The 144179-nt window shown below is 43.2% G+C and overlaps 2 protein-coding genes across 6 annotated transcripts in view; one reads left to right on the forward strand and one right to left on the reverse strand.

Annotated features, from left to right (window-relative positions):
• Window positions 1-13043: 13043 nt before the first annotated feature.
• Window positions 13044-94005, reverse strand: tpk1 (thiamin pyrophosphokinase 1). 5 transcript variants are annotated; one of them, XM_064949307.1, is made up of 11 exons: window positions 93919-93938; window positions 93756-93809; window positions 93348-93413; window positions 92888-92967; window positions 70672-70746; window positions 69295-69364; window positions 67703-67775; window positions 38041-38136; window positions 31685-31831; window positions 27443-27554; window positions 13044-15053 (listed from the first exon to the last, which is right to left on the reverse strand). In XM_064949307.1, exons 4-11 carry the CDS (start codon window positions 92931-92933, stop codon window positions 14908-14910), a joined length of 765 nt encoding a protein of 254 aa, XP_064805379.1. In that variant the 5' UTR covers window positions 92934-92967; window positions 93348-93413; window positions 93756-93809; window positions 93919-93938; the 3' UTR covers window positions 13044-14907. The 5 variants fall into 5 exon arrangements, with proteins under 5 accessions (XP_064805379.1, XP_064805380.1, XP_064805378.1 ...); XM_064949308.1 differs by lacking the exons at window positions 93348-93413; window positions 93756-93809 and adding an exon at window positions 40778-40826 and having other exon boundaries at window positions 93919-94004; XM_064949306.1 differs by lacking the exon at window positions 93348-93413 and having other exon boundaries at window positions 93919-93976.
• A 41178-nt stretch (window positions 94006-135183) lies between these two features.
• cntnap2a (contactin associated protein 2a) overlaps window positions 135184-144179 on the forward strand; it is a 232694-nt gene continuing 223698 nt past the window's right edge. The window contains 1 exon segment of the mRNA XM_064949314.1: window positions 135184-135679. Within this exon segment, the coding sequence (XP_064805386.1) occupies window positions 135583-135679 (97 nt within the window). The 5' untranslated portion in view covers window positions 135184-135582.

A 144179-nucleotide genomic window follows, 5' to 3' on the forward strand; every position in this document is an offset into this window, starting at 1 on the left:
CTGGACCTAAGACAGTGAATTTTTCCTATGATTAATTGTCAGGAATTGTGAAAAACTGAGTGTACTGAGTGTAATGTATTTGCTAAGGTGTATGTAAACTTCTGACTTCAACTGTACATGGGACTACTACAAATCCTTGCAAGCTCCTGCATGTCATCAAGCTAGCTACGTTGATCCAAAACAAAATATATATTGAACATTTTAATTTACTGTTCCATATTTTATTTAACTAATATTTGTTTTATGTTTTATTTATGTTTGGTATTGTGACTTGTACAGAATTCTATCCTGGTAGCAGTCAGATATTTCTAATATGCCAAGAATACTAGGCAATTATTTTTGCAAAGAATCTATATACCTACACTGCCGTTCAAAAGGATGGGGTCACTTAGAAATGTCCTTGTTTTGAAAGAAAAGCACATTTGTTTGTCCATTAAAATAACATTAAATTGATCAGAAATACAGTGTAGACATGGTTAATGTTGTAAATTACTATTGTTGCTGGAAACGGCTGATTTTGAATGGAATATCTACATAGGCCCATTATTAGCAAACATCACTCCTGTGTTCCAATGGCACGGTGTGTTAGCTAATCCACGTTTATCATTTTAAAAAGGTTCATTGATCATTAGAGAACTCTTTTGCAATTATGTTAGCACAGCTGAAAACTGTTGTTCTGATTAAAGAAGCAATAAAACTGGGCTTCTTTAGACTAGTTGAGTATCTGGAGCATCAGCATTTGTGGGTTCCATTTACAAGCTCAAAATGGCCAGAAACAAAAAACTTTCTTCTGAAACTCGTCAGTCTATTCTTGTTGCGAGAAATGAAGGATATTCCATGCAAGATATTGCCAAGAAACTGAAAATCTTGTTCAACGCTGTGTAATACTCTCATTCACAGAACAGTGCATACTGGCTCTAACCAAAATAGAAGAGGAGTGGGAGGCCCCGGTGCACAACTGAGCAAGAGGACAAGTACATTAGGATGTCTAGTTTGAGAAACAGACGCCTCACAAGTCAATGGGCAGCTTCATTAAATAGTACCCACAAAATACCAGTCTCAACGTCAACAGTGAAGAAGCGACTTCGGGATGCTGGCCTTCTAGGCAGAGTTGCAAAGAAAAAGCCATCTCTCAGACTGGCCAATAAAAATAAAAGATTAAGATGGGCAAAAGAACACAGACACGGGACATAGGAAGATTGGAAAAAAGTGCCATGGACAGACAAATCTAAGTTTGAGGTGTTTGGATCACAAAGAAGAACTGGGAGATTGGGAGATTTGTACATTGTAAAAGGGTTCTTGAAGAAGGAAGGCTATCACTCCATTTTGCAACGCCATCCCATACCCTGTGGACGGCGCTTAATTGGAGCCAATTTCCTCCTACAACAGGACAATGACCCAAAGCACAGCTCCAAACTATGCAATAACTATTTAGGAAAGAAGCAGTCTGCTGGTATTCTGTCTATAACGGAGTGGCCGGCACAGTCACCGGATCTCAACCCAATTGAGCTGTTGTAGGAGCAGCTTGACCGTAGAAGTGCCCATCAAGCAAATCCAACTTGTGGGAGGTACTTCAGCAAACATGGGGTGAAATCTCTTCAGATTACCTCAACAAATTGACAACTGGAATGTCAAAGGTCTGCAAGGCTGTAATTGCTGCAAATAGAGGATTTTTTTGACGAAAGCAAAGACAGAATTATTATTTCAATTTTTTTAAATCATTATTTATAACCTTGCCAACATCTTGACCATATTTCCTATTCATTTTGCAAATCATTTCATATATGTTTTCATGGAAAACAAGGACATTTCTAAGTGACCCCAAACTTTTGAACCATAGTGTTCCTAGATGATATTAGCTGATCGTCTTCTCCTTCAGCCGGTGGAGGTCTTTATTTAATCCCTTATCATTTCTGGCAACAATATGAACAAGGTGAAATCAATTTCAATTCATGGTGTCAGAATGCACTGCTTTATTAAAGCAATTCAGAACCAACTTGTTGACATGTTTTGTTGCAGATTCAAAGCCAGCTAAATTTATATGGCAGAATGTATCCATAATCATGATGTCACGGTCTTCCTCCTCTTCATCTGAAGAGGAGAGGCGAGAAGGATTGGAGGACCAAAATGCAGCGTGGTATGTGTTCATGATGAATATTTAATTAAAAGAAAGTACTAAACACTGAATACAAAAACAATAAACAAATAATGACTGTGAAGCTATCATAAGGACTGTGCTGACACCAGCAACTAACATAGATAATCACCCACAAACAAACAGTGAAACCCAGGCTACCTAAGTATGATTCTCAATCAGAGACAACTAATGACACCTGCCTCTGATTGAGAACCATACTAGGCCAAAACATACAAATCCCCAAAACAAACAGACTGCCCGCCCCAACTCACGCCCTGACCATACTAAATAAATACAAAACAAAGGAAATAAATGTCAGAACGTGACACATGAATGAATAAGCACATTTGACAAGAATGAACCTAGTCACCAATCAATCATGTCAAATCCCTCACTTCAAACAATTGTTTTAAAGAAATCCAAATAGCATATATACTATATCAAAAAACATCTGAATTTAAGTAAACATTAAATAACTTGTTAATCAATGCCACAAACCTGGGCCATCGATGTACTATCATTACTATCTGAGAGCACACAGATTCTTCTGCTTTTCTATTTTAGGAATTAGACCAGCACAAATAACATAATGTAAAACAGCATATTGTGATTTTGGTGGGTGGAGATACGAATTCAAAAACCGGATGCACAAGGTAGGTTTTACATAAAATTCTAGGTCAACTCCAGCAGAATGAGAAACACACTTAACAGACTCAGTAAGCAGCACATTTACCACTGCTTTCCCTCTGAACCCCGTAACAAGCAGGATGACAGCATTACACAGGTGAAAAAAGGTTGCAAAACCAGTACAAGAACACCTGGCCCTAGTTCCACCATATAAGTGAGCTATCTAGTTAACTAGCTCGTTGGTTTATAAAGGCCAAAGAAAGCTAAACATGTTTTTATGAACTTCTCATGCATTTAAATTACTAGACAAATATACAGCTAATGTTGCTATCTAGTGAGGCTAATGTCAAATATTTTTTACAACTAAACCAAGATAGACCACAGCCAGGTCTTTTCAATGGGAACAAATGAGTCATAGCAGGAAGAACAAGCAAGGAGGTGGGCAGAGCCAAGCACATACTAGTGAGGTCCTATTAGCGCATTCTAGCATATTTCCGTTAGGGAACGCTTCCTCTGTGGCAATAACTCAATTCGCCTTCGCACTCCTAAACAATTTGATTTTTAAAACCTTTTGCAAAGGGTGAAGTCTACAAAACTTAGTCCACTTTGTTCAAAACATATTCTAGTTTTGGGAACAGAAAACTCTATTGAGATCAAACGTGTCATTGATGAGAAAATGTGCAGAATGTCGGCTAAAATCCATCTCGTTCCATCTTCTCCCACTGCCTGCCATATTTGGTAGCGAGTGGAAACACCAAGCGGACACTTCACATTTATACATCTGGTGTAATATGTCTCATTGTTCTATTTGTACTAATGTTGCTAATTAGCTAACCATGTGCTACCTAGCTAGCTATTTGTATTTAAAACTTGCCCAAGACAGTTCACAGAATTGCCCATTTAAAACAACTTTAGGCAATTTATTAATTACTGAATTTAGCTAACATTAGATAATTAATCCAGATATTCTTACCTTTGCCTTGCTTCGGCAGTCTCGTCCAGATCATCTTAGCCCTGTAGGGATGTGAAGCTTCAGACAGACATTTGTAGTTATGTATGATAGCCACATTAGCAGCCAATTAGGGTAAGCCTACATGAAACACAGCCTTTATTTGAAGTGTTTCTAAAATCTATAATGCATAAAATGAATAGTGGAAAAAACTATTGGAAACATTTCCATATTTGACCGTAGGTTTTATGGGTATTATGGCTCATACTGTGAGACTCAATAGACAGGATGGTTGTTTAGCAACAAAAATGACATGTGCGCAACCATCGGGCAAAACAGATGAGTTTGGCTTAGATTGTTGACAACATGTAAGCTATTTTTCATCTCCAATGTTTATTGAACATAAATACATTTGCACACTGACCACTTGTTGTCTCTCAAATACATCGTTAGTTGTTGGTTAGCTAGCAGGCGATTGAGAATCAGTCCAGCCAAGAATCATGTATTGGTTCATTTTCACAATGGTGTTATTCCTCCAATGGAATGGCAGAAGTTTGATGGATAATGGCCAGAGTTCAGCAAGTTTCTTAAGGAGTAACCAGCCAAACATGATTTGTCTCCAGGAGACATGGGTTAAACCTACACTAGATTTTGTAATACAAGGTTTTGTTGCAGTCCGTAGAGGTAGGGTGGCAGGGGGTGCTACCTTTATAAAAATGGTGGATCTCATATAGGAATGTGGGAGAGGGAGTTGAACAGGAGCATGTCGTGGAAGAGGTGTGGTTGGGAGGGGGAAATATGGTAATAGTGAACTTTTACGACCTGTGTAAGAGACTAGAGTTGATGGGAGTGTGGAAGGTCAAAATAGGAGATGGGCAATGTGGTGTGGGGATTTTAATGCTCACAGTACACTCTGGGGAGGGTTACAGACTGATGTAAATGGACAAGTGTTGGAGGAAATATTGGATGAGAAAACTTCAACAAGCATTTCTCAACGGCTGGCCATGCCCTCCTCCTGGCTACTCCAACCTCGGCCAACAGCTCCCCCCCCCCCCGCAGCTACTCGCCCAAGCCTCCCCAGCTTCTGCTTTATCCAAATCCAGATAGCAGATATTCTGAAAGAGCAGAATGGAGGTGTATCTCACTGATCATCCCTAAAGCCAAAACATCATTTGGCCGCCTTTCCTTCCAGTTCTCTGCTGCCTGTGATTGGAACGAATTGCAAAAATCGCTGAAGTTGGAGAATTTTATTTCCCTCACCAACTTTAAACATCTGCTATCTGAGCAGCTAACCGAGCAGGTCACTCTGACAGAGCTTCTCCTAGCTTTGTGGAGATAGGAGAACCTTCCAGAAGGACAACCTTCTCTGCAACACTCCACCAATCAGGCCTTTATGATAGAGTCGCCAGGAAGCCACTCCTCAGTAAATGGCACATGACAGCCAGCTTGGAGTTTGCCAAGCTGGCTGGTTTGATGAAACCAAGATTGAACTCTTTGGATGAATGCCAAGCGTCATGTCTGGAGGAAACCTGCCACCATCCCTACGGTGAAGCATGATGGTGGAAGAATCATGCTGTGGGAATGTTTTTCAGTGGCAGGGAATGGGAGACCAGTCAGTATCGAGGGGAAGATGAAAGGAGGAAAGTACAGAAAGAGATCCTTGATGAAAACCTGCTCCAGAGCGCTTAGGACCGCAGACTGGGGCGAAGGTTCACCTTCCAACAGGACACCGACTCTAAGCGCACAGCCAAGACAAAGCAGGAGTGGCTTCGGGACAAGTCTCTGAATGTCCTTGAGTGGCCCAGCCAGAGCCCAGACCTGAACCCGATTGAACATCTCTGGAGAGACCTGAAAATATGAAGCTGTGCAGAGACACTCCCCATCCAACCTGACAGAGCTTAAGAGTATCTGCTGAGAAGAATGGGATAAACTCCCCAAATACAGGTGTGCCTAGCTTGTAGCGTCATACCCAAGAAGACTCGAGGCCGTAATCGCTGCCAAAGGTAAAGGGTCTGAATACTTATGTAATTAAAAAAAAAAGTTTTATAAAACGTGCAAACATTTCTAAAAACCTGTTTTTGGTTTGTCATTATGCAATAGTGTGTAGATTGAGGAAAAAAACATATTTAATACATTTTAGAAGTCTAATGTAACAAAATGTGGAAAAAGTCAAGGGGTCTGAATACTTTCTGATGAATCTAAGGACCCTAAACCAGGGAGGACAGGTGCAGCTTTAATGTTCCTGAGTTTAAGGTGGAAGTGATAAAAAGAGAGCAATGGTTAATTTATCTTTTTACACAAAGGAGTTGTTGGCCATACTGCCTAGTTAAATAAAGGTTCAATCAAAAAATACTCTTGGCTGAGTGGGTGGAGGAGGTGAGGCCAGACAGAGTAGTCATCTCGGAGCGATTGTTATTAGATTTAAGGAGTAAAGGGGTTGAAGATCCAAGGTTACGTGAACTGCTGGGGAAAACTTCAGGGGATGTAGTATTTAATGATGTATTTCGTTTCCTTAGGGAGATGAGAATATAGGGTAGGATTTAGACCTTCCCTTTCTCTGGTCCACAATCCAGTTCAGGTGGTGGCGGTAAAACATCTTAAAGTTGGTTGATAACCGCCATATATAATCTACAGAACAAAAAGAAGGCACAGCGCTTCAAAAACTGAGGCATGGAAGAAGAAGGGGGAGCAATGGCAGAAACACTGTTTGATTCTGTTGGCGCAAGTGAAGACAGAGGATATAAGTGGAATACTGTAACATCTAATGGAGCTAAAAAGCCAAAAGTTGTTCATCAAGATAAGCCTCGGTATAAAAATGAGATTGAATTAGATTTATTTAACCAAATGAGGTACTCAAAGCACTTCACATAGTACGAGGAAACAAACTATCACTTCACCCGCCTCCAACGTGCACCACCCACCTGAGTGATGCCCAGCGACCATTTTTATGCTGCAATGCGCACCACCCATCAGGTGAGGAGTGATATGCCAATTAGAAATGAGGGGGGTGATTAATGCCTCATTTGTTGTTGGAGTGTGATTCATGAACAAGGATGTTTTTTGGGGAAGCCTGTTTGCAATCACAAAGATGGAAGGAAGCCTTGGGAGAAGTGGAGTCAGACAGAGTGACCAGGAGTGTTGATTTCATGTGTCAAAAGAACAAAAGGTGAAAGCACCATGCAAATCATTGACGCATGAAGTGGAAAGCAATGATTATCGGAATAGGGCACCGATAAAAGGTGTCATATCAGGTGTCTCTGTGGATATTGAGGCTTCATGGATTAAAAATGAACATGCCAGGAATATTTGATTTACGCCACTTAAATCACACTGTGAATGGACTGAAGGAGGAAATTCTTTCTGTATTATTGATGTTTGACAAAGAATTTCTCCCGACCCATGTAAAGCTGGGATATATGAGAAGCACACGGCAGCAGACCGGATAACGGCTGGCTAGCCAAAGGGACTTGGAATTCTGAAGACGGATCTTCCCAGCAGGATCGTGTGGCAGATGGTTTGAAATGTCAGCGAGTAGTGCGGACAAAGTGGAGGAAATGGAGAAAAGGTTGGAGAAGCAACAGCTGGAATGCAAACAATATGGGTAACAGTTCTGATGATATGGAGTGGAAGGAAGAGAGTCAAGGATCTGAATGGAATGTAGTGGAAAGACATAGGAAGTAGAGAGATCATGATACTGAAAGACTTAGGAAGTAGAGATCATGATACTGAAAGACATAGGAAGTAGAGATCATGATACTGAAAGACATAGGAAGTAGAGATCATGATACTGAAAGACATAGGAAGTAGAGATCATGATACTGAAAGACATAGGAAGTAGAGATCATGATACTGAAAGACAGGAAGTAGAGATCATGATACTGAAAGACAGCAAGTAGAGATCATGATACTGAAAGACATAGGAAGTAGAGATCATGATACTGAAAGACATAGGAAGTAGAGATCATGATACTGAAAGGCATAGGAAGTAAGAGATCATGATACTGAAAGACATAGGAAGTAGAGATCATGATACTGAAAGACATAGGAAGTAGAGATCATGATACTGAAAGACATAGGAAGTAGAGATCATGATACTGAAAGACAGGAAGTAGAGATCATGATACTGAAAGACAGGAAGTAGAGATCATGATACTGAAAGACAGGAAGTAGAGATCATGATACTAAAAGCAGTGGAGCGTCTAGTAAAAAAGCATTAAGGAGAGGGCCAAAGTAGGAAGCAAGAGTAATAATGTGTTGGAGTGGAAAGTTGTAATTTACACCCTCTGGTTAACCAATGCCATAGAGAAAGAGGTGGGTGAAGTCGAGCTAGCACGGTTAATTGGAAATGGTAGATTGCTAATATTTTGTGGTAGCCAGGCTCAGCAAGGGAAGATTCTGCAAATGGAAAAACTTAATGGGAAGAAGATTAAAAGCAATGTCCCTGGGGCATATGCTAGATTGAGGGGAGTATCACAGGGGTCACAGTATCTATGTCCATAAATCAAATGTGAAGGGAGGCAGAGTGATTGAGGCCAAAAGGTTGATCAGTAGGAAAGAGTCACAGAAGTGAAAGCTTATCAGTGCTGTTGAGGTTTGAGAAGGTTTCTCATGGAAAAGTAGATTTGATTCCTTAGTTTCAATGTCAGAGGATTTGTCCCATCCCAATTGCAGTGTGCCAAAGATGGGACATGTAGCTGTTCAGTGTAAAGGAAAGAAAATATGTGCCAAGTGTAGAGGGGAAAATGATTATGGTGAATTTGGGAGCAATGTTATGGTTAAGTGTTGTAATTGTGGGGGAGAACATAGTGCAGCATTTGGTGGATTCTAGCTGCAGAGATGTAGAATCAGTCATAATGCATCATATGCAGAGGCTGTAAGGCAGATTGGTGGAACTACAGTGTGGACTGATGGAGCTTCCATGGCTGTTCCTTTGTGTGTTCAGAAATCTTGCACTCATCAATATGCTGTGTCAAAGGACACTTTGATAGTGAATAAAGTGAATCTTACCAATGAAAGCCATGACGTTGTCAACACATCTTGGGTTGCAGAAAGCAGAAATGCCAGGTTGAAGGTTTTTGTGGATACGGCAAAAATAATTATTGGGGGTAACAGATGTTTCTGTCAATGTGGTTGACATGTTGAATAATTCTGAGGGTGGATTGTTTCAGCATTATATACACTGACATCTGTTGGTCAGAGAAGCCAACAACAAAAAAGTAAGGGCGTGTATCAGAAAACCATTCAGTATCTGATGTGACCACCATTTCCCTCATGCAACATGACACATATCCTTCGCATAGAGTTGATCAGGCTGTTGATTGTGGCCTGTGGAATGTTGTCACACTCCTCTTCAATGGCTGTGTGAAGTTGCTGGATATTGGTGGGAACTGGAACACGCTGTCGTACACGTCGATCCATGTCTGGTGAGTGCAGGCCATGGAAGAACTGGGACATATTCAGCTTCCAGGAATTGTGTACAGATCCTTGCGACATGGGGCCGTGCATTATCATGCTGAAACAGTAGGTGATGGCGGCAGATCAATGGGTCTCAGGATCTCATCACAGTATCTATGTGCATTCAAACAGCCATCAATAAATTGCAAATGGTTTAGTTGTCAGTAGCTTATGCCTGCCCATACCACAACCCCACCGCCACCATGGGGCACTCTGTTCACAACGCTGACATCAGCAAACACGACGCCATACACGCTGTCTGCCATCTGCCCAGTACAGTTGAGACCGGGATTCAACAGTGAAGAGCATACTTCTCCAATGTGCCAGTAGCGATTGCAGGTGAGCATTTTCCCACTGAAGTCAGTTACGACGCTGAACTGCAGTCAAGTCAAGAACCTGGTGAGGACGACGTGCACGCAGATGAGCTTCCCTGAGACGCTTTCTGACAGTTTGTGTAAACCCACCGTTTCATCAGCTGTCTGGTTGGCTGGTCTCAGACAATCCCGCAGGTGAAGAAGCCTGATGTGGAGGTCCTGGCTGGCGTGTTTCCACGTGGTCTGCGTTGTAAGGCTGGTTGGACGTTCTGCCAAATTCTCTTCTGGCAGTCAGCGTCATATGGTAGATAAATTAGCAATAAATTACCTGGCAAAACTCCCTCAAAACTTCAGACATCTGTGGCATTGTTGTGTGACAAAACTGCAAATTTTAGAGTGGCCTTTAATTGTCCCAAGCATAAGGTGCAGCTGTTTAATCAGCTTGTTGATTGATATGCCACACCTGTCAGGTGGATGAATTATCTTGGCCAAGGATAAATTCTTACTAAGAGGGAAGTAAACAAATGTGTACACAAAATGTGAGAGAAATAAGCTTTTTGTGCATATGGACAATTGCTGGGATCTTTTATTTCAGCTCATGTAACATGGGACCAACACTTGCATTTATATTTTTGTTTAGTGTATATATATACACGTATTTGGACACCCCTTCAAATTAGTGGATTTGGCTATTTCAGCCACACCTGTTACTGACAGGTGTATAAAATATAGCACATAGCCATGCAATCTCCATAGACAAACATTGGCAGTAAAATGGCCTTACTGAAGAGTTCAGTGGCTTTCAACCTGGCACCGTCATAAGATGCCATCTTTCCAACAAGTTAGTTTGTCAAATTTCTGTCCTGCTAGAGCTGTCCCGGTCAACTAAGTGCAGTTATTGTGAAGTGGAAAGGTCTAAGAGCAACAATGGCTTAGCCGCGAAGTGGTAGACCACACAAGCTCACAGAACAGGACAACCGAGTGCTGAAGTGAGTAAAAATTGTCTGTCCTCGGTTGCAACACTCACTACAGAGTTCCAAACTGCCTCTGGAAACAACACAATAACTGTTTGTCGGGAGCTTGTCGGGAGCTTCATGAAATGAGTTTCCATGACTGAGCAGCCGAACACAAGTCTAAGATCGCCAAGTGTCGGCTGGAGTAGTGTAAAGCTCGCCGCCATTAGACTCTGGAGCAGTGGAAATGCATTCTCTGTAGTGATGAATCACGCTTCACCATCTGGCAGTCTGACAGACTAATCTGGGTTTGGTAGATGCCTGGAGAATGCTACCTGCCCAAATACATAGTGCCAACTGTAAAGTTTGGTGGAGGAGGATTAATGGTCTGGGGCTGTTTTTCATGGTTTAGGGTAGGCCCCTGTTTCAGTGAAGGGAAATCTTAATGCTACAGCATAAAATGACATTAGAGAGACGATTTTGTGCTTCCGACTTCGTGGCAAGAATTTGGGGAAGGCCCTTTCCTGTTTCATCATGACACTGTGCACAAAGCGAGGTCCATACAGAAAAGGTGTCTCAAGATAGCTGTGGAAGACCTTGACTGGCCTGCACAGAGCCCCAATCTCAACCCCATTAAACACCTTTGGGATGAAATGGAACGCTGACTGCGTTCAGGGGCGGCAGGGTAGCCTAGTGGTTAGAGCGTTGGACTAGTAACCGGAAGGTTGCAAGTTCAAACCCCCAAGCTGACAAGGTACAAATCTGTCGTTCTGCCCCTGAACAGGCAGTTAACCCACTGTTCCTAGGCCGTCATTGCAAATAAGAATTTGTTCTTAACTGACTTGCCTAGTAAAATAAAGGTAAAAAAAAAAACTGCAAGCCAGGCCTAATCGGCTACTAATGCCCTTGTGGCCCTTGTGGCTAAACCCGCAGCAATGTTCCAACATTCCCAAAAGACTGGAGGCTGTTATAGCAGAAAGGGGAGACCAACTCCATATTAATGCCCATGATTTTGGAATGAGATGTTCAATGAGCAGGTGTCCACATACTTTCCAAATGCACAGCTACATAACCAAAAGTATTTAGACCCCCTTCCCCTTTTCCAAATTGTATTACTTTACCAACTTCATCCATTTTAGAATAGTTTTACTCCCTCAACAATCTACACACAATACCTCATAATGACAAAGCAAAAACACATTTTTGCAAATGTATTAAAAATAAAAAACAAAGTATTCAGACCCTTTACTTGGTACTTTGTATAAGCACCTTTGGCAACGATTACAGCCTTGTCTTTGGTATGATGCGACGAGCTTGGCACACCTGTGTTTGGGGAGTTCCTCTCATTCTCTGCAGATCCTCTTAAGCTCTGTCAGGTTGGATGGGGAGCGTCGCTGCACAGCTATTTTCTGGTCTCTCCAGAGATGTTCGATCGGGTTCAAGTCCAGGTTCCAGCTGGGTCACTCAAGGACATTCAGAGACTTGTCCCCAAAGCCACTCCTGCATTGTCTTGGCTGTGTAGGGTTGTTGTCCTGTTGAAAGGTGAATCTTCGCCCCAGTCTGAGTGCTCTGAAGCAGGTTTTCGTCAACGATCTATACTTTGCTTTGTTTCTTTCCCTCGATCCTAACTAGTCTCCCAGTCCCTGCCACTGAAAAACATCCCAACAGCATGATGTTGCCACCACCATCCTTCACCGTTGGGACGGTGCCAGGTTTCCTCCAGATGTGACGCTTGGCATTCAGGCCAAAGAGTTCAATCTTGGTTTCATCTGACCAGAGATTCTGGTTTCTCATGGTCAGGGTCCTTTAGATGCCTTTTGACAAACTCCAAGCGGGCTGTCATGTGCCTTTTACTGAGGAGTGGCTTCCGTCTGGCCACTCTACCATAAAGGCCAGGTTGGTGGAATGCTTCAGAGATGATTGTCCCTTCTGGAAGGTTCTCCCATCTCCACAGAGGAACTCTGCAGCTTTTTCAGAGTGACCATTGGGCTTTTGGTCATCGGCCTGGCCAATGGCCTTCTCCCCCGATTGCTCAGTTTGGCCAGTTAGCCAGCTCTAGGAAGAGTCTTGGTGGTTTCAAACTTCTTCCATTTAAGAATGATGGAGGCCATTGTGTTTTTGGGGACCTTCAATGCTGCAGACATTTTTTGGTACCCATCCCCCGATCTGTGCCTCGACACAATCATGTCTTGGAGCTCTACGGACAATTCCTTCGACCTCTTAGCTTGGGTTTTTTTGCTCTGACATGCACTTGTCAACTGTGGGACCTTTTATATAGACAGGTGTATGCCTTTCCAAATCATGTCCAATCAACTGAATTCTCAAGGATGATAAATGGAAACAGAATGCACCTGGGCTCAATTTTGAGTCTCATAGCAAAGGGTCTGAATACTTATGTAAATATGGTATTTCTGTTTTTAATTTTTAATACATTTGCAAACATTCTAAAAAATCTGTTTTGCTTTGTCATTATGGGGTATTGTGTGTAGATTAGGGGACTTTTTATTTGATTTAATCCACTGTAGAATATGGCTGTAACATAACCACAGATCATAATCCAAAGGAATCTAGTTATTTTAGCATGACATCAAGTGAATGGAGTAGCCATGTTTATATTTTAACCCCTTCAATCAAACAATCCAATGTCTTTATTGTCCCAATTGGGAAATGTGTTGTGCAGTCAGGGTTCAACAATAAAACAACATTTAAAACAGTGACAACCATACAGCAGATATACATCATGCGATTGGTTACAGTGTACGATCAATAAAAGGCGCAGTCATTGTGCAAACGTGCATCAATAAATATGCATTATTTATTTTCATGTGTAGATTTAGAACGTTTATGGCCTGTGGGATGAGTTCTTGGATCTATTGCTCTTGAATTTGGGAAGTTGAAAACAATGACCTGAAGGGAAGAGCTCAAAATCGCCAATGCCCGGGTGATTAGGACAGTCTAGGATACTGTTAGCTCTCCTCATCACTTACTTCCTAAAAGTTTCTAAGAGCTGTGTCTGCTGCACCCCGATGACCTTGCTGGCCACCTCTACCACTGTCTAGCCTTTTTGTTTCAAACATTAAGATTGTCAAACCAGGCCACCGTCGAAAACATCAACACAGATTCAATAAAACTCCTGTAAAACAGTCATCATTGCCTTGCTGACAAAAGTTCCATCTTTCTCAGAAAGAAACGTTGATTTGGAACCACATCGATCGAGAAGGTTCTTGTGGAGTTCTCTGGAATTGTAGGTCTGTAAAATGTCATGATTCTGTGACGAGAGAATATTATTGTACCATCTCTTTTGATCTCCGTTCTAGAATTCCAGAAGATTGCCATGGCGACAGTGATTGGGTTTGCCATCATGAGCTTCATCGGGTTCTTGGTCAAGCTCATCCACATCTTCAACAATAACATTGTGAAAGTAGGACCACACCGTCAAAATAGAACAAGACACTGCAGGACACACACACCAGGAGTCAGTTGGACAGTAGTCAGTCAGTACTGTATTGTGCACATTATTGGTAGAAAACAATTCAAGTTCAGTCCATTTGGCTTTTTAGGTTAGCATAGAGATTGGGTGATTTGACTACAGTGTTCTAAAGTGCACTAATGCTACATGTCTACAAGATCCAAATATATGATTAATTTGTTATCAAGATATGTGCATAGATGCATGTAGGTCTGTAATAATATCAAACTATGTTTTGCAGTTGTATTTGATTTGATGGAATGCGTGAAACACACTATTTTAAATCATAAGGCATACAGCATTTCTGCCACTACAGTTAAGTGGTGTGGATGATTGTATACTTTTGGGTAAAGGGGAGAAACTGAATTAGCCTCTGTGTGGCCCTGTTATTGTGAGTTCTCTTATCTCTCTCAGGGGCGGTTTAACCTCTGGAGATGTTACAGAACTACAATAATCAGAGACCTTTGGCAGCAGGGCAATGTGGAAAAGTGGTGGTGGGAGGATAGTGAAGGGATGCCATTTTTTAAAAACATTGTTTGCAATGTTTTTATTTGACTGTGTTAATAAATCAAAGAAATACGCAGCTTGACTTATGTTTGACTTGTATATTATGTGTATCTCTGTTTGTTAAGCGACAACGGTGAAGGCACATTGGGGCTGAGTTCCAAACCGTAGACTTGCACCCTAAAATCCACCCTTGAGAAGTATGGATTTGACCCCCACCTCAGATATGCAATGGTTAGTCTTCAAGGGGAAGGGAGCAAGTCTCCAGTTTGGAATCAGGACAGAGTTTTTTAGGCTAGTGGTGAATCTATACTCTAAAGTGGCTTCCTCTTGTGACCGTTTAGAGATTCCTTCACCAAGGAAGGAAAGAGGCATTTTTACACTATTTCAACTAGGCATGAAGCGTGAATTTCCAGTTGGGGGAGAGGAAGCCATTAGCCTATTTAAATGACACCCATTTGTTCATTCTGGAAGGAGGTGGAGCACCCTGGTCGATGATGTCATTTCCGGTCCCTGCAGATGCCCATGCTCCAGAGCAGTGGCTGGTCCGTTGTCACGGTTACAGGCTTCCTCTGGTCTCCCTGGGCGACAGGCTCGTAGGTGTTGGATGTGCTCACCAGCTTCCCGAACTGCAGTACCTGGTTGTCTATAACACATAGAGTTAGTCAGACATGCTCCTTAGCCTACAGAACCTACTCAGCAAGCAGTGGAGTGAAAAACACTTGTGGGGTAATGCAAGTTCATTCCAACCACACCACCATTTACAAATACACTGTCCTCTCTGTGTAACCCCCAGGGGGGTCCAGTCTGAGTCCACTATTCTGTGTAAGCACTCAGCTGGGACCTGGGAAGCAGTGATGGGAAGATCATCTCGGGTGAGAGAGAGCTCACACAAGGAATAGCATTATGCTTGACCACTGAGCATAAGGAAACTGGGAACTGGTGGGTCAACAAATCCTCTCAAAGCCAACCTTTTGGTCCAGACAGGCAGGAGAGACTTACACCGAAGAGCTGCAATAAGTGGAGGGTTTTCAGGTTCTCTTTTCATGTGTGCCATTAGTATCAATAAAATACATTATTCAACACACAAGTGGAGAATTTTCATTACAAAGTGAGAGGACTGTAGCTAAGGGGATGATATTTGTCTTGGAGGTTACTGAAGATGTTAGCCTTGAATCCAGGTCAACACTGACCTCCTATGGCCAATTATGGTATTGCAGGATGACTAACATCATAGGTCTTATTGTCATGCCAGATCTATTTAATACAGACTCAACCTCAAGGGTCAATGTAAAAAGGGGTTATAAATAACATTTTAGTGATTCATTGATTGGTTTAATGGACAGAAAATTCTGCTCTTTGTGTTTATCTCATATGGACTGTCTGGTTTTGTATTTTGTGATTTATGAACTAACAACACACCTGGTGTTCCCTTGGAAACAATGAAGTTATTATATTACCCCATTCTACTGACAGTCAGGATCAAAAAGCATTCTATTCCACTGCATCAACTCAACACATCTCATAATTACTTTGCTTTTCAAATGTCTATTGGGACAGGAGAACAAAACATATGTAGAATTATACATTTGTTTTTGAATGTGTATTAAAAATAGTCTCCAGGATGGAACTAAACAAACAGAAAGAGAAGAAAGAACACAGCAAAGAGAACAAATCAAATGACCACAAGCGGATGAATACACTTCAAAGACTGACAAAACGCCCTTCTGCTTCAAAGCCCTGTGAATAGCCATGATATTACACTGTGTGAGTGTGTTGTGAATAGCCATGATATTACACTGTGTGAGTGTGTTGTGAATAGCCATGATATTACACTGTGTGAGTGTGTTGTGAATAGCCATGATATTACACTGTGTGTGAGTGTGTTGTGAACAGCCATGATATTACACTGTGTGTGAGTGTGTTGTGAACAGCCATGATATTACACTGTGTGAGTGTGTTGTGAATAGCCATGATATTAAACTGTGTGTGTGTGTGTGTTGTGAACAGCCATGATATTAGACAACCAATAAAAGGAATAGGGAGTGAAAACAGTACTGAAAGGAAGTAATTGACCATAGAGAACACTGAGGCAGAGGCATACCATAGCCTAAACCGTTCTCTCCTGAACCAATGCTGAAAACACTGTAGTAGTTAATTAAACCACTAGGGGAAGCACTGCACTGTGGAAAGAGGGGAGACTGTCAGATACATGCACATAATTTTCTGACACACACACACACACACACACACACACACACACACACACACACACACACACACACACACACACACACACACACACACACACACACACACACACACACACACACACAATCCATCATAAACATTTAATAGTCAGCCCTATCATTTACTGGCAGATAGGATAGGGCTAATGAATCTAGTTTAAGTTGCGGCTCCGCGCCTGATAAAATTTTAAACAGGAGAAAGAAAACACCCTTCCTCCTTCCCCTAGAGACTATTTGGAATCCCCCCCCCCCCACACACACACACATACCCCACCCTCCCACCTCTCTCTCCAGAGTAATTTGTAGTGTAAATGTGGGTATTTAAAGCGGTCACCCTCTCTGGTCTCAGTGCTGGAAATGCAATTACAGCCAGCAAACAGCTTTATTGTTATCAGTGGAGGTGCGACGCTCATTCCGGTCCCCAGCGCAACACCGGCCACCATCGATCGTTATCAGGGCTGAGGAGAGGATTACTAATGAAGCTATCCTCAGGCTCCATAGTCTGTTTGTGTGGGTAATTGAGGATGGAAACTGTGTGTGTGTGTGTGGTCAAATGCTGTACCTTGACAGGGTCAGCTGAGGTAGCTGTACACCCCCCAACCTTCCCCTAAACCTGTGTGTATGTGTGTGGTTCACATCAGGTATTTGTCCATTTCCTCCTCTCCCAGCATGACTCAGATCTAAAAGGAAAAAATGAAACTGTATGGCAGTTTCCCTCCCTCCCACAGCATGGCTGGAGAATACTTACAGGGTACTTAATCTCCCTCTCGTTTTGCTCTTTCTATAGACTTTAAGACAGAGATGGGAGAGAGAGAGAGAGAAAGTGGGAATAAGAAGGGGAAAAGAAAAGAGACTGCCAAGGTGAGAGCTGGATTGCTCAGCAACATCTGAATCCGTCCAAGAGAAAACCGAAAAAAAACAGATTCTATCTTTCTCTCGAGCTCGCTCCCTTTCCCTCTCCTTCCCTCTCTCTTTGCCTGCAGAGAATAAACCCAAACCCAGACAGACATTAGTACAGGAGGTTTCACAGGGATACTGCAGCTATAGGTAATGGAAATATATGTATTCATCCACCTGTGTGTGTGTGTGTGTGCGTGTGTGTGTGCATGCGAGCGTGTGAACAAGAAAGTAAAGAAAACATAGATGATATTCCAGCCTTGAAAATGTTATAATGTGATCATTTTGATGATAACTGTCAGGGAGATACATCTAATGAGGATCCATCAATTAGTCTAATTCCCAGAAATCTGTCTGGCTGGAAACACACCAGACGTGGACTGTTACAGTACATCGTAGTTACTCACTACACCGGCTGTCTTTTTCATTGTAGTCATACTTTCAACACTGCTACAGGGTATGTGTATACTTTAGGGATATGGAGGTTAGACATTACTCAAAAGAACAAACAGAAGGTTCAAATGGTTGTTTTAGCACAAAGCTCAGAGTCTAAATCTGTCTCACTGATTAACTAGACAGACTGTTTGAGGACACTGGTTCACTGACTGACAGTTAATCAGGTGTGTGTGTGTATGTGTGTGTGCGCAAAGAAAGAAAAAAAGAGTGCATCATTACAGACTGGTTTCTCTAAGAACAAGGAGAGACAAACAGACAAACAGAGAAAGCAGAGGAAAGATCAGAGGAGAGATCAGAGGAGAGATAGAGAGGTGGCTTGACTCTAGCAGTTAGTATGAGGACATATTTTCACCTTTCTAAACAGTTCTGACACTTCCTGTCTAGACAGTATGGAAATGTATACTGTTTTATTCTTACTATTGTCTGATGTTACTTACTCTTACACCTCTCTCTCTCTCACACACACACAGTTAGGTTGTTGTAGGTGCGTAACCTAAAGTTACATCATTTCAACCAGGGATGGAAATTATGCAATCCTGTGGCTAGTACTTTTCAGACCGGGCTAGTAGAAAATGTGATCTACTAGGCCAGCTAGCCAGTGCCCAAAGTTCCATCACTGATTATGTCATAGTAAAAAGGGGCAAATATAAGAGCAAAAGTAATCTTTTTGGTTTTTGTAAAAAAATAATCTCCTTCTGACTCAACTCTCCCGACGACAAGCATTAAACCTTACCCATCCAACCACACACTTCAGTTAGAACAATTACAGATTGAATTAATCCTCCAAACACATCCTACAATAGTTCCTACAGATGTCTTACTGAGCATAGCACACCGTGTGATGTCATCATTAATTACAACACATGGAAGACTGTGTGTGAAATGTGAATACTAGAAAACAAACTGAAATTGTCGATGACACACATCACTTATGCTACTGTACATAATTAAACTGTACATTCCATCTCTATAAAACCACAGCTTTTCAATTGGGCCTCCTACATTGCCCTCCATTAACTTTGTGATCTTTTAGAGAGGTTGTAGCTTTGCTCAACAGAGCCATTAAAGTTAATGGGGGTCAGATGCTACTCTTAGCAAGTGTCTGCCCAGCTGCCATTTTGGGGATCTTGCCATGTTTGAATCCCCCATAACTTTATTTAAATCAGTCACCGCCTGGCACACACAATGCAGGAGCTTTAAAGACGAAGGACTGAGGCCAATGTTACAGTCAGTTCAAGGCCACAACTAGACTTACTGCTAAGAAGAATACTGCCTCTCTCTCCCTCCCTCCTCCAGTGTCTTCACGTATATCAACCACTTCTGAAATATTTGTTGTGTGTATGGGTGTGTGTGTGGATCAAAACGCAGAGCGGAGATGTTGATGATTGACATTTTCTCAGATGATTTATTTATCTACTCTCCTACCTTCTTCCTCCGCTAAACCCCGACTTTTAAACTCCACCATCAACATCCTCAAACAACATCATTATTAAAACAGTAACCCCTGTCAAACAGAATGCTCAACTAAAACAACCTGATATACCCTCAGGGCTCTGCTTCACAAAATAAAGTATGCCCAATAAGTAGGTTTCACATAGATAATGGGGTTACAATTAACTAACTTGTACTGTCAACTTTCAATTCTGACATGGATCTACAGGGATTGAACCAGTTGCCACACTACAGATCTGTATGCCCTGTAGTGCAGGTTCTCTCTGTCTTTCTCTCTTTAATGTGCACACTTCGAACAAAGCCAAAGCCCTGACACTAAGTCCCTTTAGGCCAGAAAGCCGCTAACTGCACAGGTCTCTCTTTATAATACAGCATATATTATTCATTCCAATCACGCTTTAAAAAGGGATAATCATTTATATGGACTTCTAACACACACACAAGCACGCACTCTTTAAAATCATCTGTCAACGAAGCAGCAATCAGCAGTTGAAACCACAACAAAGTGTTCCCACCACCCCTTGTTTCAGGAAAAAAGCAATGCTTCTACAAGGGATGAGGTTGGAGAAATGGAACCACTCAACTTCATAAGCTATGGATGCAAGGACTAATCATTCACAATATCTATTCTGCCCTTGCAAGTGTCCCCTTCTTAAGTTTAGCAGATAGTTGCTGGATAGAGTTGATCTATCGTATTGCATAATGATTTATTACCACCAGTTCGTAGGTACAGTATTAGAAACGGAGTAAAACTGACATAGAAGAAGGAAAAACAATCAGAAGTAAGATGATGCTGATTATTAAACCTTCATTCTCACGAACAACACAGCACAGCATGTCATGTATTGTTGCCCTTTGTGCTGTTGTTTGTGCCCAATAATGTCTGTACCATGGTTTGTGCTGCTACCATGTTGTGCTGCTGCCATGTTGTGTTTCTACCATGTTGTGCTGCTGCCATGTTGTTGTCATGTTGTGTTGCTACCATGCTGTGTTTTCATGTGGTGCTGCCATGCTATGTTGTTGTCTTAGGTCTCTCTTTATGTAGTGTTGTGTTGTCTCTCTTGTCGTGATGTGTGTATTGTCCTATATTTTTATTTGTAATCCCAGTCCCCGTCCCCGCAGGAGGCCTTTTGCCTTTTGGTTGGCCGACATTGTAAATAACAATTTGTTCTCAACTGACTTGCCTAGTTAAATATAGGTTACATTTTTAATTTTTTTTTTTAAAGTATGTTATATTATCATGAACTGAAAAATATGCTGCCGTATGCAATAATAATTCCCCAAACACGGCAAGATCAATTAAATAGAACAGATATCTCCAACCATGCAGCCATCAAGAAAAGACTTAAATCTATCACTTAAACGATCATCCATACAGAATAGTTCTTCTCAAATTGACTGCACGGATGGAGTTTGATCATATCTGCAGCTCCAGAGTGACTTTCACCATTTGCAACGCTAACAAGGATTCTTATTTGACAGAACATAGAAACGTAGGCCTTATCAGTAAGCAGTGCCATACAGAGGACACAAATTAAATTTACTTTAAAATGAACTCAAACCTACTACAGGGGCCAGAACACTCCCCGCCTAGTATCTGTAAGGATGCCATCATTATCACTAGTACATCACTAGTACATCACTAGTACATCACTAGAACATCACTAGTACATCACTAGTACATCACTAGAACATCACTTGTACATCACATCACTAGTACACCACTAGTACATCACTAGTACACCACTAGAACATCACTAGAACATCACTAGTACATCACTAGAACATCACTAGAACATCACTAGTACATCACTAGTACAACACTAGAACATCACGAGTACATCACTAGAACATCACTAGAACATCACGAGTACATCACTAGAACATCACTAGAACATCACTAGAACATCACTAGTTCATCACTAGTACAACACTAGAACATCACGAGTACATCACTAGAACATCACGAGTACATCACTAGAACATCACTAGAACATCACTAGTACAGTCTCTGAAACTGGATACAGAAAAGTCTCGCATGACACATCTCTTGCTGTATTGACTTCAACCTTTCTTAATTTCCCACCTCTGCCAGGAAAGGTCTTCACGAAGATGCCCATGGGCCAGTCGTTCCTTTTCACTTGACTGTCTCCCAGCATCACAATGTCTCCCTCCTGAAGGTTGGGCTTCTCTTTCTGCCACCTCCTTTGGTTTTGCAGGGAAGGAAGATACCCTTTCTTCTAGCGGTGCCAGAAGGTGTTGGCAAGGTTTTGAACTTGCCGTCACTGCCGGGTGAAGATATCTTTCTCATTGAATTCACCTTGGGGGGGGGGGGGGCTGCACCAACCTTTTGGGAGAACAGTTTTTCTGTCATCAAGGAACTAATGGACGAGCACTCACAATGGCTAAGACTACCGCCATGAATGTAGTCAGGACTTCATAAGTAAGCTTGGATGGACCCACCTTCAGCATCATGGACGGCGATCATTCTCTCCCAGCTGCCTCCCATATGGGACGCGTGCGGTGGATTGAAGACCCAAGTACACCCTTTGTCACTCTGGTACTCTTGGACCTTCTTCTCGCTCTAAACGGTCTCCATCTTCAACTCTCTGCAGGCCTCTGGGCCACAGACCCAACTGCTCTCAAAGCGCCCTCAGTGAAGTGGTGTCCTTGATGATGGGCCTGCTCGTGGTGGTGTCAGTAAGAGGTTTGGTTTAATCTTTACCTAGACTTGCTTGGGACAGGCGTCCTGCAATCCTCAGTGGGCCTGAATCGTCAATGTAGGGCAGTTGTTCTTAAACTTTTTCAGCCTGGGACCCAAATGAGAAATTCGGTGTTTTCCTGGGACCCAGGCAAAATATGCAACTATACATAAATATTGGTACATTTCATTGCCCTTATGCCTAAAACAAATGCAATATAGACAAAAACAAAGAACAATGGAATTAAATATCCATATAAATATCTATTAATGTTTATTCTCCCCATTAAAAACACTCTTACATATCTGTCTAGGTTGGAACTGTTGCTGTTAAAATACAATAAATCATTTTCATTCTGAACTGGAATATACGGATTGATCACATCACACAGATGAATAACAGAACACACACACAGGCTTTTTGATAGTGCAACCCTAAGTAACAGTACAGATGAAAAATTATACATCTTACTGTAGAAATTATTGTTGAAAGAAAGTCTAGGTTGAAACTGTTGCTGTTAATACAATACATATGTTTTATTCTGAACTGGAATAAACTGATTGATCACATCACACAGATGTAGACCAGAACACACACAGTCCTAATGAGAGCATATCTATTCTGGGCTCTGTTTTTGACAGTGTAACACTGAGGTCATGCTCAGCATTGAAACTGTTTCTGTACTTGTTTTTCAAGTGTGTCAGAGTTGAGAACCCGAACTTGTATAGGTATTTGGTGCCAAACTGGACCAGAACATCTCCTGCTTTCTCAGTCAGGCAGGAGACTGCTTCCTGCTGCAGATGAGCAACCCAGAACTGTGTGAGTTTTCCTCAAAAAGCTTCTTGCTTCAATCAGTTTATTCCAGTTAAGAATAAAAAATTATTGTGTAATAGCAACAGCAACAGTTCCAACCCAGACTAATTTTCAACAATAATTTCAACAATAATTTTAGTGGGCCTGATCATTTTTCATCTTCATCTGTACTGTTACTAGGGTCGCACTATCAGTAGCTAGCTGGCTTTGGCAAATGTTAGCTATTAGCTGTGTACAAGGTCAGGGGATTGTTTGAAAGAGAAACTCACATCTACAGTTGAAGTCGGAAGTTTACATACACCTTAGCCAAATACATCATAACTCAGTTTTTCACAATTCCTGACATTTAATCAGAGTAAAAATTCCCTCTCTTAGGTCAGTTAGGATCACCACTTTATTTTAAAAATGTGAAATGTCAGAATAATAGTACAGAGAATGATTTATTTCAGCTTGTATTTCTTTCATCACATTCCCAGTGGGTCAGAAGTTTACATACACTCAATTAGTATTTGGTAGCATTGCCTTTAAATTGTTTAACTTGGGTCAAACATTTTGGGTAGCCTTCCACAAGCATCCCACAATAAGTTGGGTGAATTTTGGCCCATTGCTCCTGACAGAGCTGGTGTAACTGAGTCAGGTTTGTAGGCCTCCTTGCTCACACATGCTTTTTCAGTTCTGCCCACAATTTTTCTATAGGATTGAGGTCAGGGCTTTGTGATGGCCACTCCAATAGCTTGACCTTGTTATCCTTAAGCCATTTTCCCACAACATTGGAAGTATGCTTGGGATCATTGTCCATTTGGAAGACCCATTTGCGACCAAGCTTTAACTTCCTGACTGATGTTGTTGACTTGAGATGTTGCTTCAATATATCCACATAATTGTTGTTCTTCATTAAGCAATCAATTTTGTGAAGTGCACCAGTCCCTCCTGCAGCAAAGCAGCCCCACAACATGATGCTGCCACCACCGTGCTTCACTGTTGGGATGGTGTTCTGCGGCTTGCAAGCCTCCCCCTTTTACCTCCAAACATAACAATGGTCATTATGGCCAAACAGTTCTATTTTTGTTTCATCAGACCAGAGGACATTTCTCCAAAAAGTATGATCTTTATCCCCTTGTGCAGTTGCAAACCGAAGTCTGACTCTTTATGGTGTTTTTAGAGTAGTGGCTTCTTCCTTGCTGAGTGGCTTTTCAGATTATGTTGATTTAGGACTCGTTTTACTGTGGATATAGATACTTTTGTACCTGTTTCTACCAGCATCTTCACAAGGTCCGTTGCTGTTGTTCTGGGATTGATTTGCACTTTTCGCACCAAAGTACGTTCATCTCTAGGAGACAGAACGCGCCTCCTTCCTGAGCAGTATGACGGCTGCGTGGTCCCATGGTGTTTATACTTGCGTACCATTGTTTGTACAGGAGTTTTTTGACTTGATTGTAGTGGCTTCCTTTCCTCTTAACCTTAGCCACTGCCCAAGCCTGAAGCGGGGTTTTCGTAAGCATACAGTTCACAGTCAAGGTTTCCAAACAGCCAAAACAATGCCATCCAGGGAAATGGTGCAACAAAAAGGTTTATTCTTCTTTGTACAAATGTTTGTATTGTTTGTACAAATGGACGTGGTACCTTCAGGCGTTTGTAAATTGCTCCCAGGGATGAACCAGACTTGTGGAGGTCTTCAATGTTTTTTCCGAGGTCTTGGGTGATTTCTTTTGATTTTCCCATGATGGCAAGCAAAGAGGCACTGAGTTTGAAGGTAGGCCTTGAAGTACATCCACAGGTACACCTCCAATTCACTCAAATGATGTCAATTAGCCTATCAGAAGCTTCTAAATGACATCATTTTCTGGAATTTACCAAGCTTTTTAAAGGCACAGTCAACTTAGTGTATGTAAACTTCCAACCCACTGGATTTGTGGTACAGTGAAATAATCTGTCTGTAAACAATTGTTGGAAAAATTACTTGTGTCATGCACAAAGTAGATGTCCTAACCAACTTGCCAAAACTATAGTTTGTTAACAAGGAATTTGTGGAGTGGTTTAAAAACACGTTTTAATGACTTCAACCTAAGTGTATGTAAACTTCCAACTTCAACTGTACTACTATGAGAGTTAGTTAGTACTCCCTTATTTCTGCTTATCATAACCTGTTATAAAATGACAACAATGCCTTGCTAGTTGACTTACTTTTCCACTGTTGAAGCACCGTTTCCTGAAGCATTCTGTCCTGCTCTGAAAGAACTCCCTGGGTTTGCCATCATGCTGTGGATATTAGGTCCGGGCGTGTCCTTTTATTCATTTGTTCGTTATGAGAGACTCATTACTAAGCACTTCCCCGCACAAAACACATTGTGGGCGATCTTCGTTATAAGTTTGTATGAAAGAGAGAGAAACTCATCATTGTATATGCATTTCATGACAATTGAGCTGAGTCAGAACTGGTGGCTAGCATGAGTCCATTTGATGACAGCGGTGAGTGATGGCGAGTGGGAATGACAAGTCAGTGGCTGACAGCACATCATCTGCTGCTGAGCGGCAGCGCTGCATCTTGTGTGCATCGCAGAGTGATCTTTAAGAAAACGGCACAAAAAAAGATCTGGTAAACCGCAAAGCACACAGGCATCTCCCTCTCATACTCGCGCAGCTGCCAAACCGAGCAGAGACTGTTGCTAAGCAGAGAGCACAGATGCACTTGGCCAAATCCATTCCTGTAATTAATGAAATAATTATACATTTACTCTGACACGTCGTGACCCACCGTCCGTGACTCATACTTTAAGAAAGGCTGATGTAAGGACCCTGAAGAGTGGGCTCAGCTTAGGAATGGCTTAACGTTCACTGATGCATTCCAATTCCTCTTGAAAGGCATTGTGTTGCAGACAGCGGATTAGGATGGTCTTGGGTTGATCCAGATCTTCGGTGGAGCAGGGTTTGTTGCAAATGTGCCATCCTTTGCAGCTACTGCCTTCCTAACACATGCGCAAGCCTTGTAAACCTCTCAAAGACCTTGGAGTCTAACTTGTTGTTTGAGACAATGGTGGCGTGACAAGCAACTTGGCATCAGTTGTCTTCAGGTAGGCTACTGCCGCGATGGCGTTTGTGGATGCATCATTGAAGACGCACATCTCTTTTTTTGTATGAGAGAGATTGATCTGTATGTGGGAGAGATCTTGACCTGCTCAAGCTCCTTCAAAGAGTCTCTCCATACCTTCCATTCCTTGAACTTCACTTCTGGGAGAGGGGTATCTAGTCACAATCGTCCATGGAGAGCTCTCTAAGTAGAGACCTTCCTCGATGCTTACTGGGGCGGGGAATCAAAGTGGGTCGAACAAGCTGTTGATCGTCAACAAGACTCCACGTGTAGTGTATGGTTTCTCCGCTGAAGACACCTGAAATGTGAAGACATCCTCTGTGACATCCCAGCTCACTCCGAGACTTCTCTGCACGGGAGGGAAGTTGACACAGATCCAGGTGCTTCAGCAAATTGCTTCTACAAATTGACTGCAAGAAGGATGGAGTTTGATAATATCTGCAGCTCTACAGTGACTCTCACCATTTCCAATACTAATAAGGACTCTTCTTTTACAGGATATAGAAACGTATTAGTGAGCAGCAAAAATGAAATTGACCTTCAAATGAACTCAAACCAACTATAGGGCCCAGAAGAATATCAAAATTATATTTTTAACCAAGTTTTGAGGCTATATAGTGCTTGTTGACATTCACTTCGTTCACAAACAGTAGAGTAAAAAAAGCTTATATTTTGGGTTCTGATGGGTTAAGACAGTTGAACTAAGGTCATGAGGCATTTATGAGATATTCTTCAAGAATCATTTCATTAATTTAAAAAAACTGCAGATTGCCCCTTTAAACACTATAACCAAGGTACTTGCACATAACAACCTACAGAAAGATGGAACATTTGCATACGCACGCACACAAAAGCTGAGGCTCCACTTTTGTAAAAGAGTGTATTTCTTATTTTCTACCTTCATCCATCTGATCCCCGGGGAAATATTCCACTGCCTCCTTTTTAATTATGTGTGTGATTAATTATGCATTTTATTATGACTGGTTAATCTGAAGGAGCCTCTCACGCATAATCCCACCGCATTATCAATCAGGTGCCGAGGTAACAGGTTGACTGGGAAAGTAACACACACACATTCGCAGGCCAGCAGCCAACCAACCAACAAGCACATGCACGCACGCACACACACTTCCTGCCTGGATTCCCCTTGACACTGAGTTATACAACCAACAGATTGTTGAGGTCCCGCCCTGTACCGGTGGTGCAGTGGTCTGAGCCAACTCATTAAGAACACAGCTGGCCACTGGGCCTAGGACTGGGACAAACCACAAGGGGACAGACGGGGTGTGTGGGACAGACGGGGTGTGTGTGATTGTGTGAACAAAGCGTAGGGAAGATGAGTGCTCGTGTGTGTCACTGTGTGTGTGTGTGTGCTCACCCAGGTTCCATTTGAGTCCAGTGGTGTGTGTTTTGCATGGTCCTCCTATAGGTATTAGACTGCACCATTCCCCCTCCAGTCCTGTATTCACTCCCAACCTGTGTCTCTTGTCCTAAAACACACACACACACACACACACACACACACACACACACACACACACACACACACACACACACACACACACACACACACACACACACACACACACACACACACACACACACACACACACACACACACACACACACACACACACACACACACACACACAGAGAATGAGCTTCCAGAATAACTCTGGATCTAATACTGTCGTAGCGCTGACAATTACAACCTACAGTCACATCTGATATGATGAGCTCCTTTGATAAAGATGAGCAAAAAATACTCCAATAAATAACACAAATACTGAGCTATATTGTATGCTCAAAGAAATGGGGAAATTGTCTTATTTTATACTAATACAATTGCTCAGAGAAAGAGATGTTGTTTAACAAGTAAAACACAATCTTAAAAAGATAGATGTCAAAATGCATGGCACCCCTAACGATTGTTATGAATAAAAATCAAACAGCAATCTGAATTAAAATGAATCTCAGTTGAAAGAACTGTATGGTGGCCTTTCACGGCTTCCTGTTTCACTGGGGTATAAAAATGAGGTAACACGCATGTAAAATCCATTTGTCATCCGTAGAGTTGCAAAGGGAGGATATATTACTGGAATCTACAATTAGACACCACCTCCATGCCAATAAGCTATTATTCGGAAGGGTTGCCATAAAACAGCTTTATTGAGAGCAAACAACTAATGTAAATGCCTGGAGTTTGAGAAACAGCATTGGCACTTGGACTGGAACCAGGTGTTATGGTCAGATGACATGAAAATAGAGCTCTTTGGCCAAACACACAACTTGTTGGTTTGGCCTCGAAAGAAGGATGCATATGCAGAAAATAACCTCATATGTACTGTAAAATATGGTGGTGGATCTTTGATGTAATGGAGCTGTTTTGCTTCCACTGGTCCTGGAGACCCCTGATCAACAGCATCATGAACTCTACCAAGTATCAGGACATTTTGACCAACAACCTGGTTGCCTCTGCCAGGAGGCTGAAACTGGGCCTCAAGTGGCTCTTTCAGCAAGACAATAACCCAAGGCGCACATCAAAATCCACAAAGAAATGGTTCATTGACCCAAAATCAACATTTTGCTATGTCCATCTCAGGCTCTGGACTTGTACCCTATTGAACACCTGTGGTTTGAATTAAAGAAGGCAGTCCATGAGAGCAGATCGAAGGATATCAAGGGTCCGTAAAGATTATGTATGGAGGAAAGGTCTAAGATACCTCCCAATGTGTACTTCAATCCCATAAAGAGTGACAGAAAAAGGCTAAGTTCTGCTATGCTCACAAGGGGAGGGGGCACAATGCACTGAAAATAGGGGTGCCAATCAAAAAATAATTGTTAAACAAAATATTGTTTTGGGCATACAATATAGCTCAGTATTTATATTATATATTTTATATTGTCTTTTTTGCATCTTTAACAGGGGTGCTAATAATTTTGGATGTGATGTTACAGTCAGTGCATTCAAGGAAAGTTAGCAGAAGGACCCCAAAGAGAAAAGTTGGAAGCTGAACAACTCTTTCTGAAACAATGACAACTAAAATGGCGGATATGTTTCCTCCTTGGCGGTGTAAAGACAGTAGCCAGAGGGAGAAAGATAGGGATAGATGGAATGTTCTCAACTCCTAAAGGAAGGAAACTCTGAGAGACAGAATAATCTCCAGCTCTTGCTGTTGTGCTAATCTGGCCTCAGGGTGTCTGTGTACGCGTGTGTTCTAAGCAGCTTTCTCAGTAGCTTTATGTTGCTTGGTTTATAAATACCAGTGATCATAGAACGCCTCTGAGATATAGAATCCTCACTAATACAACTTTCTCCCACCTGAGATTCAGCCCACACATACTTTACAGAGAGATGGAGGGACAACAAAACGTACAGAGAGAGGTGGAGAGAGAGAGAGACCGTAGCCTCACAGCAATGCACATAAGCAAGAACAAATTCTTATTTACAATGACGGCCTAACCCGGCCAAACCATAACCCGGACGACGCTGGGCCAACTGTTCACCGCCCTATGGGACTCCCAATCACGTCTGGTTGTGATACAGCCAGGAATCGAACCAGGGTCTGTAGTGACGCCTCTAGCACTGAGATGCAGTGCTTCACTCGGGAGCCCAGAAATCTCATGATGGGATTTAATTGAAAAGCCTTTATGAGAGCTGGAGTTTTCAAAACTCAATTTGGATTAAGTGCCTTGAAATGTTGCAGTTATTTTTGTCAAGGACATCTCTAGAGTATCTGTATTCTTCATTCCATTGTATTGTTCTATAAAACTTAGAATGTCAAAGTCATCTGTCTATGGGATCTGTCTGCATCTGTCCATGTTCATCCCTCCAGCAGCTGCAGTTCACCACAGTACAATCCTCCATCATGTAAATCACCTCCGCTCCTGACATGCCCTACTAAAAGGTCATTGTAAACAAGCATATACAGTATTTTCGAACCAAATACCTGCAATCTCATTTGTAGAACACACATGCACACACACATGCAGATACACACATGCACACACGCATGCAGATACACACATGCACACACGCATGCAGATACACACATCTCCCTCTCCTATTACCCAAAATCGTTTGTTGTTATGAGGGTGTCTAATTTGCTTTTCCAAAATTACATCATCTCCAAATCAATCCATTCCCTCCCTCCCTCTTCTCAGATGATTGAGTTTACTGTGAGGCTGAGCACAGTCATTTCCATCTTTTGCTCTAGCAATACTACAAACATACCCACTTTTTTCACTCTCTCCCCCTTCCCCCCTTTTTCCCTCCCCTCTCCATCTTTCTCTCCTCTTCCCCTTGTCTCTCTCTCCATCTTTCTCTCCTCTTCCCCTTGTCTCTCTCTCCCCCTCTCCATATTTCTCTCCTCTTCCCCTTGTCTCTCTCACCCCCTCTCCATATTTATCTCATCTTCCCCTTGTCTCTCTCTCCCCCTCTCATATTTCTCTCCTCTTCCCCTTGTCTCTCTCACCCCCTCTCCATCTTTCTCTCCTCTTCCCCTTGTCTCTCTCTCCATCTTTCTCTCCTCTTCCCCTTGTCTCTCTCTCCCCCTCTCCATCTTTCTCTCCTCTTCCCCCTCTCTCTCATTTGTCATTATTAAATACATGTTCTCATTTGCTGCTTCATATGTACATACCTCCAATTAATCTCCTGACAGACGCGCGCACACACACACACACACACACACACACACACACACACACACACACACACACACACACACACACACACACACACACACACACACACACACACACACACACACACACACACACACACACACACACACACACTTAATCAAGCTGGTTTGTCACTGCAGTCCGGATGTAATGAACTGACTGAACGTACATGGTTAAATTCAAAGATCAACACAACCTTGTCAAGGACCCTTATACCAACATTTGTAACTAAAGTGCTTTGTAGTCCCTTGGGGGGGGGGGGGGGGGGGTGGGATCAATTGTTGGTCCCCAAAAAGTCCTCAAGTATAGTAAAACAAACAGTGGTGTAAAGTACTTAATTAAAAATACTTTAAAGTACTACTTAATCATTTTTGGGGGGTATGTGTATTTTACTTCACTATTTATAATTTTACTACTTTTACTTCACTACATTCTGAAAGAAAATTATGTTCTTTTTACTCCATACATTTTTCCTGACACCCAAAATTACTTGCTACATTTTGAATGCTTAGCAGGACAGGAAAATGGTCCAATTCACACACTTATCAAGAGAACATCCCTGTTCAAACTGTCTCTGATCTGGTGTACTCACTAAATACACATGCATGGTTTGTAAAATGTGTCTGCGAGTTGGAGTGTGCCCCTGGCTATCCGTAAATAAAATAAAAAATAACATTTTGCCAACTGGTTTGCTTAATATAAGGAATTTGAAATGATTTATACTTTTCATACTTGCAATTACAATTACATTTGATAATTAAGTATATTTAAAAGAAAATACTTTTAGACCTTTACTCAAGTAGTATTTTACTGGGTGGCTTTCACTTTTACTTGAGTCATTTTCTATTAAGGTATCTTTACTTTTCCTCAAGTATGACAATTGGGTACTTTTTCCAACACTGAAAACAAACGTGTGTGTGTGTGTGCGTATAGTTACCGGTCGTAGCAGGTAGGCCAGACTGCATCCCTGTAGAACCACCAGAGGTAGTTCTGTCATATTGAGGGCGTGGTACAAAGTCTCTACTGAAGCCATGGTCTGGTCAAATCTTCCTGCTAGACCACCCAGAGTCACTATAGTATCCACCTGGGGGAGGAGGGGTGGGGTGGGGGGGATTAATTATCATAATCTCCCAATCATGGGTCCACCAGGTGGTACAACTTCAGACCACTTTAGAAAACTTTGGAACATATTACAAACTGTGAGTATGCTATTTATGTCTGGAAGAAGAAACATGTAGCCTTTAGACAGAAAGGTTGAGTTCTTTTCAGCACTTGAAACATCCGGAGAGCCATCGTAATAACTATAATTTACCCAAACCTCTCTCTCTCCCTCTCTTTCCCTCTTTTCTTCTGACCTCATACACATCTCTCCCACTGTACCCCCGCTCTCCTTTACTCCCTCCTCCTCTCTCTACTTTACCAGTCTCTCTCTTCAGTCTAGCTCTCTCCCTCTGTGTCTCGCCCACCATATCTTTCACTCTCTCCCCAAGAGTGTTCTAAGGACACAATGTCGCAGAGAGTTTGGAGAATTCATGGTGTGCAACCATTTTACACTGAGGAAATAAAAGGTAGTGTACTAGTTCGTTTGCTCGGCACTTGGACCCTAGTTAAGATATGATAATGACTTGGAGACAGTGATCGTCTTAATTTACATCTTCTAAACTGATTTAGAAATGTGCTTATTGAGGTTAAATCCACATCTGTCAAACACCCACATACACACAACAGAGGACAGCTTTAGAAAAACCCTTTCTCTTATTAGGCTGCACACACAAACTCACCCACGCATGAATAAACACCGAACTGCTTTAGAAAATAATTTGTCTTATCATCTGAATGACAGCGTTCTATAAACAAGCGTTGCCAAGCTACGGTCCTTGGAGACAGAGAGAGATTATAAAACAGAAAGAAAGTATTATGTTAAATCTTTACTTTGCAACTTCAGCACCTTTAACCACAGCCTAGAACAAGACAAATAAATAAACTTCTGCCAGGACAGACAGACAACATAAAGGGAAACAGGACAAACCAATGGAATAGCCTATATTACACAACTTATGTAACTACCTAAGAAGCCGGGTCCCAGATCTGTATGTGCTTTAGCCAACCCCTTTGACTGTTAGGGCTGTGACCATACCAGCATCTGATTGTTGTCGTTAAGTTTGTGACAATACCATTATCTGACTGTGGTTGTTAACTCTGTAACGATACCAGTATCTGACAGTTGCGTCAGGGCTGAGACAATACAAGTATATGACTTTTGTCGTAAGGCCTGTGACAATATAAGTATAGGTGAAGTCGGAAGTTTACGTACACCTTAGTCAAATTACATTTAAACTCAGTTTTTCACAATTCTTGAAATTTAATCCTAGTGTAAAAATTCCCTCTCTTAGGTCAGTTAGGATCACCACTTTATTTTAAGAATGTGAAATGTCAGAATAATAGTACAGAGAATGATTTATTTCAGCTGATTTCAGCAATAAGTTGAGGGAATTTTGGCCCGTTCCTCAAGACAGAGCTGGTGGAACTGAGTCAGGTTTGTAGGCCTCCTTGCTCGCACATGCTTTTTCAGTTCTGCCCACACATTTTCTATCGGATTGAGGTCAGGGCGTTGTGATGGCCACTCCAATATCTTGATTTTTTTGTCCTTAAAGCCATTTTTGCCACAACTTTGGAAGTATGCTTGAGGTCATTGTCCATTTGGAAGACCCATTTGCGACCAAGCTTTAACTTCCTGACTGATGTCTTGAGATGTTCCTTCAATATATCCACATAATTTTCCTTCCTCAAGATGCCAAGTGCACCTGCTGCACCTGCAGCAAAGCAGCCCCACAACATGATGCTGCCACCACCGTGCTTCACTTTTGGGATGGTGTTCTGCGGCTTGCAAGCCTCCCCTTTTACCTCCAAACATAACAATGGTCATTATGGCCAAACAGTTCTAGTTTCATCAGACCAGAGGACATTTCTCCAAAAAGTATGATCTTTGTCCCCATGTGCAGTTGCAAACCGTAGTCTGACTTTAATGGTGGTTTTGGAGCAGTGGCATCGTTCTTGCTCAGTGTCCTTTCAGGTTATGTCGATTATAGGACTCTATAGGTATCTATATTCTGTGGATATAGATACTTTTGTACCTGTTTCCTCCAGTATCTTCACAAGGTCCTTTACTGTTGTTCTGGGATTGATTTTCACTTTTCGCACCAAATTATGTTCATCTCTAGGAGACAGAACGCGTCTCCTTCCTGAGTGGTATGGCGGGCTGCGTGGTCCCATGGTGTTTATACTTGCGTACTATTGTATTTAGAGATGAACGTGGTACCTTCAGGCGTTTGGAAATTGCTCCCAAGGATAAACCAGACTTGTGGAAGTCTACAATTTTTTTCTGAGGTATTGGGTGATTTCTTTTGATTTTCCTATGATTTCAAGCAAAGGGGCACTAGGTTTGAAGGTAGGACTTGAAATACATCCACAGGTACACCTCCAATTGACTCAAATTATGTCAATTTGCCTATCAGAATCTTCTAAAGCCATGACATAATTTTCTGGAATTTTCCAAAGGCACAGTCAACTTAGTGTATGTAAACTTCTGACCCACTGGAATTGTGATACAGTGAATTATAAGTGAAATAATCTGTCTGTAAACAATTGTTGGGAAAATTGCTTGTGTCATGCACAAAGTAGATATCCTAACCAACATGTCAAAACTAAAGTTTGTTGACAAGAAATTGCTGAAAACAAGTTTGAATGATTCCAACCTAAGTGTATGTAAACTTACGACTTCAACTGTATATGACTGTTGTCGTCAGGGACGTGACAATACAAGTATATAACTGTTGTCATCAAGGCTGTGACAATATAAGTATATGACTGTTGTCATCAGGGCTGTAACAGTACAAGTATATGACTATTGTCATCAGGGCTGTAACAGTACAAGTATATGACTGTTGTCATCAGGGCTGTAACAATACAAGTATATGACTGTTGTCGTCAGGGCTGTAACAGTACAAGTATCTGACTGTTGTTGTCAGGGCTGTGACAATACAAGTATATGACTATTGTTGTCAGGGCTGTGACAATACAAGTATATGACTATTGTCGTCAGGGCTGTGACAATACAAGTATATGACTGTTGTCGTCAGGGCTGTAACAGTACAAGTATCTGACTGTTGTTGTCAGGGTTGTAACAATACAAGTACATGATTGTTGTCGTCAGGGCTGTGACAATAGAAGTATATGACTGTTGTCGTAAGGGCCGTGACAATACAAGTATATGACTATTGTCGTCAGGGCTGTGACAATACAAGTATATGACTATTGTTGTCAGGGCTGTGACAATACAAGTATATGACTATTGTCGTCAGGGCTGTGACAATACAAGTATATGACTATTGTTGTCAGGGGTGTGACAATACAAGTACAAAGCATACCAAACTCTTTGGTCATTTAATAACCTGCTGTATGTAAATAGTGTGTTGTGGAATATAAATAAATGTGACCTTGATTGAGCTCATAATGATGTTTGTTTCCAACATTAGTGCTGTTTTCCTACAGAAGTTAAATCCGATTAGTGTTTTTTATCCTTGCCACGATACTAACGAGTATTGCGATACTGGTATCATCCCGGCCCTAATTGTTGTCATGGTTGAAGTCAGTGGAGGCTGCTGAGGGGAGGACAGATCATAATAATGGGTGGAACGGAGTGAATATAATGGCATCAAACACGTAGAAACCATGTGACACCATTCCACCAACCATGAGCCCGTCCTCACCAACTAAGGTGTCACCCACCTCCTGTTATTGACGTACAGATCTGGGACCAGGCTACTGAAATACCGTTACACAGCACTTTCTACTTCAGCCCCCACAAATCTGCAGACAGCGCCTGTTCTCTTATTATTGAGAGACAACATAATCAAAAGAATCATTCTGTTGCTGATTATTACATTTTCAAGGCTGGAGTATAATGTGATCATTTTGATGATAACTGTCAGGGAGATACATCTAATGAGGATCCATCAATTAGTCTAATTCCAAGAAATCTGGCTGGCTGGAAACACACCAGAAGTGGACTGTTACAGTACATCGTAGTTACTCACTACAGCCGTGGCCAAAAGTTTTGAGAATGACACAAATATTAATATTCACAAAGCCTGCTGCCTCAGTTTGTATGATGGCAATTTGCATATACTCCAGAATGTTATGAAGAGTGATCAGATGAATTGCAATTAAATGCAAAGTCCCTCTTTGCCATGCAAATGAACTGAATCCCCCAAAAACATTTCCACTGCATTTCAGCCCTGTCAGTGATTCTCTTGTTAACACAGGTGTGAGTGTTGACGAGGACAAGGCTGGAGATTTTTTATATATATATATTTTTTTAACTAGGCAAGGCAGTTAAGAACAAATTCTTATTTTCAATGACGGCCCAGGAACAGTGGGTTAACTGCCTGTTCAGGGGCGGAACAACTGATTTGTATCTTGTCAGCTCGGGGATTTGAACTTGCAACCTTTTGGTTACCAGTCCAACGGTCTAACCACTAGGCTACCCTGCCACCCCATGCCCGATTGAGTTCGATTAACAGACTGGAAGTTTCAAATTGAGGTTGGTGCTTGGAATCATTGTTCTTCCTCTGTCAGCCATGGTAACTTGCAAGCAAACATGTGCCGTCATCATTGCTTTGCGCAAAAAGGGCTTCACAGGCAAGGATATTGCTGCCAGTAAGATTGCACCTAAATCAACCATTTATCGGATCATCAAGAACTTCAACGAGAGCGGATCAATTGTTGTGAAGAAGGCTTCAGGGCGCCCAAGAAAGTCCAGCAAGCGCCCGGACCGTCTCCTAAAGTTGATTCAGCTGTGGGATCGGGGCACCACCAGTACAGAGCTTGCTCAGCGGGCATGTGTGAGTGTATCTGCACGCAGAGTGAGGCGAAGACTTTTGGAGGATGGCCTGGTGTCAAGAAGGGCAGAAAAGAAGCCACTTCTCTCTAGGAAAAACATCAAGGACAGACTGATATTCTGCAAAAGATACAGGGATTGGACTGCTGAGGACTGGGGTAAAGTCATTTTCTCTGATGAATCCCCTTTCCAATGGTTTGGGGCCTCCGGAAAAAAGCTTGTGCAGAGAAGACAAGGTGAGTGCTACCATCAGTCCTGTGTCATGCCAACGGTAAAGTATCCTGAGACCATTCATGTGTGGGGTTGCTTCTCAGCCAAGGGAGTGGGCTCACTCACAATTTTGCCTAAGAACACAGCCATGAATAAAGAATGGTACCAACACATCCTCCGAGAGCAACTTCTCCCAACCATCCAGGAACAGTTTGGTGATGAACAATGCCTTTTCCAGCACAATGGCACACCCTTCCATAAGACAAAAGTGATAACTAAGTGGCTCGGGGAACAAAACATCAATATTTTGGGTCCATGGCTCGGAAACTCCCCAGACCTTAATCCCATTGAGAACTTGTGGTCAATCCTCAAGAGGCGGGTGGACAAACAAAAACCCACAAATTCTGACAAACTCCAAGCATTGATTATGCAAGAATGGGCTTCCATCAATCAGGATGTGGCCCAGAAGTTAATTGACAGCATGCCGGGGCGGATTGCAGAGGTCTTAAAAAAGAAGGGTCAACACTTCAAAAATTGACTCTTTGCATTAACTTCATGTAATTGACAATAAAAGCCTCTGAGACTTATGAAATGCTTGTAATTATACTTCAGTATTCCATAGTAACATCTGACAAAAATATCTAAAGACACTGAAGCAGCAAACTTTGTGATAATTAAAATTTGTGTCATTCTCAAAACTTTTGGCCATGACTATACGCTGTCTGTCTTTTTCATTGTAGTCATACTTTCAACACTGCTACAGGGTATGTGTATACTTTAGGGATATGGAGGTTAGACATTACTCAAAAGAACAAACAGAAGGTTCAAATGGTTGTTTTAGCACAAAGCTCAGAGTCTAAACCTGTCTCACTGATTAACTAGACAGACTGTTTGAGGACACTGGTTCACTGACTGACAGTTAATCAGGTGTGTGTGTGTGTGTGTGCAATAAGAATGAAGGGTCCATGTGTGCAGTAAGGGTCTTAAGGTGAATAACACACCAGATAAACACACATCCTCTCTGACATTTGAGAGACAAACACACACACACCCTCTCTGACAGGTGAGCAAGAGGCAGAGGAAGAGTGGGAAGACAGAGTGGGAAGACAGAGGGGGACGACGGAGGGGGAGGATGGAGGGGAAGGACAGGGGTGGAGGAAGAGGGGGAGGAAGAGGACGATTACCTGAAGCTGTTTTCTCTTGATCTCCTCCACCATGATGGCCAGACATTTAGTGAAGTCAGTCAGCTCCTGATCAGCGGTCTCTATCAACCGACACTTCTAGAGGGAGAGAGAGAGGAGGGGACGGGGAGAGAGAGGAGGGGGGCGGGGGAGAGAAATGAGGGGGCGGGGGAGAGAGAGGAGGGGTGTGGGGGAGAGAGAGAGGAGTGGGCGGGGGAGGAGAGAGGAGGGGGAAGAGGGAGAGGAGGGGGCGGGGGGAGAGAGGAAGGGGTGGGGGAGAGAAAGGAGGAGGGGTGTGGGTGAGAGAGGAGGGGGGCGAGGGAGAGAGAGAGGAGGGGGGCGAGGGAGAGAGAGAGGAGGGGTGTGGGGGAGAGAGGAGGGGGCAGGGGGCAGGGGAGAGAGATCTGAGAAAGAAATTGAGAAACCTGTCCAACCAAAAACATAGAGACTAGGAAAACCTGAGTCTACGCCTTCACTATGTTGAATCACTAAAACAATACAGAAATACACTACGGAAAAAGAAGGAACAGCATGTCAGAAATCAGCTCAATGTAATTGAAGAATCCATAGACTCTAACCACTTCTGGGAAAATTGGAAAACACTAAACAAACAACAACACAAAGAATTATCTATCCAAAATGGAGATGTATGGGTAAACCACTTCTCCAATCGTTTTGGCTCTATAACAAAGAATAAAGAGCAAAAACATATACATGATCAAATACAGATCTTAGAATCAACTATTAAAGACGACCAGAACCCACTGGATTCTCCAATTACATTGAATGAGTTACAGGACAAAATAAAAACCCTCCAACCCAAAAAGGCCTGTGGTGTTGATGGTATCCTCAATGAAATTATCAAATATACAGACAACAAATTCCAATTGGCTATAATAAAAATCTTTAACATCATCCTTAGCTCTGGCATCTTCCCCAATATTTGGAACCAAAGACTGATCACCCCAATCCACAAAAGTGGAGATAAATTTGACCCCAATAACTACCGTGGAATATGCGTCAACAGTCACCTTGGGAAAATCCTCTGCACTATCATTAACAGCAGACTCGTAAATTTCCTCAATGAAAAAAATGTACTGAGCAAATGTCAAATTGGCTTTTTACCAAATTACCGTACATGTATTCACCCTGCACACCCTAATTGACACAAACAACATGTGTGCGGTTAAAATTGGCAAAAAACACACACATTTCTTCACACAGGGGCGTGGGGTGAGACAGGGATGCAGCTTAAGCCCCACCCTCTTCAACATATATATCAATGAATTGGCGCGGGCACTAGAAAAGTCTGCAGCACCCGGCCTCCCCCTACTAGAATCCAAAGTCAAATGTCTGCTGTTTGCTGATGATCTGGTGCTTCTATCACCAACCAAGGAGGGCCTACAGCAGCACCTAAATCTTATGCACAGATTCTGTCAGACCTGGGCCCTGACAGTAAATCTCAGTAAAACCAAAATAATGGTGTTCCAAAAAAGGTCCAGTCACCAGGACCACAAATACAAACTTGGCCTAAACATCAGTGCCACAGGTAACTTCCACAAAGCTGTGAACGATCTGAGAGACAAGGCAAGAAGTGCATTCTATGCCATCAAAAGGAACATAAATTTCAACATACCAATTAGGATTTGGCTAAAAATACTTGAATCAGTCATAGAGCCCATTGCCCTTTATGGTTGTGAGGTCTGGGGTCCGCTCACCAACCAAGACTTCACAAAATGGGACAAACACCAAATTGAGACTCTGCACACAGAATTCTGCAAAAATATCCTCTGTGTACAACGTAGAACACCAAATAATGCATGCAGAGCAGAATAAGGCCGATACCCACTAATTATCAAAATCCAGAAAAGAGACGTTAAATTCTATAACCACCTAAAAGGAAGCGATTCCCAAACCTTACACAACAAAGCCATCACTTACAGAGAGATGAACCTGGAGAAGAGTCCCCTAACCAAGCTGATCTTGGGGCTCTGTTCACAAACACAAACACACCCTACAGAGCCCCAGGACAGCAGCACAATTAGACCCAACCAAATCATGAGAAAACAAACTTGACACATTGGAAATAATTAACAAAAAAACAGAGCAAACTAGAATGCTATTTGGCCCTACACAGAGAGTACACAGCGGCAGAATACCTGACCACTGTGACTGACCCAAAATTAAGGAAAGCTTTGACTATGTACAGACTCAGTGAGCATAGCCTTGCTATTGAGAAAGGCCGCCGTAGGCAGACATGGCTCTCAAGAGAAGACAGGCTATGTGCTCACTGCCCACAAAATGAGGTGGAAACTGAGCTGCACTTCCTAACCTCCTGCGCAATGTATGACCATATTAGAGAGACATATTTCCCTCAGATTACACAGATCCACAAAGAATTCGAAAACAAATCCAATTTTGAAAAACTCCCATATCTACTGGGTGAAATTCCACAGTGTGCCATCACAGCAGCAAGATTTGTGACCTGTTGCCACGAGAAAAGGGCAACCAGTGAAGAACACACACCATTGTAAATACAACCCATATTTATGCTTATTTATTTTATCTTGTGTCCTTTTCCATTTGTACATTGTTAAAACACTGTATATATATATATATATATATATATAATATGACATTTGTAATGTCTTTATTGTTTTGAAACTTCTGTATGTGTAATGTTTACTGTTAATTTTTATTGTTTATTTCACTTTATATATTCACTTCATATATTATCTACCTCACTTGTTTTGGAGATGTTAACACATGTTTCCCATGCCAATAAAGCCCTTGAATTGAATTGAATTGGAAGGGTGGGGGGGAGAGAGGAGGGGGCGAGGGGAGAGAGAGAGGAGGGGGAGGGGGAGAAAGGAGGAGGGCGGGGAGAGAGGAGGGGGCGGGGGAGAGAGAGGAGGAGTGGGGGAGAGAGAGGAGGGGTGTGTGGGAGAGAGAGGAGGGATGTGGGGGGAGAGAGGAGGGAGTGGGGGAGAGAGAGGAGTGGTGTGGGGGAGAGAGAGGAGGGGTGTGGGGGAGAGAGATGTGGGGGAGGGGGAGAGAGAGGTGGGGGAGGGGGATAGAGAGGAGGGGTGTGGGGGAGAGAGAGGAGGGGTGTGGGGGAGAGAGGAGGGGGAGGGGGAGAGAGGAGGGGGAGAGGAGGGGTGTGGGGGAGAGAGGAGAGGGGAGGTGAGACAGATATAGAGAGAGACAAAAAGAGCAGAAATACCTCTTCTTTATTCTGTAAATAAGTCTCTGAGCTCTCTCAAACTCAACGTACCCCCACACACAACGTTCCAGTGAATGCCCCTAAACGGTAGTTAGTTCCAGGTGAGTTCCTGCTCGCAGCAGGAATCACACAGCCTTTGTTCTATTCATGTCAGCTCACACACTCTTTCACTGTACCGCTCTGTTTTATGCCTCCTCCATCCCCTGATGAATACTTTTATCCCTCTCTCCCTCCTTCCCCTCTGTCTCTCTTTCATTTATGTAGAGTTATGCACATCTCCTGAAACACCTTAAAGTCCCTAGATGTCTTGCACTATTCTCTCTAACATTACCATAGTTTGTGATTCTCTGAGCAACATTATAATAAATCCAACCCTATTCTCTATAACATTACCATAGTTTGTGATTCTCTGAGCAACATTATAAGAAATCCAACCCTATTCTCTATAACATTACCATGGTTTGTGATTCTCTGGCCAACATTATAAGAAATCTAACCCTATTCTCTAACATTACCATAGCTTGAGATTCTCTGAGTAACATTAGAATAAATCCAACCCTATTCTCTAACATTACCATAGCTTGTGATTCTTTCTTTGTAATATTAGAATAAATTCAACCCTATTCTCTATAACAGTGGTTCCCAAACTTTTATAGTCCCGTACCCCTTCAAACATCCAACCTCTAGCTGCGTATCCCCTCTAGCACCAGGGTCAATGCACTCTCAAATGTTGTTTTTTGTCATCATTGTAAGCCTGACACACACACACACACACACACACACACACACACACACACACACACACACACACACACACACACACACACACACACACACACACACACACACACACACACGTGACAAGGAGCCCTTATAGGACCAGGGCACCAATAATAATATAATAATAATCAATAATTTTGCTCTTTATTTAACCATCTTACATGTAAAACCTTATTTGTTTTTCAAAAATTGTGAAAAACTCACCACAGGTTAATGAGAAGGGTGTGCTTGAAAGGATGCACATAACTCTTTAATGTTGGGTTGTATTGCAGAGTCTCAGTCTTAAATCCCTTTCCACACACAGTCTGTGCCTGTATTTAGTTTTCATGCTAGTGAGGGCCGAGAATCCAGTCTCACATAGGTACGTGTTTGCAAAGGACATCAGTGTCTTAACAGCGCGATTTGCCAATTCAGGATACTCTGAGCGCAGCCCAATCCAGAAATCTGGCAAAGCCTTCTGATTAAATTCAATTTTCACAGAACCGCTTGATGCAATTTCGATGAGGCTCTCTTGTTCAGATATCGGTAAGTGGACTGGAGTCAGTGCATGAAAGGGATAACGAATCCAGTTGTTTGTGTCATCCGTTTCGGGAAAGTACCTGCGTAATTGTACACCCAACTCACTCAGGTACTTATCACTATATCACATTTGACATTGTCCATAAGCTTGAGTTCATTTGCACACAAAAAATCATACAATGATGGAAAGACGTGTGTTGTCCTTGTTAATGCAGACAGAGAAGAGCTCCAACTTCTTAATCACAGCCTCAATTTTGTCCTGCACAATGAATATATTTGCGGAGATTCCCTGTAATCCTAGATTCAGATCATTCAGGAGAGAAAAAACATCACCCAGATAGGCCAGTTGTGTGAGAAACTCATCATCATACTAGCGGTCAGACAAGTGAACATTATGGTCAATAAAGAAAACTTTAAGCTCGTCTCTCAATAAAACAAACGTGTAAATATCTTGCCCCTCGATAACCAGCGCACTTCTGTATGTTGTAAAAGTGTTACATGGTCGCTGTGTCATGTCTTGTTATGTCTGTTCCTGTCTTCTCTTCACTCTGTCTCTCTCTGCTGGTCTTTTTAGGTTACCTTCTCTGTCTCTCATTCTTCAGCTGTTCTACATCTCCCCTAACTAGCTCATTCACTCTTTCACACCTGTTCTCTCTTCCCCCTCTGATTAGGTCTCTATTTCTCTCTCTGTTCCTGCTACTTTCAGTGTCTGATTCTTGTTTGTGTTTTTGATGCCAGAAGCAAGCTGTCGTCGCGTTTGCTTCCACCTTGTCCTATCCTGTCGGAGTCTGCCTGGCAGGTGCATCCTGCATTATACTAACGTTCTTTTTGTTCCATTGACTACGTTGGAAGAGGATTTATGCCATTCCTGTTTTTTCATTAAAGAACTCTGTTTTCTGTTAAAACCGCTTTTGGGTCTTCACTCAAGTACATAACAGAAGAATCAGACCAAGAATGGACCCAGCGGCTCCGGACCCTTTTCACTCCGCCGTCGAGATCCAGGGAGCGATGCTAGGCAGACACGAGGAGGAATTGTCTGCTGCTCGACATGCCGTTGAGACCCTGGCCGTCCAAGTCTCCGACCTCACAAGACAGGTTCACCAACTCCACCTCGATCCACCGCCCACTTCCAGGGTTTCCGAGTCTCCGGAGCCCAGGATCAACAACCCGCCGTGTTACTCTGGGGAGCCCACTGAGTGCCGCTCATTCCTCACTCAGTGTGATGTGGTGTTCTCTCTCCAGCCCAACACTTACTCCAGGAGCGCAGCCCGCATCGCCTACGTCATTTCTCTCCTTACCGGACGGGCGCGTGAGTGGGGCACGGCAGTCTGGGAGGCGAGGGCTGAGTGTATTAACCAGTATCAAGACTTTAAGGAGGAGATGATACGGGTTTTTGACCGTTCTGTTTTTGGGGAGGAGGCTTCCAGGGCCCTGTCTTCCCTATGTCAGGGGAATCGATCCATAACGGATTATTCTATTGAGTTTCGCACTCTCGCTGCCTCAAGTGACTGGAACGAGCCGGCTTTGCTCGCTCGTTTTCTGGAGGGTCTCCTCGTCGAGGTTAAGGACGAGATCCTCTCCCGGGAGGTTCCTTCCAGTCTGGACTCCTTAATAGCTCTCGCTATTCGCATAGAGCGACGGTTTGATCTTCGTCGCCGAGCTCGTGGAAAGGAGCTCGCGTTCTCCGTTGCTCCCCTCTCCACATCACTGCCACCTGCCGCATCACTGCCACCCTCCTCCGCCGGCTCGGATGCTGAGCCTATGCAGCTGGGGGTATCCGCATCTCGGCCAAGGAGAAGGAACGGAGAATCACCAATCGCCTCTGTCTCTACTGCGGCTCCGCTGGTCATTTTGTCACCTCATGTCCAGTAAAAGCCAGAGCTCATCAGTAAGAGGAGGGCTACTGGTGAGCGCAACTACTCAGGCCTCTCCTTCTGGATCACGCACTACTTTTCCGGTCCATCTCCGCTGGCCCGGTTCATCTGCTTCCTGCAGTGCCTTGATAGACTCTGGGGCGGAGGGCTGTTTTATGGACGAGACCTGGGCTCGGGAACATGACATTCCTCTCAGACAGTTAGGGAGCCCACGGCCTTGTTCGCTTTAGATGGTAGTTCTCTCCCCAAGATTCAGCGTGAGACGCTGCCTTTAACCCTCACTGTCTCTGGTAATCATAGCGAAACCATTTCTTTTTTAATTTTCGTTCACCTTTTACACCTGTTGTTTTGGGTCATCCCTGGCTAGTGCGCCATAACCCTTCTATTAATTGGTCTAGTAATACTATCCTATCCTGGAATGTTTCTTGTCATGTGACCTGTTTAATGTCTGCTATCCCTCCTGTTTCCTCTGTCTCTTCTTCACAGGAGGAGCCTGGCGATTTGACAGGGGTGCCGGAGGAGTATCACGATCTGCGCACGGTGTTCAGTCGTTCCAAGGCCACTTCTCTCCCTCCACACCGGTCGTATGACTGTAGTATTGATCTCCTTCCGGGAACTACTCCCCCCGGGGTAGATTATACTCTCTGTCGGCTCCCGAACGTAAGGCTCTCGAGGATTATTTGTCGGTTTCGCTCGACGCCGGTACCATAGTCTCCTCCTCCTCTCCCGCCGGAGCGGGTTTTTTTTTGTTCAGAAGAAGGACGGGTCCCTGCGCCCATGCGTGGATTATCGAGGGCTGAATGACATAACAGTTAAGAATCGTTATCCGCTTCCTCTTATGTCTTCAGCCTTCGAGATCCTGCAGGGAGCCAGGTTTTTCACCAAATTGGACCTTCGTAACGCCTACCATCTCGTGCGCATCAGGGAGGGGGACGAGTGGAAGACGGCGTTTAACACTCCGTTAGGGCACTTTGAATACCGGGTTCTTCCTTTCGGCCTCGTTAACGCTCCAGCTGTCTTTCAGGCACTAGTTAACGACGTCCTGAGAGACATGCTGAACATTTTTGTTTTCGTTTACATGGACGATATCCTGATTTTTTCACCGTCTCTCTCGATTCATGTTCAGCACGTGCGACGCGTCCTCCAGCGCCTTTTGGAGAACTGTCTTTATGTGAAGGCTGAGAAGTGCATTTTTCATGCCGCCTCTGTCCCTTTTCTCGGTTCCGTTATTTCCGCTGAGGGCATTAAGATGGATCCCGCTAAGGTCCAGGCTGTCATTGATTGGCCCGTTCCTAAGTCACGCGTCGAGCTGCAGCGCTTTCTGGGCTTCGCTAATTTCTATCGTCGTTTCATCCGTAATTTCGGTCAGGTGGCAGCTCCCCTCACAGCCCTTACTTCTGTTAAGACGTGCTTTAAGTGGTCCGTTTCCGCCCAGGGAGCTTTTGATCTTCTTAAGAATCGTTTTACATCCGCTCCTATTCTTGTTACACCTGACATCTCTAGACAGTTTGTTGTTGAGGTTGACGCGTCAGAGGTGGGCGTGGGAGCCATTCTTTCTCAGCGCTCTCTCTGACGGCAAGGTCCATCCTTGCGCGTTTTTCTCTCATCGCTTATCGCCGTCAGAACGTAACTATGATGTTGGTAATCGCGAACTGCTCGCCATCCGCTTAGCCCTAGGCGAATGGCGACAGTGGTTGGAGGGGGCGACCGTTCCTTTTGTCGTTTGGACTGACCATAGGAACCTTGAGTACATCCGTTCAGCCAAACGACTTAATGCGCGTCAGGCTCGTTGGGCTCTGTTTTTCGCTCGTTTCGAGTTTGTTATTTCTTATCGTCCGGGCTCAAAAACACCAAGCCTGATGCTTTATCTCGTCTCTTCAGTTCTTCTGAGGTCTCCACCGACCCCGAGGGGATTCTCCCTGACGGGCGTGTTGTCGGGTTGACTGTCTGGGGAATTGAGAGGCAGGTAAAGCAAGCACTCGCTCACACTCCGTCGCCGCGAGCTTGTCCTAGGAACCTTCTGTTCGTTCCCGTTCCTACTCGTCCGGCCGTTCTTCAGTGGGCCCACTCTGCCAAGTTAGCCGGCCACCCCGGCGTTCGGGGTACGCTCGCTTCCATTCGCCAGCGTTTCTGGTGGCCCACTCGGGAACGTGACGCGCGTCGATTTGTCGCCGCTTGTTCGGTCTGCGCGCAGACTAAATCTGGGAACTCTCCTCCTGCCGGCCGTCTCAGACCGCTTCCCATTCCCTCTCGACCGTGGTCTCACATCGCTTTAGATTTTATCACCGGACTGCCTTCATCAGCGGGGAAGACAGTTATTCTTACGGTTGTCGATAGATTCTCTAAGGCGGCTCATTTCATTCCTCTCGATAAGCTCCCTTCTGCTAAGGAGACGGCTCAGATCATTATCGAGAATGTTTTCCGAATTCATGGCCTTCCGTCTGACGTCGTTTCCGACAGAGGCCCGCAGTTCACGTCTCAATTTTGGAGGGAGTTTTGCCGTTTGATTGGGGCTTCCGTCAGTCTCTCGTCCGGCTTTCATCCCCAGTCTAACGGTCAAGCCGAACGGGCCAATCAGACTGTTGGTCGCATTTTACGCAGTCTTTCTTTTCGTAACCCTGCGTCTTGGTCAGAACAGCTCCCCTGGGCAGAGTACGCCCACAACTCGCTTCCCTCGTCTGCTACCGGTCTATCCCCTTTTCAGTGTAGCCTCGGGTACCAGCCTCCGCTGTTCTCATCTCAGCTCGCCGAGTCCTGCGTCCCCTCCGCTCAGGCTTTTGTCCAGCGTTGCGAGCGCACCTGGAAGGGGTCAGGTCGGCACTTTGCCGTAATAGGGCGCAGACTGTGAGGGCCGCTAATAGCGTAGGACCAAGAGTCCTAGATATTGTTGCGGTCAGAGAGTATGGCTCTCCACTCAGAACCTTCCCCTTAAGACAGCTTCTCGCAAGTTGGCCCCGCGGTTCATTGGTCCGTTCCGTATTTCTCAGGTCATTAATCCTGTCGCAGTGCGACTTCTTCTCCGCGCTATCTTCGTCGCGTTCACCCGGTCTTCCATGTCTCCTGTGTTAAGCCCGTTCTTCGCGCCCCCGCTCGTCCCTCCCCCCATCCTTGTCGAGGGCGCACCCATCTACAGGGTTCGTAAGATTTTGGACATGCGCCCTCGGGGCCGTGGTCATCAGTACCTAGTGGATTGGGAGGGTACGGTCCTGAGGAGAGGAGTTGGGTTCCCTCTCGGGACGTGCTGGACCGTTCGCTGATCGATGATTTCCTCCGTTGCCGCCAGGTTTCCTCCTCGAGTGCGCCAGGAGGCGCTCAGTGAGTGGGGGGGGGGTACTGTCATGTCTTGTTATGTCTGTTCCTGTCTTCTCTTCACTCTGTCTCTCTCTGCTGGTCTTTTTAGGTTACCTTCTCTGTCTCTCATTCTTCAGCTGTTCTACATCTCCCCTAACTAGCTCATTCACTCTTTCACACCTGTTCTCTCTTCCCCCTCTGATTAGGTCTCTATTTCTCTCTCTGTTCCTGCTACTTTCAGTGTCTGATTCTTGTTTGTGTTTTTGATGCCAGAAGCAAGCTGTCGTCGCGTTTGCTTCCACCTTGTCCTATCCTGTCGGAGTCTGCCTGGCAGGTGCATCCTGCATTATACTAACGTTCTTTTTGTTCCATTGACTACGTTGGAAGAGGATTTATGCCATTCCTGTTTTTTCATTAAAGAACTCTGTTTTCTGTTAAAACCGCTTTTGGGTCTTCACTCAAGTACATAACACGCTGCCCATATCATTGCATAGTGCAGAAAATACACGAGAGTTCTGGGGCCTTGCTTTGACAAAGTTGACCATTTTCACTGTAGTGTCCAAAACGGCTTTCAAGCTGTCAGGCATTCCTTTGGCAGGAAGAGCCTCTCGGTGGATGCTGCAGTCACCCAAGTGGTGTCGGGAGCAACTGCTTGCACGCACGTTACCACATCACTATGTCTCCCTGTCATGGTATTTGTATATGTATCATCAGTACAGATACCAACATGAGCATCACCTACTTTTGGCTACATACGGACCATGTTGTGGAAAATTACACAATTAGTCATGGTATTCCTTGTTTTACTGTTTAAAGAATAGTCTCTTGTAAATGCTAGTGTTTTTTCTAACCTGATACAAACTTGTATTGGTGTGACCTAGTCATAAGACTGGGCTTACAGCTAAGAGACGTTTGGGTGCAACCACAGCATGTAAAATCCTGTGGGTTTACTATCTACAGAAAGTCACATGTATGGAACCTTGCAGAAAGGACCACATGTGTTTGTTGTTGTGAATGCAGTTGGACGGTTGAGTCCTTGGGGTATAAACTTTACACAGACAACGAATTACCTTTTACATATTATCTGCTGACTGCCACATATACAGAGAGGGGTTGTATGTACAGTGGGGCAAAAAAGTATTTAGTCAGCCACCAATTGTGTAAGTTCTCCCACTTAAAAAGATGAGAGAGGCCTGTAATTTTCATCATAGGTACACTTCAACTATGAGCTGAAGAAATTCCAGAAAATGACATTGTATGATTTTTAATGAATTTATTTGCAAATTATGGTGGAGATTAAGTATTTGGTCACCTACAAACAAGCAAGATTTCTGGCTCTCACAGACCTGTAACTTCTTCTTTAAGAGGCTCCTCTGTCCTCCACTCGTTACCTGCATTAATGGCACCCGTTTGAACTTGTTATCAGTATAAAATAAACCTGTCCACAACCTCAAACAGTCACACTCCAAACTTCACTATGGTCAAGACCAAAGAGCTGTCAAAGGACACCAGAAACAAAATTGTAGACATGCACCAGGCTGGGAAGACTGAATCTGCAATAGTTAAGCAGCTTGGTTTGAAGAAATCAACTATGGGAGCAATTATTAGGAAATGGAAGACATACAAGACCACTGATAATCTCCCTCGATCTGGGGCTCCACGCAACATCTCACCCCGTGGGGTCAAAATGATCACAAGAACGGTGAGCAAAAATCTCAGAACCACACGGGGGGACCTAGTGAATGACCTGCAGAGAGCTGGGACCAAAGTAACAAAGCCTACCATCAGTAATACACTACGCCGCCAGGGACTCAAATCCTGCAGTGCCAGACGTGTCCCCCTGCTTAAGCCAGTACATGTCCAGGCCCGTCTGAAGTTTGCTAGAGAGCATTTGGATGATCCAGAAGAAGATTTGGAGAATGTCATATGGTCAGATGAAACCAAAATATAACTTTTTGGTAAAAACTCAACTTGTCGTGTTTGGAGGACAAAGAATGCTGAGTTGCATCCAAAGAACACCATACCTACTGTGAAGCATGGGGGTGGAAACATCATGCTTTGGGGCTGTTTTTCTGCAAAGGGACCAGGACGACTGATCCGTGTAAAAGAAAGAATGAATGGAGCCATGTATCGTGAGATTTTGAGTGAATACCTCCTTCCATCAGCAAGGGCATTGAAGATGAAACGTGGCTGGGTCTTTCAGCATGACAATGGTCCTAAACACACCGCCCGGGCAACGAAGGAGTGGCTTCGTAAGAAGCATTTCAAGGTCCTGGAGTGGCCTAGCCAGTCTCCAGATCTCAACCCCATAGAAAATCTTTGGAGGGAGTTGAAAGTCCGTGTTGCCCAGCAACAGCCCCAAGACATCACTGCTCTATAGGAGATCTGCATGGAGGAATGGGCAAAATACCAGCAACAGTGTGTGAAAACCTTGTGAAGACTTACAGAAAATGTTTGACCTCTGTCATTGCCAACAAAGGGTATATAACAAAGTATTGAGATAAACTTTTGTTATTGACCAAATACTTATTTTCCACCATAATTTGCAAATAAATTCATTAAAAATCCTACAATGTGATTTTCTGGATTTTTTTCTCATTTTGTCTGTGTACCTATGATGAAAATTCTCTATAAAAGCATGGAACCAGCACTGTTCGTTGAGCTTTTCAACTATGCACTGTTGAGTGGGAGGTTGATTCTCAATTTTTACAAATCTTCTGATAAAGTGTTGTTTGAAAGAATCTGCAGTCTCTCTTCCTTTTGATTAGATATTCCACGACAAATTGTTGACAGAGGTGGGATGCTAACTACACTTGCCGATTGTTCCCAGGGGACCGAGGTTAAATTGCGGCAGGGGCGCCGTTAGACGTGGCTCAGGGTACCACACACTCCAACTAAAACGGAGCAGAGAGGGACCCACCTCAGACCTGGAGGGAGTGTCAGTGAGTGGATGCGTCATTTTGGACAGATAAGATAAATTAAGGGTGAGACTGATTTTCTTAAAAACAACATCCAATTGGGGAAAGTTTACTTTTAGAAAGTCCTGTTCTAGGAACAGGTCACGCATGTTATAGATGCCAGGATGATGAAAACAATTCCAGAATAAGATCCTGAGGTACTATAGAGAAACCAGGACATTGTCCTGAAGTAATACCATGGGTTACAATCATAACGGGCAGTGGTTAGAGCATTGGGCCAGTAACCAAAAAAGGTTGCTAGATCGAATCCCCGAGCTGAAAAGGTCATTCTGCCCCTGAACAAGGCAGTTAACCCACTGTTCACCTAGGCCATCATTGTAAATAAGAATTAGTTCTTAACTGACTTGCCTAGTTAAATTAAGGTTAAATAAAATAATAAAATTATGCATGAGCTATGTTAAGAGTTACCAGGACAGAGTCCTGATGAAAGTGTTCCAGGATAAAGTCCTGAAGAAATAAGAAAATATTCCTGCATGTAAGGAAAACAAATATGAAAAATATACAAAAAAAAGTAATTATTAATCAGTGTACTGGTAAAACAGTTGGTTATGATTGAGAAACCTCTCCTACGCGGAAATGTGCATAGGAGGAACTACCATGTGGGTACAACATTTAAATTACATAGAGTAATTATAACATATTTCGATGGAGAAGAAATGACTCTTTTCAAATTATAAGAAAGGAACATGTTCCTAACCAAATACTGTTTGTTTTGTGTGTCTGTTTTTGTTTCCTGAGTGTGTGTATTGATGAGAGATTTATATTATGGATGGATGATTGACCCTATCAGCCCGACTGGCTGCACAGTGTGATCGAATAAAGGAACACATTCTCCAGTAATAAATTGGCAGACATTCCAGTATTGTTTCTTGGGTATCACTACCTTAGAAAATTGTTAAATTGGCATATACAGTGCCCTCCACAAATATTGGCACCCTTGGTAAATATGAGCAAAATGAGCTGTGGAAAAAATTGGGATCTGAGACCATTCCTCCATCCAGAATCTCTCCAGATCCTTCAGATTCCGAGGTCCAAGTTGTGGACTCTCCTCTTCAGCTCATCCCACAGGTTTTCTATGGGGTTTAGGTCAGGGGACTGGAATGGCCATGGCAAAACCTTGATTCTGTGGTCAGTGAACCATTTTTTTGTGTAGATTTTGAGTAGTGCTTTGGATCATTGTCTTGCTGGAAGATCCAACCACAGCCCAGTTTAAGCTTCCTAGCAGAGGCAGTCAGGTTTTGATTTCATATCTGCTGGTACTTGATGGAATCCATGATACCATGTATCCTAACAAGTTGTCCGGGCCTTTGGAAGAAAAACAGCCCCAGAACATCAAAGATCCACCACCATACTTCACAAACTGGCTTAATTTTGCAGCAGCTAATGGAGATCCATAATGCATACAAATACAGTGGGGATGATGTACTTTTCTGCATGGATATCTTTCTGTCTATGCCAAACCCACCTCTGGTGTTTGTTTCCAAAAAAAGCTCTATTTTGGTCTCATCTGACCATAGAACCCTGTCCCATTGAAAGTTTGGCAAACTGTAGGCGCTTGAGTGTGTTGTTGATGACAGCAAAGTTTATTTTGATGGCAACCCTCCCAAATAACTAGTGGTTATGTTAAGTAGGTGGCATCTGATCGTAGTTTTGGAGATTTTCTGACCCCATGAAGCAACTAACATCTGCAATTCTCCAGCTATGATTCTTGGAGATTTTTTGGCCACTCGAACCACCCTCCTCACTGTGCATGGGGTCAATAGTCTTCTTCCAGGCCGATTGTTAACATCAAATCAAATTTTATTTGTCACATACACATGGTTAGCAGATGTTAATGCGAGTGTAGCGAAATGCTTGTGCTTCCAGTTCCGACAATGCAGTAATAACCAACAAGTAATCTAACTAACAATTCCAAAACTAATTTCTTATACACAGTGTAAGGGGATAAAGAATATGTACATAAAGATATGAATGAGTGATGGTGCAGAGCAGCATAGGCAAGATACAGTAGATGGTATCGAGTACAGTATATACATATGAGATGAGTATGTAAACAAAGTGGCATAGTTAAAGTGGCTAGTGATACATGTATTACATAAGGATTCATTAGATGATAGAGTACAGTATATACGTATACATATGAGATGAATAATGTAGGGTATGTAAACATTATATTAGGTAGCATTGTTTAAAGTGGCTAGTTATATATTTTACATCCTTTCCCATCAATTCCATTATTGAAGTGGCTGGAGTTGAGTCAGTGTATTGGTAAGTACCAACTCAATGTTAGTAGTGGTTGTTTAACAGTCTGATGGCCTTGAGATAGAAGCGGTCCCAGCTTTGATGCACCTGTACTGACCTCGCCTTCTGGATGATAGCGGGGTGAACAGGCAGTGGCTCGGGTGGGTGTTGTCCTTGATGATCTTTGTGGCCTTCCTGTAACATCGGGTGGTGTAGGTGTCCTGGAGGGCAGGTAGTTTGCCCCCGGTGATACGTTGTGCAGACCTCACTACCCTCTGGAGAGCCTTACGGTTGTGGGCGGAGCAGTTGCCGTACCAGGCGGTGATACAGCCCGCCAGGATGCTCTCGATTGTGCATCTGTAGAGGTTTTTGAGTGCTTTTGGTGACAAGCCGAATTTCTTCAGCCTCCTGAGGTTGAAGAGGCACTGCTGCGCCTTCTTCACGATGCTGTCTGTGTGAGTGGACCAATTCAGTTTGTCTGTGATGTGTATGCCGAGGAACTTAAAACTTACTACCCTCTCCACTACTGTTCCATCGATGTGGATAGGGGGGTGTTCCCTCTGCTGTTTCCTGAAGTCCACAATCATCTCCTTAGTTTTGTTGACATTGAGTGTGAGGTTATTGTCCTGACACCACACTCCGAGGGCCCTCACTTCCTCCCTGTAGGCCGTCTCGTTGTTGTTGGTAATCAAGCCTACCACTGTTGTGTCGTCCGCAAACTTGATGATTGAGTTGGAGGCGTGCGTTGCCGCGCAGTTGTGGGTGAACAGGGAGTACAGGAGAGGGCTCAGAACGCACCCTTGTGGGGCCCCAGTGTTGAGGATCAGCGGGGTGGAGATGTTGTTGCCTACCCTCACCACATGGGGGCGGCCCGTCAGGAAGTCCAGTACCCAGTTGCACAGGGCGGGGTCTAGACCCAGGGTCTCGAGCTTGATGACGAGCTTGGAGGGTACTATGGTGTTAAATGCTGTAGTCGATGAACAGCATTCTCACATAGGTATTCCTCTTGTCCAGATGGGTTAGGGCAGTGTGCAGTGTGGTTGAGATTGCGTCGTCTGTGGACCTATTTGGGCAGTAAAGAAAATTGGAGTGGGTCTAGGGTGTCAGGTAGGGTGGAGGTGATATGGTCCTTGACTAGTCTCTCAAAGCACTTCATGATGACGGGAGTGAGTGCTACGGGGCGGGAGTCGTTTAGCTCAGTTACCTAGGCTTTCTTGGGAACAGGAACAATGGTGGCCCTCTTGAAGCATGTGGGAACAGCAGACTGGTATAGGGATTGATTGAATATGTCCGTAAACACACCAGCCAGCTGGTCTTCGCATGCTCTGAGGGCGCGGCTGGGGATGCCGTCTGGGCCTGCAGCCTTGCGAGGGTTAACACGTTTAAATGTTTTACTCACCTCGGCTGCAGTGAAGGAGAGACCGCATGTTTCCGTTGCAGGCCGTGTCAGTGGCACTGTATTGTCCTCAAAGCGGGCAAAAAAGTTAATAAGTCTGCCTGGGAGCAAGACATCCTGGTCCGTGACTGAGCTGGATTTATTCTTATAGTCCGTGATTGACTGTAGACCCTGCCACATACCTCTTGTGTCTGAGCCGTTGAATTGAGATTCTACTTTGTCTCTATACTGACGCTTAGCTTGTTTGATAGCCTTACGGAGGGAATAGCTGCACTGTTTGTATTCAGTCATATTACCAGTCACCTTGCCCTGATTAAAAGCAGTAGTTCGCGCTTTCAGTTTCACGCGAATGCTGCCATCAATCCACGGTTTCTGGTTAGGGAATGTTTTAATCGTTGCTATGGGAACAACATCTTTAACGCACGTTCTAATGAACGCGCACACCGAATCAACGTATTCGTCAATGTTGTTGCCTGACGCAATACGAAACATGTCCCAGTCCACGTGATGGAAGCAGTCTTGGAGTGTGGAATCAGCTTGGTCGGACCAGCGTTGGACAGACCTCAGCGTGGGAGCTTCTTGTTTCAGTTTCTGTCTGTAGGCAGGGATCAGCTTTAAACTTCTTAATTATTGCCCTGATAGTGGACATTTTCAAACTTTGAGCTATTTTCTTATAGCCAATTCCTGATTTGTGCAGCTAAACAACCTTTTGTCACACATCATTACTATATTCTCGGATCTTTCCCACAGTGATGGATGACTATGGGAACTTGGCCTGTGTGTCACCTCATATTTATACCCCAGTGAAACAGGATGTCATGGCTCACCACTTAAGTGTTCCTAATCACTCAGGTGAACTTAAAAACATAAAACAAATATGAATGGGAATATACTTTAGTTAGATTTTACTCAAGAATTTCTAGGGGTGCCAATAATTGTGAGAAAAATATTTATTTCACATACATTTTTTTCAATCATTTTACTTCAATTAAAGGTTTGATTTTTGAATGAAAGACCAAGAGGATAAACAGCAAATTTATATTTTTTTAACAGCCAGTTTTGCTCATATTTACCAAGGATGCCAATATTAGTGTATGGCACTGTATTAGAGAGGGCAGTGTGTGCTCTAAACAGTCAGAATTTCCAAAACACAAAGTAGTAAAATGTCTAACTAGTAATTTGCTATGCTAGCAAGAGGCTGCAAAGCAAAAGCATAAACTTCCGGTAGACATGCAAAGCTCAACTAAAAGGTTATCATTTGGTTACAGTATATTGAAATGAACTAATAGTATAGTATATAGTATATACTCATTAAGCTTGTAGTATATAGTATATTAGTATGGGTATTTGAACACAGCTTGGGTATGTGAGTACATTTTACAGATGCACAATCGAGAGCATCCTGTCGGGCTGGTACGGAAACTGCTCTGCCCACAACCGCAAGGATCTCCAGAGGGTAGTGTGGTCTGCACAACGCATCACCGGGGGCAAGCTACCTGCCCTCGAGGACACCTACAGCACCCGATGTCACAGGAAGGATAAAAAGACAATCAAGGACAACAATCAAGGACAACAACCACCCGAGCCACTGCCTGTTCACCCTGCTATCATCCAGAAGGCGAGGTCAGTACAGGTGCATCAGAGCTAGAACCGAGAGACTGAAAAACTTTCATATCAAGGCCATCAGACTGTTAAACAGTCATCACTAACATAGAGTGGATGCTGCCAACATTCAGACTCAAATCTCTTGCCAATTTAATAAATGTAATACTTTAAATAACGGCACTTTAATAATGTCTACATATCCCACATTACTTATCTCATATGTATACACTGTATTCTATACCATCTACTGCATCTTGCCTATGCCGCACGGCCATGGCTCATCTATATATTTATATGTACAGTTGAAGTCAGATATTTACATACAGCTTAGCCAAATACATTTAACTCATTTCCTGACATTAATCCAAGTAAAAATTCCCTGTTTTAGGGCAGTTAGGATCACCACTTTATGTTAAGAATGTGAAATGTCAGAATAATAGCACAGATAATGATTTATTTCAACTTTGGAAGTATGCTTGGGGTCATTGTCCATTTGGAAGACCCATTTGAGACCAAGTTTTAACTTCCTGACTGATGTCCTGAGATGTTGCTTCAATATATCTACATAATTGTCCTTCGTCATGATGCCATCGATTTTGTGAAGTGCACCAGTCCCTCCTGCAGAAAAGCACCCCCACAAGATGATGCTGCCACCTCCGTGCTTCACAGTTGTCCTTCGGCTTGCAAGCCTCCCCCATTTTCCTCCAAACATAACGATGGTCATTATGGCCAAACAGTTCTATTTTTGTTTCATCAGACCAGAGGAAATTTTTCCAAAAAGTTTGATCTTTGTCCCCATGTGCAATTGCAAACCAACTTTTTATGGCAGTTTTGGAGCAGTGGCTTCTCCCTTGCTGAGCAGCCTTTCAGATTATGATGATATAGGACTCGTTTTACTGTGGATATATATATACTTTTGTATCTGTTTCCTCCAGCATCTTCACAAGGTCCTTTGCAGTTGTTCTGGGATTGATTTGCACTTTTCGCACCAAAGTACATTCCTCTCTAGGAGACAGAACGCGTTCCCTTCCTGAGCGGTATGATGGCTGTGTGGTCCCATGGTGTTTATATTTGTGTACTATTGTTTGTACAGATGAATGTGGTAACTTCAGGATTTTGGAAAATGCTCCCAAGGATGAACCAGACTTGTGGAGGTCTACAATTTTTGGCTGATTTCTTTTGATTTTCCCATGATGTCAAGCAAAGAGGCACTGAGTTTGAAGGTATGCCTTGAAATAGATCCACAGGTACACCTCCAATTGACTCAAATTATGTCAATTAGCCAATCAGAAGCTTCTAAAATCAAGACATCATTTTCTGGAATTGTCCGAGCTGTTTAAAGGCACAGTCAACTTAGTGTATGTCAACTTCTGACCCACTGGAATTGTGATACAGTGAATTATAAGTGAAATAATCTGTCTGTAAACAACTGTTGGAACAATTAATTATGTCATGCACAAAGTAGATGTCCTAACCGACTTGCCAAAACTATAGTTTGTTAACTAGACCTTAGTGCTGCTTTTGATACCATCGATCACCACATACTTTTGGAGAGATTCTAAACCCAAATTGGTCTACACAGACAAGTTCTTGCCTGTCTGTCGGAAAGATATCAGTTTGTCTCTGTGAATGGTTTGTCCTCTGACAAATCAACTGTAAATTTTGGTGTTCCTCAAGGTTCCGTTTTAGGACCACTATTGTTTTCACTATATATTTTACCTCCTGGGGATGTCATTCAAAAACATAACACTTTCACTGCTATGCGGATGACACACAGCTGTACATTTCAAAGAAACATGGTGAAGCCCCAAAATTGCCCTCGCTAGAAGCCTGTGTTTCAGACATAAGGAAGTGGATGGCTGCAAACTTTCTACTTTTAAACTCGGACAAAACAGAGATGCTTGTTCTCGGTCCCAAGAAACAAAGAGATCTTCTGTTGAATCTGACAATGAATCTTAATGGTTGTACAGTCGTCTCAAATAAAACTGGGAAGGACCTCGGCATTACTCTGGACCCTGATCTCTCTTTTGACGAACATATCAAGACTGTTTCAAGGACAGCTTTTTTCCATCAACGTAACATTGCAAAAATCAGAAACCTTCTGTCCAAAAATGATGCAGAAAAATGTATCCATGCTTTTGTTACTTCTAGGTTAGACTACTGCAATGCTCTACTTTCCGGCTACCCGGATAAAGCACTAAATAAACCAGTTGGTGCTAAATACGGCTGCTAGAATCCTGACTAGAACCAAAAAAATGCCAGTGCTATCCTCCCTACACTGGCTTCCTGTCAATGCAAGGGCTGATTTCAAGGTTTTACTGCTAACCTACAAAGCATTACATGGGCTTGCTCCTACCTATCTCTCTGATTTGGTCCTGCCGTACATACCTACACGTACGCTACGGTCAAAAGATGCAGGCCTCCTAATTGTCCCTAGAATTTCTAAGCAAACAGCTGGAGGCAGGGCTTTCTCCTATAGAGCTCCATTTTTATGGAATGGTCTACCTACCCATGTGAGACGCAAACTCGGCCTCAACCTTTAAGTCTTTACTGAAGACTCATCTCTTCAGTGGGTCATATGATTGAGTGTAGTCTGACCCAGGAGTGTGAAGGTGAACGGAAAAGCTCTGGAGCAACGAACCGCTCTTGCTGTCTCTGCCTGGCCGGTTCCCCTCTTTGCACTGGGATTCTCTGCCCCCAACCCTATTACAGGGGCTGAGTCACTGGCTTTCTGGTGCTCTTTCATGCCGTCCCTAGGAGTGGTGCGTCACTTGAGTGTTGAGTGGGTTGAGTCACTGATGTGATCTTCCTATCTGAGATATCCCTCTAGTGGTGTGGGGGCTGTGCTTTGGCAAAGTGGGTGGGGTTATATCCTTCGTGTTTGGCCCTGTCTGAAGGTATCATCGGATGGGGCCACAGTGTCTCCTGACCCCTCCTGTCTCGGCCTCCAGTATTTATGCTGCAGTAGTTTATGTGTCGGGAGGCTAGGGTCAGTCTGTCTTATCTGGTGTCCTGTGTGAATTTAAGTATGCTCTCTCTAATTCTCTCTCTCGCGGAGGACCTGAGCCCTAGGACCATGCCTCAGGACTACCTGGCATGATGACTCCTTGCTGTCCCCAGTCCACCTGGCCATGCTGCTGCTCCAGTTTCAACTGTTTTGCCTGCGGCTATGGAATCCTGACCTGTTCACCGGACGTGCTACCTGTCCCAGACCTGCTGTTTTCAACTCTCTAGAGACAGTAGGAGTGGTAGAGATACTCTTAATGATCGGCTATGAAAAGCCAACTGACATTTACTCCTGAGGTGCTGACTTGCTGCACACTCGACAACTACTGTGATTATTATTATTTGAGCATACTGGTCATTTATGAACATTTGAACATCTTGGCCATGTTCTGTTATAATCTCCACCCGGCACAGCCAGAAGAGGGCTGGCCACCCCTCATAGCCTGGTTCCTCTCTAGGTTTCTTCCTAGGTTTTGGCCTTTCTAGGGAGTTTTTCCTAGCCACCGTGCTTCTACACCTGCATTGCTTGCTGTTTGGGGTTTTAGGCTGGGTTTCTGTACAGCACTTTGAGATATCAGCTGATGTACGAAGGGCTATATAAATACATTTGATTTGATTAACAAGACATTTGTGGAGTGGTTGAAAAACAAGTTTTAATGACTCCAACCTAAGTGTATGTAAACTTCCGACTTCAACTCTACATATTCTTATTCATTCCTTTACATTTATGTATATAAGGTAGTCATTGTGAATTTGTTAGATTACTTGTTAGATATTACTGCACTGTCGGAACTAGAAGCACAAGCATTTCACTACACGCACATTAACATATGCTAACCATGTGTATGTGACCAATAAAATGTGATTAGATTAGATTTGATATTGATAGAATGTGTACATCTGCTTGGACGGCAGGTTTGACACCTGTTATCAGCATGGATATTTCAGGGGTAGCAGAATAATACCCGAAGCGTAGTGTGTGGGGCGATTGGTCATTCGAAAAGTGAGTGTAGGGGCAATATTTGTTAAATTCATGACATGCAAGTATGGGGAATTCACTTACCCTAACCAATGAAACTATAAACTTATGGGATTGTCTCGGTACGGTTAATACATTTAAATAAAATAGCACATATGGCTTGAAAGTGAGTTTTTTCCCGCAGTAAGTGTTCGGGAGAATTAAAACTGAATGTAGACATAACTTGTAATGACGTAAGAAACCAAATGAGGGTTTCCATCAAATAAAAAATCATTGCGGAGTAAATGTGACATAATGAAGGAATTTCATTATGTCGCAAGGGAAAATATTATCTACTTTTATTGACCTTGCCAGATCTGTTTCCAAATCAATGAATGTCGATTCTACTCTATGACTGCTAATTAAATACTTGGATGAACTTTAAGGTTATTTTCTGGTAATTGTGTCCTTATTATGTACCAGATGTTAAGACAACAAACGTTTATAATTGGGTTATTTGGGGGATTTACTGGTCATGTCAATAGCATTGGGTCCATGTTACTGACTGAATTGAAGTTGTGGGTAGAAAGAGGCTCAAGTATTGTGAAATATTTTAACTCCCATCGAAATGTATCTTTTCCCTTAGGAATTGGCTGATGTATTTTGTGGATTTGTCGCATTACATGTTAAAACCTCTTAAGGATCTGACCCTTTTTTTTTCAAAGGTTTTCCTAAAATGGCATACAAAAATCTAACTGCCTGTAGCTCAGGACCTGAAGCAAGGAAACACTTTGAAGTTTGTGTTACTGTGAATTTAATGTAGGAGAATAGAACACATTAGATCTAGTAAAGGAGACCATCGTCTTTGAAATGCAAGAGAAAAGCCATAATGTATTATTCCAGCCAAGGCGCAATTTAGATTTTTACCACTAGATGGCAGTATGTGCAACATTTAGACTGATCCAATGAACCATTGCATATCGGTATTTATTTTATTTTATCAAGACTGCCCAAATGTGCCTAATTGGTTTATTAATTGGTTTATTATTGTTACATTTTCAAGTTCATACTTGTGCACTCTCCTCAAACAATAGCATGGTATTTATTCACTGTAATAGCTACTGTAAATTGGACAGTGCAGTTAGATTAACAAGAATTTAAGCTTTCTGCCCATATCAGATATGTCTATGTCCTGAGATTTCTTTTGTTACTTACAACCTCATGCTAATCACATTAGCCTACATTAGCTCAATCGTCCCGCGGGGGGAAACCAATCCCATAGAGGTTAATTAACTTCTTTGGGATAAGGGGCAGCATTCATCACTTTTGGATGAATAGCGTGCCCAGAGTAAACTGCCTCTTACTCAGTCCCAGATGCTAATATATGCATATTATTAGTAGTATTTGATAGAAAACACTCTGAAGTTTCTAAAACTGTTTGAATGATGTCTGTGAGTATAACAGAACTCATATGGCAGGCAAAAACCTGAGAAAAAATCCAAACAGGAAGTGGGAAATCTGAGGTTTGTAGTTTTTGAACTCAGCCACTATCGAATACACAGTGGGATATGGGTCATTTTGCACTTCCTACGGCTTCCACTAGATGTCAACCGTCTTTAGAACATTGTTTCAGGCTGTTTCAGGCTTCTGTGAAGGGGGGCCGGATGAGAGGGGATTGAGTCAGAGGTCTGGCAGCAGCCTCGATCTCAGTCAAGCGCATTTCACATGAGAGGTAGCTCCCGTTCCATTGCTTTTCTACAGACAATGGAATTCTCAGGTTGGAACATTATTGAACATTTATGATAAAAACATCCTAAAGATTGATTCTATACTTAGTTTGACAAGTTTCTACGACCTGTAATATAACTTTTTTAACTTTTCTTCCGACGTTCGGCTGAACCTGAACCCGTGTTTGGATTTGTTTACCAAAAGCCCCAACAAAAGAAGCTATTTGGACATAAATTACTAACTTTATCGAACAAATCAAACATTTATTGTGGAACTGAGATTCCTGGGAGTGCATTCTGATGAAGATCATCAAAGGTAAGTGAATATTTATAATGCTATTTCTGACTAATGTTGACTGCGCAACATGGCAGATATTTATTTTGGCTGGTTTGGGCTCTGAGCACCGTACTCAGATTATGCTTTTTCTTTAAAGTTTTTTTGAAATCTGACACAGCGGTTGCATTAAGGAGAACACTTGAATTTTCATCAACATTTATAATGAGTATTTCTGTGAATTGATGTGGCTCTCTGCAAAATCACAGCATGCTGTTGAACTACTGAACATAACATACCAATGTGAAATGAGATTTTGGGATATAAATATGCACTTTATCGAACAAAAGATACATGTACTGTGTAACATGAAGTCCTATGAGTCTCATCTGATGAAGATCATCAAAGGTTAGTGATTAACTTTATCTTTCACTCCCTCCTCTCCTCTCTCCCTCCTCTCTACATTTTCCTCCTCTGTCTCTGCTGCTAAAGCCACTTTCTACCACTCTAAATTCCAAGCATCTGCCTCTAACCCTAGGAAGCTCTTTGCCACCTTCTCCTCCCTCCTGAATCCTCCTCCCCCTCCCCCCCCTCCTCCCTCTCTGCAGATGACTTCGTCAACCATTTTGAAAAGAAGGTCGACGACATCCGATCCTCGTTTGCTAAGTCAAACGACACCGCTGGTTCTGCTCACACTGCCCTACCCTGTGCTCTGACCTCTTTCTCCCCTCTCTCTCCAGATGAAATCTCGCTTCTTGTGACGGCCGGCCGCCCAACAACCTGCCCGCTTGACCCTATCGCATCCTCTCTTCTCCAGACCATTTCCGGAGACCTTCTCCCTTACCTCACCTCGCTCATCAACTCATCCCTGACCGCTGGCTACGTCCCTTCCGTCTTCAAGAGAGCGAGAGTTGCACCCCTTCTGAAAAAACCTACACTCGATCCCTCCGATGTCAACAACTACAGACCAGTATCCCTTCTTTCTTTTCTCTCCAAAACTCTTGAACGTGCCGTCCTTGGCCAGCTCTCCCGCTATCTCTCTCAGAATGACCTTCTTGATCCAAATCAGTCAGGTTTCAAGACTAGTCATTCAACTGAGACTGCTCTTCTCTGTATCACGGAGGCGCTCCGCACTGCTAAAGCTAACTCTCTCTCCTCTGCTCTCATCCTTCTAGACCTATCGGCTGCCTTCGATACTGTGAACCATCAGATCCTCCTCTCCACCCTCTCAGAGTTGGGCATCTCCGGCGCGGCCCACGCTTGGATTGCGTCCTACCTGACAGGTCGCTCCTACCAGGTGGTGTGGCGAGAATCTGTCTCCTCACCACGCGCTCTCACCACTGGTGTCCCCCAGGGCTCTGTTCTAGGCCCTCTCCTATTCTCGCTATACACCAAGTCACTTGGCTCTGTCATAACCTCACATGGTCTCTCCTATCATTGCTATGCAGACGACACACAATTAATCTTCTCCTTTCCCCTTCTGATGACCAGGTGGCGAATCGCATCTCTGCATGTCTGGCAGACATATCAGTGTGGATGACGGATCACCACCTCAAGCTGAACCTCGGCAAGACGGAGCTGCTCTTCCTCCCGGGGAAGGACTGCCCGTTCCATGATCTCGCCATCACGGTTGACAACTCCATTGTGTCCTCCTCCCAGAGCGCTAAGAACCTTGGCGTGATCCTGGACAACACCCTGTCGTTCTCAACCAACATCATGGCGGTGGCCCGTTCCTGTAGGTTCATGCTCTACAACATCCGCAGAGTACGACCCTGCCTCACACAGGAAGCGGCGCAGGTCCTAATCCAGGCACTTGTCATCTCCCGTCTGGATTACTGCAACTCGCTGTTGGCTGGGCTCCCTGCCTGTGCCATTAAACCCCTACAACTCATCCAGAACGCCGCAGCCCGTCTGGTGTTCAACCTTCCCAAGTTCTCTCACGTCACCCCGCTCCTCCGCTCTCTCCACTGGCTTCCAGTTGAAGCTCGCATCCGCTACAAGACCATGGTGCTTGCCTACGGAGCTGTGAGGGGAACGGCACCGCAGTACCTCCAGGCTCTGATCAGGCCCTACACCCAAACAAGGGCACTGCGTTCATCCACCTCTGGCCTGCTCGCCTCCCTACCACTGAGGAAGTACAGTTCCCGCTCAGCCCAGTCAAAACTGTTCGCTGCTCTGGCCCCCCAATGGTGGAACAAACTCCCTCACGACGCCAGGACAGCAGAGTCAATCACCACCTTCCGGAGACACCTGAAACCCCACCTCTTCAAGGAATACCTAGGATAGGATAAGTAATCCTTCTCACCCCCCCTTAAATGATTTAGATGCACTATTGTAAAGTGGCTGTTCCACTGGATGTCAGAAGGTGAATTCACCAATTTGTAAGTCGCTCTGGATAAGAGCGTCTGCTAAATGACTTAAATGTAAATGTAAATCTCTATTTGTGGCCGGAGGCTAAGTACATACGGAGACAGAATGCTTGCATAAGAGTGTGCCAAATGATAGGTGACCATCGCTGTACATTCATACCCTAGGGTGAGGTTAAATTGACTACTTTATTGGCAAGCTTCTACATCTGAAAGAGCTCAGTGGTGATTGGAATTCGTTTGGATGGGTTCAGTCATTATTTGGTGTTATGGGTGCAGCTTTCCATAGGCCATGCTCATGGCGGGGGTTCAGTAAATGGTGCTCCCAAAGTAGAGTTAACGGCCTCATGGTGACCCTGTGGTAATATGGATAGTCTCAACGAAGCTATTGCCTTGTGTGTGGTGATAAAGTATGTACTGATGTTTGAATTCATGTTTCTTTCCCCTTTCTGAGAATGAATTGCACTCTATGAAGTGTTGAAACTCAATGACAACAGAGGTAATTTACAATTGTAATGTACTAAGTGTAATAAAGTATTTTATTTTCCCTCATGTTAACCTCTTTGAACTCTAGGGGCAGTATTTCATTTTTGGATAAAAAAACGTTCCCGTTTTAAACAAGATATTTTGTCACGAAAAGATGCTCGACTATGCATATAATTGACAGCTTCGGAAAGAAAACACTCTGACGTTTCCAAAACTGCAAAGATATTATCTGTGAGTGCCACAGAACTGATGCTACAGGCGAAACCAAGATGAAACTTCAAACAGGAAAAGAGCAACATTTTTGAAGCGCTGTTTTCCAATGTCTCCTTATATGGCTGTGAATGCGCAAGGAGAGAGCCCACAATTTCTGCCGTTTCCCCAAGGTGTCTGCAGCATTGTGACGTATTTGTAGGCATATCATTGGAAGATTGACCATAAGAGACCACATTTACCAGGTGTCCGCCCGGTGTCCTACGTCGAAATTGGTGCGTAAACCTCAGCTGCAAGTATTTTTCCATTTAATTCAGAGAAGAAAGCAGACTTCCACGAACGATATATCAATGAAGAGATATGTGAAAAACACCTTGAGGATTGATTCTAAACAACATTTGCCATGTTTCAGTCGATATTATAGAGTTAATTTGGAAAAAAGTTTGGCGTTTTGGTGACTGAATTTTCGGGGTTTTTTGGTAGCCAAAAGTGATGTACAAAACGGAGCGATTTCTCCTACACAAAGAATCTTTCAGGAAAAACTGAACATTTGCTATCTAACTGAGTCTCCTCATTGAAAACATCCAAAGTTCTTCAATGGTAAATTATTTTATTTGAATGCTTTTCTGGTTTTTGTGAAAATGTTGCCCGCTAAATGCTACGCTAAATGCTACGCTAGCTATCAATACTCTTACACAAATGCTTGTTTTGCTATGGTTGAAATGCATATTTTGAAAATCTGAGATGACAGTGTTGTTAAGAAAAGGCTAAGCTTGAAAGCTAGCATATTTATTTAATTTCATTTGCGATTTTCATAAATAGTTAACGTTACGTTATGCTAATGAGCTTGAGGCTATAACTGGATACAGGTTTTTTTCGTAGCCAAACGTGAACAAAACGGAGCGATTTGTCCTACACAAATAATATTTTTTGAAAAACTGAACATTTGCTATCTAACTGAGAGTCTCCTCATTGAAAACATCTGAAGTTCTTCAAAGGTAAATGATTTTATTTGAATGCTTTTCTTGTTTTTGTGAAAATGTTGCTGGCTGAATTCTAGGCTTATAGCTATGCTAGCTATCAATACTCTTACACAAATGCTTGTTTAGCTATGGTTGAAAAGCATATTTTGAAAATCTGAGATGACAGTGTTGTTAACAAAAGTCTAAGCTTGAGAGCAAATATATTTATTTCATTTCATTTGCGATTTTCATGAATAGTTAACGTTGCGTTATGCTAATGAGCTTGAGGCTATAAATAGGATCCCGGATCCGGGATTTCTCGTCGCATGAAGTTAATGCTTGTTTAATGGAAATGCTTGTAAGTCATTTTCTATTAGGTTGAGACTTAGTCTCAAAAGGGAGGAAATGTCATGGAAAAGTACACAATTAGTCATGCTGTCCCGTGTTTTACTGCTTAAAGAATAGCCTCTTGTTAAATGCTAGTGTTTTTTCTAACCTGATACAAACTTGTATTGGTGTGACCTAGTCATAAGACTGGGCTTACAGCTAAGAGACGTTTGGGTGCAACCGCAGCATGTAAAATCCTGTGGGTTTACTATCTACAGAAAGTCACATGTATGGAACCTTGCAGAAAGGAGTATGATATAGTGTTTGTTGTTGTGAATACAGTTAGACGGTTGAGTCCTCGGGCTATCAACCTTGTGCTATCTTAAGTTTACACAGACAATGATTTACCTATTACACACTATCTGCTGACTGCCACGTATACAGAAAGGGGTTGTATGTATTTTCTCTATACAAGCATTGAACCGGCACTGTTTGTTGAGCTTTTCAACTATACACTTTTGAGTGGGAGGTTGATACAGCATTTTTGCAAATCTTATGATAAAGTGTTGTTTGAAAGAATCTGCACTCTCTCTTCCTTTTGATTAGATATTCCATGACAACCATTAGTGGAATTCCTGCGAGAGAGTAACGGTTAATGTGATTGGATGTTAATTATTTGACTAGGCTACTGTATTTGACATTGTGTTGTTATTTCGCTGTACCCTAGATGGTTAAATGTTATCTTTGGCAATGAACTGAGGCTTCTCAGGCGAGAAAAAAAACTTCCCCAAATGTATAGCCCAGTTGGAAAATATAAATGGACTGTTTGAATTTTTTTTTTTTTTTTTTATATATGAATCCCATTTTTATTTGGCGTACCCCCGACGGCATTGCGCGTATTCCTGGGGTAATTCTCTGAGTAATATTATAATAAATCCAACCCTACTCTCTCTAACATTACCATAGCTTGTGATTCTCTGAGCAACATTAGAATAAATCCAACCCTATTATCTCTAACATTACCATAACATAATCCAGGTCGATACTGGAAGGTCATGTGTTTTTTTATTGGTTTTCTTTTCTCCACATAGTGATTGGCCAGTTGTCCAAGTCAGTCTCTGATTAGAAGGAGCAGAGTAATGTGGGTGTAAAGAACCAGAGCGATGTACCTCTAATATCACTACCATAATATAATGCATACAGTGAATAATGGGTGATCAGTGTTAAACTGGGCTCATTCTCCTAGATGACAGAGAACGCTGCTATTTACATGACTCATCATGGCTGAGTCATCATGACTGGGTGCCTACTCCTCGTCTCTCAAACACTCAGGGTGTCATCTCCATTTCAAACAGTAAACACTTATGTACCCTGGGCTCTGAACACAATCGCACACTGTGTGTGTGTGTGTGTGTGTGTGTGTATGTGTGTATGTGTGTCACCTTCTCTGTGTAGAAAGCTTTGACCTCTGCAGTAATAGAATCAAAGTCCCCACTGATGTAGTCTGGAAGAAAACTAGATGAGAGAACAAGAAAAATAAAGAGAGAAGAGGATTTTGGAAAGTGTCAGTTTGGGAAATATGGGGGTCCGTATATATATATATATATATATATATATACACAGAAAAGTAGGTGGACAACCCTTCAAATTTGTGGTTTCGGCTATTTCAGCCACACCCGTTGCTGCCACCTTTCCAACAAGTCAGTTCGTCAAATGTCTTCCGTGCTGGAGCTGCCCCGGTCAACTATAAGTGATGTTATTGTGAAGTAGAAACGTCTAGGAGCAACAACGGCTCAGCCGCAAAGTGGTAAGCCACAAAAGCTCACAGAACAGGACCTCCAAGTGCTGAAGTAGCGCGTAAAAATTGTCTGTTTTCGGTTGCAACACTCTCTACTGAGTACCAAACTGCCTCTGGAAGCAACGTCAGCACAATAACTGTTAATCGGGAGCTTCATGAAATGGGTTTCCATGGCCGAGCAGCCTAGTGCGGCTGGAGTGGTGTATAGCTCGCTGCCATTGGACTCTGAAGCAGAGAAAACGTGTTCTCTGGCATGATGAATCACGCTTCACCATCTGGAAGTCCGACAGACAAATCTTGGTTTGGGAGATTCCAGGAGAGGGCTAGCTGCCCCAATGTATAGTGCCACTGTAAAATTTGGTGGAGGACGAATAATGGTCTGGGGCTGGGTAATCTTAATGCTACAGCATACAATGACATTCTAGACGATTCTGTGCTTCCAACTTCGTGGCAACAGTTTTGGGAATGACCTTTCCTGTTTCAGCATGACAATGCCCCTGTGCACAAAGCTAGGTCCATACAGAAATGGTTTGTCGAGATCGGTGTGGAAGAACTTGACTGGCCTGCACAGAGCCCTGACCTCAACCCCATCGAACACCTTTGGGATGAATTGGAATGCAGACTGTGAGTAAGACCTAATCGGCCAACATCAGTGCCCAACCTCACTAATGCTCGTGGCTGAATAGAAGCGAGTCCCCGGAGCAATGTTCCAACAACAAGTGGAAAGCCTTCCCAGAAGAGTGGGGGCTGTTATAGCAGCAAAGGGAGGACCAACTCCATATTAATGCCAATGATTTGGAAGGAGATGTTCGACGAGCAGGTGTCCACATACTTTTGGTCATGTTGTGTATATAAAAAAATATATATATACAGTACCAGTCAAAAGTGTGGACACCTACTCATTCCAGGGTTTTTCTTTATTTTTTACTATTTTCTACATTGTAGAATAATAGTGAAGACATTAAAACTATGAAATAACACATATGGAATCATCTATTAACCAAAAAAAGTGTTGTATTTTATATTTGAGATTCTTCAAAATAGCCACCCTTTGCCTTGATGACAGGTTTGCACACTCTTGGCATTCTCTTGTGTTCTGATTATGATGGGGTCCCTGATGAATTTGCTATCACAAAAGGGGTGCCCAGACCCAAAATGGTTGAGAACCCCAGAGTTAATGTATCTGTCCTTTAGGAAGGAGAGAAATATTCAAACACACAGAGTGGCTACTTGTACCTGTTTTGTTGTCCAGCGGTGATGTCATACAGGTGGTTGGCCGCACCATCTGCACACGCCCGCAGGAGAGCTACAGAGAGAGAGACCTTGCTTAGCTGAAAGAGGTGGACAAATCTTGCTAGGATGTATATGTCTGTTTTGTGTGCAAACAACTTTTTGCTTTTATTTCCTATTGCTCCCAAACATAATGCATGTGTAACAATAGTAATAAAAAAAACTCCTTTCTAATTTTACCCAAAAACAAAATATGCGGTCCCCAGATCCAACTTTTAATGTTATTCGTATTTTGGGGAATTTGAAGCATTCCGTTTGCAAATTTCACAATTTATTAATGCTATTCAAATTGAACCTGTGGCTTTATGAAGGAGTCTGTTTTTGTGTCATGGGGAAAGACTGCATAGGAGCAATAGAAGCATTCTCTAAGCACCTTGTTTAAAATAACCAATGCATTCAGCAGAGAGAGAGATTCTGTTTTAAACACACACGTGTGTCACAAGAGTGTGTGTACTGGCACACACACCGTGAGAAGGAATGTAGCGCCCTTCTCTATAGGAACTTTCCCACTCAAGCACAGATTCAAAACATACCCCCAACAAAAAGGTGTGGGCTGGAGCAACACCCTGTAGCAATGGGAAAAGGCACTCCAAGAGGAGGGTTGGCTTAGAGACAGCCATATCAGTACAGACCTAACAATGGGAAAGACACTCCAAGAGGAGGGTTGGCTTAGAGACAGCCATATCAGTACAGACCTAACAATGGGAAAGACACTCCAAGAGGAGGGTTGGCTTAGAGACAGCCATATCAGTACAGACCTAACAATGGGAAAGACACTCCAAGGAGGGTTGGCTTAGAGACAGCCATATCAGTACAGACCTAGCAATGGGAAAAGACACTCCAAGAGGAGGGTTGGCTTAGAGACAGCCATATCAGTACAGACCTAGCAATGCTGTTTTAACTTTACACTAAAGGATACATTTTAGAATCTGATTATTAGTAGAGATGAGCACTGATATGGAAAGACACCAAGAAAGATCAAGATACCAATAAAAACAGTGTAAATGTTCACTTCAGTATTCACCCCCACAGCTCTGCTGAGTCCAGACAACTGCTAATTGGCCAAACAGCCAGGTGTGAATATTCTGGAAGCCAACCAATCTCAAATCATCCACCTCTGATGGGCCATCAGCAGGGCAATTAAGTATGCTGACTTGATAGCCTGCCCGAAGGTCAGAGAAAGAGTTTTGTGCAACGGTCATGTATGCTTTATTTCACAATAGTGTAAGCTAAGAGGAAAGAAAAAACAATATTATTGGTATCATATGAATGATCAATGTTGGTGCCCAACACTAATGAATATAAAAGCTACAAGATGAATACCTTTACTCCAGAGTGTGTGAAGACTGTCTTTTTCCAAAGGCTGGTTGAGAATGATCAGACATATTTTCTGTGTGCCTGTAGGGAGGCAGGGAGATAATTACTTGCATTTGTTACACAATAGCAGATCTATTCTGAACCAGAAATGCAGGTCTACTTCAGAAAGGTACGGCAAGGCCATAAACTGCTCCTCCTTCCACAACAGAGAGAGAATCAAATTCTACTTTAACACTCAGTGTTCTTGTTGTTTTAATAGTTTTAACCACAATGAGGATGAGCCAGACAGGAATCATGCTTTGGTTCCGAGATTAAACAGAAATGAGTTTGAACATTACCTACAGTTGGGTGTGGGATGATAGTCAGAACTATTTGCCTTTTGGGCTCCATTTTACAACAAGAGAATTCAATCATTTAAATGTTTTAGAGATATCAAATGCTTGCACCAGACAGCTCATTTTGGTTGAATGCAAATCAGTTGTGGAACTGACTAGGTTGTGGCAGTGTAGCCTAGTGGTTAGAGTGTTGGACTAGTAACCGAAAGGTTGAAAGTTCAAATCCCTGAGCTGACAAGGTACAAATCTGTCGTTCTGCCCCTGAACAGGCAGTTAACCCACTGTTCCTAGGCCGTCATTAAAAATAAGAATTTGTTCTTAACTGACTTGCCTAGTAAAATAAATAGAAATAAAATAGGTATCCCCTTTGCCCTTCTCCTTCCATAATGACTCACAGTACATCAAGAGGTATCACAATATGCAGTAGACTCCGTGGCAATAGTGCGACATTTTGACTACGATGTGCATGGTTATATAACTAGTATGAATCACTGTTAGCTAGCATTCTCTACAAAAATGCCTACATTTGAGGGCCTCCCGAGTAGCGCAGCGGTATGAGGCACTGATTCGCAGTGTTAGAGGCATTACTACAGACCCGGGTCCGTAGCGGACTAAAGAATGTAGAGAAGCAGTGAAGTGTAGGAACAGGGCTTTCAGAATTATGAAAAGGTCCCATAATTACCAGCACCTGATTCAGAATAAACAAGCACAAGCAGTAGTAAGGAGGATCATTAGGACAGCTGAATAAGGAGGTGATGGTAGCCGTTTTCTTCAATGTAGAGATGGCCTATGATATGATGTGGAAGGCAGGCCTACTTATCAAGCTGAATATCATGGGGGTTGGAGGAAGGGCTTATAACTGGATAAAGGATTACATTTTTGGGCGATCATTACAAGTGAGGGTGGAAAGCTTTATGTCAGAAAGCTATGAGGTAGATAATGGTACCCCCCAGGGAAGTGTCATTAGTCCTTTGTTATTCTTCATTATCACTGACAATGTATTCTCCCAGTTGAGATCTGATATTGGGATGTCATTATTTGCAGATGATGGGGCACTGTGGAAGAGAGGGAGAAATATTATCCATACAGCCAGAAGAGTTCATGAAGCGATTAGTGAAGTTGAGCGGTGGTCCCTCAGGTGGGGGAGGGGGATTCAAGTTCTCAATTGAAAAAACACACTGTTTTTTTCTAGAAGGAAGGTTGGGGAGGAAATTTACTTGAAGCTGTATGGAAGGAATCTGGAGAGGAAGGTGTTTAGGTTCCTGGGTGTCTGGTTTGACACTCGAATGACATGGGCAGACCATATTAGTGTCAGACTAGTTGTCAAAGGAAAGAAAATATTGAATATGATGCATTGCTTGTCAGGAATGAAGTGAGGGGCAGATAGAATGGCGTTGAAAATGCTATATATAGCACCCTCGGAAAGTATTCAGACCCCTTGACCTTTTCCACATTTTGTTACGTTACAGTCTTATCCTAAAATTGATTAAATAAATAAAATCCTCAACAATCTACACACAATACCCCATAATGACAAAGTGAAAACCGGTATTTAGAAATGTTTGCAAATGTATTAAAAATAAAAAAAACAGAAATACATTATTTACATAAGCTGAGGAAGAAACTGTTCAGGAGTAGATTCACGTGTATGTGAACATTTAAAAACACAATGCTATGCTTTCTTGAATATATTCACAGATGGATGTAAGGACCCTAAACCAGGGAGGACAGGTGCAGCTTTAATGTTCCTGAGTTTAAGGTGGAAGTGATAAAAAGAGCAACGGATAATTTATCTTTTTACACAAAGGAGTTATTGGCCAAACTATTGGCTGCGGAGTTGGTGGAGGAAGTGAGGCCAAACAAGGTAGTCATGTGCTCTGACTCCTGTGCAGCACTGATGAGCTTAAATTAATTTGTGTCTCAGATCGGAAAGGATGTATTGTGTGAGGTATTGCAGTGCTTGTATAGGGTGAAAAAGATGTGGGTATTTGTGATGTTCCTCTTGGTAACAGCTCATGTGGAAGAGTGGAATGAGGAGGTCGATGTTATCGCCAAGCAGACTCTAAAACATCTTAATGTTGAGATAGAACTGTTAATCAGTGAAGTAGAATCCAGGGGGGTTAATAAAAACAGGGGTTAAAAAACAAATGCCAATATTTGTGGATAAGGGAGGGAAATGAAATACACCTGTATAAGATCTAGGAAAAGGTGGGTGCAGGGAGGTCCTCGGGCCGAGAGAGAAGGGAGGAAAGTGTAATCACAAGGCTGAGACTGGGACATATAAGGCTAAATAGTACATTGAAAGTGGTGGGGAAACATCCGACCGTGAGGTGTGATCATTGTCAGGAGGAGATGGAGACAGTGGAACACGCTCTATTTCAGTGCCAGAAATATGGGAGGGAAAGGGAGAGATTGTTATTAGATTGAAAGAGTAATGGGGCGACAGGGTAGCCTAGTGGTTAGAGCGTTGGACTAGTAACCAGAAGGTTGCAAGTTCAAACCCCCGAGCTGACAAGGTACCTTGGCCAGGTCGCAGTTGCAAATGAGAACTTGTTCTCAACTAGCCTACCTGGTGAAATAAAATAATAATAAATAAATAAATCTGTCGTTCTGCCCCTGAACAGGCAGTTAACCCACTGTTCCTAGGCCGTCATTGAAAATAATAATTTGTTCTTAACTGACTTGCCTAGTTAAATAAAAAGAGCAAGGATTAAGTGAACTGCTGGGGTAATCTTCAAGGGATGTAGTATTTTATTATGTACTTCGTTTCCTTAGGGAAACAATAATATTGGGTAGGATTTAGACTCACTATCTCTGGTCCACACTCCAGTCCAGTTAGTGGCAGTACCTTAAAGTTGTTTGCCAATTGCCATTTAAAAACCACAGAAGAAGAAGTCCAACTCTTCCTTTTCCCGGCTCATTCCAGAGAGGATTTTCTTACAAGGAAATCTGTACGCAGGTTATTGTCATATAATGGGAGCAAAAGGGAGGAAGTTATGTTATCTAGGATGAGATTAGAGCATATGGGATTGAATTCCTCTTTGAAATTGATAGGGAAACATGGTACTGGAATGAGTAATGGCTGTATGACAGAGGAAACGGTTGAACAAAAGGAGAGGTTGTTTCACAGGGTCAGAGGTTGCACTGGAAGGTGGAGTGGGTGGTATTTTGGGTGGGGGTGATGGGAGTACTGAGGTTTGTAGGAAATTATTTTATTTTCTTAGAAATTCAGAGTTAGTGGTATAGATCAGTGGTTCCCAAACTGTGGCGCACGCCAGTTCAAGTTTTTTATTTAGGTTTTTTAGCCAATAGATATCACATGAATACACATTAGACATGAACAAATTTACAGAATTACAAGAACATTTGCTTTAAACCTGTAAAATCTTCTCTGCATCCCATGACAAAATGTGTAGAATTGCAGAAAATAAGCTTTAAACCTGCAAAATTCTCTCCAACAACAAGAGGGGTGTGAACAGTTTGTGTCATGAACAGTGCTTGTGCTCATAGAAATAGATGTGGCGTGTGCGCACGCAGGGGTGTGTGGGATGTTCCCCAATGCTAAAAGGGGAATCCTAGTGAAAACATTTGGGAACCCCCGTTATAGATAGGCCGTGACTGGCCTTGCACTCTAGTATAGTAGGTGTGTATGCACCCGTCAGTTGGTTGCAATCCGCCAATAGAAACTTAAAGAAGAAGAGGATTCGCTTGGTAAGAGCTCTATGTAGTGTATAATCGCAGAAGTATACCCACTGCTAATCAATAGCTTGGAGCAGCTAGCCTCTCCATCTGGGTGCTATGCTGTCCCCCCACTCGGTTTGGCTTGTGCCATCTCGTTTGAGTTTTGTCCTTGTTTTGATTACTTGTGACAGTGTACCAACCTGGGAGATACTCGGTTTGGTTGACCAGTACTGTATTGCGGCACTGAGGGTTTGTCTTAGTTGTCTGTGTGACTTGTCTGTCCACCGGGAACCTTCACGGTTTTAGCCTTCAAGTTTGGGGACCACGCTTACCCCGCAAGATAGAGAGACGTACTGTATGTTTCGCTCCAGCGGACTTGCAGTTCTCCCCTGACCTAGGTGTCGAGAGGCGCCCCATGTTTACATCTCTTATGGGACGCAGCCATCTTGCTACACTCTTTTGTGCAGTGTTGCCATGTTCGTGGTTTTCAGACGAAATGAGGTTACGCTGAAAACGATGTCGTGGGTGAAAATGTATTGGTGAGCTACTTCTAAATTGCACTGCGGGCGCCATGGCATTTCTCTTTTGTATTTTTTTTACTATATATTTCACTGTTACTTGCTGCTGATTATCAGGCAGTGAGCAGGCTGTTAATGAGTGAGTGAGTAAATGGTGGTGGAGCGGGAGGGTCGGGAGGGGTGTGTGCATTGAGAGAGCACTGGTTGAGAGAGTGCTGCAGCAGAGCCAGCTGAGTCACGAGCTGTGTTCGATTACCCATAATAACATACTGTATACTACATACTTAATGAGTATATACTACATACTATTAGTTCATTTCAGTAAACTTCTAACTTTCAGTAATTCTATATATTTTTGTAATTTTACTACCAGCCCCCGTCCCTGCAGGAGGCCTTTTGGTAGGCCATCATTGTAAATAAGAATTTGTTCTTTAACTGACTTGCCTAGTTAAAGAAAAAAGAATAACTATATCCATACTATGACCAATAAGCATACTACACATTAACAATTTGTGTCACAAATAGTATGGTTAGTGCGGTTATTATGAGTATTCGAACACAGCTACGGAAACAGAGCAGAACGCACGTCGTGACAACTTTTTTTTACCAGTTGTTGGTAGGCTATTTAGATTGGTCATTATGGAGACACCCTTTTTCCATGAAACATCAACGCGCTAGAACTGATATGACAGCGACAAAGCATTGGAAAACAACTTTAGGCGCACTACAGCTCTTTAGATGAGTTCACAAAGACCACACTTAAAAATACATTAAATGTGGAGAATGATAGGGTACATTTTCATCTGTTGGCTATTCATTTCTATGCCATTGTAGGCTACTGTAATCTACCATTTGATACAATAAATATGTTGAAATGACAATATCACTGTAGTCATTGTAAATCAATTTGTGCCACTTGTGTAGCTTACTTGGAGCTGGCAAACTGATTTGATAAACAGCCTATAACACTGCTTGTTGTTGTTGTTGTTGTTATTATGAAATTATTAATGGCCCTGTTTAGTTAATTAAATTGAAAGTTATCCATTGTGATCATGGTCACAGCTCTATCGCAACACTTAATGTCAGTTTCATTGTGGACTTTTCCTTGAAATTCGATGTTGGGCTATCAGTGGCTATAAGCTACCTGCATCTAGCTCAGCAAACCATGGCAAAGTTAAATTGCAATTCTAAACCCAGATTTTAGTCAATAGCCTACGCCTATTGAAATAACAAGTCAATCTCGCAAATAGGCCATTTATAATAGTTTGTAGTCTTAACATCTAGCACATAATAACGGCACAATTGCCAGAAAATAGCCTAACATAATTTTTGAACTTCGTTCAAGTGTTTCTTGCACAGAGATTTCGAAATCCTCTGTCCAACTTTCATCACACAAACTCTCCAGCCGGGGAGTTTGGGTGACCCTAAGCATACAGCCAAGACAACGCAGGAGTGGCTTTGGGACAAGTCTCTGAATGTCCTTGAGTGGCCCAGCCAGAGCCCGGACTTGAACCCGATCGAACAACAGCTACAATACCTATTTTGCAAATTGGCCTGGACACATTTTACTGCCGGTGTGGAGACCCACCGGCCCTTCACGACTGGACTACCGACATAATCTGCCCGAGGGGGTTATTCAACTGGCCCCTCCGTTGCGGCGTCCCCTGAATGCCCGTCTGCCTGCCTGCTATCCGCGGCCCGCAAGCTGTCTAGAGCATATCGGCTGTTAGCTGAACAGGTCCATCGAACAATTTCTTGGGCCACTATACCTATTTTTGCCAATTGGACTGGTCCCCTTTACCACAAGGAACCCTACTAATCCATCACGAATGGTTTACTGACGTAAATGCACGAGGAGGCTCTGCACGAGGAGGCTATAAACAGACGTCCTCCGTCACGACGCCCATCTGCTAGCCGCGGCCCGCTAGACATAGCTGATGTTCAAAATCTGAACCCCCGGCCTCCCGGGTGGCGCAGTGGTTAAGGGCGATGTACTGCAGCGGCAGCTGTGCCACCAGAGACTCTGGATTCGCGCCCAGGCTCTGTCGTAACCGGCCGCGACCGGGAGGTCCGTGGGGTGACGCACAAGTGGCCTAGCGTCGTCTGAGATAGGGAGGGTTTGGCCGGTAGGGAAATCCTTGTCTCATCGCGCACCAGCGACTTCTGTGGCCGGGCGCAGTGCGCGCTAACCAAGGTTGCCAGGTGCACTGTGTTTCCTCCGACACATTGGTGCTGCTGGCTTCCGGGTTGGATGGCGCTGTGTTAAGAAGCAGTGCGGCTTGGTTGGGTTGTATATCGGAGGACGCATGACTTTCAACCTTCGTCTTTCCCGAGTCCGTACGGGAGTTGTAGCGATGAGACAAGATAGTAGCTACTAAACAATTGGATACCACGAAATTGAGGAGAAAAAGGGGTAAACATTTATTTTAAAAAAAAAAAAATCTGAACCCCTACAAATCAGCCGGGCTAGACAATCTGGACCCTCTCTTTCTAAAATTATCTGCAAAATTATTCAACCTCTCTTTCATATCGTCTGAGATTCCCAAAGACTGGAAAGCAGCCGCGGTCATCCCCCCTTCAAAGGGGGAGACACTCTAGACCCAAACTGCTACAGACCTATATCTATCCTACCCTGCCTTTACACGGTCTTCAAAAAGCCAAATTAACAAACAGATGACAGACCATTTCGAATCCCACCGTAACTTCGCCGCTATGCAATCTGTTTTCAGAGCTGGTCATGGGTGCACCTCAGCCACGCTCAAGGTACTAAACGATATCATAACCGCCATCGATAAGAGACAATACTGTGCAGCCATATTCATCGACCTGGCCAAGGCTTTCGACTCTGTCAATCACCACATTCTTATCGGCAGACTCAACAGCCTTGGTTTCTCAAATGATTGCCTCGCCTGGTTCTCGACTACTCGACTACTTCTCTGATAGAGTTCAGTATGTCAAATCAGAGGGCCTGTTGTCCGGACCTCTGGCAGTCTCTATGGGGGTGCCACAGGGTTCAATTCTCGGGCCGAGTCTCTTCTCTGTATACATCAATGATGTCGCTCTTGCTGCTGGTGATTCTCTGATCCACCTCTACGCAGACGATAACATTCTGTATACTTCTGGCCCTTCTTTGGACACTGTGTTAACTAACTTCCAGACAAGCTTCAATGCCATACAACTCTCCTTCCATGGCCTCCAACTGCTCTTAAAATCAAGCAAAACTAAATGCATGCTTCAACCGATCGCTGCCCGCACCTACCTGCCCGTCCAGCATCATTACTCTGGACGGTTCTGACTGTGTGGACAACTACAAATACCTAGGTGTCTGATTAGACTATAAACTCTCCTTCCAGACTCACATTAAGCATCTCCAATCCAAAATTAAATCTAGAATCGGCTTCCTATTTCGCAACAAAGCATCCTTCATTCATGCTGCCAAATATACCCTCGTAATACTGACCATCCCACCGATCCTCGACTTCAGCGATGTCATTACAAAATAGCCTCCAACACTCTACTCAACAAATTGGATGCAGTCTATCACAGTGCCATCCGTTTTGTCACCAAAGCCCCACATACTATCCACCAATGCGACCTGTACGCTGTCGTTGGCTGGCCCTCGCTTCATATTTGTCACCAAACCCACTGGCTCCAGGTCATCTACAAGTCTTTGCTAGGTAAAGCCCTGCCTTATCTCAGCTCACTGGTCACCATAGCAGCACCCACCCGTAGCACGTGTTCCAGCAGGTATACCTCACTGGTCACCCCCAAAGCCAATTCCTCCTTTGGCCGCTTTTCATTCCAGTTGTCTGCTGCCAATGACTGGAACGAACTGCAAAAATCACTGAAGCTTGAGACTCATATCTCCCTCACTAACTTTAAGCACCAGCTGTCAGAGCAGCTCACAGATCACAGCCCATCTGTAAATAGCCCATCCAACTACCTCATCCCCATACTGTATTTATTTATTTATCTTGCTCCTTTGCACCCCAGTATCTCTACTTGCACATTTATCTTCTGCACATCTACCATTCCAGTGTTTAACTGCAATTACTGTAATTACTTCGCCACCATGGCCTATTTATTGACTTACCTCCCTTATCTTACCTCATTTGCACACAATGTATATTGCCTTTTTTCTACTGTATTATTGACTGTATGTTTGTTTATTTCATGTGTAACTCTGTGTTGTTGTATGTGTCGAACTGCTTTGCTTTATCTTGGCCAGGTCGCAGTTGTAAATGAGAACTTCTTCTCAATTAGCCTACCTGGTTAAATAAAGGTGAATTAAAAAATGTAAAAATCTCTGGAGAGACCTGAAAATAGCTGTGCAGCGACGCTCCCCATCCCAACCTGACAGAGCTTGAGAAGATCTGCAGAGAAGAATGGGAGAAACTCCCCAAATACAGGTGTGCCAAGCTTGTAGCATCATACCCAAGAATACTCAAGGCTGTAATCGCTTCAACAAAGTACTGAGTAAAGGGTCTGAATACTTATGCAAAAGTGATATTTCAATTTTTGCTTTGTCATCATGGAGTATTGGGTGTAGATTGATGAGGGGAAAAAATATTTTATACATTTTAGAATAAGGCTGTAACATAAAAATGTGGAAAAAGTTAAGGGGTCTGAATACTTTCCGAATGCATTGTACACTAGGTTTTTTTCCACTGGATTAAAACGTTTGTTCAATGGAGAATCTTCATTGGAATTGTGTCAGTCAGTAGGACTGTAACTTCGCTAGTTAGCTAGCTTGACTAGCTAGGCTCTATGTGGGTCAAGGAAACTGGCCCAAAGTATCTACTGCCTAACTAGTTAGTTATATGTGTAACTCCTTCTCCTTCCCTCCTGAGTTGGACTGCAAGCAGCAGGCTGGAGGTTTCCCCTGAGCCACAACACCAACACCAGCAGCCATGTGAGCAGGAGTGGAGCCCCCACTGTAGGACAGAACCAGGGGGACCTAGAGCCCACACTGACTTAGATCAAGAAGGAAGAGGCTGGGTACTAGATGGGTCAGGTTGAGCAGGAGTCTGATTGCCAAGAAAACAAATACCAAATGATTACTGAAGGTGAGTTCATTTTTGGAGTTCTCAGAACAGCTTTCAGCATGAGAATTGTGAAAACAAGTGGTTTCTTGATTGAACATTATTATTGGCTACTGACTAGTGCACTTGTCGTCAGTAGTCAATATGCTAGCAGGCAGGCTATTGTGTAAATACACAAAACCCTCTCAAAGGCAGGCACTCAACTCGGCCTACTTTAAAAGGTTAATTTATTTATTAGACATTTTGCAGGATGACATCTCTTGAGATCCACCATCTCGTTTTCAGGTGTCCAAAAAAAACATTTAAAAAACAACACAATACTTAGTAAGAAGAATAATATGGCAACAACTGTCTAATAATAATAACAATTAAATAATAATAAAAATGTACATAAACAACATAGAAAAGTTGTTGTACAACTACGAATAGGCCTACAACTAATAGAAACTACAACTACACCTACTAATACAACTAATAAAAACTACTGCTACAACTAATAAAAACTACTGCTACAACTAATAAAAACTACTAATACAATTAATAAAAACTACTGCTACACCTACTAATACAACTAATAAAAACTACTGCTACAACTAATAAAAACTACTGCTACAACTAATAAAAACTACTAATACAATTAATAAAAACTACTGCTACACCTACTAATACAACTAATAAAAACTACAGCTACAACTAATAAACTACAGCTACAACTAATAAAAACCACTAATACAACTAATAAAAACTACAGCTACAACTAATAAAAACTACTGCTACACCTACTAATACAACTAATAAAAACTACAGCTACAACTAATAAAAACTACTGCTACACCTACTAACACAACTAATAAAAACTACAGCTACAACTAATAAAAACTACTGCTACACCTACTAATACAACTAATAAAAACTACAGCTACAGCTACAACGAATAAAAACTACTAATACAACAAATAAAAATGACTGCTACATCTAATTATACAACTAATAAAAACTACCCCTACAACTAATAAAAACTACTGCTACAACTAATAAAAACGACCAATACAAATAATAAAAACTGCAGCTACACCTACTAATACAATTAATAAAAACTACTGCTACAACTAATAAAACTACTAATACAACTAATAAAAACTACTACTACATCTAATAAAAACTACTGTTATAACTAACATAACTACTACTAATACAACTAATAAAAACTACTGCTACAACTAATAAAACACTGCTAAAACAACTAATAAAAACTACTAATACAACTAACATAACTACTACTAATACAACTAATAAAAACTACTGCTACAACGAATAAAAACTACTGCTACAATTAATAAAAACTACTGCTAAAACAACTAATAAAAACTTCTGATAAAACTACTAAATGTACCTATAATATATACATATATATTTACAAATATCTTCACATGGTGTGTCATGACTTCCGCCGAAGTCGGGTCCTCTCCTTGTTTGGGCGGCGTTCGGCAGTCGACTTCACCGGCTTTCTAGCCATCGCCGCTCCATTTTTCGTGTATCCATTTGTTTTGTCTTGTTTGTCTTGTCCATTGAATTCATATTGAGTGGGTAGGATTAAGCCCTCAGAAAATTCACACCTGGCCAAATGGCCAATTCAGCATTTTACAGTGCAAGCATTTGACTTGCATATACACTGAACAAAAATATAAACACAACATGTAAAGTGTTGGTCCCATGTTTCATGAGCTGAAATAAAATATCCCAGAAATGTTCCATAAGTACTGATGAGTATTTCTGTCTGTAATAAAGCCCAATCATTCTGATTGGCTGGGCCTGGCTCCCCAGCGGGTCGGTCGGCCTGGCTCCCAAGTTATCCTATGCGCTCCCTGGCCCACCCATGGCTGCGCCCCTGCCCAGTCATAAGGAAATCTATGGATTTCACATATGAACTGTAATTCAGCAAAACCTTTGAAATTGTTACATGTTACGTTTATATATTTTTTCAGTATACAGTACATATTATACATTTTGCGACTTGGAATTTTAATTTAGGAGCACCAGTGTGCCTCGAAAAATTAAGAACTTTTATTACCTCAAAAAATGTATAATCTCAAATATCTTTTCGTTGTGCTCCTAAATTTCTTTGTATGCACCTACATTTTTCAACATAAGTGCCACACACACATGCTCCTTGCAAGAAAAGGTCAGCGTAGAGCCCTGCCAATCCACAAACGGTTGTCTGGACAGAGCTGTGGAAATGAACATTCATACATTCATTGTAATATTTTTTTGTTTAACCATGATATTTATCGATAGAGTAAAAAATATGCAACAAATATCAATAGATTGATCAGTGCCCATCACTGTTACATTACATTTTAGTCATTTAGCAGACACTCTTATCCAGAGCAATTTATTATTGACCCTCATTGGTAATGTGTCCATTCCTGTCTGCAGCTTTCACATTTCCAATGGAAGCAGAGGAACCTGCAGCTCAACCATTTCCACTGGAGGGATACTTCTAAACAGAACACTACAGCCACTGCCTCGGTGTCCACTGCCCTGGCAATAACACCTACTGTGACTACTGCCCTGGCAACAGGAAGACCGGTGATTACTGCCCAGGCAACAAGATGTCTTGTGACTATTGCTCTGGCAACAACATCTCCTGTGACTACTGCCCAGGCAACAAGACCTCCTGTGACTACTGCCCAGGCAACAAGACCTCCTGTGACTACTGCCGTGGCAACAAGAAGACCGGTGACTACTGCCCTGGCAACAAGAAGACCGGTGACTACTGCCCAGGCAACAAGACCTCCTGTGACTACTGCCCAGGCAACAAGACTACTGCCCAGGCAACAAGACCTCCCGTAACTACTGCCCTGGCAACAAGAAGACTGTTGACTACTGCCCAGGCAACAAGACCTCCCGTGACGACTGCCCTGGCAACAAGAAGACCGTTGACTACTGCCCTGGCAACAAGAAGACCAGTGACTACTGCCCTGGCAACAAGAAGACCGCTGACTACTGCCCAGGCAACAAGACCTCCCATGACTACTGCCCTGGCAACAAGAAGACCGGTGACTACTGCCCTGGCAACAAGAAGACCGCTGACTACTGCCCAGGCAACAAGACCTCCCGTGACGACTGCCCTGGCAACAAGAAGACCGTTGACTACTGCCCTGGCAACACAAGGCAACAAGACCACCGGTGACGTCTGCCCTGGCAACAAGAACATTTGTAATACCTTTAAAACAACTCCATATTCATCATAACATAATTTGTATTACTACTAACTCATCAATCTTTTATGCTGATATGTTATAACAAATCTGTTACTATACTAATGATGCTTTGTCCGTTTTCATAGAAGGCAGTTAGAGATTTTAACATTCTCGGTGGTGAAGAGATCAGATACTAAGCCTGGCGAAAGGTGAAGATACTTTTGTATATGTAGTGTATAAATAAAAAGTTGTATGTGGACACACCTTCAAATTAGTGGATTTGGCTATTTCAGCCACACCCAATGCTGACAGGTGTATAAAATCGAGCACATAGCCATGCAATCTCCATAGACAAATATTGGCAGTACAATGGATTACTGAAGAGCTCAGTGGCTTTCAACGTGGGTCTGGCATAGGATGCCACCTTCCCAACAAGTCAGTTTGTCAAATTTCTGTCCTGCTAGAGCTGCCCCGGTCAACTGTAAGTGCTATTATTGTGAAGTGGAAACGTCTAGGAGCAACAACGGTTCAGCCGTGAAGTGGTTGGCCACACAAGCTCACAGATTGGTATCGCAGAGTGCTGAAGCGCGTCGAGCGTAAGAATAGTCTGTCCTTGGTTGCAACACTCACTTCCGAGTTCCAAACTGCCTCTGGAAGCAACGTCAGCACAATAACTGTTAATCAGGAGATTCATGAAATGTGTTTCCATGGCAGAGCAGCTGCACACAAGCCTAAGATCACCATGTGCAATGGCAAGCGTCAACTGGAGTGGTGTAAAGCTCGCCGGCATTGGACTCTGGAGCAGTGGAAACGCATTTCTGGAGTGATGAATCACGCTTCACCATCTGGCAGATGGACGGATCTGCGTTTGGCGGATGCCAGGAGAACGGAACCTGCCCTAATGCATAGTTCCAACTGTAAAGTTTGGTGGAGGAGGAATAATGGTCTGGGGCTGTTTTTCATGGTTCGGGCTTGACCTCTTAGTTCCAGTGAAGGGAAATCTTAACGTTACAGCATACAATGACATTCTAGATGATTCTGTGCTTCCAACTTTGTGGCAACAGTTTGGAGAAGGTCCTTTCCTATTTCAGCACGACAATGCCCCTGTGCACAAAGTGAGGTCCATACAGAAATAGTTTGTCGAGATAGGTGTGGAAGAACTTGACTGGTCTGCACAAGCCCTGACCTCAACCCCATCGAACACATTTGTGATGAAATGGAACGCCCACTGCAAGCCAGGCCTGATCACCCAACATCAGTGCCCAACCTCACTAATGGTCTTTAGGCTGAATGGAAGCAAGTCCCCGCAGCAATGTTCATACATCTATTGGAAAGCCTTCCCAGAAGAGTGGAGGTTGTTATAGCAGCAAAGGGGGGACCGACTCCATATTAACGCTCATGATTTTGTAAGGAGATGTTCAACAAGCAACCGTCCATATACTTTTGGTCATGTAGTGTATGTGTGTATGGGTGCCAGCTTTACAAATGGGGAGTGGCCCATGAAAGACTGTTTTAGGAGGTAATGTATTGGTGTCTATTGGTAACAGGCTTTTAAATACCTTGCTTTTTATTACACTATCATCTCTTGACTAATGTCATTTCAAGGACTACCGTCATTTTATCAAAGGAAACTTGTACTTTCTGTTAAGAGGATTTTTTCAATGACCGTTCAAGTTTTGGTACTGCGGACTGTTGTTTTCTGTTTTTCAGTCCTTCGTACTGTTATGTTCTTTGTTTTTATATATTTTTTAAAAACACTTTGAAAAAGTCGGAATAGTTATTTCAAGGACTCTTAAATGGGCACTGGTACAACAATAGTCAGCTACTATGGTTGAGGAAATCTCTCTCTCTCTCTCTCTGTCAGTTATCTGTCAATCCAGTCTGACAGTCTATATAGTTTGATGTCTCCTCTTAATGAGGATCTGTTGACAGCAAGAGAGCCAAGCTGTTTTCATCAACTCTCATTTAGTGTCTTATTGCAGATAGCCGTCTGTCACTTACACATTATCATATAACCCAAATGACTGTGCTAAGGGAATTTGTGTTCATTAAAATACAATGGAACATTCTCCTAATAAATTAGCATGCTGGACTCATAATATGATCCTAATACACCTCATGGAATAACTATGTGTAATAAATATGTAGCGCTATTCTAGTGCTGAGCGATTAATATTTTTTTAGGTCTGATTCGGTTCGATTATTACAAAATAATCACAGTTTTAATTGATTTCAATTATTTTGAATTAATAAGTCTCATGATGGTAGTGACTGCCCATTACTGCTTATCAATTATTAACAATTTCTTAACATTATTTGAATTTAATAAAATATTTCAGTTGTGTATTTTACATTTGTTTTACTTGATGACTTCATTATTTCATTCCAAGTCCTCATCTCTATAGAGCTGCTGCCTATGCTGTCTGAAAAAAAATCACTGTTTTGTTGTTCTTCAAAATAAATACGGCATTTTTATGACTGCTGAATAACAACTATGAGTCACTTATGATAACTTGCAAAGCAACAGCTGTTCTCTCTATATCGCCTCACCATCATGCATTCTTTCCTCTTCTGTAGCAGGCGTAAAAGAAGCACAGACTGGACAAGTAGATGAGCAATGGATTATGGTAGAATATTGGCCAGTTGGAAACTAAAACTCCGTACTACATCGCAAAGTTCAGTCTGGATCTGATTTATCTCTGGAGAAACTGCAATGTTCACATGGAGTTCACAGAAGAAAAAAACAAAAACAAAATGAAATTTAAATAATTGAACCTACATAGGTCAATTAGATGTTTTAAAAACTAAAAATAACCAGCATTTCGATGAATCACTCAGGACTAAGCTAGTCTCATGTTAGAAGAGTCTGACTCATGAGTGGAATGGAGAAATGGTGAGGGGGAGATCAAGAAAGAGAGAAGGGAGAAGAGATAATACAAAACCTGTGAGTTTTCTCTACAAGCACAAACAACATGTCCAACACACTCAGATGTCTGGAATATGGTATTATATCTTCAATCAAAATAATAATCGGATATGGTCCTTTCTGCAATTGAACATCAACGATATAGAGCCATATAACAGAATGAAAAGCCTGTTTCAGAAGAAATTTGCCTGCACTCACTTGCACAGCGAGCGAACGCAAACACACACACACGCGCGCACTTCTAACAGTAGATAACAGTGATTTAGGAGTGTCTCAGGAATTCATCTCCCCTCTTTTCCTCCCTATTCTGAATTTCAAAACCAACACAGAAAGAGAGTGGGATAAGGAAGGATAGAATGTGTGTAAACTACAGGGGGAACAAAGCAGCGATATTTTAGCCCTCTGTTAAGTGCAGGACCATGTCAGAGTTATTCCAGACCATGTTAATAGATGCGTGTCGCTTGTTTTGCCTTGAGCTCTGCTCTCTGTAAAAATAGTAAAGCCCAGGAAAACTCTAGGGGCTGGAGGTGTTAAAACAACTCAGACACTCAGTCCCACTTACTGTAATAGGGACAATACTTTGGCTACCGTGAATTGTCTTAGGACTTTTTTTATATGTTATCTACTATAATATATCTGCAGGTCAAATCACTGAATTGTCTTAGTACTTAGTTTTCTATGTTATCTACTACAATATATTTGCAGGGCAAATCACTGAATTGTCTTAGGAGTTCGTTTTCTATGTTATCTACTACAATATATCTGCAGGGCAAATCACTGAATTGCTTAGATAGGCTACTTCAATGCATGATGCCCAACATAGCCCACAACGAAGAGGAAAAACTGAATGGCTGCATTATGCAGTGAAAAACTCCTATATGTGCCTGTGTTCACTCCAGACCTGACTGCCCTTGACCAGCACGAAAACATCCTGTGGCGTTCTGCATTAGCATCAAATAGCCCCCGTGATATGCAACTTTTCAGGGAAGTTAGGAACCAATATACACAATCAGTTAGGAAAGATAAGGCTAGCTTTTATAAACAGAAATTTGCATCCTGTAGCACAAATTCAAAAAAGTTCTGTGACACTGTAAAGTCCATGGAGAACAAGAGCACCTCCTCCCAGCTGCCCACTGCACTGAGGCTAGGAAACACTGTCACCACCGATAGCATTTTTCTACGGCTACAAATCTGGACCCTCTCTTTCTAAAATAATTTGCCGAGATCTCGTTGCAACCCCTATTACTAGCCTGTTCAACCTCTCTTTCGTATCGTCTGAGATCCCCAAAGATTGGAAAGCTGCCGCGGTCATCCCCCTCTTCAAAGGGGGAGACACTCTAGACCAGGGGTGTCAAAGTCAAATGGACGGAGGGCCAAATAAAAAATTTAGCTACAAGCCGAGGGCCGGACTGTTCGAATGTTCATTGAAAAAATTTTAAATGACGCATATAGTCTAGTGAACCTAATTGAACCTACTGAAAACCTAACAAATATATTCCAATATGATCAGATAAATAAAGCAATATTTTCTTATGGCTCTGTCAGTAATCTTTAATTTTCAACAGACACAAAAGACAAATTTCCTTTATATAAAAATCCCCATAACATGAACATTAAATGAAAGAAACCGGTATTCAAGGCACCATCAGTAGCCTATATTTTCTATTTTAGCAAAAGTGGGCTAAATTTACTTCAAAGAAAAAAACAATAATAGCAATTTTCTATCATCCACTCAACTGAAATATTTTTAAAATATAATTGGATTGAAATACAATAAAATAAAGTGCAAAAATCTATTAATCAAAAACAACACTTTGTTTAAGGAGAAGTAACATGCAGTGAAAACAAATATTAAACTTTAACTTTTAAACTTGAACTGAGTAAAAACTCTAAATATGTGATTGCACAGTAATGTTCACTTGTTTGAGGTTGAGGGTGATACTTGGTGGTGTCCCATCTTTTCCACAAGTTCATCAATGTTCGGGGTAAGGCTCTGAGCTGAGGAAATCCTCAGAATTGAGTGGAGGTGTTCAGCAGTAAGTCGACTTCTGTGTGATGTTTTGTTCAGGTTCATCAAAGAAAAAAGTTGTTCACACAGGTATGTGCTGCCAAACATAGACAACGTTTGAGCAGCCTGGATGCGCAGCTGGGGCATTGTGTCGGGGAGGAAACGGGCGAACTCCGCAGCACCCACTGCCGCATATTTTGCCCTCAGTGCATCATTGCATTGGAGGTCAATCAACTCCATTTGGAGGTTTGGTGGTGAGCTTTCCACGTCAACAGCAAATGGGTTACCGAGCAGTTCCAACCTGCTTTTTTGTGCTTCAAAGTCAGCAAATCGGCGTCGAAAGTCAGCGGCAAGCATACCTATTTTATCAGCCAACTGTGCGCTCGGGAACGCACTGGTAGAGAGCTTCTCTTTCATGGTCTGGCAGCTGGGAAAGTGGCTCAAATTTTCTTTCCGCATCTGCGTCTCCCACAGAGTCAGTTTGGTTTTAAATGCCTTCACTGTACTGTACATATCAGAGATGACATGATCCCGACCCTGCAGCTGCAAGTTCATTGCATTCAGATGACTCGTAATGTCACACAGAAAAGCCATTTCACACAGAAACATTTCGTCTCGGAGTTGTGTTGTGTCTTTCCCTTTGCTGTCCAAGAACAGACAAATCTCCTCACGAAGCTCGAAACATCTTTGAAGCACCTTTCCCTGGCTTAGCCATCGCACCTCTGTGTGATAAGGCAAATCACCATGCTCCGTTTCTAACTCCGTCAGAAATGCCTTGAACTGGCGGTGATTCAAACCTTTGGCTCTGATAAAGTTAACTGTGCGCGTGATGATGCTCATTACATGCTCCATTTTCAAGGCTTTACCGCACAACGCTTCCTGGTGTATGATACAATGATAAGCTGTCAGCTCACCTGTCGCGTTTTCCTCTTGCATCTTTTCCCGTATCTTCGCCACCAGTCCGCTCCTGTGTCCACACATCGCAGGTGCTCCGTCGGTTGTCAAACCCACGAGTTTTTCCCAAGGCAGCTCCATCTCATTTACACATCTTGACACCTCTTCATACAAATCATGCCCCGTAGTTGTGCCATGCATAGGACGTAAAGCCAAAAACTCCTCTGTCACGCTTAGGCTGGAGTCCACTCCGCGGATGAAAATTGACAACTGGGCAATGTCAGAAATGTCGGTGCTCTCATCCACAGCCAAGGAATATGCAATGAAATCTTTCCCTTTTTCACAAGCTGCTCTTTTAGATTGATGGACAACTGGTCTACTCTCTCGGCAATGGTGTTTCTGCTCAGACTCACATTTAAAAAGAGTTGCCTTTTTTCTGGGCAAACTTCGTCACAAACTTTAATCATGCAGTTTTTGATGAAATCCCCCTCCGTACCGGGCTGATTTAGCGATCTCTTCTGCCAAAATAAAACTGGCCTTGACAGCAGCCTGGCCTTGTGATTTGGCTTTTTTGAACAGAGCCTGTCGAGATTTGAGGCCTCGTTTTAATTCCTCTGCCTTTTGTAGCCTTTGTTCCATGTCCATATTCTTGTTTTTGTCCGCGTGTTTCGTTTCATAATGTCGTGATTTGGCTTTTTTGAACAGAGCCTGTCGAGATTTGAGGCCTCGTTTTAATTCCTCTGCCTTTTGTAGCCTTTGTTCCATGTCCATATTCTTGTTTTTGTCCGCGTGTTTCGTTTCATAATGTCGTCTCAGATTATACTCTTTCAGTACCGCCACACTTTCTCCACACAGAAGACACACAGGTTTTCCAGCTACCTCCGTGAACATATACTCCGACTCCCACCTTGTTTGAAACCCCGGTTCTCAGTGTCCACCTTCCGTTTTGCCATTTTTGATGGGTATCTGAAAGTTAATTTTACTGTGATGCTGACGACTGCTGTGCCAATAAATATTGAAATGAAGCAGCCTACTGCTCGGTGCGTCACCGTTGCATTGTGGGAAATGTAGTATTGGTGCGTGTAAAAGATCTGCGGGCTGCCGGCTTGCTGCGGTCTGCGGGCCGGTTCTAATAATAAATCAAGATCATCCCAGGGGCCGTAAAAAACCTTCTCGCGGGCCGGATGTGGCCCGCGGGCCTTGACTCTGACATATGTGCTCTAGACCCAAACTGCTACAGACCTATATCTATCCAACCCTGCCATTATAAGGTCTTCTTTGGACGAGCTTCAATGCCATACAACTCTCCTGCTCTCAAAACTAAATGCATGCTTCAACCGATCGCTGCCTGCACCTGCCCACCCATCCAGCATCACTACTCTGGATTAGAGGTCGACCGATTACGCCGATACCGATTATTGGAGGACCATAAAAGCCGATACCGATTAATCGGACGATTTTTATTTATTTATTTGTAATAATGACAATTACAACAATTCTGAATGAACACTTATTTTAACTTAATATAATACATCTATAAAATCCATTTAGCCTCAAGTAAATAATGAAACATGTTCAATTTGGTTTAAATAATGCAAAAACAATGTGTTGGAGAAGAAAGTAAAAGTGCAATATGTTCCATGTCAAATATGTGCCATGTAAGAAAGCTAACGTTTCAGTTTCTTGCTCAGAACATGAGAACATATGAAAGCTGGTGGTTCCTTTTAACATGAGTCTTCAATATTCACAGGTAAGAAGTTTTAGGTTGTAGTTATTATAGGAATTATAGGACTATTTCCCTCTATACCATTTGTATTTCATTAACCTTTGACTATTGGATGTTCTTATAGGCACTTTAGTATTGCCAGTGTAACAGTATAGCTTCCGTCTCTCTCCTCGCTCCTCCCTGGGCTCGAACCAGCAACACAACGACAATTTGCGCGCACTAACTAGCTAGCCATTTCACTTCGGTTACACGACCCTCATCTGGGAGTTGATAGGCTTGAAGTCATAAACAGCACAATGCTTGACGCACAACGAGGAGCTGCTGGCAAAACGCACGAAAGTGCTGTTTGAATGAATGTCTACGCGCCTGCTTCTGCCTACCACCGCTCAGACAGATACTTGTATGCTCAGTTAGATTATATGCAACGCAGGACACGCTAGATAATATCTAGTAATATCATCATCCATGTGTAGTTAACTAGTGATTATGATTGATTGTTTTTTATAAGATAAGTTTAATGCTAGCTAGCAACTTACATTGGTTTACTGCATTTGCGTAACTCCTTGTCAAGTGCAACGAGAGAGAGGCAGGTAGTTATTGCTTTGGACTAGTTAAGGTTGCAAGATTGGGTCCCCCGAGCTGACAAGGTGAAAATCTGTTGTTCTGCCCCTGAACAAGGCAGTTAACCTACTGTTCCTAGGCTGTCATTAAAAATAAGAATGTGTTCTTAACTGACTTACCTAGTTAAATAAAGATTAAATAAAGGTGTAAAAAAATACATTTAAAAAAAATTGGCAAATCGGCACCCAAAAATACCGATTTCCGATTGTTATGAAAACTTGAAATCGACCCTAATTAATCGGCAATCCGATTAATCGGTCGACCTCTACTCTGGTTGGTTCTGACTTAGAATATGTGGACAGCTACAAATACCTAGGTGTCTGGTTAGACTGTAAACTCTCCTTACAGACCCACATTAAGCATCTCCAATCCAAAATTAAATCTCGAATCGGCTTCCTATTTCGCAAACAAAGCATGCTTCACTCATGCTGCCAAACATACCCTCGTAAAACTGACCCTCCTACTGATCCTCGACTTCGGCGATGTCATTTACAAAATAGCCTCCAACACTCTAATCAACAGATTGGATGCAGTCCATCACAGTGCCATACTACCCACCACTGTGACCTGTATGCTCTCATTGGCTGGCTCATTGCTTCATACTCGTTGCCAAACCCACTGGCTCCAGGTCATCTACAAGTCTTTGCTAGGTAAAGCCCCGCCGTATCACAGTTCAATGGTCACCATAGCAGCACCAACCCAGAAGGTATATTTTACTGGTCATCCCCAAAGCCAATTCCTCCTTTGGCCGCTTTTCCTTACAGTTCTCTGCTGCCAATGACTGGAACGAACTGCAAAAATCACTGAAGCTGGAGACTCATATCTCCCTCACTAACTTCAAGCACCAGCTGTAAATAGCCCATCCAACTACCTCATCCCCATATTGTTATTTATTTATCTTGCTCCTTTGCACCCCACTATCTCTACTTGCACATTCATCTTCTGCACATCTATCACTCCAGTGTTTAATTGCTATATTGTAATTACCTCACACCGCTGTGGCCTATTTATTGCCTTACCTCCCTTATTTTACCTCCTTTGCACACACTGCATATATACTTATTTTCTACTGTATTATTGACGGTATGTTTGTTTATTCCATGTGTAACTCTGTGTTGTTATATGTGACGAACTTCTTTGCTTTATCTTGGCCAGGTTGCAGTTGTAAATGAGAACTTCTTCTCAACTAGCCTACCTGGTTAAATAAAGGTGAAATATATATATATTTTTTAAGTGTGTCTGTCAGAGAGAGAGAGGGAATACAGTACCTGTAGGCAGCAGACAGTCTAAAGGAATGAATTCATCCATGATCATCCAGATGTTCCGTCTCTTCTGCAGAAGTGCTCAACTGGAACAGAGAAACACACACAGTCACTCCATACTATTCTTTCTTCCTTTATTAATTTCTTTCTTCAAAGTTCATCAAACCTTCAAAATAATTGCCGATGGCCTAAAGTATCTGACACCCAACAGTTTGAAAACAAGTAACAAACCATTATCATAAACACTCACTATTAAGGCAATTCCTCCCAATTACATGTCAACAACATACCATACCTGCCAAGCCAAGAGGCAGACTCTTGGAGGAATAAGTTAAAGGAACAGGTTTCCCAACATTCTAACAACCTCTGACCCCAACACTGATTGCTTATCTGAGCGTTGCAAAGTAATTTAATCTCTACTCTGCAACCTGAACTTTTGATCAGTTAGCCATTGGCAGCTTCATACCAGTTAGTTCCATCTCAGCAATATGAAGAGTGGTGGGAATAGTTCTGAAGGATTATTTGAGGGTAACTGAAAGTGACAGAGAGGCAGATACTATGACAACGGTCAATATATTGTGAGGTTTTACATGTGACATGGTTAAAGACAGATGGTGTCAACAGGTTCCCATTATACAGAAGAAATTCTATAGGGAGTAAAATAATCAACAAACACAACAACAACAAAAAAGTACAAATTGTTTTGATTTTTCTCTATCCTCCCTGATTCAGAATATACAGGATACTTTTCATAGTCATGGCACGCTTTGTGTAAGAGCTATTGAAGATTGAAAGACCCCAAAAATAAAAATACATTTGTCCATCTTCCCGATTGTGAATAAAAAAACGAATATTCAATATTAACTAATTTTACCTCGGTAAACCGGGAGTCGGCAAGGACAGAGATGCCGGAGTTTGCTCTCACATGCTTAGATACACAAACACATTACAATCGCGATTTACTCTCAACACATTTAGCTATGTGACTTTGGTAGAACAATTATGTATGTCGTATTTAGGTGTAAATTCATACTCACTGAGTAAAGTAACTAACGGCAAGAGTTCCTGGTCAGATTTGTGTATAGTCAACAACAGCTCCGGATCTGACAGCAAGACATCCTGCTCTGGTGGAAAAGGTCCATAGACTCTGTGATGGCGCCATCTATCGGTGAACTAACATAAAATATAATAACAATTGCCGGGTATGACTTTTAGGTTATAGGTCCATCTATCCAGTACTGAGAATGAATCCTAGATCTGTGCCTCAATCAAATTTGAATTGTAACATATTTCGTAAACAACAGGTGTTCACTAACAATAAAATACTTACTTACGGGCCCTTCCCAACAATGTAGAGAAAAATAAAATGGACAAATAATATAAAAATAAAACATGTAATAATAAATACACAGCAAGTAATGATAACTTGGCTACATACCCGGGGTGTCAGTACAGAGTTGATGTGCAGGGGAGTACGAGGTAATTAAGGTATGTACATACAGTGAATTCAGAAAGTATTCAGACCCCTTGACGTTTTACACATTTTGTTACGTTACAGCCTTATTCTAAAAGTGATTAAATAAAAAAATCTACACACAATACCCCATAATGCCAAAGTGGAAACAGAAAATACATTTTTTACATAAGTATTCAGACACTTTGCTATGAGATTCGAAATTGAGCTCAGGTGCATCCTGTTTCCATTGATCATCATTGAGACATTGTTGGAGTCCACCTGTGGTAAATTCAATTGATTGTACATGATTTGGTAAGGCACACACCTGTCTAGATAAGGTCCCACAGTTGACAGTGCATGTCAGAGCAAAAACCAAACCATGAGGTCAAAGGAATTGCCCGTAGAACTTTGAGATATGATTGTGTAGAGGCACAGAACTAGGGAAGGGTACCAAAAATATTCTGCAGCATTGAAGGTCCCCAAGAACACAGAGGCTTAAATGGAAGAAGTTTGGAACCACTAAGACTTTTCCTAGAGCTGGCCTCCCGGCCAAACTGAGTAATCGGGGGTGAAAGGGTCTTGGTCAGGGAGGTTACCAAGAACCCGATGGTCACTCTGACAGAGCTCTAGAGTTCCTCTGTGGAGATGGGAATACCTTCCAGAAGGACAACCCTCTCTGCAGCACTCTATCAATCAGGCCTTTATGGTAGAGTAGCCAGACGGAAGCCACTCCTCAGTAAAAGGCACATGACAGCCTGCTTGGAGTTTGCCAAAAGGGACCTAAAGAACTCTCAGACCATGAGAAACAAGATTGTCTGGTCTGATGAAACTCTTTGGCCTGAATGCCAAGCGTCACTTCTGGAAGAAACCTGGCACCATCCCTACGGTGAAGCATGGTGGTGGCAGCATCATGCTGTGGGGATGTTTTCAGTGGCAGGGACTGAGAGACTAGTCAGGATCGAGGTAAAGATGAATGAGGCAAAGTACAGAGTGATCCTTGATGAAAACCTGCTCCAGAGCACTCAGGACCTCAGACTGGGGCGTAGGTTCACCTTCCAACAGGACAACAACCCTAAGCGCACAGCCAAGACAATGCCGGAGTGGCTTTGGGACAGGTCTTTGAATGTCCTTGAGTGGCCCAGCCAAAGGCTGGACTTGAACCCGATCGAACATCTCTGGAGAGACCAGAAAATAGCTGTGCAGCGATGCCCCCCCATTCAACCTGACAGAGCTTGAGAGGATCTGCAGAGAAGATTTGGAGAAACTCCCCAAATACAGGTGAGTCATGCTTGTAGCATCATACCCAAGAAGACTCGAAGACTCAAGGTTGTAATCACCGCCAAAGGTGCTTCAACAAAGTACAGAGTAAAGGGTCTGAATAATTATGTAAATGTGATATTTCTGTATTTATTTTACAAAGATTTTTTATTTGTATGTTTTTGCTTTGTCATAATCGGGTATTATGGTGTAGATTGATGAAAAAAAATGTTTTAATCAATTTTAGAAAAAGGTAGAAACGTAACAAAATGGGGGAAAAGTCAAGGGGTCTGAATACTTTCCAAATGCACTCTGTAACTAGGAAGAAAGTGCCAGATAGTAAATAGTAGCAGCAGTGTATGTGAGGAGTCAAAAAAGTTACTGCAAAAAGGGTCAATGCAGATAATCCAGTTGGCTATTTGGTTAAATATTTAACTAAATATTTACCAGTATTATGGATTTGGGGTAGAAGATGTTCAAGGTCCTGTTGCTTCCAGACTTGGTGCGTTGGGACCGCTTGCCATGCAGTAGCAGAGAGAACAGTATATGATTTGGGTGGCTGGAGAGTTTGACCATTTTTAGGGTCTTCCTCTGACACCGCCTGGTATAGAGGTCCTGGATGGCAGGGAGCTCGTCCCCAGTCATGTACTGGGCCGTACGCACTACCCTCTGTAGCTCCTTGCGGTCGGATGCCAAGCAGTTGCCATAACGAGCAGTGATGCAGCCTGTCAACATGCTCTCAACTTTTTGAAGATCTGAGGACCCATGCCAGATCTTTTCGGGCTCCTGAAAGGGAATAGACTTTGTCGTGCCCTCTTCACAAATGCATTGGTGTGTTTGGATCATGGTAGATCCTTAGTGATGTGGACACCGAGGAACTTGATGCTCTCGACCCGCTCCACTACAGCCCCTTCGATGTGAATGGGGGCGTGCTCTGCCTTAAGTTTCTTGTAGTCCACTATCAGCTCCTTTGTCTTGCTGACGTTGAGGGAGAGGTTGTTGTCCTTGCATCCCACTGCCAGGTCTCCTCCCTATAGGAGGTAATCAGGCCTATTACCGTAAACTTAATGATTGTGTTGGAGTTGGGCCTCCCGGGTGGCGCAGTGGTTAATAAGGGAGCTCTACTGCAGCGCCAGCTGTGCCACCAGAGACTCTGGGTTCGCGCCCAGGCTCTGTTGTAACCGGCCGCGCCCGTGAGGTCCGTGGGGCGACGCACAATTGGCCTAGCGTTGTCCGGGTTAGGGAGTGCTTGGCCGGTAGGGAAATCCTTGTCTCATTGCACACCAGCGACTCCTGTGGCAGGCCGGGCGCAGTGCGCGCTAACCAAGGTTGCCAGATGCACGGTGTTTCCTCTGACACATTGGTGCAGCTGGCTTCCGGGTTGGATGGCGCTGTGTTAAGAAGCAGTGCGGCTTGGTTGGGTTGTGTATCGGAGGACGCATGACTTTCAACCTTTGTCTCTCCCGAGCCCATACGTGAGTTGTAGCGATGAGACAAGATAGTAGCTACTAAACAATTGGATACAAAATACATTGAATGGCATTTATACACACACGCACGCACGCACACACACGCACATTCTATCCAGTTGTCTGGAAAGAGAGTGTGTATAAAGAGTAGGATAGTAGCCTATGGGGAAAGACATTAGTATTTTTGCCCTACTTTCTTTCTGGCTTGTTAAAAGCAATCGTCTAGCCAATCTGTCACCCGGCTTGAAACGTCTGCTCTGGCTAGAGCTGGCACACGCATGCGCACACACACACACACACCATACCACACACATCCCCTCTGGCTAGTTACACAGGAGAGAAGGGAGGCAAGGTAGAGATGAATGTCTTTCCAACTTCACCTGTCCCAACCCCAACATTTCACTTAACAAATTATAAACAAAGTCAGGCTGAGTCACAATGTTGTGCTCAGAGGGAGAGAAAAATACTGTTGGTCTAAGATGACAGATCTCCTCCTCATGGTGCGAGATGACCACACACACTAGGGTGCTTATAGGAACTCCTAGTGGCTCTCTGTGTGTGTGTGTGTGCGTGCGTGCGCGTCGTGCGCGTGCGTGCGTGCGTGTGTGTGTGTGCATGCGTGTGTGTGTGTGTGTGTGTGTGTGCGTGTGTGTGTGTGTGTGTGTGTGTGTGTGTGTGTGTGTGTGTGTGTGTGTGTGTGTGTGTGTGTGTGTGTGTGTGTGTGTGTGTGTGTGTGTGTGCGTGTGTGTGTGCGTGAAAGATGTCCTCCCATAAAAAACATCTTTTATTTCCCATGCACACACTCTAGCATTAATGGCTGTACAGGAATCTAATGAAATGCACACATAAAAGAAAGCAAGGTTATAGGCTACAGGGAAACAAAGATCAGTTTGAATATTCAACAAATGCTTGTATTTTTCCTTTTTACCTTTCCATCATCAGGGAACTGATTTGAATGTGAAGGTTAATTTGAATACTCTGCGGTATAAAGTATTCTAAAATTATCTGTATTTATTTATACCGTATATTATATCATACATACCTTATACTGTATACCTTATACAGCTGGATGCGTCTTCGCCAGGGATAATTAAGAGAGGAGAGAGACATAGAGAGAGAGAAAGAAAGAGTAGTGAAAGACAGAGAGAGGAAGAGAAAACAGGCAGAGAGAGAGAACGGTGTGAAATAGAAAGAGGAAGCAGACAGACGAGGGAGAGAGACAGGTAGGATAAATTAACAGGAGGGAGAGCGAAACAGGAGGGAGAGAGAGAGAAACAGGAGGGAGGAAAGTGAGAGAGAGAAACAGGAGGGAGGAAAGTGAGAGAGAGAAACAGGAGGGAGAGAGAGACAGAAACATCAGAGACAGAGAAACAAGAGGGAGACAGAAACAAGAGAGTTATTTGCCCATGATTTGCCTCTTACATTAAACCAGAAATGTATGATTTATTAAATTCAATTCTACAATAAGTTGGTGTCAGCGTGCGCTCGTGCGTGTGTGTGTGTGTGTGTGTGTGTGTGTGTGTGTGTGTGAGAGAGAGAGAGTAAATAAGGTGGTGTCAGCACTTTGCCTGTCATCTCTAGAGATCGATGGAGACAGCGATGGATGGGGATGCCTGCTCTTATTTACCTCATCTGACACACGCATACACACACACATACTAACAAACAAACACACATACACGTGCATATATATAAATACACTACCTTATTTACTCTCACACACACACACACACACACACACACACACACACACACACACACACACACACACACACACACACACACACACACACACACACACACACAGGAAGAGAGGAGACAAGATCAAATATAAACGCTTGTATTTCCCCCTCTGGGTGGATCCAGTGCTTAAGAATTTGAACGGCAATATTCTTGGAGACAAGAGAAAGAGAGGAAGAAAGAAAGTTAGAGACTAAGAATGTGCATGCCAATAGGTAGAGAGAGAGAGAGAGAGACAGAGGGAGAGAGATGTAGAGACAGAGAGAGAGCGAGAGACAGAGAGAGAGCGAGAGATAGAGAGAGATAGAGAGACAGAGAGAGAGTGAGATGGAGAGAGATAATCTGTTTCATGATTGCCGTTAAGCACCTAGCGATGATGATTTAAAAATAAAAAGTGTACTGTACAAATGAAATAAATCAGTATTATCATACAACAGTGCAGCAGGCATATGTAAATTACTTTCAGCTCCCTCTGATTCCATATACTTACTGACCAGGCATCTCAAATCAGTTGCTAAACTGCACCACAAAATATCCTTCCTAATCACTATAATCAGGTTTTATATAGGAGCCAATCCCACCCACTCACCACTAACATAACACTAATACCAGCCTGGGTGTAAAGATGCCTTATAATGGAAGAAGATGGCAGGGAGAAGTAGGAGAAGAGGAAAAGCGAGAGAGTGCATGCTGTGTGTTTGTGGACGTTGTGGAGTTTTGCTTATGTACATTGGTGTTATCAGAGTGGAACTTGAGTCATGGGTTATGCCAAGTGTGCAGGGTTGTGTGGGGGGGGGGCTCTCTTTCTCTCCCAGCTAGAGCTGTCAGAGTTCTTCAAGAACAGTGGTTTTGGAGTCAGACGCAGAGAGCAGAGGAATTTTTTTTTTTTTTAAATATTACCGGAAAAAACGGTCACTCCAAAAACACAAAGCACCTCAACTGACCGGCCCATACACAGGACTGTCCGGAAAAATACAAAAAAAACGAACATCCACAAACTGACAGCATAGCAATTCCGCACAAACCTAGGCGGGCCTAACAGGCTTAAATAGACAAAAATCAAGAAAACAGTGTGTGTGTGTGTGTGTGTGTGTGTGTGTGTGTGTGTGTGTGTGTGGCAGCGAGCCGCCAATGGCCTCGATGGCGACCCGGGGGGAGAGGCGCTGGGCGATCCGAGCGGAGGCGGCAGAAGTCCCTCAGTAGAGAAGGGTCCAAAATGTCCCCCACCGGTACCCAGCACCTCTCCTCCGGACCGTACCCCTCCCAGTCCACGAGGTACTGTATGCCCCTCACCCGGCGTCTCGAGTTCAGAATAGCACGTACTGTGTACGCCGGGGACCCCTCGATGTCCAGAGGGGGCGGAGGGACCTCCGGCCCCTCACCTTCCTGCAGGGGACCAGCCATCACCGGCCTGAGGAGAGACACATGAAACGAGGGGTTAATACGATAGTAAGTAGGAAGCTGTAACCTATAACACACCTCATTTGTCCTCCTCAGGACTGTAAATGGCCACTCACACTGCGGCCCCAGCTTCCGGCAGGGCAGGCGGAGGGGCAGGTTTCGGGTCGAGAGCCAGACCCAGTCCCCCGGTGCGAACACGGGGGCCTCACTGCGGTGCTGGTCAGCGCTCCTCTTTTGCCGTCCACTAGCCTGTTTTAAAGGTTCCTGGACGGCTCTCCAGGTGTCCTTTGAGCGCTGCACCCATTCCTCCACCGCAGGAGCCTCGGCCTGGCTCTGATGCCATGGAGCCAGGACCGGCTGGTAGCTCAACACGCACTGGAACGGAGAGACTGGCGAGGAGTAGAGGACTGGCGGAGGGAGTTCTGGGCTAGCTCCGCCCATGGGACGTACCTCGCCCACTCACCAGGCCGGTCCCGGCAATACGACTGCAGAAATCTACCCACATCCTGGTTTACTCTCTCCACCTGCCCATTACTCTCGGGGTGGAAACCCGAGGTCAGGCTGACCGAGACTCCCAGCCATTCCATGAATGCCCTCCAAACTCTGGACGTGAACTGGGGACCCCAATCAGAAACAGGCACCCCGCAGTTCTGGAAGACATGGGTAAGCAGAGCCTCCGCAGTCTGTAGGGCCGTAGGGAGACCAGGCAACGGGATGAGACGGTAGGACTTAGAAAACCGATCCACAACGACCAGGATCGTGGTATCTCCCTGAGACGGGTGAAGGTAGGTGAGAAAGTCCACCGACAAGTGCGACCACGGCCGTTGTGGAATGGGGAGGGGCTGTTACTTCCCTCTAGGCAGGTGTTGAGGAGCCTTGCTCTGAACGCACACTGAGCAGGAGGAGACATAACACATCACATCCTTTACCAACGTGGGCCACCAGTACCTCCCCCTAAGACTCCTCACTGTCCTCTCGATCCCAGGTTGACCCAAAGAGGGTAGTGTATGGGCCCATCGAATCAACTTATCACGGACAACAAGCGGCACATACTGAACCCCTGCTGGACACTGAGGGGTTGCAGGTTCCAACCATAATGCCTGCTCGATCTCCACGTCCACCATACCACCGGTGCCATCAGACATGAAGCTGGGAGGATGGGAGTCAGCTCGATGGGCCGCTCCTCGGTGTCATAGTGGCGGGACAGCGCATCGGCCTTCGTGTTCTGGGAGCCTGGCCGATATGAAATCGTAAAACGGAAACGGGGTAAAGAACATGGCCCACCTAGCCTGACGCGGATTCAGTCTCCTCACTGCCCGGATATACTCGAGATTACGATGGTCAGTCCAGATGAGGAAAGGGTGCTTGGCCCCCTCAAGCCATTGTCTCCACACCTTCAGAGCCTTGACTACAGCTAACAGCTCCCAGTCCCCACGTCATAGTTCCGCTCCGCCAGACCAAGCTTCTTCGAAAAAAAGCACAGGGGCGGAGCTTTGGTGGCGTGCCCGAGCACTGTGATAGCACGGCTCACACCCCAGCCTCGGACGCGTCCACCTCCACTATGAACGCCAAAGAGGGGTCCGGATGAGCCCTCTGGAGCATTGGTCAACAGCTCCTTCAGGCGACTGAAAGCTCTGGCCGCCTCTGCTGACCAGCGCAAGCGCGCTGGCCCCCTCTTCAGCAGTGAGGTAATGGGAGAAGCCACCTGACCAAAACCCCGGATAAACCTCCAGGGTAATTGGCAAACCCTAAAAACCGCTGCACCTCCTTTACCACGGTCGGAGTCGGACAATAATGCACGGCTGTAATGTGGTCACACTCCATCATCACCCCAGAGGTGGAAATGCGATAACCCAGGAAGGAAACGGCTTGTTTGGAGAACACACATTTCTCAGCCTTGATGTACAGGTCATGCTCCAGCAGTTGCCCAAGTACCTTACGCACCAGAGACACGTGCAGAATATATATACACTACACTACCATATACACTACCACCCCCGCCCGTGCAGGTCTCTGAGAATCTGCAGCATTCATCAACCCATACGGCATGACGAGGTACTCATAATGGCCAGATGTGGTACTAAACGTTGTCTTCCACTCATCTCCCTCCCGGATACGCACCAGATTATACACACTCCTAAAGTCCAGTTTTGTGAAGAAACGCGCCCCGTGAAATGATTCCACCGGCGTGGCAATGAGAGGTAGTGGGTAACTAAACCTCACTGTGATGGAATTTAGACCTCTATAATCAATGCACGAACGCAGACCTCCCTCCTTCTTCTTCACAAAAAAGAAGCTTGAGGAGACGGGTGACGTAGAGGGCTGAATGTACCCCTGTCCCAAAGATTCAGTGACGTATGTCTCCATAGCCACTGTCTCCTCCTGGGACAACGGGTACACGTGACTCCTGGAAAGTGCAGCGTTTACCAGGAGGTTTATCGCGCAATCCCCTCGTCGATGAGGTGGTAATTGGGTCGCCTTCTTCTTACAGAAGGCGGTAGTCAAATTGGCATATTCAGAGGGAATGCGCACAGTGGAAGCCTGGTCTGGACTCTCCACCGTCGTCGCACCGATGGAAGCTCCTATGCACCTGGCTGAACACTCCTCTGACCACCCTCGGAGAGCGCCCTGTCTCCATGAAATCTCCGGATTGTGATTAGCCAGCCAGGGAATTTCCAGCACCACTGGAAACTCAGGTGAATCAATAAGGAACAGGCTAATCTGCTCCTTATGATCACCCTGCGTTACCATGTCCAGCAGCACCGTAGCCTCCCTAATTACTCCTGGCCCTAATGGTCAGCTATCTAAGGAGTGCACGGGGAAAGGTCGATCTAACGACACCAGGGGAATCCCAAGCCCACGATCCATAAAATTCCCAGCTGCGCCTGAATCGACTAGCGCCTTATGCTGTAGAGATGGGGAAAACCAGGGAAAGAAATCAATACAAACACATGACCGACAGGAAGCTCTGAATGAGTTTGGTGCTTACTCACCTGGGGTGATCGAGCAGTGTTCCGCCTGTCCTCCCGACTCCTAGACGAGTTCCTCCAGCACCGGTCGGACGTGTGCCCTCGTCAACCACAACTGGTGCAGGAGGACACTCCTCCTCCGGTCCCCCTTGAAGCCGTACCTCCTAATTCCATAGGGATAGGAACAGGGGGGCTGGGGATTGGAAACGACAGGACCTGATCCGAACGCCCACGAGCAGCCAGCAGGTTGTCGAGACGGATAGCCAGATCGATAAGTCCATCCAGTGTGAATGTGGTGTCCCGACATGCCAGCTCCCTGCGGACGTCCTCCCTGAGACTACATCTAAAATGATCAATCAAGGCCCTGTCGTTCCATCCTGCTCCTGCTGCCAAAGTCCTAAACTCAAGGGCAAAATCCTGTACGCTCCTCGTCTCCTGATGCAGGTGGAACAGCCGTTCACCCGCCGCCCGACCCTCGGGTGGATGGTCAAAAACAGCTCGAAATCGGCGGGTGAACTCTGGGTAATTATCCTTAGCCGAGTCCGGACCATTCCATACTGCGTTAGCCCACTCGAGGGCTCGCCCAGTCAAGCAGGAGGCGAGGGCGCACACGCTCTCCTCTCCAGAGGGAGCAGGACGCATGTTAGCCAGGTATAGTTCCAGCTGAAGGAGGAAACCCTGGCACCCAGCCGCCGATCCGTCAAACTCCCGTGGGAGTGTCAGCCGAAGAGCCCCAGAGCCAGATGTGGTCGCAGAAACAGGAGGTGCTGGAGAAGGGGTTGGTAGAGATGATGTGGGGAGACCACTCCTCTCCCATCGATCCATTCTCTCCATCATTTGGTCCATAGCAGAACCAATCCGGTGAAGCACGCTGGTATGATGGAGGACCCTCTCTTCCATCGATGGGAGAGGAGACGCTGCTGCTCCTGCTGATTCCATGGGTGGTGCGGGATTCTGTCACGTCTAATCAAGGTGGGTGGAATCAGGCGCAGAGAGCAGATAGCGATATAACGTTTATTCTCGGTGAACAAAAACAAACAACGGTCAACCCAAATACAGACAGGGTGAATATATCCAACACAGGATAAAGACTAACCGGAGAATAACAAACAGCAAACACCGACAGACAAAACGAAATGACAAAATAAACAATCCCGCACAAAACAAGGGCGGGACAACCTACATTAAATACAGACACTAATTAACTAAACAACACACAGGTGAAACCAATTAGACAAAACCAACAGATACACGAAAAAGGGATCGGTAGTGGCTAATAGGACGGTGACGACGACCGCCGAGCACCGCCCGAATGGGCAGGAGAGCCAACTTCGGCGGAAGTCGTGACAGTATTTCATTACTTTAATAGAACGTTTCCTAAAAGTTCAAACATGGTTACATTTAATTTCAATCTTGGCAATGTTCTCGGAATGTTCTCCAACCGGTTTGACATTGGGAATGTTCTCAAATAGTTCAGAGAACATTAAGAAACAACGTTCTTCTGAGGGAATTTCAGTACTTCAGCATAACATTTCCTACAGGTTTCCTCATGGTTTTATTTCATGTCAAATTGTTCCGAGAACGTTAAGAAAATTGTCTATAAAAACCACAAGAAAACTTTAGCAAACATTCTAAGAACGTTTTTTAAAAATATATACATTCCATTCTCGGCATCAACAAAACTCTCTCTGTCCTCTATCTTGTTAAGTGTGTTCAGGTGTGTTGGCCGGGTCTACTAATTGGCCACACATGATCTTAATTAGTGCTTGTTTCCTTTTAAATGGGGTCTGTTTGAATAGACAAAAATGAACAGCTTTGTATGAATAAAAAAACATTGAACCAATAGCTCCGTCCGTGGCCAATTGGACTAATTACATAGATAGGGAACAAAAGATCGTAGATTCAAATCTCACTGATGTTTGAATGATTAATGCCTAAGCAAATTCATTTCTATATGTGCTTGGATTCCAAAACAGTATTTCCCAACAGTATTTCCCAGCATTTCCCAAACGTAGTTCTAAGGGGTGCACATTTTTGCCCTAACACCACACAGCTGATTCAAATGATCAAAACTAGATGATTAGTTGATTATTTGAATCAGCTGTGTGGTGCTAGGGCAAAAAACAAAAACGTGAACCCCTTGGGGTCCCAAGGAAACCCTGATTTAAACTAAGCTAGCAGTGTTATTAAAAGTCTTATTGAAATATGTTCTCAGAATGTTATTTAATTACCTTCCAATAACCTATGGTTTTCGTTCTCAGAACCTTCCGGCAACCTAAAAATGTACATTCCAAGAACAGGCTAAATGTTCACTTCCGGTCTCAGAAAGTTTAAATAACGTGCAGTTCTACAAGAAACTTATGGCTATGTTCCCAGAACCAGTGGGGAACAAAAAATGTACGTTCCCAGAACTTTCAAGGAAGCACATGTGCTAGCTGGGAATGATGTAGTTTCCTGAAGCAGGTTTTGTCATTTGAGTCTGGTGGGTTTTAATGGTGGGGGGGGGGGTCAGGGGCTTAGGAAGACAGCTGAGCAGGGATGTAGTGCTGCCGGTGTGCGCGGGAGCGGCACCCCCTCACTTTTATTCAATTTGCAAATACACAGAGCTGGTAAAAATCGTTTCTGGGAAATAATTTCTGAAGCAGAATCAGTGTCATGCAAGATCACATAATGATTAGTATTTTACATAACAGAACTGAATATAATGGCATAGCATGGTAGGCCTTTAACGTTACTGTTACACTAAAAACAGATCAGGGATATTGTCTCTGCATATTAAAACAGGTAAGATCAGGGATTTGTCTGTGTATATTGAAACAGGTACGGTCAGGGATATTGTGTCTGCGTATTGAAACAGATACGATCAGGGATATTGTGTCTGCGTATTGAAACAGGTACGATCAGGGATATTGTGTCTGCGTAGTGAAACAGGTACGATCAGGGATATTGTGTCTGCGTATTGAAACAGGTAAGATCAGGGATATTGCCTCTGCGTATTGAAACAGATAAGATCAGGGATATTGTGTCTGCGTATTGAAACAGGTACGATCAGGGATATTGTGAAACAGGTCTCAGGGATATTGTGTCTATTGAAACAGATACGATCAGGGATATTGTGTCTGCGTATTGAAACAGGTAAGATCAGGGATATTGCCTCTGCGTATTGAAACAGATAAGATCAGGGATATTGTGTCTGCGTATTGAAACAGGTACGATCAGGGATATTGTCTCTGCATATTGAAACAGGTACGATCAGGGATATTGTGTCTGCGTATTGAAACAGGTACGATCAGGGATATTGTGTCTGCGTATTGAAACAGGTAAGATCAGGGATATTGTGTCTGCGTATTGAAACAGGTACGATCAGGGATATTGTGTCTGCGTATTGAAACAGGTAAGATCAGGGATATTGTGTCTGCATATTGAAACAGGTAAGATCAGGGATATTGTGTCTGCGTATTGAAACAGATACGATCAGGGATATTGTGTCTGCATATTGAAACAGGTAAGATCAGGGATGATCAGGGATATTGTGTCTGCATATTGAAACAGGTAAGATCAGGGATATTGTGTCTGCGTATTGAAACAGATACGATCAGGGATATTGTGTCTGCGTATTGAAACAGGTAAGATCAGGGATATTGTGTCAGGTGATCAGGGATATTGAAACAGGCAAGATCAGGGATATTGTGTCTGCATACTGAAACAGATACGATCAGGGATATTGTGTCTGCGTATTGAAACAGGTAAGATCAGGGATTTGTCTCTGCGTATTGAAACAGGTACGATCAGGGATATTGTGTCTGCGTATTGAAACAGGTAAGATCAGGGATATTGCATCTGCGTATTGAAACAGGTACGGTCAGGGATATTGTGTCTGCGTATTGAAACAGGTAAGATCAGGGATTTGTCTCTGCGTATTGAAACAGGTAATATCAGGGATTTGTCTCTGTGTACTGAAACAGGCAAGATCAGGGATATTGTGTCTGCGTATTGAAACAGGTACGGTCAGGGATATTGTGTCTGCGTATTGAAACAGGTAAGATCAGGGATTTGTCTCTGCGTATTGAAACAGGTAATATCAGGGATATTGTGTCTGCGTATTGAAACAGGTACGATCAGGGATATTGTGTCTGCGTATTGAAACAGGTACGGTCAGGGATATTGTGTCTGCGTATTGAAACAGGTAAGATCAGGGATTTGTCTCTGCGTATTGAAACAGGTAATATCAGGGATATTGTGTCTGCGTATTGAAACAGATACGATCAGGGATTTGTGTCTGCGTATTGAAACAGGTAAGATCAGGGATATTGTGTCTGCGTATTGAAACAGATACGATCAGGGATATTGTGTCTGCGTATTGAAACAGGTACGATCAGGGATATTGTGTCTGCGTATTGAAACAGGTAAGATCAGGGATATTATGTCTGCCTATTGAAACAGGTACGATCAGGGATATTGTGCCTGCGTATTGAAACAGGTAAGGTCAGGGATTTGTCTCTGCGTATTGAAACAGGTACGATCAGGGATATTGTCTGCGTATTGAAACAAGTACGACCTATTGAAACAGGTATTGTGGTGAAATGGAAGAGGAAAGACGATGTAACTATTGTGACCTCAAAGAAATAGAGAATGAAACTCATGTTATTTTCTATTGCCCTTTCTACCACGATATACTCTTGATCTTATTCCAGAAAGCACACCAGATATACCCTGGCATTATGTGGCTGAGCGATGAGGAGAAACTGAAATTGTCTCCCACATAAATCGTTTGTTTGTGTCAGACTGGGTTCAAATGCCTTCTGTTTCATTTTATTTTATTTATTTATCTGTATATGTTATGTTATGTATGTATGTATGTATGTACAGTATGTATGTATGTATGTATGTACAGTATGTATGTATGTATGTATGTATGTATGTATGTATGTATGTATGTATGTATGTATGCATGTATGTATGTACAGTATGTATGTATGTATGTACAGTATGTATGTATGTATGTACAGTATGTATGTATGTATGTATGTATGTATGTATGTATGTATGTATGTATGTACAGTATGTATGTATGTATGTACAGTATGTATGTATGTATGTATGTATGTATGTATGTATGTATGTATGTATGTATGTATGTATGTACAGTATGTATGTATGTACAGTATGTAGAGTATGTATGTATGTATGTATGTATGTATGTATGTATGTATGTATGTACAGTATGTATGTATGTACAGTGTGTATGTATGTATGTATGTATGTATGTATGTATGTATGTATGTATGTATGTATGTATGTATGTATGTATGTATGTACAGTAAGTATATTTTTTTTTACTGCTCTAGGGACATAATTATTGTTTGGATAACCTTATTTACTATTACGTATTGATTTCATCTTTAACTTGTTTCACTCTGTATGCGATGCACACTGCAGAGAACACCGAAAGAAGAATTTTCGCTGAATTATCACATTGAATTATTGTAATGTTTGTTTATGTGTCAATTAATCCCATAAGTGATGGGTTGCCAACTGGAGATTAGACACAAAAATAAAATGTAATGAATTTTATTCATTCATTACAGTGCCTTCAGAAGGTATTCACACCCCTTGACTTTCCACATTTGTTGTGTTACAGCCTGAATTTAAAATGGATCAAACTTAGGTGTCTTTGTCACTGGCCTACACACAATGTCTAATGTTTTTAGAAATTTTTACAAACGAATGACAAAGGAAAAGCTGAAATGTCTTGAAATAAATAAGTATTCTACCTCATCTCTGTACCCCACACATACAATTATCTGGAAGGTCCCTCAGTCCAGCAATGAATTTCAAACACAGATTAAACCACAAAGGCCAGGGATGTTTTTCCGTGCCTCACAAAGAAGGGCACCTATTGGTAGATGGGTATAAAAAGAAATGGACATTGAATATCCCTTTGAGCAGGGTGAAGTTCTTAATTACTCTTTGGATGGTGTACAAATACACCCAGTCACTACAAAGATACAGGCGTCCTTCCTAACTCAGTTGCCGGAGAGGAAGAAAACAGAGGCCAATGGTGTCTTTAAAACATTTACAAAGTTGAATGGCTGTGAAAGGAGAAACCTGAAGATGGATCAACGACATTGTAGTTACTCGACAATATTAATCTAATTGACAGAGTTAAGAAAATGAAGCCTGCACAGAATACATTTCTTCCAAAACCCTGTTTGCAACAATGCACTAAAGTAATACAGCAAAACACCCAATGTGGAAAATAAATTCACTTTTTGTCCTGAATACAAAGTGTTATGTTTGGGGCAAATCCAGTACAACACATTACTGAATACCACTCTCCATATTTTCAAGCATAGTTGTGGATGCTATGGGTATGATTGTAATTGTTAAGTAATGGGGAGTTTTTCAGGATACAAAATTAATGGAATGGAGCTAAGCACAGGCAAAATCTTGGAGGAAAACCTTGTTCAGACTGCTTTCCACCAGACACTTGGAGATGAATTCACCTTTCAGCAGGATAATAAACTAAAACAAACCTACACAGGAGTTGCTTACCATTAAGACAGTGAATGTTCGAGTTACAGTTTTGATATAAATCTACTTGAAAATCAATGGCAAGACCTGAAAATGATTGTCTGGTAATGATCAACAACCAATTTTATAGAGTTTGAAGAATTTGGAAAATAATAACGTGCAAATGTTACACAATCCAGGTGAGGAAAGCTATGCTCTTAGAGACGAACCTAGAAAGAGTCACAGCTGTAATCGCTTACCCTAAGGTGCTTCGACAAAGTGTTGACACAGGGGTGTGAATACTTATGTAAATGAGATATTTTTGTATTTAATTTTCAATTAATTTGCAAAAATGTCTAAAAACATGTTTCCACTTTGTCATTATGGTGTATTGTGTGTAGCTGGGTAAGAAAACAAATATATTTAACCCATTTTGAATTCCGGCTGTAACAACTAAATGTGGAATAACTTAAAGGGTATGAATACTTTCTTAAGACACTGTATTTAATCCCTTTTCATTAATCCCCTTTCACCTTCATAGCTCCATTCATAAAACAAACGGTACCAGTTACCTTTAGACAAGTCCCGTGACACTTGTAGGGGTCGAAGAGCACAATGGAGTACACCACATTGTTTGTGGGAATCTCCCCTTTCCACAGTGGGGTCACATTAGTTTGTAGCCCAAACGGTTCGGACGTTACAAACAGATGTTGGCACATCGATGGTACCGACTTCCGGACCTCTGAAACTGAAATAATAATACAAATTTGTAGGTCAAACAGTTTGGACCCTACAGATGTTTTTGTGAGAAGACCAATTTTCATTATGTCTCATGATCTGACAAACAGCTCTGTAGCTCTGCCACCTTTCACCACAGATACAGAAGTGCGACACTGGTTGATGTGGTGGATTGAGACGCATCCAATGGACAAAAAAACATGTCTCTAGCTTAAACTGACAGATTGTTATGGGGATTTTTGAGTGCCTAAACTTAACCCTTAAAATCAAAATTTGACATTTGGAGAAATGGAACGATACAGAGCAGCATGAGCAACAAAAACACTTTGAAAATGTGACGTGAGACTGACAGCTTGTTGGGGAGAGAGTGAGGGAGAAAGGAGGAGATAGAGCAGGAGGGAGATAAGGGAAATGTAGGTAGAAGAGGAGAGTTTATTGAGCAATTTACCAACAAAGCATAAGATTGACCAGTTTACAGTTAAGCATAGGAATATCAAAATACACCACTCCAAAGGCCTTTTTATAACATCTGATTCAAAGTACCTTCTATGAGGTCAGAATACTTGGCTTGAGTTTTAAAGCTTATGTAAGAAACTCGTTCAATTCTCATTCATTGGCTCACTATGTTGTGAGTGTATATAAAGAAAGAGGACTGAGATTCACAGGCCACATCCTTTCTGAAGAGGTTTTATTTCAGAATAAGTGGCGCTGTTGCTCTGCTGGTGCTGCTCTTCTGTCTGTCTGGAGCATGGGCTCAGGGAGAGAGTGGAGGTGTCAGAGAATTACATCACTCAACAGGGTCACAGTGAAGGGGGAGAGAGCAAGGAGAGAGAGGTTCAGATTGAGAGCCAAGGGACTGAAGCTACAGAGACGACCCACAAACAGATGGTTGGCCAGACTACCACCACCCCTGACATCTGGAGTGAGCTGAAGGAGATGAGACATGGTGGTGGAACATAGTAGAGCTGACTGTCACTGACTGAACTGCAGCGCCAAATGAACAAGGTGGGGGAACTGGAGAAACAGAACTCAGGTAAGCGACCACTATGCATGGATATGGAAGATCATTTGGTCATTATTTGAGGATAATTCAGTAAAAGATCAATTTGAGAATGAAATAGTGTTCCCATAATTCCAGGACAAGCAGCGGAACTGTCAGCCATGAAGGCCTGAGTGACGGCCAGAGAGAAAAAGGGGGAGGATCTGCAGAAAGTGAATGCAGGTGATTTGAATCCACATCACACATGACCAATGTGTAAGAATTAATGAAAGTTACAATTTCGTAGCAATTTGTGATCATTGAACTGGTTGTTCATTCAGAAGTGACTGTTTAGTTAACTGATTTTCCTTTCGTGTGGTGTTATTCCTGGATACCAGAGTGACAGCCAGTGAGATTGAAACCACATAAGGAAAACAAGACAGTGCCATCTGTTGTATAAGTAGGTGAGTGACGGGGTTTGAACTGGCATTTTCTGCATGCTGCAAGACTGTCAGTCAGATATGCCATTAGCTTGTGACAGTCAAGGTTACTGTAACAAAGACGCTGAGACATAGCAGTGGCATCTATGCATGAACACAGGAACAATACTGACTGGGGAAAGAATCTAAGGGAGGTAATGGAGTCGAGGGTCGCTCATGAAGTGCACGTGCGCGTAATGATGGATGCCAGGACTGGTGGTTAGTATACCGGCGATGTCGAACGCTGGAGAGGAGGAACGGGAGTAGACGTGACAGTACCCCCCGACACGCGGCTCCTACGGCAGGACGACACCAGAGGGACGGCCCCAAGGACGAGGAGTGGGCCGGTCCGGGCAGCAAAGGTGGAAATCACGGATGTTGTTGGGATCCAGAATGTCCTCCACCAGAAACCAACACTGCTCCTCTGGGCCATGCCCCTCCCAGTCCACCAAGTACTGGAGCCGACCCCCATGACGTCAGGAGTCCATTAGGGATCTGACGGCATAGGCCGGAACCCCTCGATGTCCAGGGGGGGCGGAGGGGTGTTGTGGGGACAGCATCAGCTAGGCGCCAGGAACCACCGTCCTGAGAAGGGAGACATGAAAAGGTGAGATACGGTAGTCACTGGGAAGCTGTAACCTATACATCACCTCGTTGATCCTCCAGAGAACCTTTAAAGCCCCACAAACCGGGGGCTCAGCTTCTTACAGGGCAGGCGGAGTGGGAGGTTCCTGGCAGAGAGCCAGACATGATCTCCAGGATGGAAAACGGGGGTCGCACTGCGGTGGCGGGCTGCCTGCTCCTCCTGATGGTGGACAGCACATTGGAGTCTCACGTGAATGTTGCTCCATACCTCTGCACGCCTGAACTGATCAACTGCAGGATCTTCGGTCTGGACTGGAGTTCCACGGAGCCAGGGCCGGCTGAAAACCCAGAACACTGGAAGGGAGTCAGCACAGTGGAGGAGTGACATAGCGAATTCTTGGCGTACTCAGCCCACGGAAAGAATCGGGCCCACTCTACCTGCCGGTCCTGACAGTAACTCCTCAGGAACCTCCCCAGCTCCAGGTTCATCCTTTCCACCTGCCTGGTGGACTGAGGCCGATACCCAGAAGTGAGGTTGACCGTGACCCCGAGCTTCTCCATACCCGTGATGTGAATTGGGGGCCACGGTCAGAGACAATATCCTCCGGAAGGGAATAATGCCTGGAAGACCTGCTGGAATAGTGCCTCAGCAACCTGGAGAGCAGTAGGGAGACCAGAGAGGGATAAAATGACAGTATTTGGAAAATATATCCACAACCACCAAAATGGTGGCGAAACCGTCAGAAGAGGGGAGATCAGTAACAACGACATAGCGAGTGACGTCCTGCACCAAGGTTGGCCACCAGTACTTTTGAGAGATGGATTTGGTAGTGCGAGAAATACCTGGATGACCAGCAATGACAGCTGTGTGTGCCCAGGTCAGCAGGCAATCCCTTATCCCTGTGGGAACATTGATGCGCTCAGGAGGACAGTTAGTGGGTGTGGGCTCCCTCTCCAGAGCCTGACGGATGTCCACATCTACGTCCCAGACCACAGGGGCTGGGAAAGGATGGAATTATAGGTGCAATCTGGTTAGGACCCTCTCCCGAAACGTTCCCGGCAGCACCGGAATCCACTAACGCTGTAGACACAGTACATGAGGGACAGTCAACTAGTGTGATGGACACGAAAAAGAGTTTAGCAGGAAGTGGCGAAGAGGGAATATTCACTCATGCCCCAGGAGGTGGAAGATGATGGTGCTGCTATGATGGATCCCAGGTTGGGAAGTACAAGATACTGCTGGAGCTGGTGCCCGCCTTGACCACAATAAAGTCAGAGCCCCAGATGTCTCCGTCTGCATCGCTCTGCTGCAGGGAGGCGTGTGACCCCTACCTCAGTGGGTTCAGGCTCTGAACCAGTGTTCCCTGAGGGAGGGAGAGAGGTGATGAGAGTACTGATGCTTGCGAAGTAGATTATACAGATAGACAGCCATCACAATGAGTGCGTCCATGTAGAGGTTGTCGTCTCAACAGGCCAGTTCCGTCTGGACCTCCTCGCGCAGACCTCTTCTGAATACCGTACGAAGCACCGGCTAATTCCATGCACTGGATGGTGCCATCTGGTCCCCTGCCGTAATTGGAGTAGGTGCTCACCACCACCCCCCTCCTCCCTGCCCTCCGAGGGATTATCGAAGATACATTTAAACAGAGCCATGAACCCCGCATATGAATCTAGCTCCTCCTCTCATCTCCTCTCCTCTCTCCCAGACGGCTGTGGCCCATTCCAACACCCGCCCAGTCATTAGAGAAATAACCGTGGCAACCTTGGACCTCCTAGTGGTGGGGGCTCCCATTTGGGGGCAAAGTAGAGGGAGCACTGAAGTAGGAAGCCCCGGCATTTAGATGGGGTGCCGTCATATTTATCCGGGAGGGAAAAACGGGCATTGCTGACCTGAGCGAGTTGCAGAATGGGCTGTTGTGCTGGCTTGCTGGGTCGACTGGTTGTAGAGTATCCTCCGCTAGTTGACAGCAACGCCTCCTGGGTATATTCGAGACATTGCACACTGCGAAGAACCTCTTCCATAGCAGTCCCCAGTTGTGCCAGCTGGTCGTGGTCTCGACAAAGAAGGTTTCCCTGCTCATCGACTGTCTGGGAGATACTGTTTTCCTGCTGCTTCCATTGTTTGAATCAGTATTCTGTAACAAAGACACTGAGAGTCAAGAAGCAGGTGGTACGTTTAATAAAACAACAAACACAGGCCGAGACAACATAGCAGTGGCGTCTACACATAAACAATACTGTCTGGGGAAAACCTAAGGGAGTTTCAGATATAGGGGAGGATATAAGCGAGGTAATGGAGTCCAGGAGTACCTCATTATGAAGTGCAGGTGTGCGTAATGATTGGTGCCAGTTGTGTGAAATGATGGATTCCAGGACCTATGTTAGTATACTGCCGATGTCGAACTCCGGAGGGGGGGGAAGAGGGAGTAGATGTGACAGTTACTCATCACATGAGCGTGGTTCACCTAACCACTTACATTACATAGGTTAACTAAGTAAAACGGCACAAATGTTTCTTTCTAAATCCAGCTTTGGAGGCCAAACTGCATACCAGAGAGAGGGAGGTGGAGCAGCTGAAGAGAGAGAATGCAGGTAAAACAGATGAGTAAAGTTAATTGTTACTTGATAAGCCTAATCAACATCATCTAATCAACATCATCTTATATTGAATTCCATTTTATTTGAAAATGACAACCTTTTCTGTCTCTCCTTTCCTGAGCATTCATTCGTATTATTAGTAAACACCTTAATCGGCGTTCCAGCAGTGTATTTGATATGCACATGTGCTTGCAGAACGCAGGTAAATCAGAACGCCATTAAAAACTCATTACATTGATTGTAAGGTAATTATAATTTAGTCGTTGACAAAAAATATAAATTGTTCTTCTCAGTATGAAGATGCATTTGTTTTTAAATCCCCATTTTCCTCCCCAATTCCGTGATATCCAATTGTGATCTAGTCTCATCACTGCAACTCCCCAACGGGCTCGGGAGAGGCATGACCTGCCAAACCGCGTTACTTAATGCCCGCCCACTTAACCTGGATGCCAGCTGCACCAGAAAAAACAGTTCAACTGATGAGCGAGGTCAGCCTGCAGGCTCCTAGCCCACCACAAGGAGTCGCTAGAGCTCAATGAGCCAAGTAAAGCCCGCCCTCCAAAGCCTCTAACCCGGACGACGCTGGGCCAATTGTGCACTGCCCTATGGGACTCCTGGTCACAGCCAGTTGTGACACAGCCTGGGATCAAACCTGGGTCTGAAGGCCATGAAGATGCATTTTAATAATGTGTGCTTATTTTCAGTACATCATCTGTGTTCAGACAGATCAAAGTGTCCTCTCTGCTGCTTTGACTCGTTCAGGAGGGGTAGGAGCCTTCAATACTGACACCACACTGATCTACAGTAAAGTCTTCACCAACACTGCCAGGGCCTACAACACAACTACAAGTACTGACCACACTAATCCAACACACACTGAATCAGACTACAGTCAAGTATTACTAACGGTGTCTGAGAGATGGACAGTGATGATCACTCCCTGCTTCTCCTCTGATACCGGTATCATCACAGCACCAGTGAGAGGAGTCTACTACTTCAGGTTCACCGCCTTTGAAAACCGCACTGGGAAAGCCATGGCTGTTTACCCTTACCACAATGACAAGAGATGGATGTTTAATAATGACACCAATGATCAGTATTATGAGTAGATATCTAATGCTTTGTCTCTAGAGCTGGATGAGGGAGATGTGGTCTACATGCGTCTCTCTGCAGGCCGTGGACTCTGGGATAATAATAATAATAACTTCACCACATTCAGTGGCTTTATTCTCTGCCCTATGTGAAGGCAGCACCATGCTGTAATTCATCCTGTTTACAGATGTGAACAGTTCTGTGGCTAATGCCCCCAATGTTCCTCTCTAACCAATAAATAAGCATTACAAAAGCCAGATGAGTCTCTTGTATCATTGATATTTTAGTATCAGCAACTTGAAGTGATAACAATTGTTATTGCTTTATCCTGATAAAGTTGGAGCTATAGTATACAGCTTCCACCTTTCCTATGCTCTTAGAGTTCAGAGGGTCAATTAGGACAGAGGAAGGGGAGAGAGTTACCGAATCTGAATCCTTGTCAACCAATCATGGGTGAGGGAGAAAGGGGATTATTGCTTTATCAGGATCCTTGACGTTTTTCTCAAATTTGACCTCTTCTCTTTTCTCTCAAATTTCTATCTCTCGCTTGCTCTTCTATGTCTTTTGTTTCTATCTCTCTCTCTATGTCCCTACTTCTCTCTATCTCTCTCTTTCGCTTGCTCTCTCTATCTCTCGCTTGCTCTCTCTATGTCCCTATGTCCTCTCCTTCTCTCTTTCCCTTTCTCTCTCTGTTTCTCTCCTCTCTCTCGCTTCTCTCTATGTCCCCTTTCCTTCTCTCTTTGTCTCTCTGTTTCTCTCTCTCTCTATCTCTCGCTTGCTCTCTCTATGTCCCTATGTCTGCCTCTCCTTCTCTCTTTCCCTTTCTCTCTCTGTTTCTCTCCCTCTCTCTCTATCTCTCGCTTGCTCTCTCTATGTCCCTACTTCTGCCTCTCCTTCTCTCTTTCCCCTTCTCTCTCTATCCTTTATACTCGTTTAGCTAATTGAGCTCATGAAACGTTTCAGAAACCAATTACTCCCTGACATTACTAAAAGAAAGCTGCTTATTTGAGACCATACCGTAGCTCTCTCTCTCTCTTTCCTGGAAAAATGAAACTTGTATGACCCTAGAGGTAATTGGAAATGGTTTCTCTTCTTTTCCTACTGTAAACTAACAGCCACTAGATAATTAGGTTAATGTCGATGTGCAAGAGAGGGGAGAGGGAAAGAGAGGAAGGAAGGAAGGAAGGAAGGAATGAAGGAAGGAAGGAAGGAGAAGAAAGAAAAGAGGAGATCAAGTGGGAGGGAGAGAACAGGGGACGGAGGAAAGAGAGAGGAGAAGAGGGGAAGATTATGGAAGAGAAAGGAAAGGAGGAGTATGGAGGGGAGAGATGAGGAAGATAGGGGAAGAAGGGAGGAGTGAAGGCATATGCGGCAGAGGCAGACCTAAAACGATGACTCAGTCATGTTACTTATCAGCCTAAGCCATTGCAGCACATGACTTTCTGACACAAACTTTCCCACTGTCACCGTGGTAACACCACAGAGATACAACCCTTACAACATATGACACCCAACTCAACATGTTGGCGATTACGAACATTGATTAAGTGATACAAGTTTTTTTTGGTGACCAGTTTACCGATAAAAGCTTCCGAATATAAAAATACACCCTCTCCAAAGGCCTTTTTGCAACATATTTAAATGACCTGCTATGTGGTCACTTCACCCAGTTTCTCCCTTTATCCGAATACTTGGCTTCAGTTTTAGTGTGCTTCAGAAACATATGCTAAATTCTAATTCATTGGCTCACTATGTTGTGAGTGTATTTAAAGAAAGAAGGGGACTGAGATTCATAGGCTACGTCATTTCCGAAGGGGTTTTATTTCAGAATAAGTGGTGCTGTAGCTCTGCTGGTGTTGCTGGTCTGTCTGTCTGGAGCATGGGCTCAGAGAGAGAGTGGAGGGGTCAGAGATAATGGCATCACTCAACAAGGTCACAGTGAAGGGAGAGATCAGGGTGGAAGTGGTTCATATCGAGAGCCAAAAGACTGAAGCCACAGAGACGGCTGAAGGAGCTGAGAGACATGGTGGTGAAACAGAGAGCGGAGCTGACTGTCCAAGACTGCTGAAGAACATTGAAGCCAGGCTGAATTTATTTGATTTAACCTTTATTTAACTAGGCAAGTCAGTTAAGAACAAATTCTTATTTACAATGACAACCTACCAAAAGGCAAAAGGCCTCCTGTGGGGATGGGGGATGGGATAAAAAATAAATAAAGGACAATACACACACCACGACAAGGGAGACACCACAACACTACATAAAAAGATCCCTAAGACAACAACATAGCATGGCAACACCACATAACAACAACATGGCAGCAGCACAAAACATGGTACAAACATTACTGTGCACAGACAACAGTCCAAAGGCAGAGACAACAAAACATCACGCCAAGCAGCCACAACTGTCAGTAGGAGTGTCCATAATTGAGTCTTAGAATGAAGAGATGGAGATAAAACTAAAGGACAGTGGGGACCTGGTAGATGAGCAACGATTTCAACTTTGGCTGGAGGAACAGAATGCGACAGCATTTACTGTTGTGCTCTCATTGAAAAGAATGACATCTGGTCTACCGTCTACCTCGTACCATCTAAACGTGGCATTACTTACGCGGGCCCTTTTTAACAATGTAAGTTAAAGATAACATTAAAACAATAAGATAAAAAATGTAAATAGTGACAGAAGGAATTAACACAGTGTATATAGAGTAACACTTATGATGAAAAACAACATGGCTGTATACAGGGAACAATATGCTGGGGTACGAGGTAATTGAGTTAGCTATATACTGTAGGTAGGGATAAAGTGACTAGGCAACAGGATAGATAATAGACAGTAGCAGCAGCGTATGTTGTGAGCGTGTGTGTGCGTGTGTGTGCGTGTGTGTGTGTGTGTGTGTGTGTGTGTGTGTGTGTGTGTGTGTGTGTGTGTGTGTGTGTGTGTGTGTGTGTGTGTGTGTGTGTGTGTGTGTGTGTGTGTGTGTGTGTGTGTGTGTGTGTGTGTGTGTGTGTGTGTGTGTTGGGGTGTCAGTGTAAGTATGTGTGAGTGTGTGGGTAGAGTCCAGTGTGTGTGTATATAGTCAGTGCAAAAGAGTTAGTGCAAAAAGGATCAATGCAGGTAGTATGGGTAGCTATTTGGTTAGCTATTTTGCAGTCTTATGGCTCGAGGGTTGAAGTTGTTTTGGGTCCTGTTGGTTCCAGACTTGGTGCACTAGTACCTCTTGCCATGCAGTAGCAGGGAGAAAAGTCTATGGCTTGGGTGTCTGGAGTAAATGGGTGTCTGGAGTCAATGACAATGTTTTAGGCCTTCCTCTGACACCATCTGATATTGAGGTCCTGGAAGGCAGGGAGCTTGGCCCCGGTGATGTAATGGGCCATACTCATCACTCTCTGTAACACATTGCGGTCGAGTGTCTTGTAGTTGTCCTACCAAGCGGTGATGCAGCCAGTCAAGATGCTCTCAATGATGCAGCTGTAGAACCTTTTGAGGATCTGAGAGCCCATAACAAATATTTTCAGCCTCCTGAGGGGGAAGAGGCTTTGTTGTGTCCTCTTCCGACTTCCTGACGGACCGCCCCCAGGTGGTAACGGTAGGCAACAACGAGTCTGCCACGCGGATACTCAACACTGGGGCCAAGCAGTGTTAGGCCTGATCACCGGCAATGATGATAGACTATAGGGAGGAGGTCAGAGACCTGGCAAAGTGGTGCCAGGACAACAACCTCTCCCTCAATGTGAGCAAGACAAAGGAGATTATCATGGACTACAGGAAAAGAAGGGCCAAAGAGGCTGAAGTGGAGCAGGTAAAAAGTTTCAAGTTCCTTGGTGTCCACATCACCAACAAGCTATCATGGTCCAAATACACCAAGACAGTCGTGAAGAGGGCATGACAACACCTTTTCCCCCTCGGGAGACTGAAAAGATTTGTTATTGGTCCCCAGATCCTCAAAAAGTTCTAGAGCTGCACAATCGAGAACATCCTGACATGTTGCATCACCACCTGGTATGGCAACAGCTCCGCATCTGACCGTAAGGCACTACAGAGGGTACTGGGTACAGCCCAGTTTATCACTGGGGCCAAGCTTCCTGACATCCAGGACCTACTGTATATACTAGGTGGTGTCAGAGGAAGGCCCAAAAAATTGTTAAAGACTCCAGTCACCCAAGTCCTAGACTGTTCTCTCTGCTACCGCATGGCAGGCGGTGCCGCAGTGTCAAGTCTCGGACCAAAAGGCTCCTTAACAGCTTCTACCTCCAAGCCATAAGACTGCTGAACAATTAATCAAATAGCCACCTGGACTATTTACACTGCTGTTACTCGCTGTTTATTATCTATTATGTGTAGTCACTTTATAAATTAAAGTGACAAATTAAAGACTAACTTCCCGGGTGGCGCAGTGGTTAAGGGCACTGTACTGCAGCGCCAGCTGTGCCACCAGAGACTCTGGGTTCGCACCCAGGCTCTGTCGTAACCGGCTGCGTCCGGGAGATCCATGGGGCGACGCACAATTGGCCTAGCGTCGTCCGGGTTAGGGAGGGTTTGGCCGGTAGGGAAATCCTTGTCTCATCGCGCACCAGCGACTCCTGTCTGGCCCTGCGGCCTTGGGAATGTTAACCTATTTAAAGCACTTACGCACATCCGCTATGGAGAGCGAAATGACACATGCATGGTTTAGTGTTGATTGCCTCGAAGCGAGCATAGAAGGCATTTAGCTTGTCTGGTACGCTCGCATCGCTGGGCAGCTCTCAGATGGGTTTCTCTTTGTAATCCGTGATAGTTTGCAAGTCCTGCCACATCTGCCAAGTGTCAGAGCCAGCATAGTAGGATTCAACTTTGATCCTGTATTGACACTTTGCCTGTTTGATGACTCGTCGGAGGTTGTAGCAGGATTTATTAGAAGCATTGGGATTAATGAGGTCAGTTCATTGGCGGATCAACAACTGAACTGTCAGCTATGGGGGCCAGAGTGACAGCCAGTGAGAATGAGGTGGAGGAGCTGAAAAAGGAGGTGACAGCTCTTAGAGAGGAGCTGAGCATCACCACCACTCAACAGCAGCTCCAGAAGAACAAGATGGAGGAGCTGGAGAAAGACAATGCAGGTAATGCCTCATTATGTAGAAACATTAACATTTGTTTGGTTCATTGTGAAGTCAGTACAGTAAAATATCTATAGATTTTGGAGAAAATATTTCCCATAATTCTAGGACAATCAGCTGAACTGTCAGCCATGGGGGTCAGAGTGACAGCCAGTGAGGAGTTGGAGGAGCTGAAGACAGAGAATGCAGGTAATATTATAAAGCCACATCACACATAATCATTGTGTAAGAATAAATGACAGTTGAAATTCCATTTCTTTGTTTATGTTTATTACTTGATCATAATTGGACTGATTGTTCCTTTAGAACTGACTGTTGAGGGAACTGTGTTTGGCTGCAAGTGATGTTAACCCCGGAGGCCAGAGTGACAGCCAGCGAGAGTGGGAAAGCAGGTAAGGAAAAGAAGAGATTCACAATAATCCTTTGCATAATTTTAGTGTATGTGAGTGTGACAGAGTGGGTTTGAACCTTGGTTGTCTGTCCTAAAAGACGCTTAGGTTAGGGAGATAATGCAAGCCTTTAGTTCTCAGTCAAGGTTACTCATCACAGGAGCATGGCTCACCAGACCAACTCCATTACATTGGTTAACTAATGTTTTTCACTAACTGCTGTCTTGGAGGGCAGACTGAGTTCCAGTGAGACGGAGTTGGAGGAGATGAAGAGAGAGGAAATGAACACTGATCATTCAATCTAATTGTTACTTAATGGTCTAATCAACATTTTTGATTAACTCAAATTGAATTCCTGTTTATAAAAAAAGTAGAATTGATATTTGGTTTTCATTGTGTTTTTTATTTATTAATGCTTCTCTTCATGTTGTTTCAGCCAGGGAGGCCAGAGTGACAGCTTGTGAGAGTATATCCAGTGCCTTTGGAAAGTATTCAGATCCCTTGACTTTTACGTAAGTATTCAGACTCTTTACTCAGTACTTTGTTGAAGCACCTTTGGCAGCGATTACAGCCTCAATGCTACAAGCTTGACACACCTGTATTTGGGGAGTTTCTCCAATTCTTCTCTGCAGATCCTCTCAAGCTCTGTCAGGTTGGATGGGGAGCATTACTGCACAGCTATTTTCAGGTCTCTCCTGAGATGTTAGATCGGGTTTAAGTCCGGGCTCTGGCTTGGCCACTCAAGGACATTCAGAGACTTGTCCTGAAGCCACTCCGGCATTGTCTTGGCTTTGTTCTTAGGGTCATTTTCCTGTTGGAAGGTGAACCTTCGCCCCAGTTGCTGTCACTGAAAAACATCCCCACAGAATGATGCTGCCACCACCATGCTTCACCGTAGGGATGGTGGCAGGTTTCCTCCAGATGTGATGCTTGGCATTCCGGCCAAAGAGTTTAATCTTGGTTTCACGAGACCAGGGAATCTTGTTTCTCATGATCTGAGAGTCTTGGTGGTTCCAAACGTCTTCAATTTAATGATGGAGGCATGTTCTTGGGGACCTTCAATGCTGCAGACATTTTTTGATACCCTTCCCCAGATCTGTGCCTCAACACTGACTTTCACACCCTGATCTGTTTCACCTGTCTTTGTGCTTGTCTCCACCCCCCTCCAGGTGTTGGCCATCTGCCCCATTATCCCCTGTGTATTTATACCTGTGTTCTCTGTTTGTCTGTTGCCAGTCTTGGGGAATTTCGTAGTAAAGTCTACACCTGTTGTATTCAACCCATGTGACAAATAAAATGTGAGTTGAACACACACTGGATCCAGCTACAGTTCAGTATTACTAGCAGTGTCTATGAGAGCTGGACAGTGATGATCACTCCCTGCTTCTCCTCTGATGCAGGCATCTTCACAGCACCAGTGAGATAAGTCTACTACATCAGATGCACTGCCTTTGAGGAGCGCAGTTTACAAACCTTTGGTGTTTACCTTTACCACAATGACAAGAGACTGATGTATAATAATGACCAGGATGATAGGTATAATGAGTACATATCTAATACTTTGACATTAAATCTGGATGAGGGGGATGTGGTCTATATGCATCTCCCTTCAGGCCACGGGCTCTCGGGCCACTCTTGAAACTAACTGCATCTCCCCTCAGGCCATCTCCCCTCAGGTTATGAGCTCTGAGATAATAATAATAATAATAATAACTTCACCACCACTATACACGTCAGCTACTACAGCGACTGAAATGATTGCAACACTCAACAAAGACCTGCAGTTAGTTTCAGAGTGGGTGGCAAGGAATATTTCTAAAACTTAAAGCATTGTATTTGGAACAAAACACTCAATAAAACCTAAACCTCAACTAAATCTTGTAATAAATAATGTGGAAATTGAGCAAGTTAAGATGCTAAACTGCTTGGAGTAACACTAGATTGTAAACTGTCATGGTCAAAACATATTGATGCAGTAGTAGCTAAGATGGGAAGAAGTCTGTCTATAATAAAGCAATGCTTTGCCTTCTTAACAACACTATCAACAAGGCAGGTCCTATAGGCCCTAGTTTTGTCATACCTGGACTACTGTTCAGTCATGTGGTCAGGTGCCACAAAAAAGGACTTAGGAAAATTGCAATTGGCTCAGAATAGGGCAGCACGGCTGGCCCTTGGATGTACACAGAGAGCTAATATTAATAATGTGCATGTCAATCTCTTCTGACTGAAAGTGGAGGAGAGATTGACTTCCTCACTACTTTTATTTATGAGAGGTATTGACAAGTTGAATGCACCGAGCTGTCGGTCTAAACTACTGGCACACAGCTCGGACACCCATGCATACCCCAACAGACATGCCACAAGAGGTCTCTCCTTACAGTCACCAAGTCCATAACAGACTATGCGAGGAACACAGTACTACATAGAGCCATGACTACATGGAACTTTATTCCACATAGAGTAACTGACGCAAGCAGTAAAATTAGATTTAAAAAACAGATTCAAAAAACACCTTATGGAACAGCAGGGACTGTGAAGCAACACACACATTGGAACAGACACACACACACACACGCACACACACTATAACATACACACTATACATACACATGGATTTAGTACTGTAGATATGTGGTAGTGGTGGAGTAGGGGCCTGAGGGCACACAGAGTGTTGTGAAATCTGTGAATGTATTGTAAAGTTTTAAAATGTTGTGAACTGCCTTTATTTTGCTGGACCCCAGGAAGAGTAGCTGCTGCTTTGGCAGCAGCTAATGAGGATCCATAATAAATATAAATACAAAATACCACCATCAGTGTCTTCCTTCTCTGACCTGTGTGAGGACAGCACCATTCTGTAATGCTATAATGAACTAAACTTTCTGATGTGAACAGTTCTGTGGTTAATGCCCCCAATGTTCCTCTCTTCCACCTATCCTAAGCTCTTAGAGATCTGAGGGCCAATGAGGACAAAGGAAGTAGATAATCAGAATCCTTGCCCAACCAATCATGGGGGAAGGAGAGAGGGTATCGGGTCATCAGGATCTGTGCCGTTTCTTTCTTCTGTTTTTTTTCTATATGTTCTCTTTCTCTCTCTGTCCCTACTTCTGCCTATCCTTCTCTCTTTCCCCTTCTCTCTCCATCCTTTAGATTCATTTAGCTAATTGAGCTCATGAAACGTTTCAGAAACCAATTACTCCCTGACATTATTCATTACAATAAAGCTGCTTATGTGAGAGCACTTACTTTATCTCCCTCTCTCTCTTTTTTTGAGAAAAGGAAACTTGTATGACCCTAGAGGTTATTGGAAAGGGAAATTGTTTTTCCTGTTTGCTAACAGTAAATCAATGAGGTCAGCAATTTCCTTTCTCTTTTTGTCTTTTTCTTTCACTCTAAAGCAGAGGTGTCCAACAGGTTGATCATGGGCTACCAGTAGCTCGCAGTCCACCTACGAGCAGCTCGCCAAACAGTTCTGAAAGTACATGCAATTTTCTCGTTACACCACAAACTGTCATAAACAAATCTCACAAGTATCTGACACAGCAAGCTCTCAACTATTATCTAATCAATGCAATGTTGACATTATCACACCCCTGGTTAGCCATTCTTGGCTTAAAAAGCCAAACATAACACAATATCTGACAATTAATTTCCAGCAATATTGCCCGTCTGTCTGTCTGTGTGGTGCGAGTGTTTGTCTATCAATCCAGTTGTGTAGCCAGTTGATGTGATAACTTATGGGTTGACAGAAATACCTTCCCCAAAACTTTCTCAATTAAATGTTCACTGCAGAGTAGGCTTACCTAGTAGAGGTATATCATGAGGAAGTATATAATTTGTATATTATATGCTATTTGCAAACTCTACCATGAAATGAGCAGCAGCAGTACAGAACCATCACTCGACCAGCACATTAGATGGCACATTCCTCACCTGCTAGATGTGCAATTAAAGGGCCGGATGCTCAATTAAAGGGGAATTACACAAAAATATATAAACGTGATAGTTTTCTTCCAGACATAAAAAAATACAAAAGTAATCTAAAACCAGGAAAAGTCAACTGAGAAGATAATTTGGGAAAATATCAAATAGACTTCGGGAAAAATCTCTGATTTTATAGCCCCCCCCCCCCTTAGAGCCTTAGAGTTGTTAATGAACCATTATTTTACCAGGTGTATTGACAGAAAAGATAGTGCACTACTTTCTCTTGTACACTAAGGACCTACGGAAGAGTTGCAAGGGAGAGAAGAAGAGAAGAATGTGCCTTCTTGTGTTGTAACTTTAATGGGTTAGAGAGTGAATGTTTACAGTTAATTCATTGAGCTGTATCTAAAGATTTTTCTTTTACAGTGTTTTACATATGTACAATAATGTACAAGTACCAGAATGCCTTGAAACAGGAAGTAAGAAAAATGAGAGCGCGGCAGGTACAAGTGACAAGTGATTATTCTGGCTTTTGCTAGCAACTTCCTTTTGTTTTGTAGAATTCTAAGTGGTAAAATGTAACAGAAGTATTATTACTACAAATAAGTGTTCATCTTACAACCGACGTCCCGAGTCATTACTTCAAAGATAGTTATTCTATCATTTGAAAGCTAGAAAAAAATGAGCAACTCACAACATATAACTTTTTTTTTTAAAGTAGCTCTGATGCTAGAAAAGGTTGGAGACCGCTGCTCTAAAGTGATGGTTTCTCCCCCTCTCTCCCTTTCTCTGTTTTCTTACTCTCTCTCTTCTTAGGGTATGTACAGTAGCTTTCACCTGCGTTGATATGACAGACCTTTGAATTCTCCTCTGTGTCATGTTATTGGGGATGAAAAGAGCTTGAGATCAGATAAGGGAGAACATTATGAAGGTGCTAAATTGGATCTCTAGTTAATTTGAGGAGTGAATGAACATATGAGTGCGAGGCCATGGCAATATTGGATCTTATATCCTGAATACTGAATAGATGTCAACGTCATTGGCTGGCTGAAGGCTTGGAACTACAAGAATACAGAAACGCTACATCATCCAGAAGTAGGTATTGTCATGGAATGAATAGCCTATTAGCAGAATGTTGGGTGCAGAAACCTGAAGATAGCAACATGACAGTTAATGGGTGAAGTGGGCCAGTGCTAAGTGGCAACCAAAGTAGACGTAGCATCTCTGTATCACAGAGCACTGCATCATCTACCTCAGAGATGTTTGAACGATGGGAGAATCTATAATCTTTTCATTATATTAACACAATTTGAAATACAGTGGCAAGGAAAAGTGTGTGAACCCTTTGGAATCACCTGGATTTCTGCATAAATTGGTCGTACAATTTGATCTGATCTTCAGATCTTCATCTAGGTCACAATAGACAAACACAGTCTGCTTAAACTAATAACACACAAACAATTATACGTTTTCATGTCTTTATTGAACACACTGTGTAAAAATTCTCAGTGCAGGGTGTAAAAGTATGTGAACCCTTGGATTTAATAACTGGTTGACCCTCCTTTGGCAGCAATAACCTCAGCCAAACGTTTTCTGTAGTTACAGATCATACCTGCACAACGGTCAGGAGGCATTTTGGACCATTCCTCTTTACAAAACTGTTTCAGTTCAGCAATATTCTTGGGATGTCTGGTTTGAACCTCTCTCGAGGTCATGCCACAGCATCTCAATCGGGTTGAGGTCAGGACTTTGACTGGGTCACTCCAGAAGGCTTCTGTTGAAGCCATTCTGTTGTTGATTTTCTTCTGTGTTTTGGGTTTTTGTCCTGTTGCGACACCCAGCTTCTGTGAGTTTCAATTGACAGACAGATAGCCTAACATTCTCCTGCAAAATGACTTGGGAATTCATTTTTCCGTCGATAATAGCAAGCTGTCCAGGCCCTGAGACAGCAAAGCAGCCCCAAACCATGATGCTCCCTCCACTATGCTTTACAGTTGGGATGAGGTTTTGATGTTGGTGTGCTGTGCCTTTTTTTCTCCTACATACAGTGCCTTGCGAAAGTATTCGGCCCCCTTGAACTTTGCGACCTTTTGCCACATTTCAGGCTTCAAACATAAAGATATAAAACTGTATTTTTTTGTGAAGAATCAACAACAAGTGGGACACAATCATGAAGTGGAACGACATTTATTGGATATTTCAAACTTTTTTAACAAATCAAAAACTGAAAAATTGGGCGTGCAAAATTATTCAGCCCCTTTACTTTCAGTGCAGCAAACTCTCTCCAGAAGTTCAGTGAGGATATCTGAATGATCCAATGTTGACCTAAATGACTAATGATGATAAATACAATCCACCTGTGTGTAATCAAGTCTCTGTATAAATGCACCTGCACTGTGATAGTCTCAGAGGTCATGAAGAACAAGGAACACACCAGGCAGGTCCAAGATACTGTTGTGAAGAAGTTTAAAGCCGGATTTGGATAGAAAATGATTTCCCAAGCTTTAAACATCCCAAGGAGCACTGTGCAAGCGATAATATTGAAATGGAAGGAGTATCAGACCACTGCAAACAATTATACCTGGCCGTCCCTCTAAACTTTCAGCTCATACAAGGAGAAGACTGATCAGAGATGCAGCCAAGAGGCCCATGATCACTCTGGATGAACTGCAGAGATCTACAGCTGAGGCGGGAGACTCTGTCCATAGGACAATCAGTCGTATATTGCACAAATCTGGCCTTTATGGAAGTGGCAAGAAGAAAGCCATTTCTTAAAGATATCCATAAAAAGTGTTGTTTAAAGTTTGCCACAAGCCACCTGGGAGACACACCAAACATGTGGAAGAAGGTGCTCTGGTCAGATGAAACCAAAATTGAACTTTTTGGCAACAATGCAAAACGTTATGTTTGGCGTAAAAGCAACACAGCTCATCACAATGAACACACCATCCCCACTGTCAAACATGGTGGTGGCAGCATCATGGTTTGGGCCTGCTTTTCTTCAGCAGGGACAGGGAAGATGGTTAAAATTGATGGGAAGATGGATGGAGCCAAATACAGGACCATTCTGGAAGAAAACCTGATGGAGTCTGCAAAAGACCTGAGACTGGGATGGAGATTTGTCTTCCAACAAGACAATGATCCAAAACATAAAGCAAAATCTACAATGGAATGGTTCAAAAATAAACATATCCAGGTGTTAGAATGGCCAAGTCAAAGTCCAGACCTGAATCCAATCGAGAATCTGTGGAAAGAACTGAAAACTGCTGTTCACAAATGCTCTCCATCCAACCTCACTGAACTCGAGCTGTTTGCAAGGAGGAATGGGAAAAAATTTCAGTCTCTCGATGTGCAAAACTGATAGAGACATACCCCAAGCAACTTACAGCGACTTATCGCAGCAAAAGGTGGCGCTACAAAGTATTAACTTAAGGGGGCTGAATAATTTTGCACGCCCAATTTTTCAGTTTTTGATTTGTTAAAAAAGTTTGAAATATCCAATAAATGTCGTTCCACTTCATGATTGTGTCCCACTTGTTGTTGATTCTTCACAAAAAAATACAGTTTTATATCTTTATGTTTGAAGCCTGAAATGTGGCAAAAGGTCGCAAAGTTCAAGGGGGCCGAATACTTTCGCAAGGCACTGTAGTGTTGTGTGTTCCTTCCAAACAACTCAACTTTAATTTCATCTGTCCACAGAATATTTTGCCAGTAGCGCTGTGGAACATCCAGGTGCTCTTTTGCAAACTTCAGAGGTGCAGCAGCAGTGGCTTCTTCCTTGGTGTCCTCCCATGAACGCCATTCTTGTTTAGTTTTTTACGTATTGTAGACTCGGAAGAGATATTAGCATGTTCCAGAGGTTTCTGGAAGTCTTTAGCTGACACTCTAGGATTCTAGGATCTCCAAACTTATTTTTGTTTTGTTTTATAGCACTGAGTGTACAAAACATTAAGAACACCTTCCCAATATTAGGTTGCACTATAAAAGTTTTCTGTCAATATACCTGGTAAAATAAGGGTTAATAAAAAACTGTAATAAAATCTTTATTTTCCCAAATTATGTTCTCAATTTTTATTTTAAGCTTTATTTAACTAGGCAAGTCACTTAAAATCAAATTCTTATTTACAATGACGGCCTACCTTGGACAATGGTGGGCCAATTGTGTGCCGCCCTATGGGACTCTTAATCACAGCCGGATGTGACACAGCCTGGATTTGAACCAAGGACTGTAGTGACACCTCTTGCACTGAGTTGCAGTACCTTAGACCGCTGCACCACTCTGAAAATGTTCATGGTTTTAGAATTACAGTTGTTCATAGAGAAACAACAAACTTGAATGTTCTGGGTCCATGTCAATGAGTAAATCAGATCAGAATTTGTTTTTAATTAAGAAAAAGTCTGGAAGAAAACAAACAAATTTGATTTTCTTTGGGTGTAATGCCCCTTTAATTGCATATCTGGCCCTTTAATTGTGCATCTAGCTAGTAATGAAAGTGTCATCTAATGTGAAGGTATAGCAGATGGTTTGGTACTGCTGCTGCTCATTTCATGGCAAAGATTGCAAATAACAAATGATAGATACAAATAATATACTTAGTCATGATATACTTCTGTTAGGTAAGCCTATTTTGCAGTTACCATTTAATTGATAAGGTTTTGGGGAAAGTATTTATTTCAACCCAGCCACAAGATGGTTATCACGACTGGCTACACACAGTGTTAGACAAACGCACGCACCACACCGACAGACAGGGGCAATATTGATGGAAAATAATTGTGTTTTGTGTTTAATTGTGAAGTGGAAATGTAGGAGCAACAACAGCTCAGCCGCAAAGTGATAGGCCACACAAGCTCACAGAACGGGACCGGCGAGTGCTGAAGCACGTAGCGCATAAAAATAATCTGTCCTCGGTTGCAACACTCATTACCGAGTTTCAAACTGCCTCTGGAAGCAACTTCAGCACAAGAACTGTTTGTCGGGAGCTTCATGAAATGGGTTTCCATGGCCTCATAGCAGCATGCGAGCTTAAGACCACAATGCGCTGTGCCAAGCATCGGCTGGAGAGGTGTAAAGCTCACCGCCATTGGACTCTGGAGCAGTAGAAATGTGTTCTCTGGAGTGATGGATCATGCTTCACCATCCGACAGTCCAACGGACGAATCTGGGTTTGGCAGATGCCAGGAGAACGCTAACTGCCCGAATGTATAGTGCCAACTGAAAAGTTTGGTGGAGGAGGAATAATGGTCTGGGGCTGTTTTTCATGTTTCGAGCTAGTCCCCTTAGTTCCATTGAAGGGAAATCTTAACGCTAATGACATTGTAGATGATTCTATGCTCCCAGCTTTGTGGAAACAGCTTGGGGAAGGCCCTTTCCTATTTCAGCATGGCAATGGCCCTGTGCACAAAGCATTTTCCATACAGAAATGTTTTGACGAGATCGTTGGGAAGAACATAACTGGCTTGCACAGAGCCCTGACCTCAACCCCATCGAACACATTTGGGATGAATTGGAACGACGACTGCGAGCCAGGTCTAATCGTCCAACATCAGTGCCCTTACTAAATGCTCTCGTGGCTGAATGGAAACAAGTCCCCACAGCAATGTTCCAACATCTATTGGAAAGCCTTCCCAGAAGAGTGGAGGCTGTTACAGCAGCAAAGGGGGGACCGACTCCATATTAATGTTCATGATTTTGAAATTATATGTTCGATGAGCAGGTGTCCACATACTTTTGGCCATGTAATGTACTTCAATAATTTAAGCATATTTTGCCGAACAGTGATTAAAAATGTATTCCAAATATTGACAAGAAAATGTATCTTAGAGGGATTAGCCATCCGTGACGGAGTTGACAAGCCTCTGATGGAGTTGACAACAGATACTCAAGAGTTTTGTCTTTTGAGTCCCAATAAAACATAACCATTCTATTAGACCTTTCAGCACTCTGACGGTGGTGACTGTCAAACATCTGATGGAGTTTCTGTTTTACGGAGTTGACAAATTGCATTTTTTTCTTCAATGTTGAAGTGCTACACTTAGTAGTAATTGTGTTTTTCCTCAGTTGCTTTATGACTATAAAACCTATTTAAAATGAACATATTTGAACCAAAACTCATATTCTATCTTAATCTATAAGGGAGATGGAGTTGACAGGTTATGGTTGTGACCATGGTGATTTCGATATTGTTTGGTGATTTCAAAAGTAGACGACTTTCAGGACCATGCGTTGTCTCATTGAACTACATGTAATCAGGAGATGAAGAAGGAGTTGTCATGGTATAGATGCTCATTTCTGATTGATTTAGGATTTTTCAGGAATCACAGTTATGAGAGAAATATTAATCAGAGAGGGCTATAGGAAGAAACTACACGAGATCCTTTATCTGTCACAGCTTTCGTCTGTAGAAGGAGGAGCAGACCAAAATGCAGCGTGGTTGTTATACATTTTACTTTAATAAAGAAACTGTACACAAATAAACTAACAAAACAACAACCGTGCGAAAACCTAAAACAGTCCTATCTGGTGCAAAACACAGAGACAGGAACAATCACCCACAAACACACAGTGAAACCCAGGCTACCTAAATATGGTTCCCAATCAGAGACAATGACTAACACCTGCCTCTGATTGAGAACCATATCAGGCCATAGAATGCCCACTCAGATCACACCCTGACCAACCAAAACATAGAAACATACAAAGTAAACTATGGTCAGGGTGTGACATTATCGCCTATTGATTATTCTTGACAGTTTTTTGAAAATGTGGTCCTTTGCTCTGGAGAAGGGAATTTCCTGACATGTGAATTAATAATATTGAAAATATTTAGAAAAATACCCCTAAATGTATTTTTTTTTTTAAAGTTCAAATAATAAAAAATATATATGTAGCTCTACTATAAAAATACATTTTCTCTGTCGTACTAGGATTGTCCTGACATTCAAGAATCCCAGACATAGTAGTCTGTGCATTTATGGCACAGGAGATAATGTGCTTACCCTGTAATTACAAGGTCACTGGTTCAAGCCTTGCTCTGGCTTTTCACAACACACTGATCTACAACAGTAGTATGCTTACAAAAACAAATGGGAGTATATTGGAGTTTACACCTATTTGAACCCCAGGACATTGGTATACTTGTATACTCCAAAATGTTTTCCTCCACAGGTGTGTGCTCAACCCTCTTTTCTTTTTGCATATTTCAGTCATTCAACATACTATACACAAGTACAGAACACAGTACATTCTGACAATATAACATGTAGGCTAACCGTATATTCAGATACTATAACATACAATGATCTATTCTGATAGAAGCTAGGCTATTTAATATAATAATACATATTATAATAATCATTGTATAATATTACTACTAATATTAGTAATATTCTAACATTAGCCTACTGAAATGTATATGTCTGCTTGTATTTGGTCACACTTTAGACTACATACGGTATTATTATAATAATGGTGTAAAGTGTGACATAATACAAGCAGACATATGGAAAGCTTAGTGCACAAGACAGTGTAGATGTTTATAATCTTCAGTACTTCCAGTGCTATTTTGAGAATATGCTAATAATCCACAGAGCGATTGACACTGAAGGTCACTAATTAACATAAGTCAATTCTGCAGAATTTCATTTTGGAGCGAAATGCTGAAAATATAGTCGAGTGTCGGAGCCATTTTGGCATTCTTATGTGTTGTCAGAAAGGAAACGGTGAAGCGTTTCCTCTGCACAAAATCTGCCCATGAAAATAAGACCACGGAAGTGAGGAGTTTTGTAAGGATGTCAACGAGAGAGTTGAATTTGGTCAACAAAAAATGTAATTGCTAATTTGCTACGTGAAGCTTATTTGCTCTAACATAAGTTTTGTAAGGGTTAGGTGGTTATGAATGCACTGATATAAGTGGACATACTTGGCATTTCAGCAACTTTGAAAAAACTAATGTACAGTCCTTAACACATTTTAGTTGATAGGCTTCTGAGTTTAGTATACTTCAGTATCTATCAAATATAGGTCTACAAGATCATATCATGAAAATAATTTACATTTTCACACTTCACATTTGACTCATTTAGCAGAAATTCTTATCCAGAGCGACTTAGCGTATTCATCTTAAGATAGCTAGGAGAGACCCCCACATGTAACAGTCGTAGTCAGTATATTTTTCCTCAATAAAGAAGCTATCAGCAAAGTCAGTGCTAGTAGGAAAAGTAAAGCACAGCTTTTTTATGGGGGGGGGGGGGATGTTTTGACGACAGATGTTTTGTCTTATTTAAGATACTCTTGAAGGGATAGATACATTAACATTTTACATTCTTGGAATGCAAATTCACATGTGACCGAGTGATCAACCTACCCTTTCTCTATCCCACTCTTGTTGACTATACAGCATATTCTCCAGTGTTAAATCGGGTGCACACTTTTCAGGGTTATATTAACACACTGCTTCGTCTATAGCTTTATTTGCATATGTTATACCATGCCTTGCCTTTTGATTGAATTGTAGAGTTACCACCCATGACTGTACATGTGTATCTGTTAGTGACAAGAGACATGGTTGCTTCTTTAAACTATTTTCATTTCTGTGGCCTTCGCCAAGTGAAATCGAAATTAAATATGTTATAATGAAAATGTAAATCCTTAACACAATACAGCAAGTATTTCAGAAGGCCTTATTTTGGAGGCATAGTTTTACAGTTGCCTGAAACTCATTGTTTGTTTACAGGTCACATCAGGCCTGTAAATCACATTATGCTGGCTTGCAAAGTGATGTGTAATTTCTATTGGAATTCAGCAGAGTGGGGATATCCAACATTTAGAATGACTATTCACCCACAACCTGCATCCAGAATGACTGCTAGCTTGGGAAGACTACACTATGAGACCATCTACCCTTTTTACTGTTGTATACATCTTATATAACCTTTTAAACTGGAATAACTATTTTAATAGTGAGTGCAAATATCCAAGTAACAGATTGGTCTAGACAAATGTATGTTATTTATATATGAGCAGCATAATAAGAATTACTCAATCAATGTGCATGTAAAAACATAGATATTGAAACAAACAATTCCAAAAACAGAGCATGCTGAGAAATGTGATATTGATGGGTGTGGTTTTGGGCTGACACTAGTTATTAACACCAATACCTTTTTTCTTTTACACAATGACTGTTAATTTAACACTTAAAGTGAATGTAATACCTGAATCATGACTGAATCACCTGAATCAATCCCTGAATCAATCCCTTTTAAATGTGTAGAGTAGGCCTATATAGCCCATATGCTATCTATAATGTGTAGAATTGCTATTGTAATAGGTGTCGTTTCACTGAATATCACTGGAAAACACAGTAGATCTATACTCAAATAATCCTAAATGTATAAAAATCAACAGGTCTGGCAATCTTTTCTAAATATGAGAGCGGGTTACAAATACATGGTGTCCCAAGAGGATTCCAGCGGGAACGTCGCGAGGAACATACCAACTGCCACCGGAAAGTGGGAAGCGGAGAGAGGGACAGAGCGAGAGAGCAACTTCAGCACCAATCAGCACTGGACTTCCGAGCGAAACGAAGCTTCTTTCATGAAGCCATCAGCAAATACCTTTCAGTCTTACGAGTCGACAGTGCGTTGAGTGCTGCCTACCTGAAAAATGGCTTGATATTGTAACAATTATTAACCGTCTCTATCTATCCTCTAATGTAGTTATTGGTTGTGGCGTCGTTAAAGTTGGGGATCGCGAGCACCGCTCTCTTGATGAGATAGGATAGCTACTGTTGGTTGGTAGGCAATAAGATTGAGGGAGAGAGAGAGAGAGAGAGAGAGAGAAAGAGAGAGAGAGAACAAGTGGTAGAAAAGAGAGATTCGCGCGCGCGGAGTCTTCTCCTCGCCAGTCTGTAGCTCTCGAGCGGCAGGGAGGCATTGTCTCGTGCTAAAAGGATATATTTCTCCGCCACTTTCATTTATCCTGTTTTCTCCCACGGCATTTTATCAACGCGAAGATGCACCGTCCTGGGCTGGTCTCAACATTCACGTTAACGTCAATGCTGTGGATTTCTAACAGTTTCCGCAGCCTGCACGGAGCTCTCCCTTTCGCACGTAAGTTACCGGTTTGTTTCTTCGTCATTTTCCGTTTAGTGGTGGTGGTGGCTCTCGGGTGCATCCTGGGGCAGGGGATGATGGAAGGGAGGGCATGAGAACCGATCTGCACGCTGATGCACGGAGTGGATACGGTTTGATGCCGTTATGAACATGTATTTTTGTAGATGGTGTCAACTGATTGTATTTAGTCATTAGTGTTTCGTGTGTGAATGTATGTGATGGTGCAGCTTCGACGCTCCAGATCATTTCTCTCTTATTCCCCCAAAGCTAAATGGTCTTACGCTATTAGAACCGGGCTGGTGTTGTTGTCTAGGGTCAGTTATACATGAAGGGATGCTCGCCTAGCCGGCGCGGAGAGGAAAATGTAGGCTATATGAGAAAAACATGCTGGTGGTGGTGGAACTTCATGCTTTGATTGGTTGCCACTTACATTTGTTGAGAGCTTGTCAACGTGTATCTAGCTAAGGCTATGGGGTTACCATTGCAGATCGCCTAGATTATTTTTGGAGACCTGTCTGTAGCGTGTTTAGAGTTAATGTGTCATTTGGTAGGTGGTCAGTTATTATTTTCTCTGCAATGAATATCTATGACAAATAAATAATTCACAATATTTGGATTCAGTGTAGGCTATACATTAACTGTAGTGCGCCTGCTTGGTTGTGTTCCAACCCTGCTCTTACATACCTGAATCTACATGATCCTCAGGACACCAGCACACCTAGGAGGATTGACGCCCCTGGTATAAATCATAGATGTGCCCTAGATCAGATCACATCAAATCTGATCTCTACTATAACAATATGAACTATTAATGTTGGTCCAGCGCACTGTTACAGTATGTATTGTCCTCCTCAGTCTTATTTACAACATCTCATTTTAACTGCATCCATGAAGCTGTGTGTGTGTGAGTGTGAGTGTGAGTGTGAGTGTGTGTGTGGTCTGTAGATTAATCATGCTCAGTGACAGTTGAGTAAGGAGAGGGAAACCAGACTGTTAGCTGTTAATTGCACTGCCATTTCTCTCTCTCTCTCTCTCTCTCTCTCTCTCTCTCTCTCTCTCTCTCTCTCTCTCTCTTCTCTTCTCTTCTCCCTCTGGAGATTATCCTGTCCATTCTTCTTTCTCTCTACCGTTCTTTGTTTCTTACCTCTACTGGCTCTTTCCATATCTCTTTCTACATCTCTCCCTTTCTCTTCCCCCACTGATCCACCCTTCCGTTTCTTTCTCTCTCTCTCCATCCCCATCTCCCACGCTCTATCTCTCTCCATCCCCATCTCCCACGCTCTATCTCTCTCCATCCCCATCTCCCACACTCTCTCTCTCATCCCCATCTCCCACGCTCTATCTCTCTCCATCCCCATCTCCCACGCTCTCTCTCTCATCCCCATCTCCCACACTCTCTCTCTCATCCCCATCTCCCACGCTCTATCTCTCTCCATCCCCATCTCCCACCCTCTATCTCTCTCCATCCCCATCTCCCACCCTCTATCTCTCTCCATCCCCATCTCCCATGCTCTATCTCTCTCCATCCCCATCTCCCACCCTCTATCTCTCTCCATCCCCATCTCCCACGCTCTATCTCTCTCCATCCCCATCTCCCACCCTCTATCTCTCTCCATCCCCATCTCCCACGCTCTCTCTCTCCATCCCCATCTCCCACGCTCTCTCTCCATCCCCATCTCCCACGCTCTATCTCTCTCCATCCCCATCTCCCTCACTCTATCTCTCTCCATCCCCATCTCCCACGCTCTATCTCTCTCCATCCCCATCTCCCACACTCTACCTCTCTCCATTCTTCAGTTCTTCTCTTTCGCTCTGCCTCATTTTGTCTCTCCTCCGCTACACCCCTTTTCTCCTCCACCTTTTCCCCTCTCGCTACCTGATTACTAAAAACTCCCTTCTACCAGGATTCTCTCTAGGGAGAAACTGTCTCTCTCCAGGGATCAGGTGTAGGAACAGTAAAGGATGGATCTAATCCACAGCCCCACAGCCCACAGACCAGCCAGACTCTGGGGCTTTTCCATACACGTCTTCCCCTCTCTCTCTCCTTGGTGTAACACATGACTAGGATATAGAACTGTATCTGAATCTGAACATAATGTTGAAACATGTTGTTTTTCTATAAAACACCTCTTTAGTAGAGATACAATTTCCTTCCAAGAGTAGTGGAATATCTTTATTCCATTCAGTTTTTCATAAAGGGACATGAATACCAAGATGATTCTATGCTTTATCGAGGAAACAAATTCCTGGTTGTGTCAATGCACAGTGACAACCCATGCAGGATAATTCCTTTAACAATGTCCAACTACCACGACTACCATACCCGTGTGTGTGTGTGTGTGTGTGTGTGTGTGTGTGTGTGTGTGTGTGTGTGTGTGTGTGTGTGTGTGTGTGTGTGAGAGAGAGAGAAAGAGAGAGCGAGCGAGAGAGGCGGAGATGGATAGAGGGAGACGTAGAGGGAGCAGAATCTAAAGTTATTCTAGTGGAATGTGTTCTTATTAGCACAAGTCAGAACACATCGACCTCGATTGGAAACGGTTCAAGAAGGATGAACAAAGGATGGAGGAATGGAGAGCGTTTGTCATGAGGCAGAATGGGATGAGGTTTGATAGCTTGTAGAATGGAGAGAGCGTTGGTCATGAGGGAGAATGGGATAAGGTTTGATAGCTTGTAGAATGACGGTCCGAGGGAGAGCAGTGACGACTGGCATTCTATCATTCACTATTATTTAAAATCATCAATGTTGTTATTCTAGCTTGTTTTTCCAGCACCGCCATTATATTCAACTATTACATTACATTTCCTCACAAAAAAATAATAAATTAAAATTAAAAAAAGTAAACAAATTGTAGGAGTACTTGATGTTCAGTTGTGTCCTCCCCCATTCTGTCTTGTCACTATTTAATCTTTAGCAAGTAGTGCAGTTGACCTGCCATCAGAGTGTAGCCTACATTCTGACGGGAACCCTTTTAGCTCTGTGTGTTTGTGCTGGCCTGCCAATAGTCACAAGAGACACAAAGCAACCCGGGCACTCACTTTCCTTCTATTCCATTTGGTGTGGCAGATGTTAGCAGCAACAGAGTACTTTAGGACACACATACACCCCACCCCCACGACACAAACACACACAGGCACACACAGACATAAAACATACACACGCACACACACACAGACCATTAGCTTTTTACAAACTACCATCTCTCTATAGTCCTGTATTTCCTCTGCCTCTGTTTTCCCCTATGGGTGAAGATAAAGGGTGGCTGTAGTCAGGAGAAGGTGTGGGGACATTAATTCACTCCATCTAGCCCTGTAAATGGCTAAATAAGGTATTCAAGCGGCTTAAGAAACAAATTGAATGCAAAGGCAGGGAGTAAAAACATTTGTCTAAGTGGAAGCACTGTGGCCTTTACAATGTTGTTTTTTCCAGTAGGACTGGCAGCTTGGTGTGTGTGTGTTAATAACAGATATAGTCCATTAACCCTTGCTCAAGGTCCTGCAGAGGTACACCATCACTCAGACAAGAGTGACTGCCTCCTCTTTTCACCTCTCTCTCTCTTTCTCTTACCGTCCATCCCTCCCTCTCTCTCTCTCTAAAACACACACACCTCTTTCTCTCCCTTTCTCTTGCTCTATCTCACCATTCTCTCCTCTCACCTCTCTCTCAACCCTCTCTGTGTCTATATCACTCTCGTTGTCTCGCTCTCTCTTACCTCTTTCTGACCCTCACTCTCTCTTCCTTTCACTTCTCTCACACATAACTGTATACATTTCTTACTTTCCTTCAAACACTGCAATCTCTCCCCCTCTTCCCCTCCCTTCTCCCCTCCTCCTGTCTTTGTCCCTGTCTTCATCACTGCTTTTCCTAGACTCAGTGTATCTCTCCATTAATGACACTGGATAATCCTGGCTATTGTTGATGAGGGTCAAATCCCTAGAAACAAGTGTGTGTGTGTGTGTGTGTTTGTGCACTTGTGTGTGTGTGTGTGTGTGTGTGTGTGTGTGTGTGTGTGTGTGTGTGTGTGTGTGTGTGTGTGTGTGTGTGTGTGTGTGTGTGTGTGTGTGTGTGTGTGTGTGCGCACGTGTGATACATCATCCAGCAGACTTCCTCTGCTGTCTAGTCATTTCCTATGGAACGTCTGAAGTGTGTGTTATTGATTGAGTCCGGGCTAGAGTGAAACAGAAGCATCTCTGATCGTCTATCAAGGACACTGTGAAAGGATGGTAAAGCCATGGCTGGGGAGGGCCTTGTGTGTCTTGTAAGAAGATTATACATGACTTTATATATGTCTTGTAAGGAGATTATACATTACATTATAGTCATTGTCGAGCATCTGTTTTGCAGCTGACCCTGTTTTACTGCCTACCTATAGTGTGTAAATGGTGTATCTGGGGGTTGGGATTCGGGTACAGTATCAACAAAACGACATGTTTCTGTTGAATAATGGATAAATAAAACATCTATTCCAATCAGTCTGCTCTATTCTTTCTATTCTATTTATTGCTGTATAGATTGTCCTCAAACTATAGATTGCGCTGGTGTGATATTTATACTTAATTCATTTGATAAAAATGTGATTCCTAACTTAAAGTCTAATTTGGAAAAATAAAGGTATTCTTTCCTTTCTTCTATTGGATGACACATACATGTATAATGATATAGGACCACATTTATCTTGCCATGTGTAAATGTACAATATTTTAATTTAAGGAGGCTGACTTTCATCTGAACATAGTATCAAAAAATCATATAACACCAGAAACTGTTTATGTGCTTTAGAAAGGATGTTATCACATCTTTCTGTTCAGGATCCATTTGAAGCCACTGAATAATAAATGGCTTTCAGAACACATAATGAAATAACAGCATTGATCCTTAAATGATGACATGTCATAATTGTTTTGATCTAGTTTGTGTGTGTTTGGGTGTGTGGGTGTGTGGGTATGTGTATCTCTTACAGGGGACAGGGCCAGTCGTCCAAGTAAACAACACTCTCATGGCTGCTCATCCCCCTGTCTCAGTGTTCTATCCTCTCTCTCTATCTATCCTCTCTCTCTCTAAAGAAGACCTCCTTGACCTGTTTGTTTCTCTCTGTTGGGGAGGCATCAAGCCTGCTATTTATAGGAAAGAGAGACAGAGAGAGGGAGAGAGACAAAGGAAGAACATGTAGCCCTGCCTGACTGTATAGGCGAGAGTGATGAGAGGGTGAGATGGGAGAAAAACTAGCCCTGCCTGCGTAATGGAATAAGGGAATAGAGAAAGAATATGAGGAGGAGGAAAAGAGGATGGTGAGAGATGGGATAGTCAGGCCTCACTGAGTAGAGTGGAAAGGAGCAAGAGAGGTAGATGGGACAGAGGTGGAAGGGAGAGAGGTGGTAGGAAGAGAGGTAGAAGGGACATAGGTGGAAGGGAGAGAGATGGTAGGAAGAGAGGTGGAAGGGAGAGAGTTGGTAGGAAGAGAGGTGGAAGGGAGAGAGTTGGTAGGAAGAGAGGTGGAAGGGAGAGAGGTGGGAGGGAGAGAGGTGGAAGGGAGAGAGGTGGAAGGGAGAGAGGTGGAAGGGAGAGAGTTGGGAGGGAGAGAGGTGGAAGGGAGAGAGGTGGTAGGAAGAGAGGTGGGAGGGACAGAGGTGGAAGCGACATAGGTAGAAGGGACAGACTAAAAAACGGGAGGAGGAGGAGGAGGCATATGTATTCTGGCACTACTCTGAGGCCTCCCTCCTCTGCTCCCCATGCACAAACCCTTACACGCTTCTTAAGGGTTTAATCCTGTACAGTTTACTGTACATCTAGCACACAGTTCCAAACACTCACAACACCCCACTGGACTTACAAGGGGAAACCCCCATTAGCCTGTGATTGATACCAGCTGTTGCCCAACTGGACTACATGATATTGACCTGTATTTAGACAATAACTACCTGTGCTTTCTGCCTGTGGCTGGCTAAATACTGTTAGCTGCACACACACGCACGCACACACACACACACACACACACACACACACACACACACACACACACACACACACACACACACACACACACACACACACACACACACACACACACACACACACACACACACACACACACACACACACACACACACACAATACCCTGAGTATACAAAACATGAAGAACACCTGCTCTTTCTATGACATAGACTGACCAGGTAGAATCCAGGTGAAAGCTATGATCCCTTAGTGATATCACTTGTTAAATGATGAAGGGGAGGACACAGGTTAAAGAAGGATTTTTAAGCCTTGGGACAATTGAGATGTGCCATTCAGAGTGTGAATGAGCAAGACAAAAGATTTAAGTGCTTTTGAATAGGGTGTTGAAGTAGCAGTGGTGGTCGGTGCCGTTTAAAATGAGGGAGGACGATACATTTTTTTTCATGAGCGTGGCCTTTTATTACAGTGTATAGGATCACTGTCATTCTTATTCCATTCAATGTAGCCAGAGGAGGATGGGAGATAGTTTGGCTACACCATGATGCTACTCTACGGAGTGCTGTTGAGGCTAATGTGGTGATGTGAATATATTTAGTATAGTTTTATCTGAAAATAATCACTTTTTAACTGTTTTACAATTTGTATGAAATTCACTGAGGAGGATGGTCCTCCTCTGAGGAGCCTCCACTGGGTAGGTAGTAGGTGCCAGGTGCAACGGTTTGAGTCGATGTTCCCTCAAAAATAATTCTGCACTAAACAAATTTCAGGTCTACTGAGCACAAAAGTCTATGCAACTTCCATCACTTGTTGGCTGTGAACAACGAGGCTGTACCAGCTTTAAGTAACATTTTTACTGTGAACACTGAGGCTGTATCTGCTTTAAGTTATCATAATGAAGGCCTACCAGAGTGGCCTACCAGAGTGGCCTACCATCTAAAACAATGAAGAAAATGCATCCCATAAGATATTAACATTTTAACATTTAACAGGGTTTGATATTAACCAGTGTATACACTTGTCCTTCAGACAAGAAGGTGACTGAAAATGATGTTGTGTTGTTTGATGCAAGAAACCACTTTACAAAATATAACGGATCATTATTCCCATGCCATTGTTACAGAGAATCAGACAAATTATGCTACCCTCTGCCTATTGGCTACTTACCTTATTCAAACCTGTCTCAAAATATAACAATGCCCTTTTAAGACAAAAAAAGCTCTTGATCTGACTCGCTTTCAAAGATGTCTAGAAAGGTATACGTTTTGTGCTCTTGTAGGAAGCAATCACTGGGCTAATAACTCACTAACAAGCAAAGGATATGAACAAAATGTGCACACGTGGCTACATGCAGCTCTCGCTTTGATCTCAAAACAAGTACATCTACTCACGACCGCTCATGCTGTAAACACAGTCCAGTTCAAAGTAAATGGCACAGATCCATATATAGGCAATGGTCAATTTGCATATAGGCCTACTGCAGATGGTTTGTGCCGCACAGGTCTGTGTAGAGTACGGGCTGAGTAGTGCATGTCAATGCAGTAGAATCCTACACCGATGCTTTCTGCCTACAACAAAATCTGTTGCATAGTTTGATTTGCTTTGCTATGTTTCATTGAAAGTGGTTAATATTGCTTGTCACAATTGCCACAGTAAAGGGAAATGTTGATAGTGTTAACAGGGAAAACTCTAGAACAGTGGACACCAAGCTGTTCTGAGTCAAGATCACTTTAAGTCAAAATGCAAGTGGAAATTCATAGTTTTTTCTTACATTACTTAAAAAACGTAAACCTATACAACATTAACCAATTATAAACAGTACTATAGCAATGAGGTTTGTGCAGTACGCTATAGGCCCAATACATTACTACCGCATATTGGCTTTGCTTGAATTGCACTGCCAATGCATTGTCGCTCGGGCTATTTTTTTAAACTATATTTCAAAATTTGAGGTAGGCTATATGATCACACCGGTAATAGAGACATTGTTGTATTACTTGTGAGGCACAGCTGAGTGAGCATACATTTAAAGAATTGTTATATTATTTTACTGGGCTGATGGTGCCTGTATCTGATGTTCAGTCTCAGCGGAGGGAGAGAGCAGCAGACTGAGGGTCCACCTCTCAACATCTCTCCTCTCTCCCTTTCCTCCACTGACCAAAAAGGGACACCGTCTTCCAGCCGATGGCAAAACTCGAGTCGCACCTCATTATTTCTGCCTCATGTACAAATTCATGTTGTTACTCCTATGGACTGAGAAAGTGAAATATTCCTTTATATAAAAAAATACCCAAGCCTTTAGATACACTTTCCTACTCATTCATTACTGCTGCAGTGCTTGTTGTAGCTCTGAGTGGGAATAGGAAGAACACAAATTTTCTGTCTTATAAAAGTGTTGAATACAAAGTGTTGACAGTGCTGGTAAGAACTTCAAAATAAACTCTCTGCTGTGTTCGCTGACATTGTCTCTCTAGTCATGGTTTTAAACATTTTGAAATCTCACAGTATCAACTTTGATGTAGCTTTCTTTTATGCTTGCTACTTTGCTGC

This window comes from Oncorhynchus masou, chromosome 30, assembly GCF_036934945.1.
Source record: "Oncorhynchus masou masou isolate Uvic2021 chromosome 30, UVic_Omas_1.1, whole genome shotgun sequence".
Classification (NCBI taxonomy): domain Eukaryota; kingdom Metazoa; phylum Chordata; class Actinopteri; order Salmoniformes; family Salmonidae; genus Oncorhynchus; species Oncorhynchus masou.

Coding starts and splice junctions, on each gene's coding strand:
- tpk1 (XM_064949305.1), bottom strand. CDS start 92,933: ATGATCATGGATGAATTCATTCCTTTAGACTGTCTGCTGCCTACAG. Junction 31,832..38,040: donor TCAAGAGAAAACAGCTTCAG/GTAATCGTCCTC, acceptor CTCCTCCCCCAG/GTGGATACTATAGTGACTCT. Junction 27,555..31,684: donor TGGCCTACCTGCTACGACCG/GTAACTATACGC, acceptor TGTGTGTTTTAG/GACAAGAGACACAGGTTGGG.